The sequence below is a fragment of the Beta vulgaris genome, chromosome 9 (genome assembly GCF_026745355.1).
Source record: "Beta vulgaris subsp. vulgaris cultivar EL10 chromosome 9, EL10.2, whole genome shotgun sequence".
Lineage (NCBI taxonomy): Eukaryota > Viridiplantae > Streptophyta > Magnoliopsida > Caryophyllales > Amaranthaceae > Beta > Beta vulgaris.
This window is the reverse complement of record NC_079210.1, coordinates 40,544,032-40,688,210: the sequence shown is the minus strand read 5'-3', so window position 1 is coordinate 40,688,210 and position 144,179 is coordinate 40,544,032. Positions and strand designations below refer to the sequence as shown.

The following is a 144,179-nucleotide window of genomic DNA, read 5'->3' as shown; positions in this document are numbered from 1 at the left end:
TAATTTTTTGGTAAATGATTAACTTTCCATTTGTTGAATCCAACCATATTTTTTTTTCAATTGGACCTTTTAAAGGACCTCAGGATGACTTGAAATGACTTTAGGGTGGTTGAAACCCTCTACACCGTCTTAAAATTGTTGATCCAATATGATTTGATAATGACAAGTTAAAGTAATAAAAAAACATGGTTTTGAGTTTTATGTATGCAAGGTTTAGTAACTAAATAAAATGGTACCTAATGATGATAATAAAGGAATTTCCTAGTGGAAATCTAGGAAATTCTAAGAAGAAGAGATAAGAAGTTCCTGAGAAAGGTTACAAAGTATGGAAGGAAATTGTATTGTTCCTTTTTGGGTTGAGGAACTTGACTTGTTTCTTAAGTCAATAAGGAATCGTTGTTTATGAAGTCCTATTTGTGGTACTGCATCATGGAAGAACTCTTGTAATAAAAGGAAGCAAAAAAGTGTGTGGTTGTTGTTCCTTTGGGTTAAGGAATTTGAAGTTGTTCCTTAGGCCAAGGAACAATTGTATTTATTTATAACTAAGTTCATAATATAATGTCAGTTACACAAAGTTAAGCCTAAAGGAACAATGAATGTGTTTAGGAACTTTCAAGTTAGAATGAAATATAGCGTTGGTTCTAATCAGTTAGAATATCTATACTAATATATTAAAAGGCGTGCGTAAACCAGGAACGGTGCCACGTGGCGCTCTCCCTAAAGAGTTTTAGTTCATGTAAACCATGTACAATTAAAAAAAAAATTAGAAATTGCATAGTATAGGTTTTGATCCCGTGACCTCAAGTTCATGTACTAAAGTTTTAACCACTAGACCAAGATATATTTAGTGCTATCACATCAAAGTACAATATTAATAAATGAAAATTTTCTTACCCGGGGCATAGCCCGGGCCTAATAACTAGTTAGTAATTATTAGTTGTTAAGAATTAAATGGTTAATTACATAGAATAATTCTAGGATCTCTATTATATAAGGGAAGGGGGAGCATGGTGTCCTCTTTTGAAATGCCTATTTTGCCCTCCCTTCCCTTTTTAAATTACAAAAGGAATGTCAAAATCAAAATCGGCATTCAAAGAAAACTACCTAAAATTAATTTACAACACTCACTCACAAATCACTTAAAAGAAGAAACTTTACAAATCACTCATACAATTGAGAAAATCACTCATACAAGCCTCTTCTTGCGTGCTCCTGCTACACCGCGTGTGATACCGTGACCAAATAGGCCGAAAGACGTGAATCTCCCACGTCTCTTAACCGGGTCTATCAAATGGTAATACAAGATGAACGAGTCGGCTTGCAACTCAATCCACCGACTCATAACCGTCAGACAGTGCGGTTGGTTTTGCCGTTCACGTGGACTCATCTCATGGCCGTGGTCGTGGTCGCGGTGATCGTCCGGACCGATCTCATCTTGTTTGCACCCACTGTAAGAAAAGTAGCCATGATGTTGCCAAATGATTTGAATTAATTGGGTACCGCCCTCATTGGCATGAAAATGGTGGCCGAGGGAGGGGTCGCTCCACTGACCGAGGCCGCGACACTCCTGCCCATGCCAATGCAACCACAGTTGGTGACTCTTCGAGCAACACCACTACTCCATCCTCTTTACTTACTGTTGATCGATGAAAAGTTTTCGCGGGCATGTTCGATAATTAAAATTCCTGAAAATCGTCCGACTGGTAAGTTTGACACTTACTCATGGATTCTTGATACGGCTGCCTCTCATCACGTTACTAGTGATTTTATTTGTTTCTTTGATGGTCATGATATTGTTGCTCGTCCTGTTGGTCTCCCTAATGTTAGTTCTATTGTTGTTAATGAAGAAGGCTCCGTTCGTTTATGTAGTACTATTGTTCTTCATCATGTGATTTATGTGCCTCATCTTCAATGCAACTTGGTTTCTATTTCTCAATTGTGCGATAATTTATATTGTACTGTCCAATTTGATTCTCATATGTGTGCTATACAGGACACGTCGATGAAGCTGATTGGAACGGTGTTAAGCGGGACAGACTTTATTACTTTGGCAGCATGGATTTTGTTCATCAGATTTCTGTTTCTGGTGAAGCTTCTATTCAGGATTTGTGGTATCGTCGTATGGTACATCCCTCCACGAAAGTTGTAAAGTTTCTTCCCCTATTAGCCATATTAAGAGTAGTTTCAATAAGGGTTGTGACATTTGTTTTTATGCTAAACATCCTAGGAATTTATTTCCTATTACTAACACTAAAACTACTCGAATTTTTGAGAAAATTCAGTGTGATCTGTGGGGACCTTATAGACACGTTTCTTCCTGTGGTGCTCGTAATTTCTTTCTCCACTCGTTCAGACCTTCCTGACCATTATCTTCCCCTGCCCAACCCTCTCAACCAACCCCACTACATTCTCCCTCACCCACCCCCTTCTATTTCTCCTAACACTCACAAATAGGACCATGTGTCCGAGCCCACTACCGCTCCCAGCTCTCCCACACAAAACACGCCCATGTTACCTTCTCGACCCAAATCTGCCTAGCCTAGGCCTGCCGTTTCTTTACCTCAACAAAATACCTCTCGTGGGCCTGCTTCCACCTCATCCGACTATTATTCTCTCTTATATCTATCTGGGTCTGCTTCTAATGGGCCATCTTTACCCTTTCTTCCATGGATTCTGCTCTTAGGCGAGGCCTTCGCACTAAAACGCCCTCTGTTATGCTACGAGATTATGTTACTCATACTATTCAAGCTCAAAGTCCTCCCTCGCTTCACCTAGTTCTCGTCACTCCTCAGGTACTCCTTACCGCATTGCACACTATATCAATTGTTGTAACACCCCAAAATTTCTCTGAAATTTTCGCGTGTTAATTATCATTATCTGATGTGATAAATTATATTTCTATCAAATTATTTTCGGAAGGTATATATATATATATATATATATATATATATATATATATATATATATATATATATATATATATATATATATATATATATATATATATATATATATATATACACCTACATTATTTTAATTGACTTTGTGCAGAGGTTATAATGTACGTCTTATTTATGTGGCATTGTGTTAGTCGTATTATATGGTTGTCTGCATTGTTCTTATAAAACGGACAATGTAGTACTTTTGCGGGTGTCGAGTGTATAATGTGATAGTATATTACGTGTATATTTTTATTACGTTGGTAATAATAATTTCTAGTTTGGAAAACATATACTTGTACATATTATTTTTGAACGTTTTACTTGGTGCCTGAAACGTACATTGTACTAGTAATAGCCTTCGTGCATTTTGTTATTTGTTTAGGGAGGTCCGAACATTCTGATATTAGCCTTGTTATATGAAGGGTTGGACAGATTTTTATTTGATTCTCTTGTAACGTTGCGATAACCAAAGGTCATCTCTTCGTCTACCTTTCTTAATGGCTTTTAATCATCACCCTTTCACCTTATTTTTCTGAAAAAAAAAATCAGAAAAACTCTCCCTTTGCCATCCTCATTTCACACGCCATTTTCAAACAAAAAAAGGAGGGGAAAAGCTTTTGTTCTTCATCCACATTTCTCACACAAAAATCAGATTTTTGTTACTTGTTGTCAAGCCATTTTTACATCGGTTTCAAGCGCGTGTTGAGTTCGTTGCGATTGTGTTCATAGGAGGCGAAGGTGGTGATATCTCACAAGACTTCTAGAGTACTTGGAATCTTTCTATTGTGAATCTTCCCAAGAAAAAGGTAACTAGCGTTTTTCTAGTTCGGTAGAGTATAGATATTGAACTTAGGTTGTTAGAAATGCGTTAGAGAACGTAGTATCATGTTAGGTGGAACTTAGAAGATTGTATGGTTAAAGTTCTTGCAATTTCATAGTTGTTGATGTTGATTCGTGATTAGAAATACTACTACAAACTTGTTGTTAGCGCTTGTCAATTATTGTTTCTCTTAGAATGTTGTGGTTGTGCTTTTGGGTTGATTTGCTTGCTTGAGTCTTGGACTCTTGGGTGTTATTGTGGTGTTGGAGTAGTTGTTGTAGTTATTGTCGTTGTTGTTGGAGTTAGAGTAGGTTGTTGTTGTTATTATCGTTGTTGTTGGTGTTGGAGTTGTGTGTTGTTGTTATTGTCGTTGTTGTTGGTGTTGGAATAGGTTGTTGTTGTTGTCATTGTTGTTGTTGATGGAGTATGTTTATTGTTGTTGTGGTTGGTGAGTCATGGGCGGTACGAGGGTGTTTGGTGTAGGTGTGGGTGTAAAGGGAGGCTGGAGTAGGCGTGGGTGGCTGGAGTTGGCCACGGAGGAGCCTTCGTGGGCGAGCGAACGAAGCTCGCAAGCCACGGCAGAAGGCTGCTTGCGACTCGCGAGCCTCGTCGCAACTCGCGACGGTTGCCACTCGCGACCCTGGTCTATTTCAGCTGCTGTGTTTTTATTTCTCTTTTTGGCTTACAGCTGGTATGTCCTTGCTTAGTTGGTCTTAGGTAAGGATGCTAAGGATGTTTGAGTAGTTTTTGGGTGGTTTAAGTATTACGTTAAGGGTATGTGTCCTTATGTTATGGGTAACTCTTGGTTTTGAGTCTTGAAACGTGCCGGTTGTTAGTACTGGCTATGCAAACTCATGTTGGAACCTTGATGGTAAGATTGGTTGAGTTACGCTCATAACTTGTTCATATTGATGGTTGCATTTGATTGATGTGTGCTTGTCTTGTATGATTGCACGTTGCTGGATAGAGTAACTCATGGAACGGTATGGTTCTAGAGGTCTTTATTAGGAAATCCTATGAACGGTATGGTTCAAGGAGCTTGAGTTGAATTCCTAAGAACGGTATGGTTCTAGGAACTTGTGCTTGTTATCCTAAGGGCGGTATGGTCCTAGGATTTGGTTACTTAACCTTGGGCGGTATGGTCCATTGGTTACTACGGGTGGTATGATCCGTAGATTATAGCTATTCGAAAAGGGCGGTATGGTTCCTCGAGTATGCAACGTAGGCCTTGGGCGGTATGGTCCAATGAGTCTACTCACAGGCGGTATGGTCTGTTATGTTTGAGCTCGTTGACCGCATTTGTTGCATTTGTTGCATCGTTGACCGCATTTGTTGCATGGTTGTCGTTTGTATCTTATGGTGAGTTTGGTGTTTGGTATTATGATTTCTGATGTTGTTTCTAATTATTTAAGCTCTTAACTGTTTCTATTTGAGCTGGGGAACTGCTAGTTACTCCCACTGATTGTGGAAATTGTTGTATCTTTGTGCAGATGGTGACGCTGTTTAGAGTGGTTCTAGTCTGGATCGGGGGTGTGTGTGTTCCCCGTGTGAGCAAAGAAAGGGAGCTTGTCATAGTGGATGAGTATTTCAAATCTGGACCTGGAATTAGATACTTAGTTGGTTTAAGCAGCTAATTCTAGTTTTGACTTATGTATTCGAACTATGGTTTTCAGTTGTCTTAGTTTTGTTTACTCTATGATTTTGAGGTTTACTTTGGTGGTCGTATGACTCTTGAGACTTATTGGAGAATGAGGGTATGGGACCTCATTTTCCTTTTGATTTATGTACTGGAGTTGACTTTTTCCTATGATGGTTATTCTATTTTAGTTTTTGTCCTACTCCTTAGAGTGGCATCTCCGTCCCTTTGAATTTCTGCTGCCATTATCTATCTATAACCTTTTCCTTATCTTAAGGCTATGTCTTCTTGGTTTTGGATGAGATGTTACAGTTGGTATCAGAGCAAAACGTTACATAAACTCTGTTTAGGGTACTATTATTTTTCAGAAGATGAGTAGACTTGTGACTAGGATTACTAGTGTCTTAGATTTCAAGTCTAGAGTGTATGAGTGTTACCTGGGTAGGAAAGTAAACCTGGGGAAACATTTTGTTTACAGTGTTTATCGATTTAATGCTTGCTTATGTGATTTTGATAGACTAATGTGATAGTTTCTGTTTTGTAGTATGCCTCCACGACAACAGTTAGCCGCTTGAAAGGAAGCTGCGCGTCGTCGTCGCGTAAGTCTGGAAAATGCTTTCATCTCTTTAGCTAATAGGGCTATTTCTTCGGGTGGTGGGCAGTCTGCTTTCGACCGGTTTGACCTTCACATGCCCCCTACTTATGATGGTGTTGCTGATCTTGTGGCTTTGGAAAACTGGTTAAGGGAGATGAAGAAGCTTTTCACGGCAACAAACTGCTCTGCTGCCGAAATGGTACCTATTGGGACCTATTATTTGAAGAAAGAGGCGGATAATTGGTGGAGTACGGTGAAGGATGTGTGTATGGCTACAGCTGGTTTTGGGTGGACCTAGTTCTCCACCAAGCTGAAAGAGAGATTTTACCCTGATGAGTTGCGCTGGCAAAAGCAGGAAGAATTTCTATCTCTAACTCAAGGGATTATGGACATCCAGAAGTACACCGACCGCTTCACGGAGCTGTCTAAATTTGTGGTACTGTCATTCCCACCGAAGCTGAGAGGGTTAAGAGATATATAAAGAAGATGAATCCGAGGGTAAGGACCCTGGTGCTGTGTTCGGGGTTACACTTTTCAAGCTGCTTATGAGATGGCCCTCAGTATTCATGCATCAGTGAGAGAGGAAGAAGCTGCTAAGGCCGCAGCCGTAAGGAAGCCTTTTCCGTCTGTTGCTCCTGGTCCGGCTAAGAAGCCGAGGTTTGAGCCGAGTTTCCGTGGTGGATACCAAGGCTCCGGTTCTAGGCAGGGTTCTGATCCGTCCAAGTGTCGGAGGTGTGAGAAGCCTATACATCCGGGAAAGGATTGTGAGGGTGCTGCTATTGTTTGCTTCTATTGTAGAGAGGCGGGTCACAAGAGTTATGAGTGTCCCAAGAATCCGAGGGCTACAGCTAAGCCCCTTGTTCCTCCTAGTCATTCTGCTCCGCCGAAGAATCGGGTTTACAGTATACTCATTCCGACGCCGATGTCCATCCCGACATCATCTCTGGTACCTTTCTTGTTAATTCTGTTCCTGCTTTCGTGTTGTTTGATTCTGGTGCTCTGTGTCTTTGTGTCTAATTCGTTTGCCAAGAAAGCTAATTTGACTTCGAGTTCTCCTATTCGAACTCTTATTTCTCTACCTTCTGGTGAGAATTCCCTTGTTTGGCCGAGTATTGTGGAGTGCCTATCTCTGTGTTGGGTATTGATCTGCCTGCCGATCTCAAGGCATTCTCCATGGTCGAGTTTGATGTTATTTTGGGCATGGACTGATTGTTCAAGTATCGTGCTCAGATTCATTGCCGCGATCAAAAAGTGACTCTTCGTAGTCCATGTGGCAAGCGTATCTCCTATAGTGGAGTGGTGTTGAAGAAGGGAGTAAAGATCGTTTCTGCTCTCAAAATGCAAAGGCTCTGTCAGAAAGGGGAGCAAGTGTTCCTCTGTATGGTGAAAGATTTGACCCAAGAAGCGAAGTTAGAGGACATCCCTGTTGTCCGTGAGTATCTGGACGTTTTTCCTGATGAGCTACCGGGTATCCCTCCGAAAGAGAAGTTGAGTTCAGCATTGACTTGACTCCTGGTACTGCTCCTCTGTCAAAGGCCCCGTATAGGATGGCGCCTGCTGAGTTGCAAGAGTTGAAGACTCAGTTCAAGAATTGATTGATAAGGGATTTATTAGGCCAAGTGTCTCGCCGTGGGGTGCTCCTGTTCTGTTGTCAAAAAGAAAGATGGGAGTATGCGGCTTTGCATCGATTATCGGAATTGAACAAGGTGACTATCAAGAATCGTATCCCTTGCCCCGCATTGAGGATCTGTTTGACCAGTTAAAGGGTGCGGGTGTATTCTCAAAGATAGACCTGAGGTCAGGTTATCACCAGATTCCGGTGAAGAAGGAGGACATTCCTAAGACCGCTTTCCGAACAAGATATGGGCACTATGAGTTTGTGGTCATGCCCTTCGGTTTGACTAATGCCCCTGCCGTATTCATGGATCAGATGAACCGTTCTTTCCATGAGTTCTTGGATTCGTGTGTAGTTGTTTTCATCGACGATATCCTGGTGTACTCTAAGAATGAAGAAGAGCATGAGAGGCATCTGAGGTTGATCTTGGGTATTCTAGAGGAACAGAAATGGTTTGCAAAGTTCTCCAAGTGTGAGTTCTGGCTGAAGGAGGTGTCGTTCCTAGGCCATGTTATCAGCAAGGATGGAGTTATGGTAGATCCTTCCAAAGTTAGAGCTGTGGTGGAATGGGAGAGTCCTAAGAATGTTTCCGAGATCCGGAGTTTCCTTGGTCTTGCTGGTTACTATCGGAGGTTTGTCAAGGACTTCTCAAGGATAGCTCAGCCGTTGACTAAATTGATGAAGAAGGAGAGCAAGTTCCTGTGGTCCGAAGAGTGTGAAAAAGCATTCCAAGAATTGAAGAAGTGCCTCACTACCGCTCCTGTTCTGACCTTGCCTACTGAAGGGGTTGGGTTTGAAGTCTATAGTGACGCATCGAAGCTTGGATTGGGTTGTGTTCTTATGCAACAAGGGAAAGTGGTGGCGTATGCATCCAGGCAGTTGAAGGTGCATGAAAAGAATTACCCTACTCATGATTTGGAGTTGGCTGCTGTGGTGTTCGCTCTTAAAATCTGGCGACACTACCTGTATGGGGTTTCGTGTAGGGTGTTTACCAACCACAAAAGACTCAAGTATATCTTCACTCAAAGAGATTTGAATATGAGGCAGAGGAGATGGTTGGAGCTGATCAAGGATTACGATCTGCGCTTGATTACCATGAGGGCAAAGCTAATGTGGTTGCGGATGCTCTCAGCCGTAAGTCAAGCATTCTCTTAATGCGGTTAGAATTCCGCCGAGAGACTTATGTGATGAATTTCGGAAGCTTGAAATCGAGTGGTACCTCGGGTTCGGTGAAACTCTCTGTGCTATGAGTGCCGAGCCTGCCTTGTTCCAAGAGTTGCGAGAGAAGCAGACTATGATCCTAAGTTGGAATAGATCCGTGAAGCTAAAGCTCAGGGCCGAGCCGAAAATTTCGAAATCGATTCCGAGGGAGGGCTAAAATTTATGAGTCGTTGGTGTGTGCCTAATGACTTGGAGCTTAAGAAGAAGATTCTCGAGGAAGCTCATTGTACTCCCTACTCTGTTCATCCTGGGGTGATAAGCTTTACAAGGATCTCAAGGCTAATTTCTGGTGGCCTTGCATGAAGAGGGAAGTGGCCGAATTTGTGGCTAGGTGTCTGGTGTGTCAAAAGATTCAGATCGAGCATCAGAGACCGGGTGGTTTGCTACAACCATTGCCAATTCCCGCGTGGAAGTTCGATTCAATCTCGATGGACTTCGTTATGGGTCTTCCGAGGCTGCTGGGGTAAAAGCGTATGGGTGATTGTGACCGTTGACTAAGGTAGCTCGGTTTATTCCGATGAAGAATACTTGGTCTATGGAAGAGTTAGCAGAAGCTTACGCTAATGAAATCTTCGATTGCACGTGTTCCGAAGGATATAGTATCTGATCGTGACCCTAGATTCTTGTCTCATTTCTGGATTGCTCTGCAAGAAGCTTTGGTACTAAGTTGAAATTGAGTACCGCTTTCCATGCTGCTACGGATGGGCAGACAGAGAGGACTATTCAGACTCTGGAGGATATGCTCCGTGCTTGTGCTTTGGAATTTCAAGAGTCTTGGTTGAAGTCATTGAACTTGGTGGAGTTCTCTTACAAAACAGTTACCATGCTAGCATTCAGATGGCTCCTTATGAGGCCTTGTATGGGCGAAAGTGTCGATAGTCCACTTGTTGGAGCGACATAAGTGACTCGTTGGTGTTGGGACCAGACTTGATCCAAGATACTGTCGAGCAAGTAAAGGTGATTCAGGCGAGAATGAAGGTCGCTCAAGATAGGCAGAGGTCTTATGCAGACTTGCGTCGGAAGCCTATTTCTTTCACCGTTGGGGATAAGGTGTTGTTGAAAGTATCTCCGATGAAGGGAGTGGCAAGATTTGGGCAAAAAGGCAAGTTAAGCCCGAAGTATGTTGGACCCTATGAGATTCTCGAGAGGATTGGGGAGGTGGCTTACAGATTGGCTATGCCCCCTGATTTGTCGAGGGTGCACGATGCGTTCCACGTGTCGCAGTTGCGGAGATACCGCAGCGACCCGTCTCATGTCATTCCTATAGAGTCAGTCTCTATTGAGCCGAACATGACTTTTGAGGAACGACCTGTTCAAATCTTGGACCGTCAGAATCGTGCTCTAAGAAGAAAGGTGATACCCTTGGTTAAGGTGCTTTGGAGAAGCCAAAAGTACGAGGAAGCCACTTGGGAGACGGAAGAGTCGATGAGGCGCAAGTATCCCGAGCTCTTTGTCTCAGGTATTTCCTTGTTATTTTAAGTTCGAGGACGAACTTTTTCTTAAGGAGGGGAGATTGTAACACCCCGAAATTTCTCTGAAATTTTCGCGTGTTAATTATCATTATCTGATGTGATAAATTATATTTCTATCAAATTATTTTCGGAAAGTATATATATATATATATTTACACCTACAATATTTTAATTGACTTTGTGCAGAGGTTATAATGTACGTCTTATTTATGTGGCATTGTGTTAGTCGTATTATATGGTTGTCTGCATTGTTCTTATAAAACGGACAATGTAGTACTTTTGCGGGTGTCTAGTGTATAATGTGATAGTATATTACGTGTATATCTTTATTACTTTGGTAATAATAATTTTTAGTTTGGAAAACATATACTTGTACATATTATTTTTGAACGTTTTACTTGGTGCCTGAAACGTACATTGTACTAGTAATAGCCTTCGTGCATTTTGTTATTTGTTTAGGGAGGTCCGAAAATTCTGATATTAGCCTTGTTATATGAAGGGTTGGACAGATTTTTATTTGATTCTCTTGTAACGTTGCGATAACCAAAGGTCATGTCTTCGTCTACCTTTCTTAATGCCTTTTAATCATCACCCTTTCACCTTCTTTTTCTGAAAATAAAAATCAGAAAAACTCTCCCTTTGCCATCCTCATTTCACACGCCATTTTCAAACAAAAAAAGGAGGGGAAAAGCTTTTGTTCTTCATCCACATTTCTCACACAAAAATCAGATTTTGTTACTTGTTGTCAAGCCATTTTTACATCGGTTTCAAGCGCGTGTTGAGTTCGTTGCGATTATGTTCATAGGAGGCGAAGGTGGTGATATCTCACAAGACTTCTAGAGTACTTGGAATCTTTCTATTGTGAATCTTCCCAAGAAAAAGGTAACTAGCGTTTTTCTAGTTCGGTAGAGTATAGATATTGAACTTAGGTTGTTAGAAATGCGTTAGAGAACGTAGTATCATGTTAGGCGGAATTTAAAAGATTGTATGGTTAAAGTTCTTGCAATTTCATAGTTGTTGATGTTGATTCGTGATTAGAAATACTATTACAAACTTGTTGTTAGCGCTTGTCAATTATTGTTTCTCTTAGAATGTTGTGGTTGTGCTTTTGGATGATTTGCTTGCTTGAGTCTTGGACTCTTGGGTGTTATTGTGGTGTTGGAGTAGTTGTTGTAGTTATTGTAGTTGTTGTTGGAGTTAGAGTAGGTTGTTGTTGTTATTATCGTTGTTGTTGGTGTTGGAATTGTGTGTTGTTGTTATTGTCGTTGTTGTTGGTGTTAGTGTTGGAATAGGTTGTTGTTGTTGTTGTCATTGTTGTTGTTGATGGAGTATGTTTATTGTTGTTGTGGTTGGTGAGTCATGGGCGGTATGAGGGTGTTTGCTGTAGGTGTGGGTGTAAAGGGAGGCTGGAGCAGGCGTGGGTGGCTGGAGCAACCACGGAGGAGCCTTCGTGGGCGAGCGAACGAAGCTCGCAAGCCACGGCAGAAGGCTGCTCGCGACTCGCGAGCCTCGTCGCGACACGCGATGCTCGTCGCACCTCGCCACGGGTGGTCTGTCCCCTGGGTCGTGCTGTTGTGTTTTTATTTCTCTTTTTGGCTTACAGCTGGTATGTCCTTGCTTGGTTGGTCTTGGGTAAGGATGCTAAGGATGTTTGAGTAGTTTTTGGGTGGTTTAAGTATTACGTTAAGGGTATGTGTCTTTATGTGATGGGTAACTCTTGGTTTTGAGTCTTGAAACGTGCCGGTTGTTAGTACTGGCTATGCAAACTCATGTTGGAACCTTGATGGTAAGATTGGTTGAGTTACGCTCATAACTTGTTCATATTGATGGTTGCATGTGATTGATGTGTGCTTGTCTTGTATGATTGCACGTTGCTGGATAGAGTAACTCATGGAACGGTATGGTTTTAGACGTCTTCATTAGGAAATCCTATGAACGGTATTGTTCAAGGAGCTTGAGTTGAATTCCTAAGAACGGTATGGTTCTAGGAACTTGTGCTTGTTATCCTAAGGGCGGTATGGTCCTAGGAATTGGTTACTTAACCTTGGGCGGTATGGTCTATTGGTTACTACGGGTGGTATGATCCGTAGATTATAGCTATTCGAAAAGGGCGGTATGGTTCCTCGAGTATGCAACGTAGGCCTTGGGCGGTATGGTCCAATGAGTCTACTCACAGGTGGTATGGTCTGTTATGTTTGAGCTCGTTGACCGCATTTGTTGCATTTGTTGCATCGTTGACCGCATTTGTTGCATGGTTGTCGTTTGTATCTTATGGTGAGTTTGGTGTTTGGTATTATGATTTCTGATGTTGTTTCTAATTATTTAAGCTCTTAACTGTTTCTATTTGAGCTGGGAGAACTGCTAGTTACTCCCCACTGATTGTGGAAATTGTTGTATCTTTGTGCAGATGGTGACGCTGTTTAGAGTGGTTCTAGTCTGGATCGGGGGTGTGTGTGTTCCCCGTGTGAGCAAAGAAAGGGAGCTTGTCATAGTGGATGAGTATTTCAAATCTGGACCTGGGATTAGATACTTAGTTGGTTTAAGTAGCTAATTCTAGTTTTGACTTATGTATTGGAACTATGGTTTTCAGTTGTCTTAGTTTTGTTTACTCTATGATTTTGAGGTTTACTTTGGTGGTCGTATGACTCTTGAGACTTATTGGAGATGAGGGTATGGGACCTCATTTTCCCTTTTGATTTTATGTACTGGAGTTGACTTTTTCCTATGATGGTTATTCTATTTTAGTTTTTGTCCTACTGCTTAGAGTGACATCTCCGTCCCTTTGAATTTCCGCTGCCATTATCTATAACCTTTTCCTTATCTTAATGCTATGTCTTCTTTGTTTTGGACGGGATGTTACAATTGTGATAGTTTTTCTGCAAATTATTATGCTTTTCTTGCAGCTCTTATTTCTACACAAGAACATCAGTTTCTTAAGGAGGCCTTGTAAGATGGACATTGGCGACAGTCTATGCAAAAAGAAATTGTTGCTCTTGAACAAAATGGTACTTGGATTATGGAATATCTTCCTTCAGGGAAACAGGCGCTAGGCAGTCAATGGGTGTACCGCAATAAATATAACTTTAATGGTCTTCTTGATCGCCGCAAAATCTCGCTTGGTGGTTGTTGGTAATCATCAACGGGGAGGTATTGACTATACTGAGCCCTTTGCACCTGTGGCTAAAATGGTTACTGTCAGAGCCTTTCTTGCTATTGCTGCCTCTAAGCATTAGGACCTCCATTAGATGAATGTTCAAAATGCCTTCTTGCATGGTGATCTTGATGAGGAAGTTTGTATGAAACTTCCCCATGGTTTTGGTGCTTCTAATCCTAATCTTGTATGTCGTTTACGCAAGTCTTTGTATAGCCTGAAACAGGCTACTCATTGCTGGTTTGTTAAACTTGTCACTTCTCTTCGTCACTATAGATTTCGACAGTCTTACTCTGATTACTCACAAAATACCTACACTAAGGGTGCTGTTTAGATTAATATATTGGTGTATGTTGATGATCTCATTATTGCAGGAAATAACTCTATTGCTTTACACACCTTCAAAGCCTATTTGAGTGATTGTTATCGTATGAAGGATCTTGGTCCTTTACGTTATTTTCTTGGCATTGAGGTTGCTAGGAGCTCTACAGGGCTATGTCTTTGTTAGCGTAAGCACACCTTGGATATTGTTAATGACACTGGCAGACTAGGTGTTAAACCCTCTGATTCTCCTATTGAGCCAAATCATCACCTTAGTCTTGCTAATGGTCCTCTCCTCGAGGAACCCAAGTTGTATCGACGTGTTGGTCGTCTGATTTATCTTGCAGTGACTCGCCTTGATCTTGCCTACTCCGTGCATATTCTTTCTCAGTTCATACAGGCACCTCGCTAGGAGCGCCTTGATGTTACTATGCGTGTTGTTTGTTATCTCAAAGGTACTCTTGGTCAGGGTATCCTTCTATGCGCCGACAATGATTTGTCCTTGCAGGGTTGGTGTGATTCTAATTGCGTTGTTTGTCCTATCACTCGCCGCTCTCTTACAGGTTGGCTTGTCTTTCTAGGCCACTCTCCTATCTCTTGGAAGATGAAGAATCAACCTATTGTTTCTCGATCTTCTGCTGAAGTCGAATATCGTTCTATATGGCTGCTATTATGTGTGAACTCAAGTGGCTTAAAGGCTTGCTTCTGAGCTTAGGCGTTCATCATCCCAAAGTTATTCCTCCCTTTTGCGATAGTCAGTCCGTTTTGCATATTGCTCACAATCTCTTCTTCTATGAGCACACCAAACACATTGAGCTCGACTATCATTTTGTGCGTGATGCTATCACGAATGGTCTTATTGCTCCTTCCTATATGCATACCACCGCTGAATTAGCGGACATTTTCACTCAGGCACTTGGGAAGACTCGGTTTGATTCTCTTCTTTTCAAGCTGGACATTCTGGATCCCCATGCTCCAACTTGAGGGGGGGGGGGGGGGGAGTGTAGAGATATGTAGAGATACATATATTGGTTACTATGTTAATATTATCTCTTAGGCATATTTGTAAAGACTAGTTTCCTAAACTAATACTTGTATATATTATCACAAGTAATCAGTGAGAAAGACATCATCATTTTCCCTAAACCTATTCCTTAACAGATTTAATACTACATCGATTCCACAAGTTCCATATTTCCTTCACCATACTTGTCAGTATTCCGACTATTATTATTATTATTATTACTATTATTATTATTATTGTTATTGTTATTGTTATTGTTATTGTTATTGTTATTGTTATTGTTATTGTTATTGTTATTGTTATTGTTATTGTTATTGTTATTGTTATTGTTATTGTTATTGTTATTGTTATTGTTATTGTTATTGTTATTGTTATTATATTCATTCTATCTGTATTTCAAGATTGAGCGAACTCCTGTATAAGTGACGCTTTGAGTCAAGCAAACAGTGAAGCGAAGGCACATTGAGTGAAGTTGGAGTGGAACACCAATTAGAGGGATGTTGTTGGGAATGTCAGTCTGTAGAGGACCTAAAGGAAAGTTCCGAGTTTGAAATAGGATGTAACGGAGTTGTTGGCCTATCATGGCGAGAAGAATTGAGTTTAAATCCCTTGGGGGCAAGGTTTTTCTTTTTGTTGGGTCTAGGGATGGCAATGAATCTTCGACATGACTCTGATCCGTGGATCCAAATCCATTTTTTAATATCTGGATCTAAAAATATGGATGCGACAGATCCAAGTTTAATACCAGGAGGCGGATCTTGATCCGGATCTGTAGATTCGTTTTTTAAAAATCAAGACAAGTTTTAATATTTAAAATTAAACAAACTATATATTGAAGTAAACCCTAAATTCCACTCACTTTTACTCCCGTTTTACCTGACTATCTCTCTCCTCCATCTAGCTCACCGCGCAACCAGCCCCACACCCCACCAGCCACCACACCATGTGCCCGCCACCTCTCCTCCTTTCTCTCTCTCTTTCGTCACTTTCACTCCCCTTTTTTCACGTTCTCTCTCCTCTCTCGTTAGCCGTAACCACCGTATGCATCGCCATCCACCACCTCTCTTTCTCTCTCTCTCGTCAACCACAACCCTACGTTGTACTCTCACGACACTCGTTTGCTACCTTTTTCTCTCATCAGCTAAACCACCTCCTTGACCACTAGCCACTAGTCTATGACCCTACGCCTTACCACCAACCCACTACGGCACACCATAACCACCAGCCCACTGCGTTATACCATAGCCACCAATTATGAAGGTGATGCCAATACCACTAGGCTATCACCTGCTGCTCATATATATATTTATATATATGTATATATATAAATATATATGTATATATACATACATACATACTCTTAATACTCCCTCTGTTTTTTTATTGCTACATTGTTATATGCAGAATAATTTAGGCAATGTCACTTTCAGGCTTTTTGAATGGTACTTTTTGGCCCATTCAATGTAAAATAATGGAGAAAAGTGCAAAAGTAATACTTTTGGGTGGAAAAAGAGAAAAACAAATATTATAATACTTCCTCTGTTTCTAAATAAGTGCAACATTTCTTGTTTTCACGTTTGCCAATGCATTATTTTAACCATTAATATCTTCAATTATCAATAAGTAAAAATTATAAAAAGTTGATATCAAAAAAATTCACATTCAGACGAATCTAACAAGATCCCACATGACTATGTTTTTCCTAAAATGTAAATCACCAAAGCTAATTAAAGTTCAAACTGTGAATAGTAAACACTATGCAAATGTTGAACTTATTTAGAAACAGAGGAAGTATTACTTTATGGTGGATCAAGTATCCTAAATAAAAAAAATATAGCAATTAAAAAGAAACAATCAGTTAAAGAAAATGAAGGAATAAAAAAAATGGAGAGGTATAAAACACGCAACCATTCAATACACTTGTGTTCTTTTTTTTTTTTTTGGCAATTGCATAAATATCATAAAAGTCGCCAGACGGCAAAACTACAATTTCCTAGCTTCCGTAGCTAGAACATGGGCCTTTCGAATTTTTTGTTTTTTGTACATTGGTAATACAAATACAATTTAAATTGATTATGATAAGTAGTATTTCTCTTAAAATATTTTGGATCGAAGAAACAACACCCTTCAAATCCTTTAAACCTTCCTTTACTTGTTGCGAGGCAGTCCAAACCTTTACTGCTTTGATTCTTTGATCTCGACATTCTTTGAATCCGAATAGGACATCATAGGTCTCTGCTTGAATTGGCGAATCCGCATCAATCAGGTTGCTTCCTTTAGCTATTTAATCTTGGCCTTCATATAATACCCACCCATAAGCAGCAGTTCCCGGGTCTTGGTTATTGCTCTTATTAATCTTCCTACTCCATCTATTAAGAGAGTGAAATTTCTCAGTTTTCCAACCCAATTTTGTTTCCATGAGACTTCTGGTTGCAAACTTCCAGAAATATTATCCTTATGGTGGTCAGGCATTGTAGCTGCATTAGTGTACTTTCCCCCTCTCTTCCTCCAGTGATTGAATATTTTAACAACATTTAAAGGGCTCATACAATAGTTTTTTGTGAAGATAGTTTTGTTTCTTAACAACCAGATGCTCCACAGAATCCCTATGAAATCTAGGACTTTAACATTTGGTCTATCCTTATCCTGCATTAAGTACCATAACCAGTTTCTTGACCACGTTGCAATTGAGCTGGCTTCAAGTATTTTTGAATTTATCCCTAGTGATGAGCTCTTCCAAATTCTCATTGAGATTTCACAATTTTTGAATAGGTGAGTATCCGATTCCACTGCGGAGCCACAAAGTGGGCAGGGAATTTCACTTAGAAATTTCCTATTTCTAAGGTTTACTCCGGTCACAAGCGTACCATTAGCTAGCTTCCAATAGAAAATTTTCCATTTTAGCCAGAATTTTTTACTCCAAAATTTCTTCCAAAACTTTGATGTATCCTAATACAATACATCTGTGTTACTAACGAGATTGTCATTCCTCGTTCCTGACCCTGTATCCAGTATCCCTCATTTTCCTTTTGGGTTCGTTGGGAATAAAGGTTTTTTCTCTTTTTGGACCAAAATACTGGCCTCTCTCTTTCCTTTTATTGGAGAGCATAGTATATTTGCAAGTGGCGCTTTTAGTGGGTGAAATTCATATGGTCTTCACTTCTAAGTAGTAAGTTCTAAGGCAAATCAAGTGCGTTAAGAATTATGTCAACCAGATCATTTTCTTTTGTTTAATTTTTGTTCCTTTTTAAAAGTATTTCAACTGTTGAGTCTCATTCGAAGCTGATGAGTGTAATATCATGCTAATGGTTCGCTTATCCATCTCATTGGTTAGGAGAGCTGGAGAGGCTCAATTACCATGAAAATTCCTTAGAATGAAAAATAAAAATGAGCTATCAACTTATACTCTCTTCATTCTTTTTTTGTTATGATTGATTTTACTTTATTTTCAACTCACATATTAGACTATTAGTATCTTTAATGATATACTAATAATAAGTATAAAAAGTTGAGTATGTTAAGAAAAAATAAGAATAATTAACAAAAAATAAGAAAAAATTCTAGAGAGTTTTGTAAAGTTCAAAAGTTCAGAAAGTTTTTTTTTTTTTTTTTTAAAAAAGGATAAAATAAAATGAGTTAGCTCTATTCTATTCAACTTATTTTAACTTATTTCAGAAAATAAGATCTTATAAGATAAAATAAAATAAGATAAGATAAAGCAAAATAAGTTGAATCAAACGTGCCCTTATAAACGTGCCCTTATAATAAAGTAAGACAAAAAAACTCTAAATCAAAATATATTTTAATAGATTAAATTCTTGTATTTGGGTTGAACTCAAACATAATAATTATAATAATAATAATAATAATGATAATGATAAAAATAATAATCGTAATAACATAATAATAATAAATTATTATTATTATTTTCCTCCGTCCCTTAATAGACTTCTCATTCCTAATTTTGGCACTATTCATAAATAACAAAATTGGGGACTCGTTTGATTTGTCTCATTATGTACATTACGAAAAACAACTTTTATAATTTTTACTAATATGTAATTAAAGACGATATTTATACTAATATATCAAAAGGTGTTCATAAGAAAAGTTTGTGTGCCACGTGACACTCTTCTCTAAGGCTCTAATGCAAAAACTTTATTTTCAAGTAAAACCATCAATTTAAAAGATAATGTTGTATACAAGGTATCAAACACGTGACCTTTGAAATGAAAAGTGAAAGCTTAACCATTTATCCACCATAATACCATTGTTTAGTATTTCAAAATAAAATATCATAAGGTCTTATAATTATATCTCATTAAAAGTTGTACAAGTAGCTAGTGACTAATCTTTTTATGATAATAACAAGATACTATTATAGACATAAACTCTAACTCCAATTTCTTGTAGAAAGAATTAAGCTATTGCTTTCATCCCCAAACTTTTCAAGGTTTATTTTTTAAAAATCATGCAAGTACATCAATTTTTCCTCACTTGACAAAATATTATGAAAAGTAACAACTACGGACATCGCTCGGGACACTCACTAGTTTATGAGATAAAACGTGCATTGACGAATATGAACAAGAGAAATGGAATATGTATTAAGCGACGAAGAAATAATAATAATAATAATAATAATAATAATAATAATAATAATAATAATAATAATAATAATAATAACTATTATTATTATTATTATTATTGTTATTACTATTATTATCATATCATTCGCATTATCATTATCATTATCATTATTATTACTATTATTATTATCATTATTATTATTACTGTAATCATTAATATTAATTATATTATTAATATTGTTATTATTATTATTTCTTAATGGATGCATCATATTGACTGAGCACATTTGTCGATGCATAACTTTAATTTGACCATAAATATTTATAACTAATATATGTTATTAAATTTTATATAAAAAAAAAGTATCTTGAAAATATAGACTAACCAACAATGATTCTACAAATTTATAATTATATATGGTCAATATTAATATCCAAATATTATATGAAGTAAATATGTTGCATCTATGAAAGACACGAAGAAAGTATTTGAGTTGGAACTAAAATTAACTGAACTGAACTAAAATGAGCTAAATTAAACTGAATTGAACTAAATTGAAAATGTGATCAAAGAAGAAACCTTCACTTAATTTCAATTGGATAGAACACCTCCTATTTCTTCACTCAATTTCAATTGGATAGAACACCTCTTAAACTAACTGACATCCTCAAAAGTTTAGATTAGCTTTACAGCACATTACATGTACTAAGCTAGGGTAGTCCAAGGATCTTTTAATATTAAGAGATAAAAAAATGTTACCAGAAAAAACCAAAAGAAAAATGGACTAAAATAAGCAAAGAACATGAGGTAAGCATGGGTCCCACATATGAGTAGATTCTCCATAAACCATAATAGACCCAAGAAGTAGGAGACCCAGGATAAAAAGTGGACATGTTAGAGCAATAGCAAAGTATTAGAATATATAGAATGGAAACATAAAAATCATACATTTAAAGCTCTGCTGATGTATGCTATGGACAAGAGGGAAGGTAGCACTATTAGCTTCTTTAAGCTTGCAGCTATATTATCATCATCATCATCATCATCATCATGATCATCTGACTCATTTTACTTTTAAAACAACCATCTTTCTTGCCTCTGCTCTCATTTTTGGAGATGCACACTTCGAAATCTCCTAGGATTCTCCACAAAGTCAGTGCCTTTGCTTTCTCTCTCCTCTTTGCTGTGCTTTGCCACTGTTTGATCTCTAGTCTTTTATGATTAGTTTGAGTTGCTGAAATCAGATATGAGATGGGTTTTTTGTTTTCAGAAATGGGTTTAGTTTTGTTGCTGGTTTTGTTATTTTAATTTGTGTGATTAATTGCTTTTAAGAAAATACTACATTTAAAAGAGTTTTTATTTGTTGCTGAATATGTAAAAATCTGACATCACAGCAGTTAGTTTCATGAATCTGGGGGTTAGTTTTATGAAAGATTGCTCCTTTATAATTCTATTGTGACCTTATTTGATGTTGATTATACCCTTGTAATAGATTTTTTGAAATGCAAAGTCAAACAAATTCTCATTCATCTAAAAGTATATATTATTTTCAGCTTTTCATACAAAAGTTTCCATCTTTTCTCTTACTTTGGTTCTACTTTTTATTCAGTAGTTCATAGCAGATTTATTCTCTCCCAAGACAAAAAAAAGAAGAAGATTAAAATTCAGATATTTAGTTATAGATATTTTGATGGGTTTCTTCTTCTGAAATGCTTTCATGAATTGCAGTTCAGAATTGCAGTTGAGAGAGGACCTTTGAGCTGAAGATGTTTCTACAGATTGAATTTTTCCAGACAGAAGATAGAGATCCTTCCTGGGAGTTTTTCCATTTGTTCTACATATTTAGGCTTCTTTGGAGTTTTGGGTCTTAATTTTTATAAAATAAATATAGCTCTCCCCATTTTAGATGCTGTAAAAATAACTTTTTTTCATACCAGCTGAATATCATTGTATATTAGACTCCATATAAACCTAGTTTATTTCCACCATTAAAAAGTCCTTGAATATGGATGATGGTTCTTTCACTCCTTCCAACAATCCTCCTGTGTTTGGAAACCTTGACTATGATTTAATGGATCAACTGTTAAATGAAGGGTGTTGGTTACAAACAGCTGATGGATCAAACCTTCTGCAGTTGAGTCAGGGTCCTGGTCAGGGTCAGGGTCAGGGTGAGGGTGAGGGTCAGGGTCAGGGTTCGAGTCCACCCACCTCTCGCGGTTTAAGCTACCCATCTTTTCCCTTCCTTGGTTCGGACCCAAACTCGAGCAGTTTGACTTCCACCCCTCAGCCTAGTAAATGGAGTCCAAAGACAGAACATGGAATAGATTCAGAAAATCAGGAAAACAACATGCTAGCAAAAAGAAGCTTCAGTTGGGATAGCAATGAACTGAACAAAATGCTATGGATAGCACCAAAGGCGAATTCAGGGCTGTCAACTTCAGTTAAAGACAGGTTGATGACAGCAATCTACCATTTGAGAGAATTGAATAGAGAAAGAGATGTGCTTATTCAAATATGGGTTCCTATAAAGAAAGGACTAAAGAGTTTCCTTACAACAGTGGAGCAACCGCACTTTTATCAACCTTCTAGCACGCGGTTGCTCCATTATAGAGATGTCTCCGAGAAATATGAATTCTTGGCAGATGAAGATACTAAACAGGCACTTGGATTGCCTGGGCGAGTCTTCCTTGGCAAAGCACCTGAATGGACACCTGATGTCCGATTTTTCAGGCAGGAGGAGTATCCACGTAGTGTTTTTGCTCATAAGTATGATGTTCGTGGCTCTATTGCTCTTCCTGTTTTTGAAAAAGGCAGTGCTCTTTCTTTAGGCGTTGTTGAGATTATCATGACTACTGATAAATTCGATTATCGTCCTGAAGTTGAAAGCGTTTGTAAAGCACTTGAGGTTTGTATTCTTTTGCCTTACTACTTTCAATTCTGTTAAGGATCATTATTCCAATTCTGTACTTTGTCTTTGTACTGTCTCTATTCTTTTCTGGTGTATTTGGAACCATCAGGGTACTGATGTAGACGAGATCCGGTCCTAGGGTCATAGACATCACCTCTACATTGTCTCCTTGACTCCAATTTCTTGATTATGAGTCTTATCATTTAGCATATGTTGATGAGCCCAGATTTTTTCTTTTTTTCTCTGGTGGGGTGGGGGCCGTTTCGGGGTATTCAAGACTATATAGGGGTAATTTGAAAGGAAAACTTTGGAGTTATATGGTTTTCCATCTCTGAGATGAGGTTATCATGTCTTTTTGATAAAATGGGGTTGGAGCTGCAAAAACCAGTGCCATACAAAGTCCTAACTATTATAGCTATAACAAGAAAAATTTCTAGCTTGTAGCATCACTTACTTATGCTTCATTTTCTTGCAGACTGTTCATCTCAGGAGTTCCGATATCCTTGACACTCCTCAGGAACAGGTAATTTGATCTTCTGCTACTTTAAACATCAATAGCATCTACTTACAAAGAAAAATTAGGAAATTATTTTTCTGCATTCTGATATCAATATATGCTTTGTTCTATTTTCTTTTTCAGGTAGTGAAAGGATCTTATGAAGCTGTACAACCTGAAATCTTAACTGTGGTGAGAACTGTATGTGACACACTCGATTTACCTCTAGCTCAAACATGGGCTCCATGTTCACAACAAGGAAAAGGCGGGTGTTGGCATTCAGACAACAACACCCATTGCGTTTCAATCATTGATTCTGCTTGTTATGTTCGTGATCAACGAGTTATGGATTTCCATAAGGCCTGCTCCGATCACCACTTACTGAAAAGTCAAGGGGGTATAGTTGGGAAAGCATTTGAGACAAACCAGCCATGCTATGCTACAGATGTCACGGAGTTCAGTAAGGTCGAATATCCCCTCTCACACCACGCAAAGATGTTTGGGCTACATGGTGCGGTAGCAATAAGGCTTCGTGACATCTATCATGAGCTGAATGATTATGTATTAGAATTATATTTACCATCCAATTTGCAGGAAAAAGGGCTAGCTTTCCATGCTAGGATATGGCAGTCAGTATCAATGGTGATACAGCAACACTGCCGGTTTCTGCAGTTTATTACAGATAAAGATTTTGAGCAGAAAGTCTTGAACCCTGGAAAGCTGAGTTCAGATAATGAAGTAAAAGAAACTTCCTGGCTATCACACATGATCGACCCTCAGAGAAAGGGTAAGGAGGTAGTGGTTTCTTTGGAATTTGGAGAAGAAGAGCCTAGCAAAGGATTTAAGGTGATGAATTGGAGTGATAGCGAGCCTAGTTTACAACTCGGACAGGCAGTTTCTGATAGCGAAAACATCAACCCAGATTCTGGATCAAAAGGTATAAGTGCTTCATCATCTGGAGGCCGGCTTCCTCTGGGTGCTAGAAAAGCTGTTGAAAAGAGGAGGACCAAGACTCAGAAAACAATCAGTTTGGATATACTTAGACAATACTTTGCTGGTAGCCTTAAAGAAGCTGCCAAAAGCATTGGAGGTAATGATCTTAATACAATGTGAATCTTCTAGAAATATATTTTGGTTGTCTTATCTGTTCATGAAACACTTCTACATTATGTCAATTGTGAATATGTAATGTAGGTTGGATTGTTTTACGGAGAGCTAGAGGCTAGAGCAGAACTTCATGAAAGAAATATTATGTAATCTGTCTCGGCTATCAGCCTAACATGTCCTGATATATAACCTTCACAGTTGAGATCATGTTGTCATCAACTGATGTTCTTGCTCTTATATACTTCATCGACCAACGACCCATATAGTTGACAGTGCTAAATGATGACAAATGTTAATGAATTCATATGTATAAGAATACTTGAAAAAAGCATATCTTGGGGATGAAATTTCATTACCATGGACATTGGCATGAGACTTTCTTTACCCAGTACATATAAATCCATTAGCATTACCACTATTTATGATGATTACGAACATGATGTATATGGTATCCGTGATTCTCAAGTCTTGTACGCCACAAATAGTGGTACCTTTTTTCACCGTGAATCAAAGTAGATTCCCTTACTTTTCGAGAAATTTAGCTAGTCTCGATTTCCTGATCTTAGTCTAAGGAAGGTATCAGTGATGTTCTAATCTTATGCTGTTTTACCTTTTAATTAATTCTCACTAAGTCTTTCTTATCCTCCCTATTTTGCAGTTTGCCCCACAACTCTGAAAAGGATATGTAGGCAGCATGGAATTGCTAGATGGCCTTCTAGAAAGATCAAGAAGGTGGATCATTCTCTGAGGAAACTTCAACTGGTGATTGACTCAGTGCAAGGTGCTGAAGGCTCCATACAACTGTCTTCTTTCTATACAAATTTCCCTGAACTTAACAGTCCAAACACACCGACGAAACCCAATCAAGTTTCCTCAATAAACTTAAACAATCAGCCGAAACAACAACAGCTAACTACTCAACCTGAAGGAACCATATTCCCTTCAGGAGCCACAACTTCCAACTCTCCGGCCTCAACTTCTTCTAGCCAAACCTCCACTTCTAGTTATTGCTTCTCAAGTGGGGCCAAAATCTCATCTCCTATTACAACAATTGCCTCAGGGAGTAAAGACACATCAACAGCACAAGATCCTGATGGGTCCCTCAAGAGAGCCCGCAGTGAAGCAGAATTACAGGGGCTAAGTAAAAGAGAATCTACTGATCAGATTCTAGAAAGATCTCAGAGCAACAGAACTCTTGCTGAGCATCCTTCTTTTGAAGCTCTACCGCGTTTGGCTATAACCAAAAGTTGGCTATCAAGAGAGGCAGGTGTGTTCAAAGCTAAAGCTACTTTCGGAGAGGAGAAAATTCGTTTCACCATCTTACCAACCATGGGATTCCAAGAATTGCAACAAGAGATAGTCAAAAGATTTAATTTGGAAGAAGATTTCAATAGGATGGGTATTAAGTATTTGGATGATGATAAAGAATGGGTTCTTTTAACATGCAATGCTGATCTAGAGGAATGTATAGATATACATAAATCTTCTGGGAGCCACACAATCAAGCTCTCTCTTTCGCCTCTTTCAAGCTTGGCCGGTTCTTTTGGTAGCAGCGGTTTATCATAACTTCAGAATTTGTGGAACTTTGATTGTCCGCCATGTATGTAATCTCTGTTCTTATTCTTTACACATACTAGTTACAAAGATAGAAGTTCTAGATTTTTCCAATGATGGAAACCTTTTTGTTTACCATTCACCATCTGATCAAAACCTTGTATTTTAAATTGTTAAATAGTATTTGTTCAAAACTGAAAACAGAAAAATAACACCTTTAATTTGACTGACAAATGCAAGTTTGATTTTCGTGAAAGTATTTATTCTTCTTGTTAAGTTGATCATGTCTTGATAAACAACTAAAATGCATCACATCTGCAGGTTGATCACGACAAGTATTTGGTTTTATTATTGAAGTATGAAAGGAGGCAAAAGATCTTGCTCATGAGTCATGATATATCATGTCATTTTTAAAGCTTTTGATGAATTCTAATAGCATGACATGAGGTAATTATATATGGTTCTCTGATCAATGGTTTAAAATAAAAATATACATGAAGCATATATAATCTCTAATTTTAAGCTATTATATTATTACAGGAATATTTTTTGCAAGTTTACTGATAGAGCTTGTTGATTATGTGATCTTGATAACGGAAGAAGACGAAGAAGAAACAAGAGATTTGGGAGCAAGCAATAAGCATTGTGATTTTTTTGATGGGTAGTACATCTATCAACTCGGCAAAGAAGTTAGGAAGTGTTTGTTTTATACAGCCAAAAGCTATGTAAAATTTATGATTATTTTCATGCCACCCTTATATTTAAAATTTTTGTTTGTTGTCTTCAGAATTTAGACCCTATATAAGTGAAGATTTTGTAAAAGAAAAATTGTTCGATATGTAATTTTGAACTTTCTATCATGAAAATCTTTTTAGTATTTTCCCTGCGTCTGTGTTACCATGCATGTGTGGACTGTGGTTTAATAAAATACAAGTTGCTTAAATTTAGACAATTTATATAATTATATGGGAGTGCATTATGTGAAGTTGGAAATATAAGAACGTTGTTCACATTATACATCATGTGGTGTTCGTGCATGCATGCATGCATGAAGACAACCACGCCATAATAGCTAAAAGAGAATTCTCAGGAAAGAAAATCAGGTTGTTCCGTGTTCGGATACTCAAATCTGCTGTTATTATTGGTTGTGCCACCAACTCAGAACTGTTTACCTGAGCATAGTTAAGGATCAAAGTAGAACTATGTCCATTGAAAAATGCATCTTCATCGTGAACTTGAGGTGAATTATGAATTTTTTTTGGTATTATTCTTAAAGATTAACAATATATACTACTATAAGAAGAGTATTTTTTATGATAAAATTGACGTATCATCATTAAGTTTTAACACAACTTTTAAAACTATTCGTACGCACGTTCCACATTGATCATCTTGTACGGTTTATAGGTGAATAACATCAAAATTTCATTAATATGCCTATATATATATTTACAATAGATCGACTAATTTTCAGCTATATGTAATTAAAGATATTAATACTTAAAGTTATGTATTAACATACAATGCAAAAATAGTAGAACTAGAAAAACAAAGGAAGTTCCTATCAAAAAAAAAAAAAAAAAAAAAAAACAAAGGAAGTATTATCTTAGCAAAAAAAGGTCCACATGAGACTATTGTTGGAAATAGGAGTACATTATTTTTCTGGGTTAAGACACTTCCACTCTCTATTCTTCTGAAAAAAGGTTGTGGCTGGTAATGACAGATTACATTAATAGCAATACTAATTTCGCAATAAAAGAACTATGTTTCCAAACAGATTTGCTTATATAGTTTGACTTTTACATTTGTCGACGTCAATGCAACTTTGACTTGATAAATTTAGTTATTAATAAATAAAATATTGATATCTTCAAAATATATATTACGATGAATGTAACAAGATCGTCGGGATCTTGAAAATATATAGCTTTTTTTCTCTTATTTGGATAAGAAAAGACAAGCTAAGGTAAGGGAGAGGGAGGGGAGTTATCTGAGTTCAGCCATGTTTAAACAACATTAAAAGAGAGATTGAGATGATGTGAAATAGTTATGAGATTGTTGCGAGAGAGAACGTAAGCAGGAGAAATTGAGAGTACCAAAAGTTCAGATAAGAGAAATACAAAAAAACACTGAGAAGGGAGGAAAGAGAATCGGGTGAGTTAACAAAAACTTTAGTGGGGTTTGATTATTTGTGTTATTAAGTCTTGTGTTTCATATCCTACCAAATATTTTATTTTCCCACCAATTCCATCTACGCAAACAAGCTGTAAAAGAAAATGAATGTAGTAAATAATTCATGCTTGTTTATGTATTAATGTATGAATCATCAAAATGACAATAATGGTGAAAAGAGCAATCTAAACTTTGGATAATTTGTCAAAGGTACAAAATCATAAGGTTTTGCTTTGAATCAATGGACTCGTAAATGATGAAGTATCACCTTTAAAGTCATAAATACACAAACATAATAAGACTTGCATTTTACCAAGGACCCTTAGGTCCAATGGTATCGCTTCTTATCTCTTACATGGGAGACCAAGGTTTAAATCTTCGTGGAAGCATAATTTCAATGTATGTGTGTGGTGCAGGGGGTGCTTGTTGGGTATTTGGGCGAGTGTACAACCCAGAGGAAAATTTTGCTTATCATTGGGTTTCTGTAAGGGGGTACAAAAAAAATAAGACTTGCTCAACTACTAGGGAAAGTGAAAAATATCATGTTCCTGCATATCTTCGACGAACTGGGAAGTCTTCTTAGCATCACCTTTAAAGTCGTAAATACAGGAACATAATAAAACTTCCATTTTAACTTTCATAGAAAACTCAAAAAGAGTCTACTTGCCCAACTACTAGGGCAAGTGAAAATTTTCATGTTCCTGCATCTCTTCGACGAACTGGGAAGTCTTCTTAGCAGTTAGCCAGTTACATACCTTAAAGTCTGAAACTTCAACAGAATGGCCAACGAAGGGGACAGAGATAAGGAAGAAAAACCTGGAGAACACAGAAGAAAAACATTTAGCAAAGAACTCAAGATCAGAAATAGAGAAGTAGAGAACTATGTATAAGTAGAAGTCGCGTACATATTTTATTAGCATCTGTTAGGGGCTTTGACCTATGAGTTATAACATGATATAGTACCAAGTTATAACCTTTCTCCTCGTTCTTTTACACCACGCTCTCTGATCATGATAGTTTTCCTTCACAACACAAATTATGGAGCAAATATTGCAGGCATGTAAGTTTGGGAAATATCCAGCTCTCGTCATCTCATTCTGAGACAAAAGCATTGTGATCTGGCCATTCAGGATTAGTTTTCGTAATCACCATGTTGTCGGGGACTTTTTTATGCCAATCTTTCAGAGACTCCCTTCTTAATACCAAACTGGCAATTCGATGCAGCCTTGGCTACCTGTGTCAACACAATCAGCTCCCGTTTACATGTTACTGTGCATCAAATAAACCATAATCATCCTATATCATCCCAATAATCACTTGCTTCTGTTTTTAAAGTTGGCAAATTTAAGATGCTGCCTTGACCCCATCCTTTTTGTACCCGTTTAAGAGATTTTAGCGCGATTTCACTGCCATCCTCCCTGTTTCACATAAAGAGTAGAGTAAACTCAATCAAGCAACAAATCATAACATGGTATTCATAATATAGTTACATTTATCAATTCTACTGTAGTATTGAGTTAAAAAGAGTAAAAAAATTAAAGTTCACCCCCTTTACAGACTATTGCAAAAACACGTCCTGAAATCCGTGCCCAAATATGTAGATTCATAAAATCTGATTAATATAGTCATGTATGGCCTTGTTAGATTTGTCCCAATGTGTAGATTGATAATATCAGATTTTTATATTTTCTACTTAAAAGGAATAAGAGATATCTATACAAATATATTAAAAGGCGTGCGGAAACAAGAAACTGTGCCACGTGGCGCTCTCTCTAAGGAGTTTTAGTTCATGTAATCCATGTACAATAAAAAAAATTAAGAAATTGCATAGTATAGGGTTTGATCCTGAGACCTCAAATACATACACTAAAGTTCTAACCACTAGACTAAGTTGTATTTAGTGTTATTATCATAAAGTATTATATCAATAAATGAAAGTTTTTCTTACCCGGAGCATAGCCCGGGCCTAATAACTAGTTAAGAGTTAAAACACGTCCTGAAATCCGTGCCCAAATATGCAGTAATTAAAAAGAAACTGAGGGAGTATATAAAAATATATAAAAAAATTCCCAACATTTAGTATTAGGTAAATATAGATAGTAATGGTCAAAGTTGTGCATCGCCAATTTTAAAAGCCAAAGTGTTGTATTTAATTCGGGAAAGAGGAAGTATACCTCGAGAGAAATAATATTGCCAATGCGGGTTACTACGAGTAATGGTGACTGACTGGATAGCAATCCATGATTAAAATCAGTGCACTAGAATGCAAGATACTCATTAAGAGAGAAATAATATTCATACCTGTGCACTATATTCCTCCATTTGCCTTCACCTTTCTTCTTGAGCTTTGCATGATTATTCAAACAAACTTTATTCGTAAACCCTCCTGCGCCAGACATGAGCAACATCCTCTCGGCAAGTTCATCTGCTTCATGTTTCTTCCCTAGTTTACGTAAGGCATCAATCACTGGCATGAATGATGCAGGATCAAAGTCATATTCTTTACTAATCAATTTGTAGAGAATATCAGAAGCATCATCCAACTTTTCATGGTTGCAGAGTCGGCCAATCAGTTCATTGTAATTGAAGTTTCCTATATAAAGGCACAGATCTAATGCAATTACAAATAATTCACAAGCTTCAATAATTTCTCCTCCAAGAAGTAACTCATTGAACATAGCACTATACAGTGCTTCCTTACGTCCACACGCACTGAGGGCAATTTCAAAAACCTCTTGTGCAGCTCTAAATTCACCTTCTCTGCAAAAGGCCTTCATTAGCACTCTGAAAGAGTGAATGTTAGGCGCTACACCTTTCTGTAACATCTCATTTAAAAGAGACAAGGCATCGTTGGTTTGGCCAGTGTCACAAAGACAACTAATTATACTATTGTAGGTACATATGCTAGGAGCAATGCCTTGTTCTCTCATTTCATTGAGAAGTCCATACATTTCGAAGATTTGATTTTTGAACCCCAAGCCCGTAATTAGTGAATTGTAAGTTTGCAGAGTCTTGTCAAGCCCCCTTTTCTCCATTTCCTTGAGAACTCGAAATGCAGATGAAATCTTCCCAATTTTACAATAACTACGTATAAAAGTATTGTATATAATTGAATCAGGATATAGATTTTTACCTATCATCTCAATCAACTTATTTTTAGCATCTTCAAGCCTTCCAGCTTCACATAGCTCTCTAATTATAATTGAATATGTAACCATGTCAGGGCAGCATTTTTTTCCACCACTACCATCTTCTACTAAGCCAACATTCATGTTTTCTAGATCACCAAGAGCGGCCTTTCCATGTTTCCACATTCCATCAACAGTTTCAATAGCTTTATCAAGTTTTCCACTTCTGCAGAGACCATGAACCACTATGTTACATGTGATAGTATCCAACTCATAGCCTTTCTCATTCATCTTTTGCAGCAAGCTCTCTGCTTCTGCTATTTTTCCCTGACTCCACAAACTATGGAGCAAAATATTGCAGGAGTATAAGTTTGGGAAACATCCTGCTCCCATCATCTCATTCAGAGTATTATTTGCTTCAGATACAATTTCTCTCCTGCAGTATCCATGAAGCAAAGAGGTATAAGTTACTATGTCAGGGTGTATACCACCATCTTTCATCAACTTGACAGTGATTTTTGCATCAGATAGCATATTATTTTTGCATAACCCATCCATCACAATATTATATGAGTAAATATTAGGCTGTTTTCCTTTTTCTATCATCTCTTTGAGAACTAATTGTGCCTCTAAAAGCTTGCCCTTCCAGACCAAGCCCTTTAACCATATATTATAACTATCCAACGTCATTAAATGATCACCTTTTTTCATTGTATCAACCAAAACTTCAGCTTCCTCAAGCATCCCCGTCCTGCAAAACCCCTCGAGCATTTGGTTATACGTGACAATATCAGGTCTAGGTAAACCAAGTGCATCATCTATCTGCATATCCCTAAATATTCTAGAGGCTTCTAGCATCTTTCCTGCCTTACACAGAGCTCCAATCCTAGAATTAAAAGTGACAACATCTGGGACCAGACCATCCTTTCTCATCATTTCCACTAATTTCTCAGCCTCAACATTGTTACCCTCCTTACAAAAGCTCGAAATCAATGTATTATACACAACCTTGTTAGGAACCAAACCAGTTTGCCTCATTTCATCCAAAATTACCAACCCTTCGGTTGCAAACCCTGTCCTACAATACCCACGAATCAAAATCCCAAAACTAAACTCATTCGGCTTACAACCTCTTTCAGGCATTTTATCGAGCACCTTCCGTGCATCCTCCAAATGACCCGAATCACACAACCCCCTAATCAAAAGATTAAAGGTATAAATTTCTGGAGACACCCCAGAAAAGAACATGTCTTTATACAACAATGGAACCAAATCAAGCTTATTTTGTCGAACGGACGACTCGAGAAGCACATTGTAAATATAAATTGGTGGCGGATTCTGAGGAAATTGTTTCCGAGTAGACTGAAAGTGCAAAATTGCCATGTCAATGAGGTCATATTTTGCCAAAATGCGAACAAGGGAAAAGAGTGGAGTAGTAGCTGATTTTTTGTGCAGGAGAAGAAGTTGGTTATGAAGGTTATCGAGTTGGGGGTACATTTTGGCGCGAATAAGGATCTGGGCAATTATTGGTAAGGAATTGTGGAGAGAGATTGAAGATGAAGAAGAAGAAGAAGCAGGGTTGGAGATGATGCGTTTGAAGATCTGCCATGCTAATGCAGGGTTCTGGGAATTCTTGAGAAGTGCTTTGTTGAGTGTTTTCTGGTTCATATGGTGGCAATTTAGCCGTTTGTTTTGAGTGAAAGTGACTTTGTGTTTTGGGGAGATGTTGGAGGTGTAAATGGCGGGATATTATAAAAGTCATTTCCAACTCTAGATATTACACAACCATTAGAAGAGAACTAGTTATTAGGTCTGGGCTATGCCCCGGGTAAGAAAAGTTCTTTTATTAATATAATACTTTATGATAATAACACTAAATATAACTTTGTCTAGTGGTTAAGACTTTAGTGTATGTACTTGAGATTTCGTGATCAAATCCTATATTGCGCAATTTTCTAAAACGTGGCACAGTTTCTTGTTTATGCACGCCTTTTAATATATTTGTATATATTCCTCGCATGAACTTTTCACTCCCTAATTCATCTATACTATTATCTAAATCAAAAATATTAAATTCTACTTAGCAAATTAAATTCACCGAGTAATTTTTGAGTTTCACAAAATAAAGTTTCTCCATTCTAGCGTTCACGTAGCATTTGCTTAATTTGGCCGGAAAAAAAATAGTGTTACTTTCAAAAGTCGATAATTTAGGTAATTAGCTATGTTAATTATGTCAATTTATATCATGATTCTCAATCCCTATATAAATTTGGCTGAAAATCAATCACTTCCATATTGGTTACATTTCGGATTTCAAATATGGTAATGAAAATAACTTATCAATCAATCATGATTTATGCTAATTGCCTATGTTTTTTCATTAATGGAATACGTGATTTTAGGGATTCACTCCACATGAAAAAAAAGCAATTACAATCTTCAATCATGTGCAAGTTGATCACCTAAATCAAAATCATTCCTAATTTGGATTACGTGATTTTAGGGATTGATTCAATCAAGCTTTAACATGATGAAAATTTGTAATTTAATGATTTTTTGTTTTAAAAAATTCAAAAAACTAAGTAAAAAACAACCTTTAATTTCGCAATATAAATACCCTAATCATATTTACGTTGTTTAACATATGAGAATCATCAGGCCGATGCTCTCTCGAAACTAGCTAGTTCGGCCGAAGAGGATGTGCCGCGTTCTGTGTTTTGGGAGGTAAAGCCGGCAAAGAGTATTGTTCAAGAGCAAGTTTTGTTTCTCAACCGAGGAAATGTCTGGATGGATCCCATCATCAAATTTAAGAAGATTGGACACCTCCCATCATATCCCTTAGAAGCTAAGTATGTGAAGGCAAGGAACAATTGGTTCGAGCTTTGGGACGAGACCTTGTATGAAAAAGAATTCAACCTCTTGTTATATGGTTCTGGGTATACAATGGCTGGCTACACTAGGTCCTATTTAATTTATTGGGATTTTAAGCAATTGTTAATGGAGTTTACTTGGCAAGGAAAACCTCTTGCTCTTAAAGGTGTACATCCCAAGAGGGTAAGAGTGTTGGAAGACATTCTTTCACAGAAGTTGATTGACAGTGTTGTTCAGTCTTGTTTGATGCAAGTCATAACTTAAATTACTTAGCACAACAAAGTCAGGAGTAGGAGTCTAATCTCCCATAATTCTATGACTTTTATAAATATATTTATAAGCATATTTATATTTTTTTGTATTTACATAATTAATTTCTGAAAGTATTGACTATTTTTTAGTCAAAGGAATTATTTAATATTTTAAATAATTAAATATTTTATAAGTCATACTTTGAAAGTTATTTTATAATTAAACTAGTGGAGTTGAAGTACAAAGATTTTAATATTGGGTTATAGGAGCCCAAACCTTATAGTTTTTCATTTGAGCGTCGTCTTTATTAAACTAACCCATCAAATTCCAAATCACTATCGGACCCCCAATGGGGGAACCTATAAATACCTCTTCATTAAACAATTTTGGCACACTAGAAACACACCCTAATTTTCTATTCTCTCTCTCCCATGACTCTTCCCTCCTCCTCTCTCCACCGATTTTCTTTTCTCTCTACCTCTCTCGAATCACCGCCAGCCACCATCAGCCACTACTTGCACTCCTCCCTCCTCTCGTATCGTGTCCTCCTCCTCTCTTCTTTGGTTTATTTCTCTTCCTCTATATTATTTTAATATTAGGTTTATGTTTTAAGTATTGTTTTAATGCTTTAATAATTAAAGTTTGTAACTTTGATGAGTTAAATATAAATTTCAGATTATATGATTAGTATAGTAAAGTAATTAAATTTTAGATTTATTATATATGTTTAGGTTAGGTTTTTAAGTTTTTAAGGTTAGGTTTTTAAGCATCAAAGCATGGATTTTTAATGTTGTAAGAGTTGAAATTGTACAACTATGTTATAGTTTATGAAAATTGAGTACTCTAATGTCTATAATTATGTTAAGGAAAAATTGACATGAATATATAAATCTAACTTTCACCAGTCTTCTCAGAATAATCCCAACTTTGGATTATTCCATAATAATCCTAACTTTTATAATTTGAACTTAGTTATGATTTGCATAGTTGACTTTTATGTTGGTTTGACTTTTTGGTTTGGAGTTGACTTTATGGTTGACTAGGTTATTGAGTTTTCAAAGTTATATATTTACTTCCGCTGTAAAATTCTGAATAAGCCGATACGTTATCACACGGGCGATAATGATTTGATAATTTTCTAAGTTTTATATGAAAAAGGTATTTTGTAAAATAGAGAATTGTCAGGATGTTACAAAGAGGATGTGAGTTCTAGTACTCATCAGGAGTTGATTGATTTGAGTTTACAGTATAAAGAATTGTTTGAAGATCATTAGCCCTTCCTCCTCATAAGGGAGTCTTTGATCACATTATTCCTCGAATAGAGGGCCCTAGAACTATTAATATCAGGCCATATAGATATTCACTAAAGTAGAGGGATATCATTGAGCAGCTTGTTCAAGAGATGTTGGACAGAGGCATCATTCAAAGTAGTGCCAGTCCCTTTGCTTCTCCAATGGTCTTAGTGGGAAATTAAATGGCACATGGAGATCATGTATGTGTAGATTATAGGGATTTAAATTCTAAAACTATGAAGAATAAGTTTCCAAGTCCAATTGATTTATGAACTAGTTGGGGCTTCTGTTTTTAGTAAAGTTGATCTTAGAGATGTTTTCAAGACAGCTTCTAAGACTCATTCAAGGCATTTTAAATTCCTAGTAATGCCTTTTGGCCTTACTAATACCCCTACCTCTTTCCAAGCGTGAATGAATAATGCGTTTAAGCCTCTTTTAAGAAGGTGTATCTTATTATTTTTTTGATGATATTAAGGCGTATAGCAAGTCTTTGGAGTCTCGTTGAAAAGATTTAGTTGTTGTTTTTGAGCTAATGAGAGCTAACTCCATGTTCATCAAAAAAGCAATGTAGCTTTGCTATTAATAAAGTGGAGCCACTTTATTTCAGCAAAAGGGGTGGAAGTCTCACAAGGTGTCAGCAGTGGACAGATTACCAATACCTCAATCAGTTAAGGAGTTTTTTGGGCCTAGTTGGCTATTTCAGGAGATTTGCCAAGTATTACTCTATCATCAACAAGCCACTCACAAAATTGTAAAACGAAGATTTCTTGTGGTAGGAACAAGCTCAGCAAGCCCTGTTGCTCTTAAACATGCTCTAGTGACTGCTCCAGCTGTCCTAGATTTCTCCAAACAATTTATTGTGGAGACAAATGCATCTCAAAAGGTAATTGGAGCTGTAGTAATGTAAGACCATCATCCTATTGCTTTCATTAGCAGGGTATTAGGACCTAAATGGCAAAACTTTCAGTTTATGAAAAAGAGCTACTTGTTATAGTGTTTGCTTCCCAAAAGTAGGAGCAGTATCTGGTTAGTACTCATTTTGTCATCCAAAAAAGCTTGAAACGACTTTTGCGGTAGAAAATTTCTACTCCTTTTCAACATTTTTGCTTCTCCAAGTTGATGGGTTTTGATTATGGAATCAAGTACAAGTGTGGTCAAGATAATACTACACAAATACGTTATCCAGGGTAGAAGGTTTCGAGATTTTGTGTATGCACTTTCTATGGTCTACTCTGATTTGACAACATTGCTCTAATCCTATTATGCCTTGGATAATGATTTTGTGCATGTTTTTCAAAAATTCAGGCCTCTATTCCAATGGATAAGTATACTTTATGGGATGAGCTTTTGAGAAGATTAGAAAAAATAGTTGTTTGACCTGATAACAATCTAAGGTCCAAAATTATTAATTGGTTGCATTCTTCACCTGAGACTGGACATTCTGGATGAGATTTAACTATACAAAGGGTTAAGAATTTTTTCTATTGGCAGGAATTGAGCAAAGAGGTCAGACAGTTTGTGAGAAATTGTGTTGTTAAGTATGATCCTGTTGCCAAACCAGGCTTACTTAAACAACGAACTAATGAATCTCCTTTTTGCCATTGGACTTCCCAATCAAATTCGTCGTAACACTCATAATGATCAACTTTACGAAGATCCCATTCTATTCTCGAAGCTCGTAGCATTGGCCCTAATGAACTCCAATTTAGTGCTCACTTAAGTTTACCCATTTCTTTTGTTTTTATTTTTTGAAATGGGACCACTAACTTTCCATCATATACATTCAACTTTAATATAAAATAATAATTTATCTTTATTTCTATGTCCCACAACATTCTCTACCAATAATGCCTACGTTCTCAACTCATTCTAAAAAAATAGGATTTCTCCCAATAAGTTTTTGATATTCAGTAAGCCCTATTAAAAAATAATCACAAAAATCTAAACATTTGTATATCCATCCATAAGCTAGATCGGCAGCTACTCCTCCAATACATTTGCCTATTCCTGAAGCTATATGGTTGATGTTTCAATGGACTTAATTACTGGCTTGCCTAAATTAGGAGGTTATGATGTCATACTGGTGGTAGTTGACAAGCTTAGCACGTATGCACACTTTATGCCTTTGTCTCATCCCTATACAATATTACAAGCAGCACAAACATATTTGGATAATGTTTTGAAACTTCATGGCTAGCCTAGGAGAATACTCAGTGGTACGTATGCTATATTCCTTGGTTGATTTTGGCAGGCTTTGTTCAGCTTTCATGGTATTGAGCTCTTGTTGTCATTATCCTACCATCCCGAAACAAATGGCCAGATTGAAGTGTTAAATAGGTGTTTAGAAACCTATTTGCGATGCATGTGTAGTGATCATCCTCGCAAATAGGGTGCTTCGCTACCCTTGCCAGAGTGGTGGTTTTACACTCATTTTCAGTCTGTCATTCAGCTGACTTTCTATGAAGCTATGTATGACCAACCCCCACCTCTTTACTTGCCTTACTTACCAAGAGACTCCAATGTGTTAAAGGTGGACAAGAGTCTTCAAAGAAGGAAAGCCATGATCCAAGATCTAAAGTTTGCTCTGCAAAAAGCTCATGATAGGGTGAACATTAGGTCGGCCATCATAGGTTGGTGAGTGATTGGGTGTGCCTAAAGTTGCGACCATATAGGCATCAGTTAGTGCAGCATAGGAGCAACCAGAAAATTTCTCCCAAGTACTGTAGTCCCTATCAAGTTCAGGCAGTCATTGGTCAAGTGGCTTACAAGCTCAAGTTGCTAGCTTCAGCTAAGATCCATGATGCTTTTCATGTCTCTCAACTGGAAGCATTTCATGTTACATTACCAATGGCTATTCATATTCCATAATGGTTTCAAGGTCATGATTCTGAAGCATAATTAGCTGAAATCAATAAGAGGTTGTTATAATATCAGGTTGTGGTTGTTATGAGTTTTGGCAGAAAAGAAAGTGTGTTGTGAGTTTTGGCGGAAAAGAAAGTGAGCTTTAAATTCTTGTAATAGCTGATTACAATTCATTAATGATGATTCAATAATCTTTTCCCTTCTCTCAATCTTTCTAAACCTCCCTCTATCTCTCTCTCTCTCTATTTCTCTCATCTTCTGTTCTTATATTCTGTTAACTTCAGCAGAGAACGTTGTTCCTGCAACAAAGTCTCGACAGGGGTCAAGATAAAGAGTCATATATATGCAACCCACCTAGCGATATCAAAGAAGCAATTTACAGTAAACCACGAATCCACAATAGATTGATAAACGATGATCATCTACGACGTCACAATAACTCGAGTATTTCACTAGTACAGAAAATACATGATTAACTGAAGCTTGTGTTCTTATCTCATGTACTGTAGTGTAATCTATGTTGCATCTTTCTGTTGTAAATAAGAATCTGACAGGTAAACCTATAATTTGACGCCCTCACTGCAGAGTAAAATATGGCCTGTAGTCTGACAATCAACCTTTTTCATGATATTGGAGAAGTTAGCATGAAACCATAAAGGTGTCGTGCATGTTGCTTCAAGTACAACAAGAAACTACTCGGTATTTCCAGGAATATACAGTCGCCATGGTGGAGAGTTGGTTAGAGAAGACAAGCAAGTCAAGATACTCCAATACCACATAGATATATGGTCTACACGAAAGAGATCCAGTTAGCTTAATTGGGATGAGGAGTTTAGCTCAGCTTCTAGCATTCGGTTCAAAGGCATGCTCCTCGGTGGTGGACCGATTAAACTTAGCAATACCTGCAAATTAGATAGTAAATTACACGACATAAAAGAAGGGTTGGGCAATGCCTGTAAATTACCTGCAGATTATAAGGCAATAAACAGAAATAACCGCTGTTTCACCAAAGAGTTGGGGCAAGGGCTGTGCCTATGCCACAATTCATGCCAAATTTTCAAAAGAGGGGCCGTTCATGGAGTGGGCTTGTGTCTTGCCGGCCCGTTCCATAACCAGCTCTTATTTTACCTAAGCAATTCCGCCAAATATCACAGGTAGTGACTTACTGGTAAAAAGATCAGCCCATGCAGGAAACCGATGATAACTAGCGCCAAGTACATTTGGAAGTAATAAACCTGGAAACATACAGCAGTTGTCTATTTCAAGCCATTCACCTTAGTCATAAATGGATTCAAGGGATAAATCAGAGATAGATGGCAAACCACAAAAATCTCTGATTTTGCAAAGCACAGGACAATAACTCCAACCAGCTTTGTAAGTGTAATTCCACTGGAGGCAAATAAAACATGTATTAGCTTACTGATTTTGTGCAATGACTAAAAAATCAACTTTGATCAGTGATTAAGAGCTCAGAACTGCGTTTGGCTAAATATGAAGTATTCTAGTGAAAATTCTATTGTGCTCCCAGGAGCACAGTGCACCAAGTAAATTTATTCCATTTTCGATGAGTAAATGTTCTATTTCAACAAATGCTTGTTTTGAGCATATTTTTCAGCGAAAAAATATGTTCTACTTTCCGTGAAAATTGTTCTATTTTCTATAAGCAAATGTTCTATTTCAATAAATGTTTGTTTTAAGCATATTTTTCAGCAAAAAAAATATATTCTATTTTCCGTGATAATTGTTCTATTTTCAATAAGCAAATGTTCTATTTGAATAAATGTTCGTTTTAAGCTTCTTTTTCAGCAAAAAAATTATGTTCTATTTTCGATAAGCAAATGTTCAATTTTAAAAAATATTCGTTTACAGCTTATTTTTCAACAAATGAATGTATCCTACCTTCCGTGAATATATGTTCTATGTTTGATGAGCAAATGTTCTATTTAAGTAATTGAATTTGCGTAATGTTCCACTTCAACAGTAAAATATTCATTTTCGCAATTGAATTATAGTAATGTTCCAATTCAACAGTTAAATGTTTGTTTTGTAAGTGAACTCTTGTAATGTTCCTCTTCAACACAAAAAATGTTCGTTTGTGTAAATGATTTCTTGTAATGTTCCACTTCAACAGTAAAATGTTCTTTTTCAGTTTTGTAGATGTTCCATTTTGCATTGTGGGAGCACAATTCTCATTGTGTTCTTGGGAGCACAATCCACGGATTAGTATTCTAGAGAATTATCCCCCCCCCCTCACCCCCCCCCCCCTCACCCACCCCCTCAAAAAAAGACTCGACGCATATCTAATTTTCCAGTCAGTGGTATGTCATATTGTCGGGAAAAGACTCCAAAGAAGTTGTAAAAGTCACAAAGAAAGAAGTGAGAAAAATGCAAAGTTGCTTACCTGAAAACAGATGCCCCCATAGTACCAAGAGCCTCCTTTGCTCGTTTGTTCCTGTCGCCTTGGCTGACCTGGATATAAGCAGGCATCAACAGAACATCACCAACTAGACCACGATTAAAAAGAGTCACAAACTATGAAGGTGGAAATTGAATTCATGTCTCTTTCCTAACCCATTTACAGTTGCTTTAAAATGGTGGATTGCAAAGAATAAATAAAATTTGGTGATATTTACCGAAAATGCATGTGTTATATGGACACAGAACTCAACAGCAATTCCTATTGACATGATAAGGTTGACAACAGAAACTGCATTCAGTTGGATACCCAAAATAGCCATAACACCCTGCATTTTACATCATAGAACAGATTCAGAGTCAGTAAGCTATTTCAGATATCATAAAACTGTTCAGACAGAAACAAATAATACACTAGAGAAATTGAATTGTTGAGGCTTCCGCGCATGCATACATAACAGTTCCTTAAAGTAAACTACTTTAAGTAAAAACTATGTCAGTTTGCGGAATGGTCACTGGCTAGTCCACAAGTGGATTTTACAGATTTTACCATTGACATGCAGCAAGACAGCCCATAAATTCCAACAGTACAAGTTAAAGAGGATTAAGTTAACCAGGTATATTGCGTAACTGAATCATATAAATTTCCACTGATACACAAAAGAACAGATTAGAATTTTGGGTTACTAAAATTCTGAGGCAGAATTGTACCATGAGATCAACCACAATCATGGCTAAAACAAGCAAAATGATGGCTGAACTCCACAAACTGCAATCAAACAACAAGAAACGGGTAATGAGTCTAAAGAACGAAAATTAGTTGAACTTTTAATACATGGGCAGTAAAAACACCAGGCTTGTAGTAGATATCTAACCTGGATGATATGACAACACACACGACAAAAACAGCACCTGTGACAACAATTGACATGTGGATAAGTGACTTTTAAGAAAGCATTGTCTCATCAATGATAGGGCCAAATGCTTACTAACTGGATGAAAGGACTAAATCAAGAAATTGTCATCAATGAGAAGAGAACATGCAATGGAAAGAAGACAATTGAAATCATACATCCTATAAACGGTCATACATTAGGCCTCTGAGCTATTTCCAGATTGAACTTGAAAGATACAAAACAAGTTGTGGAAGAAATTTTAACACAATACCACGAGTTCCAACCACGCAAGAGTCATCCCATGAGTAAATGAGGCCCTCAAAAAGGTCTGGGATGATTGATATTGTCGAAACCTGAAAAGTCCACAAATTGCCCCCAAAATGGCCAAAATTGAAGGCTATACATGCTTCCAGACATTCCTGGGGGCAGGCACCAAACCCCATGGAATTCAGCCTAAGGTCAGGCAAAACTGTTTGAAAGCTAATCAACGCCCTATATGGTGCCCGTTGGAGCTATTTAGGAGTTGAACTTAGAAAGAGCTAAAACAAGTCGTGGAAGATATTTTTAGGCAATTCAAAGGGTCTCAACCATCCCAAGCCACCCAAGGCATCTCGAGGTACTCGGGAAGGTTTCTGATAAAAAACGTTGTCAGGCCCGAAAAACTCCATTAATATTCTCAAATAGCCAAATTTAAAGGTTTTGAACATTTTCGGTGCTCGGACACCAGATGTCGTAAGATGCATTATAAGGTCGTGGGAGACTATTTGAAAGCTAATCCATGCATTAGAACGACCATATAATTGCAATATTTTCCTTCAGAGCTATTTTAGAGTTAAACGTGAAAGATACAAGACATATCGTGCGATACATTTTAAGGCAATACTAAGGGCCTCAAACACTCAAGATTCATACCCAGACATTTCAATGCCCTCGGGAAGGTTTTTGATAACAATGTTTCAAAAAATATTGTCGGGGACATAAATTCCAATAATAGCCAAAATAACCAAAATTTTAAGGCTATAAATTACAATAATACACACTTGTCAAACTATTGCGAGGTCCGTGCACTAGAGCCCATAGGATGTATCCTGAGGTCATCAGAGACCATTTGAAATATGATTCATACCCTAAAACAAACATATGATGGCTTTCGGAGTAGAACTTCAAAGATACAAAATGTAATGAACTGATAATCAAGGCAAGTATTTAAGGGGTGAAGATGGTGAGTTATATTAACAAGTGAGAATAAAGAAAATGTAAGATAATTTTCAAGTATTTGAGAGACTTAACACTTTCCCAAAGTTACTAACAAGCTAAATAACTTCGTCATAATTTCTGATTTACTATATTTATAGTAGACTTGCCTACTGTCTCCTCTAACTAACTAGCTATCTTGATCCCCAAGCTAACATATAAATAGAGGAGAAGATTAGGGAGCTTTGTTACCCGAACTCGGCAAATTTTGCCACATACCAGTGTCAAGAAACGACACGACACCGACACAAGTTCGTGTCAGATCCGGCAAGTTTCACTCAAACACGACCAGGATAAAGAGAAAAAGAAGAGGAAGCTATGGCCATTATCTTACATTATCTGTATTTTCTCACTTGATGATATAAATCACCATCTTCATCCCTTGAACTACCTGCTTAGATTATCAATTCATTACACAAAACAGGGCATTTAAAATATTTTGAGGCAATGAAACAAGTCCTAACCACCCGAGAGTCATCCCAGGATATCTCGAGGCTAATGTTGGGACCGGAAAAGTTCGAAAATAGCTCCAAAATGGCCAAATTTGAAGGCTATAATGTATCCCAAGGTCAGGAAAGGTATTAGCACCAAACCCCAGGGCCCTAGCAACCTCATTAATATTGAGTGTATGAGCAACAATTAGAGATAATTATCATCCCATGACATGAAGTAAAGTGGATGGGATTCACTTTATGAAACTCTACAAGCAAAATCTTCCCCACCAAGCACCCCAAACAAAAAGAAAAAGAAACGGCTAAGAAAAGGACACAATTTGTGATTTAAAGTACATAACATGATAACAGAATGCCCAGAATTCTTAAGATGCAAAGCAACTCTACTGATCGGGAGTCGGAGAGGATTTTTGTTCATTTAGAGGTATTTTGTACCTTACCATATCCCTTTTGTCATATGTGTGCAACAAATTTGCATAAAAAACGTCAAGTATGATAGTTTTAGAGTAGAGAGGAGATTGAATAAAATATGGAGAAGTTTTGCATTAAAGTTGCTCAATTAATCTCAATACAATAAGTGTCTTTTATAGGCTTACAATAAAAAAGTAACTAACCTAAAAGTTAGCCACACTACTAAGTAGTGGAAAACATGTCCTATACCATATCCTCCTTAACTACTATTCACTAATCACATTTTAATTATAAAATAAATTACCCACTAACTTACTACTAGCCACTAATCCAAATTGTTAGGAAAATCATTTGACTAGAGCATAATCCAACAAAGTATCTATAAATAAAGTCAGACCTTAGACAACCAGACGTCCTCATACAAGTGTAAAAAATCAATCACCCAAAAAAAGGAGAAATTGTTAGCTCTTCTTGATACTCAGCTGATAATATAAATTGAAATAGACCTACTCAATTATGTGACGCCATCAATTTTGGATCTCGACATTTGACAACGAACATGTGTATAAACTTTGGAAAGAAAACAAGATCCATAACTGGGAAATAGAGATTGAGACAAAATGGAATAGAAGCACTATAGATATACTAAGTACTAACCAAGGGCAATAGCTAGGTTGATCAGAGCAGTTCTCCATATGTCCAGATATTGTTCAAAGAATATATAGAAAACTGAATATGGAAAGATATCCATCTGCAAAGTCACCACACATAACCATGAGAAAACAAAAATGAAAAATTCACCCCAAATATTACCAATAGGTTGAAATCATGAAAATAGATGATTTTTTCAAACATCAATAGGTGCTGAGAAAAATGCAGTTTTTCTAGTTGATAGAATATCATATACTACCTCCGGTCTTTATTAGTTTAACCGTATTCTTTTTTGGGATGTCCCTTATTAGTTTACCCATTTCTTTTGTTTCCACTTTTGGAATAGGACCACTAACTTTCCATCACACATACATTCAACTTTAATACAAAATAATAGTTTCTCTTTCTTTCTATGTCCCACAACATTGTTTCTCCTAAAACTTTGTGCAAAAGAAACGGGTAAACTAATAAAGACCGGAGGGAGTACAATATTATCATGATAATATGGAAGTCTAGTACTAGGAGATATGATTAACATTAAGAAGATAGAATTAGGAGATATAGATTATTTATTGTACAACTAGGAATCTAGTTGGATACATTTTAGGAGTAAGTGTTTAATAAGGTTTCCTTAACCTTGTTATATAAAGACGTGGTTGATTAATTGAGAAAAGGGGTGACCAAGATTGAGATTGGTATTGGTTGCAGAGAGAAATTTAACAATAGGCTTATCACTCTAGCCTTAGGAGAAAAAGAATGAAAAAAATAAACCAAGGTCAATATACCTTCAGTGAATCAGAAATCTTTGAGCTGAACTCACGGGCGGCACGCAATGCGTTGACATAGTCACTCTGTCATGGACAATAAACCAAAAAAACTTGAGGGATCTTGACTGTAATCAATGCTGCATCAGGCCAAGAAACTACTGGTTATTTCGCTTCCTGTAAAATGTAGATATGAAAATACCTGTCTGTTGACTGGTGTGTGATACGTACGAAACTCGGATGCTCTTATAATACCATTTTCATAACCTGATTAGGTTTGTCACGAACACAGATTTTCAGTTTCAGACCTTAAGGTTTACCAGAGACCTAGGAAGTATCAAGTATCATGCCCAAAAGAGATGGTGAAAAAAACAAACCAGTCAAGTCCAAACTAGTAGTGTAGGCTCCATGACCACCCTTAGCACAATCAGCAGATGGCAACGCATTGAGGAACCATGGAAGCTTTTCTCTGAACTGTGCTGTTGAAGGGCGATCATTGTCCAGGTCTGTGTGACGAAAGCACTGTAAGTGATTCAACATGTCAGTATGATACCAATAAACTTGGTAAATAAAATTGTGACAACAAATTGGCATAAGAACATTCTATTATGAAGCATAAAGATGAGTATCATTACCGTAGTACAATCTCCGCAAACTCCTCCATAACCACAAGGCCCTTCATCAGGTGAACAGCAAGGTGGCTGGAGAGCAACATTAAAGAACTTAAACTACTTTTATTCAAAGAAACAGACAGCTAGAACCAGAATCAATATATTAATAAATTCTTCCTACAAGTCACATCTAAGAAAAACTGATATCCCCATTGTCACTGATCAGTCGAAATTGGTCTCATTCACAGATTTTTTTAACAAGTCTAAAACTCATTTTCAAAATATCGAGCTTGTCTGTGATGAATGCACTCTCTACTTAACGAATCATGTTTAGCAAGTCTATGCCAAGAGGTTCTTCAATTGGCTGACACCTGTCACAGATCTCCTCAATGTCATCACAACTCAGACCTGGATACTTCTGCGACAATGGTGAAGAGGAGGAGGGGACACTGAAAAGGGGTCGTGAAGAAACACCAACCTGATCATCAGGGGGGCAATAACTACCATTTACAAACTTTCGGCAACAACCAAAAGCTTCAGGTGATAACCACACAAGAAAATCATCAAGCCATGAGGCTGCTGGCTTAGCAATGTAGCTAGATTCTGGTGTTGTAGACGCTCTTGATATCTGCATTCATTTAACCAGAAAGTCAATTGGGTAATAGTCTAATAGAGCAATATGTAAAGCATGGGAAGTTGAAGGTTTTTTTGGGAATAGAGGGCTAAATTCCATAATTTCCTTTAACTATTTTAATCATTTATATCTCCACCATACTAATAGTAGTCATTCTTAAAGATTCTTAGTTAAGAGTATCATTAAGGGTAGCATGGCTTTCGATCTACCTAAAGGAGAAATTCGGTGTACATTTTAAGCATGGAGGGAACAAAAGGGTACTACAATCAACGTTGGATTTACACTAAGTGTACATATTTAAAACAGAACTCCAAACATGTTGCGATATTGATGAACATCAGTTGAACTATTAGATACATGAATTAGAATATCAATACGAATATGTGAACAGAATGAGAGAACAACAAAGAATTTTAATATTGACATAAGGACACAGCAACAGAATTGCTTCCTCTCATCCAGAATGCAATAATATGAAATGTGAAGAGGGGCAGCTTCCATCCTTTCACTTATTAGAATCAATATAGATTCAATTAAAAGAACAATGATAACAGAATAACCCGAAAACTATACCGGTGCTCATAATGCATCAATTTAAGCATGACATCACAATGCATCAATTTTTAGCGTGACAAAAGCAGTCAATACTTGGTATGACAATTTGGAAAAAGTGCATAGCTAAGAAACTATTAGCATAAGCAAAGCTATCCAACGAGGTGCCAGAGAATGAGCTAAAATATGTTATCAATGCACTAAGTTAACATGTTACCTCATTTAAAAGAGAGTTTGAGTCACACTTGCTAATTGAACACAGCTGATTTGTATGTTTTGATTTGGAACTGCAAGACATCCAGCATAAAATATATATCGTTGCCAAAATGCCAAATATATGTGAAAAGGTATAATGAAAACTAAAATACAGAAAACACTGAAAGGTAGCTTTTTTATTTATTCAGTATGTTCCTGAACTTAAATATCACTTGTACGTAACTCTTATTGAACCTAGATACTGACTAACAGTTGCTTTGTATCCATTATTAACAAGCCTAAAGATCATCATCATCATATAACAGTGCAACAGTACTGATTCTGCTTTTTGCTTACCCTAAGTAACAACTTTCAATCCCCCCTGAAAATCCAGTTCATGAGAGTTGCATGTATCCAGATTCCAGGTCCTGGGTTGGTTTCAAGATAAAGATTGGTGCAAGGGCTGATTTAGCATGTGGTGCGGGAATCAATCCTTAACGGCTCAATTATCAGATATATTCACAATTTCCCTACTTAAGGAAGCTACTATTGAACAACTCTGTGGGATGGTAACCAGAAACATAGGAATTTTCTTTCTCAAAACTTCTTAACATTGGGGGGGGGGGGGGGGGGGGGGGATTCCTTTTTCTCTCAATTTTTTGTAACTTTTTCAAAAGAACTCTCTGCATTTCCTGTTAAGGGTCTTTTGACAAAAAAAAGGTCCTCCTAGAGCATTCTCTTTTTCACGTGAAGCAGCCAGAGAGATGATCCCAACAGAAAATTTCCTTTAGATGAGGATTTTTATTCTTCCCAGGACCTTTTAGGTTATGTCAAAAGGAAAAGGCTATTGCCATTGGGTTCTTTCTCTGGCCCTTAGCCTTGTCTGAAATGGGTTGAGTGAAACCTGATTCTCAAAGATGTTCTTGTAACTTGGGAAAGAACTATAATAACTGGAGAGCATGGAATTTCTGACCTCAACCCCCCCCCCCCGGTGTATATAGAGGATTCTATCCTGGAGTGTTATTTATTATAAAAACTTTATTACTTGTCTGAAACTCCTGATTTCTTTAAAAGCCAGTTAAGTGAACTATAGCATGATACCAATACTATTATAACAGAAAGATACCTGTAGTTATAATCCTTTACAACGAAATATAGGGGTGGGCCAACTCTTAGATGCTCTGAAATATTATTAAAGTAGCCCTGTAACCATAAAACTAATGAGACCAGGACAAATAGGCAGTGCGATAATGTAACATGGAAGATCAAGGAATTTGATAAGCTTAGGAAGACCTGAAGATATGAGTCCCGTGGAAGAGCAATCTGTTGCTCTAAGCCTGGCTCAATCCTAGGGCACAATGCCTACACAGAAGAGCATAGAAAAAGGTATAGGATATCTCTAGTGAATTGCAAATAGCCAACTAAAAAAAAAGCAATATTTAACCAATCTAGAAGTGAACAAATTGCGATTCGGATTATAACAACTTACTATGCTTGCTAAAGCCAAACCAGAAAATAGAGCAAGAACAACGACTTTTACTCCCCGAAGTAAAAGAATGGGTGCATGAACTTCCTGTGGAATGAGAGTCGACTTTAAAGAATTAGAAAACCAATAAGGTAAACAGCATAGGATGATATAAATAGCAACTTGAACGAGAAATTTTGAAAATGACACGCTAATTATCAAATTGAACATCCTTTGCAATATATAATGGGTTTTATAGCCTCAAGTCCTTAATAGTTAAGGTGGCAATGAAATGCTTCCTTGTCTCTTTAAATTAGCTGAGGGTCTGTTTGTTATCTTTTTTGTGTTTCTAGATTTCAGTTTTTCTGAAAACTAAAAACAAAAATACGAAAACCAGTAAAATTAAATATTCAGTATTTTGTTTTCAGTTTTCAAACTAAGCATGATTAGAATAAGTTCAAGTAAATTTAATTTCATTTATGTAGCCTATATGATATGATCAATAAAATCTTAAAGCCAAAAACTGGAAACTGACAGCTAACAGGCCCCAAGTTGCTAGCTTCTGCAATGTGTCAACAACTGGACCTAAGGCATCCATGAAATGAAGTTGCTTTATCACCGATGTGCATTGCAGCCAGGGTATTAACATCAGCTTAACAATCACACTTAAGAAAATACAATATAATCATATGAAGATATGGCGGCTGTATAATTTTTCATTGAGTTGTTTACTAGAGTAGACAATATGGAATTGAGTTGTATAATTGTTCTAATGATTATTCAAGCATTCTCCAAATTTAAACTCTAGATTAGGAAAGTTTATATAACTATTTAGTTGGCAGGATGCCAGGATCTATGATATTTCATCTTAGAGCTCTCAGTCTCTAAGCTCGTGTAAGTATACAGATTGTGCTTCGATTCCACAACTTGTTCTTCGTAGAATGTCAAGAATGTGTGATATCTGTGAAGCTCCAATTTCCCGATTTTTCTTTTTCTTTTGGGGGAGGGCGAAGCATGCCAGGTTGACTGCACAACTTTCACGTTAGGTGTTTTTTCTTAGACACCATACCAAAACATTCGTCTTCTCATATTATTCTATACATTGAAAGGGTCAGCACTCAGTCGAGGACCTGCTTGTCATGATATACACTGTATTCTGTTGAGCGTAGGTTTTCATAATGAGGCAGATATCCTAGGAAGGGAAACTAAAGGACCTCAACATCTCAAATTCAAGCATACCTTCATATATCGAGTAAGCAATCCTGGATTTCTCTGATCAGTCCCTGTTGTATAAATATATCAATCAAAGCACAAGATATGATAAATGCAAAAAGCTAAACATATCCGCTGGTTACAGAAAATTTTAATCAAAGGTCAGAATAAAAAAATGCAGTTAATTGTGCTTGACAAACCTCTGTTTAATTCTGCTGAAGCTGAAGGTACTCTAATGCATGGGAAACAGTCAATTCTAGAGTCTTCAGCTCTCCTGAAATCAAGAACTATCAACGCGACAAAAGCACTGAGCTGAAGAAGAAAGTCCAGAAGAATAGCCAAAGCTGCAGAGATGGACAGAGCTGAATCAATCGATTGAACAGATTTATTACATAAAGAAGTCTACCGAACCAAAGAAACCTGCAAACATGGAGAAAACACGGCATGCTGGCATAGTAATGAAGGCTCCGACTGCAAATGCCAAGACCTCAGACAAACTAGCAAGTGTTATAGATGGACCAACTTCAACAAGGGCATTGCTTATTCGTTCTTCTAAAGATATTTCAATTGGCTGCCGTTTTGCAGCATGTACCAATATGCACATGTTATCAACTCCAACCTGTTATTAAAAGATTGAAAAACAAAATGCATAAACTTTGAGAGAATATGTAGCACAGAACAAGCAAGAAGAATATGCATTAAGCACACATGAAGACTTAGATCCCTGCAAAAATATTTAAACTACATTGAATTTGCAATATGAAGGGTAACCTGACATAGCCAGTAAGCCTTACCCAAGTAGGTAATACTACCGTTCAGGCACCATAGATAAGATAGAGGACAAGAAACTGCGGCATTTAAGGTAAAACATCTGCTTAGATGGACTGATGGAGACATAAAATGTGGAGATTGGAAAAAAAAAAAAACAACAAGAATATGCCCAGGACCTAAAACCCAGCATAGAACCAAAATGCTAAGTAGCTATATGCTTCTATCTGGAGCAAGTTTTCACATTGAAGTGACACCCAATAACCAGCTTGCACGCTACATCGTTTCATCCAGTAGAAAAAAATGCATTGGTTAAAAGGATAAGACAGGACATGATATAAAGGCTTAGGAGTACAGATAATTTTATGACAGCTATGTTGAAAAGAATGAAAACCTTAAGGGGCGTTTGGTTGGGGGGTGTTAAGAAAGGGTAAGGAAAAGACCATTAATGAAACCCTTTTTTGTTGTTTGTTTCACCACTTTAATGAAACCCTTACCTATTTTTCCTATTAGGTTACCCCCAAAGTCCTCTAAGTTGATTACCCCACCCCCCCAAGGGTTTTTGAAAACCCTTACCCCAACTCATTACCCTCCTCTCTCTCTCTCCTCTTGTGTACTGCTCAACTCACTTCAACAATTTGTTTCAATTTTTCCCCTGTGACCACCGCGCCGACCCCGATGACCCCATCAATTTTCCCCCTCTTCTCCGGCGAGTTCTGTATTTTCTCCGGCGACCAATGCATGATTTCTACTCAAAATTTTGATTTTTATTTTTTCCGGCGAATGCAGTATTAAAAAATGCAGTAGTTATTCTATAAACAAATGCAGTAGATGCAGATTCAGTAGATGTAGATGAAAATTACGTATAAAGATGAAATTTTTTTCCCTGTGACCACCGTATAAATAAATGCAGTAGATGAAAATTTTGATTTCTATTTGTTTTTTTGTTTGACTGTTCTGTAATAGTGTAGATGAAGATTTATTAATGGCATCTAGTAAATGTGATGTTTGTGATAAATCATGCAAACATTGAAGGTATTTTTGTGGGATTTGTGATGTTCACATACATGCTGGGTGTTTGTCAGGCAAGAGTAAGACTAGTGATGATGATGAAGGTGGATTTGTTGAGGTTTTGGGTGAGATTGTTGTTGGTATTTCTGAAAGTCTTTGATATGAATGATTTAGAATGAAGTTTTCTTCTATGATCTTATTTGATGATTATGTCAAACACTAATGAGTCCTAGGAAGTCAGAATGAATTGCACGTTTATTTTGATTGAAAACCCATTGGGTTAATGTGAAGAACATGGAGATCAAGCCTACAATTCAGGATGCATTCCATATAGTCAATAAGATCATGGAGACGAAGTTGCTCAATACAAATAAGAGATAATAAAAGGAAGATGTTTGATTATTCATTTAAACGTGTATGACTCTGGTGTTTTAGACAAGTATTTTGTTGAGGTTTTAGTTGGTATTAACATTGCTAAAAAATGGTGTTTTGAACTTTTCGTGAAATGAAGTGGCAAAGTAAACAGATTTGACCATAAGCAAATTTCAAAATGGTACTGTTCAAATAGTATTTTGAACTTTATATTGTAAAACAGGTTGAATGAGTACAATCATAGGTCAAAACAACTATAATCTAATAAACTGTTGATTCCCTTTCATTAAAAACCAAACAGTCACAAAGGGAATCAGGGAGTATACCATTCCCTTTCAGGGTTGGAACCAAACAGACAGACAAAATCAGGGTCATTCCTTTCCTTTCTCCTTGTAACCCTTTCTGGATTCCTTTCCCTTACCCCTGCGCGAACCAAACGCCCCCTAAATAACTTTGACAGAAAATCATCATTTTGCTATAATGGGCAATTTAATTCATGGACAAGATTAAATGTCAGATGTGGCCTCAAAACCCAAAAGCTTTTCTCTCCTTACACAGTACAATGCATTATAATATCTCAATATATTATGCAACAACCGTTTATCGCAGCCATCACCATATGAATATGAAATAGAATCTATTAGATATTATGGCACTATAATATGATGAACAAACAGTCTTCTATATGCGTGAATCCAGAGACAACCATAAGTATTATGGCATTATAATATGATGATCAGTCAACTCACAGCCAACACGAGAAAGGGAATGACTTCCATTATTATTAAAGTTGACTTCACTCCGAAGGCGCTGAAGAAACCAACTGACCCAAGGACAGACAATATAACAACCACAACTCCTGAAAGACCAAGAAAAACCTGTGAACCAAATTACTTGTTAGTCATATAATTCACTTCATGCACACCATATATTATTCAAACTATTTATTTTAGTAAGAGTACCCATGTTAGATACATGACATACTCAACTCTTAATTTGGACCAAAAACATGCAAAATCAAATATAACGTCCGAGTGTAACACCTTGACACATACTCAAGTTCCGACACTAGAATCTGAGTCTGAGTAACATGATGCACAACAAATTCTATTACTCGAGAAACCAGTCAACAGATGGCAACACACCAGATAATCGACAATAGCAATCATCACACACAATAATACAATATCATGAATTTTCTTATAAAAAGGCCAACAAATAGAAGACTCCCTCATACATTAGAATTTAGATATTCTTGTACAAAATAAATATCCAAACATTAAACAGCAGGTTGGCACTTGGCAGCATTAACTTTGTCAACCTACCCTCCATTTTTTGTTTAATTGGTTATTTGCTTTTTCACTTGGAGCAAGAAACATATCAAAATGCAAAGAGAGAATAAAGGTAAGAGAAAAATAAAGGTTGACCCACATAAAGTTGTTGTTTTGCTCATCAATTGGGTGGGCCAACCTACTATTTAACCAAAGGGAGTACTAAATGCTAAATGAAATTCAAAACAGTATGCTGATGATCTGATCTGTGTCCTTTGACCATTTTACCAATTACCAGTCCAGTTTCCCTTGATTGGAGACAACTAGTCCTGAAGGTCTCAAACAAACAATCAAAGTCTAGATTCAAAATTTTCAGGTACCCAAGGAACAGTATTACTTATTTTAGCAAACACGTGGAGATTATTAAAGTAGTCATGATCTAGGCCTCGCATTCCATATTGTTGGCATGTCCTAGCTGAAATTGGTCAACTTCCATGTGCATCTAGGTAGGACTTCCTGGGTACCTGAAAATTTAAGGCTCCAATCTTCAAACTTGAGTGCTAGCTGTAAGTGCAGGCTTCAACAGCTTTTAACGGGATAAGAGTATATCTAAAACTTGACTTGCACTGATCATCAAGCGCAAATTTAACAACCTCCGGGCTCCAAAATTTAAGTCAAGATATTTCTGGTATATACTGGGAGTCTGGGACTTGCATACAGAAGCTCGCCAGTGACAAACTGACGGTGAAAAAGTCCACATTCAAGTTTAAGTCGGACATGGGAAGCTACTCATTTACTTTCCTTTCTTTTCTTTTCCGTCCACTTCCTTCTTAGCAAACAAGCATAAGATTACCACTGAAACAACACTCCTTTACATTGCATAAGCATTGAGCATATACCAAGTAAAAAAATTTGCAGATGCGGTCGCTATCGCGGCAACGTTTGCGTTATTGAGGAAGCGGCTTGTAATGGATGAATGGAACGGATCGCGGCTGATGCCGCATGAATTTTTTCAAAAAAATTCACATTAATATGTTCTAACCCTATTTGCATTGTTTTAATTTATGAAGCATTATTACAACATAATATAATCAAATCTATCGGAATATCATGTTTCATCAGCTATATAATTAATTCATAAAATATTTTTGGCCAAAGTCTGAAAAGAACGGATGTAACAAGAATAAAAACAATCTGACGCGTGAGTTCGCATTAAGGTATAGACAATGCGGTGAGAAGTATGTGATTTTTATTATGGTGTTCCGTAACGGGATTTCAGGGAACGATTCTGTAACGGAACGGGAGAGTTTTAATTCCACGGCATATACATATATAGGGGGGTTATAGAAATTCAAACCCTAGCTATGACAGTCAAGAGAGAATTAGGAAAAGCCTCCCGTGAAAATAGAACTGTTAGGGGAACCTTCTGCCTACATGTACTCGATGGAACACAAAAGGAACAAAGATTCAGATGATGGGAACAGACAATATACCTTGTGCAAAAAGGAAACTGGAAATTAAATAACATACCTTAGATGAAATGTAAAAGTAGGATAAGTGTGGCCTATCTCCCAGTGTAAGTGATATGTAAGCAAACATCACAAGATAGCTTATCTGATACAGATCAAACAAATTAAGACACCAATTAATCATATGAACTCATTCTTCTTTAATATACTAATTATTAGCAAAATTGTCAGGCAGATAAATCTCAACATGACCTGCTTTAAGCTCCTCCCACCCAAAGTTCATAATACAGCAATAGATTTCTGAAATAACTTACTAAAATTGTTAGAACATCGGCATAGCTTTCTCGCATTAATTCATCTTCAATTGAGCTTTCAGAAGAAAAAGTTAAAGTGAGATTGCTGGACTGCACCATGGGCAACAGTTCCTCCTGTTCACAAGAGATGGATTACTACACATTCAGGAAAAATTTCAACCAGTACATGGCATATTTTGCTTAAACATGGAGAAGGTAAAGATATAGAAGGTTTCTTAACATTAACTTAACACTAGTAATATGAATTCTTTCCCCTACCTCTTCTTCAATTCAAGACATTTCTAAACTATGAATCTTTTACACAATAAAGGTACTTTAAAAAAAGAAGACTGGAGAGAGTATTATAATACTCTAAAAGGAACTAAGCTACAAACCTTGGCCAACTTGATGAAAGCCCTTTCCCATTCCACAGCCTTCCCGTTAGCATCATTTGAGTCATCAATCATATTAGTAACTGGATAGGTTACCAAAAATGCAGAAGCCTGACATTTGAACATCAAACAATTAGTCTATTATCCCTGCAGTCTTGTAATGTTAGAGTTCAAAAGGTATTACCTCAGAAAAATTATTCCCAGAAAATCCACCCAAGGCAGTGCTTGGGTCAAGAGGGGCTTTAAAAGCACTCAAGCACGTGTCAGTGGATGTATAATGCTGCAACAGGATACATACCACGGAAAAGTGTCAATATCATGCCATATTTTCATCAACAGTCTTCAGGCAACCTCAGCAAAGGTTGTTCCCCTTTTACGCTAATAAAAAGAGTGAAGAAATCTAAGTAAAATGTAAATGAAGCAACAGGCTAATACATCCCTCAGACAATTGATACTGAAACTTCTTTCACCAACAAAATAATTATAGGAGTACCAAATTCCCAGGGATAAGGGTTGAGAACCATATAAACTGTATAAGAGATGTCTACTACATTAAAATACCAATCAATTTAAAATTATCATAAAACCAGATCAGTCTGTTTCAGCGTTCCAAATTTACCCAAGACTCATCCAACCTCTGCGTCTATTTCCAAACAGGACCTCACAAGATTGAAGCCTGAGAAATACACTTTCTAACCGAACATTCAAAACACCCCTTTGCTTAAAAGAAGTTCCATTTAAAACATGAACAGCCAACTTTAAGACTCAAAAGTAAGACCTAAAGTACCAACTAGGTTCTTATAATAACTAAATGTGAGGCGCTTTATACAGGTTCTTGGCTGTCAAAGCAGCAACAGGGAATTCATGCAAGGTAGCCGTAGTGGATTTTTATGCTGGGCAGTTCGAATCAGGAAAATTAGTTAATAATTTTGAGGCAGCCTGCATCAGTGCAAAACCTATTTATGCACTTTACTGCTATAGATACAAGGAGGTATGTGGATAAAGCACAAAGCAAGAATCTTTCAAGTGTAAGCTCATAATCATCGATAAGAGTCTATCTACTTTTGCGAGAAGGATCTACAACTACATACATGAATTCCTTTCTCATGTTTTACTTATTGTAAGAAAAAGCTCAGAGTCCAAGTATTCCTTAATTCTTTTAGCGTTGACAACTATTCATTCCAGCAGTGGCAGAATGGAGCAAGCAATATGCATAGCTTCACTTTGGTGCTTCAATAATCTCTTACAGAGGACACATTTGGCTGATACTCAAAAGATTTCAGATGATTGTATCATAGATGTTTTGAACATACAAGAAATTCTCTGCTTTCCAGAGGACCTTTCACGTTTTACTTATATACTTCTCATGGTAAATTCTCTTTTTCTAGCCAATAACATAACATCTTATAAGAAATATTGAACAGATTGTGACATGTAAACTTCACATATTTGAAGAGAGATTGCAGCAATAATTAGCCAATACTCCCAAATGGAATTACCCTCTGCAAAGAGTACTAAAGAAGATAACTACAGATGATTCCTACAGTAAATACCTGGAAACAATACAAAGCATGCTGAATTCCTCCATACTCATCATAGTTGTCAGGATCCATTTGAAAATACTGTCAAATAGAAAGAAAAGATCAACTTAGTTAAGATATACAGGTATGAGGTTAAGAATGAAAATTCCCACAGGAAAGCTGCATTAGCTACAACAGACCCCTCCATTAAAAGTTAAAAACATCGGGAAAGTCAGGCCAAAAACAAAGTAAGCAGATTGATCATCTATTCATCAATACAATATTCAATATCATCTTGAGATCACAATATTATAGCTTGAACTTTAGTGCCTATAACCTGAAGGAGACTCTGGATGGCACAATCCTCCCCTAAGGGCTTTAAGCATATATCAGACAAAGACACCATAGATCCTGAATAGTTCACTCGAAGATCATCAACCTACAGCAAAACAAAATCCACATTCCAAAACAGTAAGTAAAGTAAAATACACCTATAAACATCTTTAAGTGGCAAGCAAACCAAACTGCAACTAACGGTCACTAATACCTTCTGTTGTATATCAAAAAGCAACTGGATGTTATCCTCTGTTACTATGCTGGGAGATTTCCCATTCTGTGGATCTGGCCTGGTTGCCAAAATAACCTAAAAATAGGGAACCAGCAAAATTGAGTTTTCAAACATGAAGGTGAAGTATGAAAAAAAAAAAAAAAAAAAAAAGTTCACATAACTCTATACCCTTCAATTGCATTACATAATTTACAATTCAATAACAGACCTTTATTCTGCCTTAATTATATTATACAGATTCACTAACATATTCAAAGCATGAGAAAGAAATAACTATTTCTGATGCAATGGTACTCTCTGATAAATTGATAATCCAGCACAAATCCGATGTGTCTCCATATAAAACAGACCTATCATGTGAACTTGTGAAGTGTTGCTTCGTTACAGCTATCTATAATTCTATATTCTATCTAATCCACAAATGGGGGATTGACTTAATGTATCATAAAGACATAAAACAACAAGCAAATAAAATTTTAATACTACTGCAAGACTGGCATAAACGAAAACAGAGGAATATCATACCTGTTCAATTCTATAGAAAGGAGCTAAGTGAGTATCAAAGAAGTGCTTTTCTTCAGCTGCCTTACTTCCAGGACCTACCCATAACTGAAACAAAAGAAAAAATCTATAAAGGGTATTGCCAACACAGAGAATTTCAACAAACAAAGCAAGACCAAATATTTAAAGCGACTACTGTTCTAGAAATTACTTAGTGGCGCATTGAGATGTATTCAGCTTCTTTGACAGAATAATCCAGAATTAAACCTTTGGGACTATCGGTTGAAATTAAGAGATTGAACCAAGCAGGTAACTAAAAGTACTTGTAAAAATGAAAAGTATGTGAAAACAAAACAAAACGATGCAGAATATGTTTCACAAATGCAAGCCAAAGACTCCTTTGCTTAAGTAACGCTATTTTAAACTTATCTATTAGCATGTTTTCCTTCCTCTCCTATATTTCAGTTACTTTTCGTTTATCCTTCCCTCCATATTAACATTTCTTTTTCAGTTCATTTCGAAGAATGAAATTCAAGGGTGTTGGTTGGAACAGGGGCATGAAAATATAAATTGTAAAATATTTTCATTTGCCAATTTATTTGTTATTTTTGGTTTTGTTTCTTTGCTCCACATTCATGCATGAAAATTTCTAACAACACAAGACAGCTCTCCTATTTCACTAAATGCTCAAGCATTACAATGTTAAATAAGCTTGAACATAAACTTGGTGATGCCCAACTTGGCCTGGCTTTTTCGTAGGAACAATGGCTGCAAAATCAATCATCAAATTACTAATCTACATATGTTTCTACTTAACACCCAATCAGGGGAATGCAGCGGAAAGCAGAAGTCAAGAAGGAAGAATTAACAAATTTGAGAGGAATACGAGTAATGGAGAGGTAAACTGTCTTTGGCAATCCAATTGTCCAGATTCATGGAGTCATATGCCACGAAAGTAGGCAACTCCATTACTCGATGGCAAGTCACGTCTCAATGTTACATTCAAGTGACTCAACATTGATCTCTTTAAGATCCAGAAAATTGAACAGGCAACAAGGAGCACTAATGAAAAAAATGAGAATGTCGCAACATTTCAGGGAGGCATATGCAAGATAAGCAGATGAAGGGCAACACAGGCCAACATCTAAATGACCCAACAATTTGAGTTTTGTGATACAGAGGAATGAAAGTACCAAAGAGGTCTAATGTGACATCAAGAATGCATATATTTGACAAAGATTCAACTGGCAAAATATTATCAGAGAAGAACATACCTTCTCAGGTCGAGTCTCAACCTTGAAACGTAATAAACCCAAGCAAAGTATAAGAACTACAGCAACAGAGGAACACAGCACAAGAGTAGGATTCTTTGCAACCCAAAGACCATACTTCCTGGCAATGATTTGATAAAGAATACGTTATATCAATGATAGATTTTTTCTGAATATTTGGGGTTAAAAACAGTATCAACAATAAAAGTAAATAGAAGTAGATAGGAACTGAAGAAAATATAGAGTGAATTTTTCATGCTCACCTAAAAACATCAGTCATGAATCCTTGAATAGCAGACTCACATTGTGGAGCTGTCTCCCTATCCTAATATAGAGACAGTGGACAGAATATGAGAAATTTAAAACAAAAGCATACCCACAGGAAAGAAGCAAATCATCTAGAAAAGAAGAGGCTATAAAAAGTAACTACATTTGACCACACAGTTATGGAATGAAATGCAGATTAAAAAAAAAACTATATTTCACGACACAGTTATGGAACGAAATGCAGATTTAAAAAAAGAAACTAGATTTACACGATTACAGCAGAATAGCAGATAGACTTCTACATAAATAATTATATCACGAGCAGATTACTGCTAATTAGGTCAGGTAGCGAGCCGTATACGGAGAAAACAAAGTAAAAAGAAAGGCACATTCATCAGTTTAAGGAACAAAGAACTTCTGCAGAAACCTGATACAATCAGCAATTATAGAAGGCCTATACAACTAGAATTAAAGGGTTGTGTGATAAAGTAGTAGCCAATATAGAATTATACCCACTTCCCATTAAAGACTATACCTTCACATCAAGAGTATAATCAGTTGCTTCATCAACGGAATCAACTTTACTTAACAAGGGCTCTGCTGTAGACGCAGGACCACTCCTTTCTGTAGTCCGGTGGAAGAACCCCCATCCGAGAAAAGCGGAAACCAATAAAATAAATATGGCCATTGAAAAGTCAATGCATTGCATCTGAAAGTATCACTTGCCAAATCCATAAGTACCAGAAGGATAAATAAATAAATAATACTAGCAACAACTTCAGAGGTTCACAACATACAAAACACCAAACATGAAAGCTTGATTAGATAATCAACATATAAAGAAAACAAAAAATACGATATTTTATCTTCATATCATATCGGAGGTTGGACCTTGATAGCACCCAGTCTAAAAGAGCAGGAATCCTTTGTCTGTGAATGAGGAGGTTCCAAGCTTGAGCACACAGGAGATGAAGGACAATCACCACATGAGCAGCCCAGCGAAGTGTCATTGCAGGAGTAGGTAGACACATCCATGAGCACCATTTCAGATGATTCAGGAGCACTAGTCTGAAATTTGATGGAGTAGGGAGATCCAGGCATGCCCAATCCTGCCTTTCGACCAAGGAATGCAAACCATTCTGAAAATTATATGGTCCAGTAAGCATTCAAGTTCAATAGACAATAGAACAGCTGTCCAACCATTAGTGAAACCTACTTTAATTTTTCAAACCTATGAATCCTTGAAGAATCCAAGTTTGTTCATCTCAACAAATGGTTAAACAAATTCCTTACGATTGGCATGAAAATAATCTCATTCCCGAAGACCTATTCTTATATTACTTCCATGGTAATTAATTACATGGTGCAAAGAAAAGAGGCACTGTAAGTGCATAAAGAGGGTTTAGAGGGTAGTCATTCTCCAAGTTTCACAATACTATTGACCCTACCATGAGCTATTGAAATCTAGTGCACCACATATCCCTTCAAAGTTCAAAAGAATTCCTCAAAACAAGCAATGACCAGTTTCTCGATCCTTTTTTAAGGCCACACCAACCTCTTCTCCTAATCTCGTCAAATTTAGTATACCAGATTTGCACATGATCATCATTAAACAACACAAGCAATCTCCTCCTCAACTACTTGGCCACCTTATGGTCAAGCAAGTCCAGATAACTAAGCACAACCAAAACAGAACAGACAGCTGACTTCGCCAGTGACCCTCTTACAGCCAAATACTATTGTTTATTCTATAAAAAAGCATCAACATGACAATTGTAAAAGCATTCCCTTTATGCAGTCCTTCGACTCCCAAATAATTATTAGAAAAGGGTGAAGGTACTAAGTCAGCGTAACTTAATAAGCATCAAAGATTCATTAAAGATTTTGCCTACAAAGCAGGTATTTTACTTCCAAATAATAATAGAAGTGGGAGAAAGAAGATACCACGTAAAGTCGATGAGCATGACAGGATGATCAACAGAAGCACCAAAAAGAGTTAAATTCCAAACCCTTGTATCAACTGTCAACGCAAGGTAAATACTAGATACTACATGTGTAAGAAAAGGAGAACACTAGGAACAAGCTGGTTCCTTCAATCCACTTCTAACACAAAAAGAAGACATAATAATGTATTGAGAGAGTAGAAAGAAGGAAGGGTTACAATCATATTAGAAAAATCTCTTCAAATCCCTTAACCAAAAACCAATCTGCTCTAGTTATCCAATCCGCCCCATCATGGAGAAAGATGAAAACAACTACTAAGATGTTGGTGGACAGTTGTAGTCACTAGCATATGTTCCATGTAAAATCTTCATATTGTTTTCCTTCAATCTTCAATAAACAGTTAAATGGTTATAGGATCTACAACCAACAAAAACAAAAAAACTCCCTTCACCTCGCGTTGTTCGTATGCCTTAGTTATTGTGTATCACAGCATTTTGAGTGAGAAATCCCTAAGCTCGCAAACTATGTTGCATTGACGGCAAATAAGGAGGAATTCAGTAATTTAAAACAAATTATTCAAGTTTAAATTTGAACTTCGAAATTTTTTGTAAAGCTCTATATGTAAACCATAGATTAAGTGTTTGACAAACCTAGAATAGAAAGAACAGGCATCCAGACAGGTGTACAGATTAAGAAAGTGCTGAAAAAAGTACATCAACTGCACCTTGATAGTTCTTGGCACCAGCCCCAACAAAATCTATGGCTCTTGTGTTCATACTTCCAAATTTTACATCTTTGCAAGAGTTATATAGTCCTTCACCAAAATCTTCAGACACATAATATTCAATGCCATCTGCAGTCGAGTTGCCGTTGACCTGGATCAAAAGTTAAACCTGATTTATGATGACATCATGACAGTGATTTTCTTCTTCGCCTTCAGGGCAAGCAACTGTTACACCTCTAAGGCATGTATAACAAAGAAAAACAATCTCACAAAAAGGAAAAAAAAAAACAGTTATCACAATAAAACACAAGTCATATGCAGATATGAAGCGCCCAAGCCTAATAGCCCTAAACTAGTCTACTTTTTTACACACTATAAACAAAGGTAGTGTTCACCATTAATAGCTCATCAAGCATAACCACCTTCCTAGTTCCTCCAGAAAAAGGGGGGAGCAAGGAGCCAAGGATACCCTTTATGCACTAAGTGCATGCAAGATACTTAGTAATACGTAGTAAAAACAATAAGAAAGATGTGTCGCAATCACAAAGAGATAAAAATAAATAGGGAAAATATCACTTGGGACTTGGGGGTAAAATGGCCTAAATCAAATGTATCAACAAACTTTGCTTTACTTCCTATTTGTTGTATAGGAATAGCCTAGTAGGCAACCCATTCGCCTATTAGATGGATAGTCTATGGGAAATAAGTAAAACCTCTTTGCAATAGTTTATGTAAATTGAATGAGCTTATTTTAAACTGTATATAACTGGCATGCTATCCCACCTTAGATAGGAGTTTTGTTAAAGGTGTTCAGGTAATGGTTGTTGTGCATAGAAGAGAATCATAAATGTGATTGAAGAAAACTGGAGATCCGCAAAAAGCAACATACGCCCTGAAAATTAGATGGCTGGTAAAACATCGATTGGTGAATGGCCGTGAGGAAGGGGGGACACAAATCTTTTATAAAAGAAATTGCACAAAAATAAGGCATGTAGATACTCATTTGGGGCTAGGGGGAATAAAAATATAAAAAATTAAATATAAGATTCTGTGATTACTGACCTCGGCAATGGAGGTGACATTAATGAATAGACTCTGATTTGGTGAGCATGAAAGCTCACAGAAAAGATTCAGGAAGTTCCTCAAGCAAGCTGGGCAACCCACTAGTAAAGGAATTGCCTGCAACAATATATCCATAATTGAATCTTCTTTACACTAGACTAGATAACTGAATAAGACATAAAAGTAACAAGCAATTATAAGCAGAAAACCAAAAGGCTTATAATCTATCCCTCCTACGTCCGTATAATTGAGCTAGTTCAATATACATATAAAAAGAAAAAGCTGCTCATACTGCAAAAATGCATTTCCAGACATTAACTCTTACTTGTTGAACTTGTGACCGCAATGTGTCAAACTGGCGTTCCGTACAACAAACATTCCCAGTTATGGTGGGACACAAACTCTGAATTTTTCCTGAAAAGAGCTCACTGGGCTGCAAAGGATAACAAAACTGCTTTCAGACAAATGTCCAACAAGAATAGTTCAACTTATTTTCTGCAAGAAAAACCTTGAATACTTGCCTTAATAGAAGGAGAACTGTATGGACAATTTAAAACTCTTCCATCGCTACGCTCTCCACAAATATCATACATAGCACAATATTCTGCAGAATGTCTTCTCCTAAAATACAAAATAAAGAAAGTCAGATTACAAATTACACACATTACAGTAACAACCTAGAAGAACTAAAGAGTTAGACAGGTGACAAGAATCTAATGGAAACACAAGACCACAATAATGACATCCATCCTTTTCCATGGCATAGTTATTAAACTGCTACGCATGATCTATTGTAGAATACTTGATTTCTAAAATCACACATGTTGGACTACTTGAGCAAACTTGAAAACTTAGAAAGTCTAGAAATCAACAATGCTTCTTAAAATATAAGAGTTATAGACAATCACGTTTAACTACCCCCTCATGGTCTTATTAATCAATTCACAAAGTATTGTAACGCATATAGAGTAGAGTTTGGATGATATAATGACAGTTAGTCTTCCAAACAGGCACAAGTCGCCTGGAAACGCTAATGATCAAGCCTATCAAGCAGTACTATATGATGAAAATTCAGAGTTCCAACATCGGAGTCTCAATAAAATGGGCTGCATTCCAAATACAGAATCCGAATTTGACTTGTGTATCTTGTTTGTCTTTCCCAGACAAACATTATTCCCAGAATCTCAGCATAATTCTCCTTATTTTGAAGATTCACATAAGTCTCCACTATGACTAAGAAAAGTAAGTGAAATGGACCTAATTATCATACTCTACACAACATTCCAGTTAATTATGCCATCAATGTTTTTAAACTTCCTATTTTCTTAACAATTAGTAGCAATTCAAACAAAATCCTTTATTATTTTTGTCAAACAAACTATTAAATTTCAGATTGTTAGCAGATTGCAAAGTTAGATCATCATTAAGTATTCTGACAAAATAATTCATCAATTAATCCAGCAAAAACAAGAAGCAAATAATTAGATGAAATTAAGTATTACCCAGAAAAAGAGGAAGACCCAGAATCAGCATACACTAAACTAAGCAAAGAACCCAAAAAAAACACCTGCAACAGCACAAATAATCATCAATTCATCACCACTTGAATAGCATATTAATCACAACTGAAATAATCAAGTATTTAATTCAGTTCAAAGACGAATTTTTGACTTGCAAGACCAAAAATTGCTCCTTTTTTTAGTGGGTAAGATTGACTTGCCTTGATCATGAAAGGAAGGACCAAAAATCTGAAAAGCGACGCCATTGATGCACTATCACATAACCAATTTAGATTAAAAGGAGGAGAAGATGGGAAGTGTAGGTTGGAGAAGAGAAAGTCGTTTGCAGTTGAAAATCGCCAACAATGGTGTGGCAGTTGCAGAGGAAACAAGAGAGTCAAATGAAGGTGAGACAAAATATCGTAGGATTAGTGCAGTAAAAGAAACGTATCATTGTGATGTGGACTGATATTTTTGAATTTTTTTCAACAAGAAATTTTAATATTGGCCCTGTTTGGTGATTAGAGTTTAGAGTTTAGAGTTTAGAGTTTAGAGTTTAGAGTTTAGAGGTTAGAGTTTGTGGTTAGATGATTACTTTTTTGTTTAGAGTATTTGAATGCTGATTTAAATAATTGTTGTGTCAAGGTGTTTGGTAACACTTAGCTGATTGTTTAGAGTTTTGTACTTTTTAGAGCATGTAAAATGACATTTATGGACATATATATTTTTTTTAAAACAAATTTTAGTATTAATTATATGGACAAAATAGTCATTTCTTTTTTCTTTCTCCAAAACTCTCATGAAAAAGCTCCTCTACCCAGCTTTTTCAAAAGAGAGTTTTGATCAGATTTTCAAAAGAGAGTCTTGATCAGAGTTTTCGGTACAAAACTCTCTTTAATCCTCTCTTTCACCAAACACCCAAGTTAGAGTTTTTACTGGTCAAAACTCTAAACTCTATCCAAACCTCTAAACTCTCTCTAAAACTCTCTCTCCCAAACACCCCATTGTATAATTTGATCATTAATGTTTATAATAATTGATTAATAAAAATTATATGTGTCGGTTGACAGGGTTCCATTCTAAATAAACCAACGGGTGATAGGTGGAGTAACCCACCCATTTATATGTTGAGTCAATCTCTCTAATTGTTGAATGTGGGATAATTATTTCCTATCTCATATATAAGTTATTTTTAACACATATAAAAGTCAAAAATATAGGGGCACGATATAAGTTATTTAATTTTTCTGAGTTTTTTGTCAGAAACAACCTTTTAAAAGTGTCATTTTGTGAAAAACAACCTTATATTTTTTTTTTGTGAAAAACAACATTTAAACTCTATTTTCTTGTCAGATCAGACCCCTCAACCTTCCCGGCATTGACTTGATTTTTCCGGCATTGACTTGAATTTTCAGGCAAATACTTTTTTTTTTACCCGCCTTTCCTTTCCTTTCTTTTTTCCTCAATTTTTTCCTCCCAACCTCCAGCCTCAAACCCATTCTCCATCCCCTTTCCCTCTCTCTCCTTCTCTCCTCCCACCCCACCTCAACCTCCAGCCTCACCCCTCATTCTCTCTCCTCCACCCTCGTTAACCAATAGTGTTGGCCGTTTAGACAGTTTGTATGTATGAAAGAGGGGTGGAAAAGGAAGTCTTCTGACATATGTGAAGCCAAGCTGAAGATTGAGATGAAGGGTAACAACTAACAAGTGGGTTGTGACTAAATTTGTCAAGGAGCACAACCACGCCTTAGAGAGTTCTAATAAGGTGCACAGTATTGAGCCACGCATGCATTTTGATGGCGCTATGAGCGTTCAACGAGGAAATAAAATGAGGGGTGAAGCTGGAGGTTGGGGTACGGTTGGGAGGAGATAGGAAGAGAGATATTGTGTGAGAGAATGAGGGGTGCGACTAGGAAAGGCATCGGCAAGGATGGCTCTGCCCTCGGCTTCCGTCCTGCGGTGGCTTCTTCTGCGACGGAGAAGGCAATAGGGTGAGGGTGGAGGATATAGAATGGGGGGTGATGCTGGAGGTTGGGGTGGACTGGGAGGAAGAAATTGGAGGGAAAAAGAGAGGGAAGGTGGTAAAAAAAACGTCTTCGTCGGAAAAATCAAGTCAATGTCAGGAAATGGTTGAGAGGTCTGATATGACAAGAAAATAGAGTTTAAAGGTTGTTTCTCACAAAAAATATATATATAAGGTTGTTTCTTACAAAATGACACTTTGAAATGTTGTTTCTGACAAAAAGTAAATGTGATAAGAGGTAGTGTGTTAAAAGAATGTGTTAGAAAATTATACCCTCCATTTTTTATTAGTTTACTCTTTTTTGTCACCATAAAAGGAAAGAGAAAATATCATTGTATTGAAGTTAATATCGTGGGATAAGAAAAATAGAGTGAGAAACTAAATATAATAATAAACAGTTGGTGTCTGTAAAAAAAAATTGTTGGGATCATTCTAAAAACAAAAAAATGAATAAACTAATAAAAAACAGAGGGAGTAAATGATAGCATTGGAACCATTTCAAATATAGCATTGTTCAAATTAATTTGGGACGAACAAAATTGGAAAATGTTCAGACTATTGTGCGACAAAGGGAGTAACATTTAGAAAATGCGCCTAATACATTAGCACACATGTTTCATAATAACATTTGTATCTTATCTTATATAAAAAGGGAATTGGGATTTTGGTGCATAAAGGTATGTGCATCGACCCATCTTTTCACGTAATTTCACATAATGTCGCATGTGTCCTCTCACTCTCTCTAGTCTCTGCCACTTGCTTTTTTTTCCTTATTTTATTTGAATAAATAAAATTGGAAGAATTTTAGTTGTCATCAAACCCCTTTCCTCTCCCTCCTCAAATCCTTGTTTCTTCCTTTCGAATTTTGAACAAAACTAAAAATAATCTCAATTTCCTACTTCCTCTCTCTTCTATCATCACCACCATCATCGTCATCATCACCATTATCATCATGCAATGATCGGCCTGCAATTTATGGCTGAGCACTAGAGGTTGTTTTGCTGGAGAAACTAGACTAGTTACTAGACCCAATTTGTGGCGAAAATTCTACAGTGGCATCTTCGCATATGTGGCATGGTCTTTCTCTCCTTCTTTCTCTCTCCTCTACAACAACTTCTCCATCTTCTTCCCTTTTACTAACACCTTATAATTTTGATATACAGAGATATTATCTCATGAAAGTCGGGGTCAATGTTGAAGTGGTAAAAGCTTTTGAAAGCAATGATGTTGCAAATGATGTCTACTAGCACAATTTTGGGCACCTCCTGTATCAGGTACTCTTGATATATAATTGTTCCATTATTCTGAATTTTATTCAAAACATCCAAAGTGACTTGGTTTCATGGTCAAACTCGTCTTTTATCCTCAAACATACCTTCGGAGTTTCAAGTACTGTATCTATGTGATATTTAGCTAGTCTCAAGGCCTTTGGATCCAAAATATCTTTCAAAAGTTCTAAATCAATATTGAAGCGTTTATCTGTTTATACTATGACCATATAATTGGAAAAATCAATGTAGAATAACCATTGCTTGTGAACTTAACCCTAAGTACTTGTGTGAAGGCAAAACGACTCGGAGTTAATCTTTTGAAGTCTAATAATGTTGAAAAATATGTGTATCCTTATCTTGTATCTTTATGCAACGTTCCATGGTTTGTAGCATCTTAGTTATTCAACTATTATTAACAATGTCTGTTTCCTCTTGTATATTCATGAATTTTTATAGTTTATGTAGCAATTGAAGGATATAAGGATTTTGACACTGGATTTGTGGAATTGATTAAGTGAGTAATTATAACCTTGAGTTTATGGGATCAAATCTCACTAGAGGCACTTTGGGGGTGGGGATTTTCCCTTACCACCCCCTATTCTCAAAGGGCCTTGGCTGCAAACTCAAACCGAATTAACCTGTGTGAGGTTACGATTCGATTACGACGCCTTTTCCTTACCTTAAAAACAAATAAGCGATTAACTTCTTTCTCTCTCTGTTGTATTTTCATTCCCTTCTCTCCCTACTGATTTTCAACTCCCTACTGCTGAGTATAGAGATTGCACTTCCCTACTCCCTCTTCCATTCATCCCTACTAACCCTACCCTTTTGTTCCGAATAAATCAAACACAACACAACACATCAACACCTATTTCAAAGGAGTATATAGAAGGCCTCAGATCATTCTTACTCACAATTGAGAAATAAGATCAAGTAGATCATAAAAAAAATGCTCTTATTCACATTTGAGAATAAGATTGTGAGGTGAATGGGGATGATTGGGGGGAAAAAGGGATGGGGTGAGTGAAAAGATGATCAGGAGTGGGACCCACTGCCTGATCATCATTTTGAATTTTTTTTTGTCTGTCTTCGCAGCAAAATGCGGCGTTTTGCTGCGAAGCCAGGCAAAAAAATTTCAAGCAGCTGACACGCTGCAGCTGGCAGCTGACACCATTGTTGTTAAAATCCCGATCCGAATCTTACGATTTTACGATCCTGGAGGACCTCACCGATCCCGATCCTACGTAGGATCTTAATTTTGTAGGATCTTTCGGTCCTGCCCAACCAGAAAAAATCACATGATAGGATCGTAACACGATCCTACGACTCTACGATTCTACGATCCTACGATCCTACGATCCTACCGTATAAAAATCATAAAATAATTTCACATATTATATTTCTCCTATTATATTTTGATAGCATGTTACTTCAATCTTATAATATTGAAAAACTATCATCATTTGCTAACTAAAAAAATCATTATTAATATGTGTAAATTTTCAACACGTGGTTCTCACCATATTTTAGTATAATTATCTCTAATTCACCGAATTGTAGGATCTTACGATCCTACGATCCGATCCCACCGATTCGATCCTACCAACCCCTACGATCCAAAGTAGGATCACGATCCTGATAACATTGGCTGACACGCTGCAGCTGGCAGCTGACACACATGTCAGCGTTAGTTGCAGCGTGCCATTTAGCACTTATGACACATGGCTTATTTTTATTGGGCAATTAAAATATAACCGTTGTAAATTTTGCAACGGTTATATTTTAAAAAATATAAATCAAAAAAAAAATTACCAACAGCTCTATTTTTTCGAGATCTGTAAATAGAGACCCATTTTGCTATATTTTGGACACACTTAATTTTCTCCATCTTCACTTTCTTCTATTTGTTCTAATTATTTTCATTAACTATTCTTCCATTGCTCTTTATTTTCAAATTCTTATAATTATGGATCCTAATCATCCTAATTATATAAGAAATCAACCCCAAAATCGCTCAAAAAACCAAATGCCTAGGCAACAAAATCGCTTAACTAGCTCTCAAAATCAGTCAAATTATCGCCAACCTTCTCAAAATCAATTAAAATATCGTCAACCCTCTCAGATAAATACCAATCAAAGGGGAGAAAATTCTCAAAATTATTCTCCTCAATATGATAACCTCTACCATGAATCTCCATCTGAAAATGTCAACCTTTTATATCGTTAACTTGGTCCTAATTATGGATTTTCTCAATACCAAGAAGATGCATCTCCGAACAATGATGTTGATGATGATGATGTGAATACGAAGAAGGTGATGATGGTGATGGTGTTGGTCAATACCATCAATATTCTGATGATTTTGATGACTTTGTTCAACCAATATACTCAATCATTTTCGCAATTACTATCAGCTAATCAATCCCAGCAACCACCGCAAACACAACCCGTTCAATCACAAAACCCACTTATCCCAGCAACAAGTTCTTGTGGTAAGAAGGTTTGGGATCACGTTGAAGATGAACTCCTGATCTCCGCATTTATGAACACTTCTCTTAATAAGGTTAGTGGGACGAACCAAAAGAAAAAATGTCTTCTTGGGAAAAGTTTGGGAAGCTTTCGAGGCAGGAAGAATAGCAACCCCAACAGAAATTGCTCCAAGAAATGCCGATATGGTGAAATGTCATTGGAGTAGACTTGCTCCACGGTTTCTAAGGTGGGCTGCATTTTATGATGAAGCTCTTGCAAGAAAGAAGAGTGGTCAAAACGATAATGATGTTCTGAGAGAAGCTCATTCATTGCATAATAGGAAACATGGTATAGGTTCATCCTCGAACATGCTTGGAAAATGTTGAGGAAGTTTCGAAATGGAGGTCAATAGTTATAAAATCAATGGAAAGTCCACGTGGTCGCCCCAAAAATCCACAAGAAAAGGTTGATTCACCTGGAAGCGAAGGTGGCTGTAAGAGGACAAGAGCTGATGGAAGCGACTCAATGCTGGAGACACCTACTAGTGGTGAAGGAGGTGAAGTGGACCCACGTCCCTATGGTGCTAAGAAAGCGAAGTCTAAGCTCAAAGGGGTGTCTGGTCAGACAATTGAGTGTTTTAATACATTTAATGAAAGGCTTCGGATCCATTCAGAGGGTAGGAGTGTAGATGTTGAAAGAGAAGACAAAAAGTTGGAGGTTCAAGCAAGGAAGGTTGCTACAAAGGAACAAGAAATAGCGTTACAAACCAGCAGGATGCAGAAAGTGCAAGAGTATCATAATAAGAACATGGATTTGCTACAAGCATTGTATGCAAAGGAAAATCGAACAACAATTGAGGAGGGTATGATTGAGACACTAACAACATGGTTGACGAATAATCCAATTTTTCAGTGATTATATTTATGTTAAAGTTAAGCTATGAAAATGTGGATTTCATGTTTAAGTTTAAGTTGATGTTTACATTCCAATTTAGTTTATGTTTTAGTTTAAATTTTAGTTTATGTTTATGTTTACGTAGAAGTTTATGTAAAAGTTAACATTTGTATGTTTAAGCTCATTTAATAATAATAAAAAAAAAGGTTTAAAAATGTACTTGTGTAAATTTTCAGCTTTACTTATTATATGAATTGACATATGAATACAACTTTTTACATGATTGTACTATTTTTTACATTATTGTTCTGCTTTCAACATTCTTGTTCTGATGATATATAACACTATTCTTTTACTTTTTACATGATTGTACTATTTTTACATGATTGTACTGCTTTTAACATTATTGTAATGATGATAGCACTATTGTTTTACTTTTTACATTATTGTACTACTTTTTACATTATTGTTCTGCTTTTAACATTATTGTACTGCTTTTATGTATTATTGTACTGCTTTTTACATTATTGTACTACCCTTTACATTATTTTATGCTATATAACTCAAGCATCCTTGTTCACCATTTTCTCACACCAAACTCAAATACAATATTGTTCACCATTTTCTCACACTAAACCTAAACACAAGAATGAACTCCTTTAATTTAAACTTTTCTCGTTCAAGTTCCTCAAGTTCCTCTAGTTCTGATGAAAGAAGATCATCCCGAGCAATAATTGATCAAGAAATAGATGATTTCTTGACCAATATTGTTCAACCACTTGCTCCAACTCTTATATCAAATGTAACTCTAATACCAAGGAATAGAAGAGCAAAAGTGACTGATGATAATGAAGAAGGTCATTCGCAGCCTAATCGAGGCAAGAAGGAAGGTCATAGAAGATTGTTCAATGATTACTTTGCTGATCAACCAGTCTATCCAGCTCGCTTATTTCGTCGAAGATTTCGAATGCAGCGACATGTCTTTCTTCGAATTATGGAAAGTGTCGTTGCAATTGATGTATGGTTCACTCAAAAAAGAGATGCTACGGGTCAGTTAAGTTTATCGCCCCTACAAAAGTGTACAGCGGCTATTCGAATGCTTGCCTACGGGGTAGCGGCAGATTCGCTTGACGAGTATGTGCGAATTAGTGAAAGCACAACTCGAATATCATTAATGAAATTCACGAAGGGGGTCATCACGAAATTTGGTACGGAGTACTTGAGACGGCCTACTCCAGACGATTTGGCTAGACTACTCAGATTCGGTGAAGAAAGTGGATTTTCGGGCATGGTTGGTAGCATAGATTGTATGCATTGGGAATGGAAAAATTGTCTGACTGCATGGAAAGGACAATATCAAGGAAGAGCTGGTGTTGCTACTTTAGTTCTTGAAGCTGTTGATGCTGATCGTGACTTATGGACATGGCATTCTTTCTTCAGGATACCAGGTTCGTGCAATGACCTACATGTTCTTCACCAATCTCCTGTGTTTAGGGATGTTTTAGAAGGTCGAGCACCACCCGTGCAGTTTACGGTGAATGGTAACCAATATGATAAGGGTTATTATCTCACTAATGGTATATATCTGAATTGGGCAACATTCATTCAATCAGTTACATGTCCTCAAACTCTTAAGGACAAGTTATTTGCTCAACACCAAGAAGGAGCTCGAAAAGATATAGAGAGAGCATTTGGGGTGTTGCAATCTCAGTTTGCTATTGTTCGTAGACCATCCCTCGCATGGGATGAGGAAATTCTCAATGACATCATGTTGTCTTGCATTATGATTATGCACAACATGATTGTGGAAGATGAACGAGATACATATGCATACTACGCAGATACTACCGAATTCACTACCAACACAAGTAATAATGGGGACGAATTTGAATATTATCATGATCGGATCGTAGATATCAACCAGTACATGGCCAATAGAGATGCAATTGAAGATCAACATGTGCATCATTCCTTGAAACGTGATTTGGTTGCCAATATACGACATAAATTTGGTGGGAATGCTAATTAAGAGCATTTTATGTATTTCTTTCTTAATTAAGTTTTATGTTTTTCGTTCTTAGTTAAGTTTTATGTACTTTTTTTCTTATTAAGTTTGTAATTGTCGCACCAATGTAGCATTTTATGTATTTTATGAATTTCGTTCTTAAAATTATATTAAAAATACTAATTGTGTCTCATAAAATTAATTAGTAGATCGTTAATTATGTATGCATAAGATAGTGGTAACTAATTTCGTATTCAATTACTTAATGATGAAAACGCTAATTACGTATGCTACGTATTAATGAATGCTAATTATGTAGATAACTTAATTATTAAAATGATAATTATAATTTTAAAATTATTAATTTAATTAATTAATAATAAAATATCAATTAGTAATGAATATTTCATATCATTAAAAAGTAAATAATAAAAATATTGTATGATGGTGGTTGGGTGATGAGAGAGAAAAAGTAGTTAGGTGGGGTCAAAAAGTAAGAGAGAGAGGAAAATGTAGTTGAGATGATTGAAAAATGGTTCATTGTTAAGACGATGAGTGAAAAAAGATTGTGGATGTTATTTTTTTAAAGAGAAAGTTAGAAAGAGAGTGGGATGATTTTTTTTTTTAATTATGCGTAATGGTGCTCTCATAAGCCCGTCATATTATATTACCATGTTAATATAATAATTTACTCCATCCTCCAACATGTATTTTTCTTCAATTTGCATCATCATCTCATTAGCATTTTAGAAAGTGATATTGAATTGCAATCTATACAAATATATTAAAAAGCGTTTTTAAGTAAGTTTGCACGCAACGTGGCATTATCCATTTAGTTGTTTCGTTCCATGTAACATACATTAAAAAAATTAAAAACATGTTTCGTATAAGATTCATCCATTCGACTTCAGGTTAATAGAATAAAGTTCTAACCAATAAACTATGCAACATTAGATGCTAATATTTTAACATAAAAATATTAATAACTCGTGGCATCGTCTGAGCATAATAATTAATTAATATTTAGGGATGAGATTTTATTACTATAAAGTAGTGGAATTTTCTTAAAAGTTCTCAACGCGGTTTAGTGACACCTATCAAAAGGACAGGTAAAGTTATTTTCAATTCCCATGATTTTAAAGTTTAAACTTGAGTGGTTAAACACCAAAGTTTGGAATATGCACATTGAGCCTCTTCATTATTACTACTATTCAATAATTCCATCATATGCTTCATCAATGTGCATACATCTGTGTAAGTGCTCAACAATACAACAATTCTCAATCCCCTGTCCCTGTGTTGTCGACTTCTCTCCAGCTACAAACCTTAAAGCCCTGTCACCAACTCTAACTAAGCTATAACCACCCACTATTCTGACTCCTCGCTTCTTCACTAATCTCCTCATTTTTGCTGCATCATTCCATGACCCTGTACTAGCATGCAAACTCGATGCTAGCAAGTAACCAGATGAACCATAGGGCTCTAACTCAAGAACTTGTGAAACTGCTCCTTCACCAATCTCAACGTTCTTGTACCTTGTACAAGCACTCAACACCGCCCCCCAAATACTCGCTTGGCCCTTGATATGTTCAGGCATAATTTTGATCAACTCCATAGCAAATTCCAACTTTCCTGATCTACTCAACATGTCAATGATACAAGCATAATGCTCCAAATTTGGTTCAATCCAAAAATCTTCAACCATCTCCTTAAAGAAAGAGAGGCCCGACTGAATAAGGCCGCCATGGCTACAAGCCGCTAAGACTGAAAGTGCTATTACTGCATTTGGTTGGAAACCATGTTGCTTCATTGCAGTTACTAGATTTAATGCATCTTGAGCTTGGCCATTCATACCATATGCTGATACCATAGTGCTCCATGACATGATGTTTTTCTGGGTTATTTGATCAAATGCCTTTCTTGCTTCTTCTACTGCACCACATTTCGAGTACATGTCTGTAATTGCAGTTCCAATAGATACATATGCAGCTAAGCTACTTCGGATGGCAATGCCATGTGCCCATTTGGAACATTTGAGTTCAGCAGTAACTGTGCAAGCTTCTAATAAGTTCAAGACAACCACCAGATTTTTCCTCTCCCCGACCTCGCTCATTTTATGGAATACGGTAACTGCTTCATCAGGCATGCCACAATAGGCGAAACTCCCAATCATCGTTGCCCATAAGACTGTATCCCTATTATTTGTTCTGATAAATAATCTCCATGATAGCTCAATGAGATTGCACTTGGCATAAGCATCAATTAAGGAGTTCAAAACCATAGTATTTAATTCATACCCGTGTCTCATTACTCTGGAATGGATTAGTTTGCACTGAAATGGTTCAGATATATACTTGTATAACTGAAGTAGATTCACAAGTGTGACCTCATCTGTTTCAGTTTTTGCCTGCACCAGGGAATTAGCTAAGACGAAAGCTTCATCGTGCATTCTATTATAAATCAATCCAGATAAGATTGAATTCCATGAGACAACATTTTTCAGAGTCATCTCATCAAAAACCCTCAGCGCGGAGATTGGGTCGCTACACTTGGAGTACATGTCAATCAAAGAGTTCGAAACAAACACATCGGTATCATGCCCTCTAGAAATGGCAGAGCCATGAAGACATCTTCCAGTGCTATCATCTTCAAGATTACTACCGGCTTTAAGAATACTAACCATGGTCAACCCATCCGGCTCAACTTCCATATCCTTAAATATCTGCAGAGCCAACAACGGCTCCTCATATTGAACACAAGCACCAATCATCATACTCCAAGAAATAACATCTCTTTCACACATTTCATCGAACATCTGGTGTGCATAATCAATTCCAGCATCAGCATACATACCCAATAGAGAGTTCTGCACAGAGAGAACACCCAAAAACCCACTTTTCAATACATAACCATGAAATTTCCTCCCACCAGCAAATTCTACAAGAACTCGATATGCTTGAGCTACAAGAACTAAGGTAGAAACATTTGGTTCGAAACCCGAAACTCGTCCTTGCAGAAAAAACCACAGACCATCTTCTAAAAGACCATGATCAAGGTACCCATGAATGACGATGTTCCAGGAAATGGAGTCTCTGTTTCTCATTCCCCGAAACACGGATAAAGCTGAAATAGGGGCACCCCATTTCATGTAAAAATCCAGCGTTGAGTTCATAACAGAAGTACTGAAGAAGTCATATCCCTGCTTCACTGAACAAGCATGCATTGATTCTCCATGTTTGAAGGAAATTTTTGAGCTTGCTTTCATAATGGAGGGAAAGACTGAAATATCTGTTAAATCTTCCCCAGATCTTCTCAATCCTACATAACAAGAGATTGCTTCTTGCCAATGCCCATTTGATAAACATTCCTTGATCCTCAAATTCCATTCAGGTAATCTCAAATTTAATGGTGAAAATCGCGGTCGCATTGCAACGACATAAGAAATAGATACTGGTATCACACAGAGAGAAATGGAGAAAATTGGGAAGGAGAGAGAAATAAAACAGGGAGAGAGAGAAGGAAACCAGCACTCTTGTCACCTCTGAGTTAGAACTTATAATGCTCGGCAATGTAGAAATGAAAATTTTGCATTAGCTTTTATTATGGCTAGTGGCAAATGAATCTATACAAAAAGAAAAGAAATAAAAAAACTATAGGTAAGTTGCTTTTACAGAAGAATGTTACAAAATGGTGGTCAACAATGGGATCTATGTAATCAAAAGAATATTTAAGAAAAAAAAAAAGAGGGGAGAGAGAGAGAGAGAGAGAGAGCATAAGAAGAGGGAAGTCATTTGGTATTATCCTAAAGATTCTGCAGCAATATTATTGGGTTAATCCGTGATTTTGCAGTGTTGAAGGTAGGGGCTATCATACATCACATATCTTGACCAATATGACTTGTATTTGGCGATGGCGAGATCCAACCATGGTTTATAGTTTCCATTGTAATGGACAACCGCGGCATTTCCTATGGCTGTCTGATTGAGTGCAGGGTCATAGCCGAGTCCCAGTACATGCCAGCTTCGGTCTAGTGGATGGGTCAGATTGTAGAAAGTTATGAGTCCGGGTGGCAAAGTGCCTAGTTTCCACAAAGTTCTGTCCTCGTTCTGCAAAACAATCACCATGATCAGAATACCCATCAGCAACATTCTGAACTTGACAAAAAAAATTGAGCAGAAGATTTGAACAAGAACTAAAATCTGAAGAGGTTGGTGCAAAAATTTTCGTGGAAACCACAACTCCACAAGTACATCAGTAATGCAGAATATCTGCGAATCAAATTTTTGGAACCAGAACTAGCTCTAAAATCTAAATTAAGAGCGTTTCTTCTTGTAATCATAACACAACTTAGAAGGGAAATCATTTAGCTCAAGGGGCAAAGACAGAATTGGAATCAAATTCTTTTAACTCTCGAAAACAAAAAATGCGCATTCGATAATCCATAAAATAGTTTCCAATGGCTCCTGGGATACAATGAATGTTTTAGAATGGCTTACCGATTCTTGCCAACGGTGATATATTCCTGTGATGTTTCGCTTCCTCCACTCCAACAGGTCAAACATATTCATCCCATATGCCCAGCCACAAGCATTAGGATCAAAGTTTTCAGAGATCAAGGGATTAGAGAAGTTAAGATACTTGTCAAACCTATGAAAGCTTTCCTTACATGTCTCTACAGCACCATTCACCATTCCTTCCATATTAACAGACCAAAGTGGAGTCAAGTCCTTTTGAACAACAATGTCATCATCCAGAAACAAGATCTTATTCAGCTTAGGATATACTTCAGGAAGATAGAAACGAAGATGGTTCAACATTGACAAATATTTTGGGTTCCTGTACTTGAGTTGGTCTGTACCAGTTGAGATCGATGACGGATCCTTATTGACCTTAAAGTAAAACTCCTTCATTCTGGCGGATTCAAGTTGCCGAAGAACAGGGCAATAAGAAGAATTTAGCCACCTGAAATCATCAATGTTCATGACTTCTAAAGCAGCCCTAGCAGGAGGATTGTCGAGAAACCACATTTTCATGGCTGCAACATTCAGCTTGTCCGTCACAATATGGAAAACATGCTTTTCCGGCTCATTTGCATGCACTATAGTGGAATTCACTACCACTGCTGTTGCAAGTACATTATCCGAAAAGATGGCATAATGGTAAAGAGATGGGTCTTCAAGCTTCTCTCTTACATAAACACCTTTATTTGCATGTCCAGGAAGGAAATAGTTAGCTGTAAGCAATTGAGAAAAGCAATGCAAGGGTTTTGGGATTGTCTTTGCAGCTAGCTGAATCAAGAATGCACTCTCCTTCTTAAGAGCATTTACATTGTCTTCACTTGACTGAATCATGGCTCTTAACTTCCTGGCTAAAACAGCACAATCATGGAATTTCTCTTTTGCTGATGAGAGTATCCCCCCCATTATTTTTGCTTGATCTAGGGCACTGCACAAAAATGACAAAGAACAGTTAACTTAAACACGTAGAAAGCACTCGACAAAAAAAAAGAAAAAATTACCTTGGCTGAAGTTCGGCATCAGAATTTGCTTCTCCTATGACACTCCGGCTATCTTTGGTGCATTTCATGAGGGTTTCATAGAGACTGCTATCATTCTTAGCTTTAGCAATAGTAGCATATGCTTTTGCCATTATAATCTGATCACGCATAAGCTTTAGAGTAGAATCAGAGTTTGAATTGTCATAGTCTCGTCTCCATATGCTATACTTTCCTATGACAGTAGTATCTAGCCCTTCAGCACGTTCAATGGCTGCTTTTTCCATCTCTGCATCCCTTTCTTTGTCTTGCCTCATCAACTCTGCTGCACGGAGCTCTCTTCTTTTAAGCCGTAATATCTGAAAGCAATTATCATAAGTTGCCTAATAATTGAGCAAGTAAATACTAATTACTATATCTAAATCAAGTAAATGTACCTGACGGCGGTGCTTGATTGGATCTTCTCTATAAGATTTTAGGTGCATGACAGTGCTTTCTGCAGTTTGATTTGCCTTCATATGTTGCTCAATACTCTCTTCATGCCTTGTGACAGGCTGAGATGAATTCTTTGGTGTCTTCAGCAAGGGAAAACATTGCGATCAGTTCACACTTGCAAAGCAATAGCTCAAATGTCTATAACTATTAACGGGGATAAAGAAACAACTTCCGCAGCCAGGAGAAGAAACTTAAATTGTATTCAGCAGAACAGCAGCAAGATTTTCACATCCTAACACGACTACAGTTGATATTCTAAAATAAATCACAGTCATAATCTGGCTCTATATACTGTATATCCTCTATTCAGCAGAAGTACCTGAGAATTCTTTACATGGTCATCGTATTGATTGGTAGGAGTTTGCCAAACCCAGGAAGAAGATAGATCTTTTGCTTTCACTGAACCAACCCGCACTGCCCCGGAAGCATCACTATATGTCACCATTATCTCAATATCCTGCAATCAGAAATGCAAATAAGCATTCCCCAGTTTATGTATGACTTGCCAAGCGCAGCTTAAGAATATACCTTGACATCTAGATTCCCAGATTTACCAGAGGATGCATACAATTGAGTCGCCTGGTCCTGCACAGCTACCACAATCAGTTCAGAGTCTCAACTGTCACATATGTTTATAGTGACACGAAAGCCAAAATTTTGATGATTAACTACAAGAATGAGGAGTCTAAACCAATTTCACATTCATACAGCAATCTCAGTTACGCAAAACTTAGTTTAGATAATAGCCAATTCAATAATATTTCCATCATCATAAATGTTCCAAACTGAGGTAGGGAGCCTTAACAATTAAAAGTAATGGTGATTGGTGCCCATGTTTTAAATGGTATAAAAGATAAAAATCTTACTTCTTGATATTTGGACAATTAACTGGAGCCGATATATTGTGAGCCCTTAAGGATATATACAGCATTATTGTCTTTGCTAATGCACTACTGATTTAGTGGTTCCTGTGTAGCTATATATTTTAAATATTAAGGGAGTAGTTAGTAGTAACTACATGGCTGATACACTAGTCATATAAAGATTTAGTGGTTCCTGTGTAGCTATATATTTTAAATATTAAGAGAGTAGTTAGTAGTAACTACATGGCTGATACACTAGTCATATAACTTCAGCACTACAAAGATTTCCAAACAACTGCCGGATCTCCAAAAAAAAACATACTCCAGTGACCCATCAGAATAGAGCATCAAGCCATCAACATAGAGCATAAAGCAGATGACAATAGAAAACTTTCGAACTCAAGACATTCGGATAAAGATGCTAAAGAATGGTAGTATTACTGTACCAGTAATACAAAATCTATCACATTAGCCATATTCTAAGATGGCCTGAATAACAGGACCAAAAAAAACCAGCAGGTGTATTGTAGAGAAGATTGTATATAGATAGAGATTTTTGGGTAAACTTTACTTACAGGGGTAGGAAGCATTCATATTTCATGATTGCGTCTTGAAAACAATACAGATTCAAAGACCACTAACCCCCGTCCCTTGAGGCCACAACCATACTGTTATACTGAACCTGGAAAGATGAAACTAAACCTAACCGCAAAAACTGAAGGAATAAATCCATAGTATGACCAAGAATAAGACCATCATAAATATTCCATCTTTATAATGTACTCTCATAAAATGACATTAAGTGAAACTCAGAATTCAGCAAGAAAAGTTGTCCTGCTGCCATATGCTCAACACAAAGTAACTTTGAATGCATGTATTCAACGAAAAGCCAGCAAGAGTGGCACAAACTTGGACAAGATCATGCACAGAAAAAATAAAGTCTTTAAGGATGAACAGATGGAAACATAACCTTTTTTCTGTTACACTGCTGACAATCATAAAGAAGAGGATATCCTCTGCGATCTCTTTGACTGAAAGATGATGATTAAAGATCTCATCAGAATATGAGATGCCAGAGCATCAACAATTTAACAATAACCAATTTTGACAGCAATGTAAGCAACTTACAATAACTGAGCTTCGATGAGAACACTGTTTACCACAACCTAGATCAATGAAAAATTAAATATGAGAAAGTACTCAGCAAAATTAACTAAAAAGCGTACTAGTGATTTTAATATAGAACTTGATTCAGAAAGCACGAAGCCATCAAAGGCACAAAGGGTTTCCAAAAACTAGATGCAAGCAACAAGGCACGAGGTGAAATTAAAATCGCCTTCATGGCAAACTCGTGTATATTTTATGTGAAATCTCTTGAAAGATACTCTCTTAAATTTCATTTCAGAAGAGAGGTGACTCTTTAACGAGTTGATGAGAAAAAGAGAAAGATAAGAATCAAACTCAAACAAGTATAAAGAGGGGTGCCTCATGTATGCGTACAATAGTGCCTCATTTTCGTTGCTGTACCTTGAGGCGATAAGGCTAGCACCTTACTGCGCCTTTCACTCAGGTATTCTGGGTACCGCTTTATAGTACTAAGATAGAGTAGCAGCATATACATCAGATCGACATAAATCACTTAGCTAATTCAATAGTTAGAGTTAAGGCTGCATACACCTTGGATCAATTCATAACAAGAAAATCAATTAGCTAAACAAGCTTAACGTTAAATATCTTATAACTTGCAAACAGCCATATGACAAATCCATTCCTCAAGTTCTTCTCCTTTTCCTTTTTAGTTCAACATATATTTAACCCCTAAATGGGAGTCACAAAAACCAAAAGTCAATATAATAGCAATTATGTGCTTCTTAAGAGAAAAAATGCCACGATATAAATCCATGATGCACACAACTCTGAGCCTCCACCTATGCCACAAGCCTAGAATTAAAAAATTCTTTGAGCCTCTATGCACCATGTGTCTTTTAGAATTGAGTCAAAAGGCTCTCAGTGCTTCTCAATTGTAGTATTACTTGTCAATTTGTCCTATGACGTGATGTTTTGGTCATTAATCGTTATCTCGAAGTAAAGATACCACAAAGTTTAGAGCTTGAACTCAATACGAGGTGGTCAACTATGTTACTTTGACTCTTCATATTATCTTATGCACCCTAGTCGGACTCTTAATACTCCAATATGGAAATGGTATTCTTACTTGACACTTCAGTTGTACCCAGATACTTCAATAATCTTAAACCACATATTCTTAGAGAAAATTGTAAAATGAGAGGGAGAGAAAAAGAAAATGAGTGATACATGCTCAAAAAAACGCTTGAGATCATGATTTAGCAACACCTAGAAGACAAATCAACCTTAAGACGGTGAAAGCGCATGCAAAAAATCTTAAAAATTTAGGAGCATGATCCAGGAATGTCACGTCTCCACACCCACATAACGACAGTGTCCTTTGTCCTAAATTCTAAGCTTTACCGACACTTCAATATGTACCCTACCCAACATTCGCACTCATCTCCGTGCAACATGTTGGTGAATCAAAATGATCAGATTATGCATATTACATACTACCTCTGTTTTTTATTAGATGCACCATTTGATTATTCAAATCTACTCACCAATAAGGCAAATGTTGCATCTGAAAAAAAACAGAGGTAGTATGTATTTGCTACAGTTAAATAACAGTAGCCTCGAGCAGTTCTAATCGTTCCGGCATGATGCTGAGATTTAGAGAATCCTGGTGGCATCTATTCAAGGGTTGTGTATTGCACACTCAATCTCAAGTAAGAGTGTTATAGCCATTGGATTCAAAAAAAACTTCCCAAATTCTTGAGCAAAACCAATGATCAGTACTTACAAGCATCTAGATCAAGAACAATTGGATTTTCTGTATAACACAGCTGCATTATAAACAGGCACTGCAAATCTAAAATATTTATATTAAAGAAAAAAGCTTTGCAATGTATGTAGTGCATTTTAGTCTATAATCCAAGTTTGCAATCTAATTGACAAACAAAGTAGAATTTCTAATGTAATGCAAAAAATTGATTTAGATTCCACATTTAAGAAAGATCAATCTCCACAACAAATTAACAAAAAATAACAATCACAAAGACTTCAAAATCAATCATAACTATCAAAACAACAATCAAGAACTCAACAAAATACACAGTAAATCGGAACAAAATGCACGATTACCAAATTAAGAGTAATCAAGAGTAATCAAGAATAAATTGTTGTACAACAAGAAAATTATTAAACAAAAATTAATAATGAAGCGAAAGATTTACCAAAGTGATGCAAATAACAATTGCGAAAATTGAAGTGGAGATTCTTCGTCGACGAGGAACCATGGCCAGAAGAGAGTAATTGAGAGGAGAGAGAAAGACGTTGGGATCCGCGTGAAAAAGAGAGAAACAAGTTGATATAATTACAAAGTTTGAGAAATTTTAATGGCGGTCGAATTCTATTCTCACTCACTTCAGTTGCTAATACAAGTTGATGGTGATGGTGAAGACTGAAGTGGAGAGATTTGTAATTTGAGTGTGCACACTTTTTGCACAGTTGCAACACACAATTTGTGCCTTTTCTTTCTTCTTCACTTCACTTTTGTTCTTGCACCTTTGTACCAATTCTTTTTTGTTTTTTTTTTTACTAGAAACAAAAAAATAAAATAAAAATGGAAGAGCAAATGAGCAATAATCTAATTATTCCTTTTTTTATTTCATTTTTTTTCCTATCTCTTTTGTTAATAACTCCCATCGGTTCTTATTAGTTTATACATTTCTTTTGAAAAACATTTGCTAAGACACTAATTTGAATTTTAATAATTACTAAAAATTACAAAAAGTTTATAGTATAATAATGGACATCGAAACGAATCTAACAAGATCTTAAGTACAAATCTCAAGAGATATTCAAAATTTACGTGAATAGTGCTAAAAGTCAAAACGAGTAAACTAATAAAATCCGGGGGAGTATATGAGAAGAATTACTAAGTTCCAGAAAGAATGAGGAGAACTACTAAGTTCAAAAGAGGTAACTAAAGAGTAATTAAGCAATCACGTTCAATTTACAACTATAATGACTTCACATATTATTTATTGAAGTAGGAAGGAATATATATTGAGAAGGTATTGTGTCAGACTCGTCTGACACAAGTGGTCGGACCAGCCTGACCAACAACAAACTGAAAAAATAAAGGAACTAACTGAAAGAATAAATGAACCAACTGAAAGAATAAAATAACTAACTGAAAAAATAAGGTAACCAACTGAAAGAATAAACCAATCAACTGAAAGAATAAACCAACCAACTGAAAGAATAGACCAACGAACTGGAAGAATAATTCGACTAACTGAAAAGAAAAATTCGACTAAATGAAAGGAAATAAAACCAACTGAAAACATAACTCAAACAATAAACAAAAGAAATGAAAGAAACACCACCACCACCACAACCTAGATGCTCTACATTTCGGAATTTCATGGGTTGAACTATCTTCTGCATTTTCTCCACTGTATCTGAATTGTGAATTGTGAATGGGTGTGCGACTGTGAAGTTTTGGGAAGATTTACATCTCTTTGATTAGAGATGCAATCAGAGGTTTGGTTTATCTATTTTCCATGGACGGGGACCCTAACCTTCCGCTTCCGGCCCCACAACTAACTTCCAAGACCAACTTCAATTCCTTGTCCTCGTCTTCTTCGCAACCTGATTTCCTCCGTAATGTTCAAGCTGCTTTCAAACGACATCGTTCGTTCCGTTGGTATTTTTTTCTCTTAAGCTCTGGTCCGACCGAATGTATTGTGTCAGACGGTCTGACACAATACTTTCACATATATATTATACCAATTTTTAACAAAGTCAATTGAGACATTGACTAGAGATAGCTAGCCTAATGTATTGAGGGTAAAAAAATGAGAATAAGGCATAAGAGAAGGGCATCCCCAAGCTTGGTACTTATATTATACTCTCATTTTTTTTATAGTTGCAACATTTTGATTTTAGTACTATTTATGTATTTATTTTCATTGAAAAATTGTGAATAATATATAATACAAACTTTAACATCTAGGATGTCCTTGGATTTACCTCAAAATTATCTACCAGATTTTAATTTTTATTATTTGCACAAATAGATAATTAGATATATTAATGATCAAAATTGTGTGTTGGCAAACAATAAAATCAAAATGTTGCTACTACTAAAAAATGGAGAAAAGTTTATTGCAATATATTATTTTTTAATGTTTGTATAATAATTACTAACTATTACCCCTTCCCTTATGAAAATTGTTTGCCTTCGCTTCTAGACTTCTAGTATATGGTAAAATTGAATTAAAGGAGAGTTGAGACCTGGGAGAATTAAAAGTGAACTTGCAAGTGACTCTTATTAGGTTGCACATTAGGGCTCTATTCTCTTTCACTGAAAAATTAAATTTATTAAAAATAAATTTTAATAAGTTAATATTAGTTTTTATTCAGTAAATATTTTTTAACATCATACAACAAATAAAAAAGTAACCTATAAAATATTTTAGTACGTAAAAATCAAATTATATGTAAAAATATATTTAGTAGGGTTATATATGGGAATTTAATTCTCATAAAAAGCTTCATCACCTAATAAGGAGTTAGTTTCAAGCAATCCATCATTTGTTTGTAAGCTTTGATTTTGTTCTTCACTATCAGATATATTTATGAAATGCTTTTTGAGCAATGGATCAATAGGGGTTGTCAACCCTTTTCCAAAGGACCAAAGCAAATTATCTAACCATTGAATGGCTCGTTGAGGGTGTCTTAGGCAAGTTATCCATAAACTATTTAGATTGCGTTTTTCTGATCTTGTTTTCATTTATCTAAAAAAAACAAGCTAATATTTAAATTGATAAGTATCATTAAGTTTAAATTTAGGTCAATAAGGGCCATATTAAATATTTGATAAGTGTCTGATAAGGTTTAATAAGTTTAAATATGTGAAAAATAAATTAGAAAGAAAAAAGAACTTTAAGAAATAACTCCACAGATGACAGATGTCACAAACCCTTTAACACTAACCTTGGAGATTGAAAGGGGTTTGTACTTGGTCCATCTTTATTTAAGACCAAGATAATTTGATGACCTAAGGGTTTTCGAATTTAAGGAGTACTCCCTCCATTTCAAAATATAGTTTATATTTCTTTTTGTATAGTCTCTAATATAAATCTTTGTTTTTTTTTTTTTGTATTAGTAAAAAATATAAAAATTAATATTATGAATGTACACGTTGAGACAAATCTAATAATACCCCTACATAATATGTTTTCTTGTATATATTAATGAGAATATTTAGTCAAATATTATAAAATTTAACTCCAAAAATAAAAACAGAAACTATATTTTGAGACGGATAAAATATTAATTTATATAGTTTTTATTTAAGTTATTTTCCGTGCTATAACAATTGATAATACTTAGTGACCATAGCAATTAACTAATGGTCTTATTCTTGTATCTTGTCAAAAAAAGCGGTATTAAAAATATATTAGTACTTGGTCAAAGCATGCAATCTCTTGTACTAGGAGTTACTAAACACCTCAAAGTAGTATTACAGTACCCAAAAGAAAATTTAAACTATACTTACATTATTAGCAAGAAATCAAATTCACAAATTTTACATACTATAGTTGAATAATTACAAATACTTCATGTCATCAAATTACAACTCTGTTTCGGATCGAGCTATCTAGTATTTTCCATCATAATATTGTAGGAAAATTATCATTAAAATAAAATTTTAGAGCACAAAATTTAACAAAAAAATCTGACAAGTTAAAAGCATTTTATGCAAACACTATCTATCTAGAATGTAGAGAATTGGTATGAGATCGAATCCCATTTTGTCGACGATGGCCATGAGGGCGAACTGATGCCTTACCAGTTGAGGATCTCCTAGGCACCCTTGGTTTTTCATGATCTATGGCCTGAATTTTTACTAGGGATTCTAGAACTTCTTGCATTGAGGGTCGAGCTCTGGGTTCTTGCTCGATGCATGTTAGAGCTAGTTCAGCAGTTGCTACCGCAGCTTTTAATGGATACTTCCCCTCCAACCTTGTATCCATAATGCCCTTCAACTTCCTCTTATCAGACAGAAATGGTTTGATCCAATCCACCAAGGTATGCTTCCCACTAGGACGGGTTGTATCCAATGCTCGTAGGCCAGTGAGAAGCTCCACTATCACAACGCCAAAGCCATACACATCACTCTTGACGTATAAGTGACCTGTTATGATCATCATATGTGAATATTTCTTGTTAAAAACTGGACTTAAGACCCTAATCACTTCACCTAATTTTTTACTGATTCTATTGATTAAAACTCTTTTCACTCATTAAAACTGATTTTTGATGGTTCCCCAGAGTTCACTTTGCAGTTTAGTGAATTTTACTGATTAAAATTTTCACTTATTTAATTGTTTTTCACTCATCAAGCTGGAATGTACTTAATGTTATTTTTTGAAGTTCAATGAACTGGGCCTAAGACGCGATAAGTTTATACAGAAATTTTACTATTATAAAGCTGATCAACTCAATGTTCAAAAGGTACCTGTGGCAACATACTCAGGTGCAGCATATCCATAAGTGCCCATGACCCTTGTTGTAACATGGGACTGACTCTCGGAAGGACCCAACTTTGCCAAGCCAAAGTCTGATATCTTTGCATTATATGACTGGAAGCAAGGAATTCCAAGATCAATATGCTATCCGATGAGCAACAATAGTCTAAAGACAAGGTATATAATAAAAACTTACACTATCCAGGAGTATGTTGGATGCTTTAATGTCGCGATATATAACTCGATCATCTGAACTATGTATAAAAGCAATTCCCCGAGCAGCTCCAATGATAATCTTAAGCCGCAAGTCCCAAGGTAGTGGCTGAACAGCAGAACCCCCTGAAATATATGGCACAAACAATTAAACACCATATTTTAAAAACGCAAATAGGAATTCTCAACTATTACTTTGAATATATAAGAAAACCTTTCTTAGATTCGGAGAGATACTTACTGCCAAAAAGATGGTTTTCCAAGCTGCCTTTGGACATAAATTCATATACGAGCAGCAACTCTTTATCTTCCCAGCAGTACCCAAGTAGTTTGACTAAATTAGGGTGCGAAAGCCTTCCTAAGAAATTTACTTCAGACTGCATTGTGGGATAAATCACAAAATTAGCAATTTAAATTACTCCCTCATTCAAAAAAAATAAAAACTTAAAGTACATATTTTGGGTTTTCGGGGAAAAAAAAAAATTCTCCTAATCACTTTTTTTAATGTTTAGGGGTATAGATGCATACATCTAGACCTCCCCAGACCCTGTCTTGGTGGTGTTCATACTAGATTATTGTTGTAGCAGCTATCATCAACGGAAAAAGAATTGCCAATTTTTGTTTTTTAAGTTTATGATTTAAAAAACTCAAGACAATATCATCAATCAACATCAAATCTAGCTGTAAAATTAAATTTCATAAGATTTAAGAACAACGTTTTTGACCTCATGTTCCATTTATTGTGTCATGTACTACACTATTATTTGCAAATTCAGTTGTAGTATTACAAATTAGGATCACCACAAAAAGAAGTCAACATTTTTGGCCTTCATATATCCTAGTCAACAAGTTGGCCTTCATTTCCCCACTAACTACGCTAAACAGATCTTCTATGCCAATCCTAACAAGAAAAAATCTCAGGCAGAACTTTGACTAATGACCGGGAATTACAGAAAATTTCTTCTAAGCTCGAATATTTACCTAATCAAATTCAAGAAAAGCAAAAAATTATGATAACTTTATATACTTTTCAAGTTAAGACCACTATAAAGTAAGAACAATAACATAAACATGGCTTTTTGTGCAAACACGAAAGTATTAAACAATGCTAAATGGGTAATTAAGTAGAAGGAAAGCATGTCTTAGTTACCAAATGAGAAAGTACTCTTAAGTTACATGATTCATTCAACAAAGTGACATTACTTTTAACAACAAATTGTACACATTACTCTTTGAACCTTCCACAGTTGAACACTTCAAATCAAAGAATTTTCCAAATCAATTTATCAGGATCCGTAAAGACTATTGATATAGACGGGATTCAATCTCATGTCTAGCGCAGCTTCCAAGAGTTCACACAAGAAGCAACACAATGTAAATATATCTCAAACCCAATCACCAAATCACAGGTTATTGAAGATTAGTTAAAGGATGAAACAAGAACAAAATGAATTGTATCGACGATGAATTATACCTGCCACTCTTCGAAACCTTGCACGCTCTCGGAATTCAACTTCTTAATGGCAACAACCACACCGCTGCCACTCTTGTGAGGATGCTTGCTTTCAAGCCAACCTTTGTAGACTCTACCAAAGCCTCCTTCACCTAATAAAGTATCACCTTTGAAGTTTCTAGTAGCAGTTTTCATTTCTTGAAAACTGAATTCTCTTAGATTTGGGGTGGGCAGAATATGCCCATTTGGATACACATCATCACTACTTGATACAGAGAATTGGCTCTTGCTTGAAATATTGCTACTGGTTGCCAATGATGTACTTTGACTTATTACACCTAAACAATTTCACCATTTCAATCCATCAATTCAAGTTAAACTATAATGCTTTAATTTCTTCCCAAACTTACATGAAATTTCAGAACTAAAGAATTCTGGATGAAGAATAATTATTCAAACTAGGAGCAAAATTATTGACCCAGATGAAAAATAACATCAAAATTCTCAACCCAGATAAAAAATCAAGCTTAATTTTTAGCTTCTAAGCTTAATATAAGGTGGGAAAGAAGAAATTTTCAGGGGGTTTAAACAAAGATTATAAATTAAGCAAAGTTTAATGCATGCATTACATGAGATAAAAAAAATAATAATACAAAGACAGTAATGAAATTAAAGAAAAAAACCCAAGAGATTACATTTCTAAAATAAAATTTGAACCAATTGCAAAACTAATAATTCACAGAATTAATTAATAAAGATTAGAACTTTAAATTACCTGAGCTAAAATTTCCAGTAGTGCTAGGAGTTGTTGTTTTTTCTTCTTCAGAACACCAGCAATTTCCCATCTTCAGAATCTTCTCTCTCTAAAAATAAGAAATTTTGCAACTTAAGATGAAAGTTTGAGTGAGAGAGAAAGAAAAAAAAAAAGGAGGGAAAAAAAAGAGAAATTGGGTGTTTGTTTCTTCAATCTATTTATAAGAAAAAGAAGATGATTATGATAAAAACCTACTTTTAGGATAGTTCTTCACTTCTTCTTTAACCTTAAGAATACTCCATTGAAAAGACCATATAATTAATGATTGACTATAAGAAGGAAGCAAAATTTCTGCAATTTTTTGTCACCCACTTTCCTCGTTATTCACAGAGTCAGACTTGCACCATCTTCAATAGGTCCATTTATGATTTATATAGATGAGAGATAGAAAGTTAACTCATATCTTATTCTATATTTGGTCAAAAATAATCTTTTCACATTAGACCTATCCATTTTCTGTCCATTCATTTGCTTTTATGGGGTGTTTTTCTTTCTTTAAGAAAAAAGTTTCTTTTTATGTCTAAACAATTTTAATCAATTTTTGTTAGAGCAACTCAAGCGGGTGATTATAGGTCCCTGCTTGTAATTTGTTAAAAGTTGGGGCTACTTACTTTATCAGTGGAGCGGAAAAGAGGTTGTAGTTGGCAAAACCAAGTAGCTCCACAAAGCAAATAGTTTTGTTTGACTTTTTATGGGCTTTACTTATACCTTTCCATCTAACTTTCCAATTTCTATTAGTAAATGACATGTGAGACCTATCAAAACTACAAATGGTTGTAGCTTTCCATTGATAGAGATTGTAGCTTGGAAATGTTGTAGTTTGAAAATCTGATGTGGCAAACAAAGCTATATGTGGTTGTAGCTTGCCAATATAGTTGCTCCTAGGGCCTGTTCTCTCTACCTTATTTTCAGTTTAGTTCAATTCGGTTTTGTTCAGTTCAATTCAGTTCAGCTTTGGACAATACTTTTACTCTCACATATCACTATTCATTTTAGTTCAATTCAATTCTGTTCAGTTCAACTGTTTTATGCCGAAGAGAACAGGCAAATTATTTTTAAATATTATTTGCGGCAGTTCGAGATTCAAAGGAAAATAAAGGAAGAAGAAGAAAATGGACGTGCGAGATGTATAGAGATAGTGTCGGGTTAGAGTAAGATAGATAGAGTTTGTGAGGAGAATGTATGCTTTGAATTTGTCTAATTTATGTTAAAATTGGACAATCTATTATAATAATTTGTGATATAAATATACATTGAAATAAAAACTAATCAATCCTTTTTTATATAGGATTAAAGTGATCAATTCTAGTAACTAGTAGTAAGTTCAGTTAACAAAAAGTTTAAGTGAAGAGAATGCACCCTTATCTATACAAATATATAAAAGGCGTTCCTATCCGAATCGAACATAGGACCTCTGAAATGAAATGTGAAAGTTTAACCATCAATCTACTATAATTTCAATGTTTAATATTTCAAAGTAAAATCTAATAAAATATTATTAATATATGAAACTATAAAGACATATAGACAAAACTTTTTGATATGCAACACTTTTATTAAAGTAATAACATTCTCTTACCCTAACTCCATTTTAAACAACTTAATTATCATGGCATAATGTCCATTTTTCAATTTTGCACTAGATAGAAAAATTACAAAGTTAATAAAATCAGTTATGAAACTTAGGAATAATACTATATTCGATCTGGTAATTGTAACTAATCATGGCATCGTCCGGACCTAATACTAGTTTTTATATTACAACCGAAAGCTATAATTTCACATATGCATATTAAAGTTTCAACTTAGCATAAAGTTAATTAAAAATTGAGTACATATAAATAAAACAAAACTATAAAAATATCTATGTAAATCAAGATAGTAATTTTTTTATTCGAATAGAAAAAATAAGTTCAAGATAAAACATATGATTACTCACGGTGAAATTTAATCCCCGACCCCTAGTACCCTTGTTGTAACTTGTTGATTATTTTAATTTATTTTGTAAACAAGAGATTCTATTGATACCAAAATCATCCAGTACATACTAGAAACAACCTCAATTACATAACCGTAGCAGCTTAGCCATCTTTTTTTGTCTCAGAGGTTGATATTCTTCAAAATCTCAGAGGTTGATTGATGCTGAATTTTTTTTGTTGCATTATCTCCAAAGTAAATACTCCATTCACTTTTAGTTAATTGTTACATTGTTAACAAGTACACAGGAGATGAAAGTAGGTCTGATATGAAACAAATGGAAAAATGACAAAAAATTGGTAATTATGTGCAGGAAAATGACAAAAATAAAAGGATGATATTAGTACTTTTTGCCTTTTTGGTGGGTAATAGTTAGGAGTACCGAATAAAGAAATGTATCAAATATAAAGAGACATCAATGTGTGGAAAATATAGCAAGTAAAAAAAAAAAAAGAGTATATGGTTTTTGTTTCATATGAGCCATGAAGGCAACACAAAGTACAAAGAGGGGGAGGGGGGATTTGAACCTGTGACCTATCGTTCACAACACCTCAATCTTAACCACTAGGTCAAGACATCCTTGGTACAAGAGAGTACATGGTAATAGACATTGCTTCTGTTCTATTCATTAACTTATTTTTGCTTATTTTTGCTTATTTAACTTATTTATATTTTATTACATTTTATCTAAAATTATTTTTTTTCTAATAAGAGCGAAAACAAAATGGACAAAACAGACCAATTCCATATTCTAACTAACCAAGATCATCATCAACTCAAGTCTGTTTACCAACAGTTCTATTACAACCAAATCTCAGAAGCATACGGACAAGCAAAGAATAGGTGATTTGTTATATTCTTGTTTTCAACCCCACACAAGCGTACATCCACCTAAACATCTATTTTTAGAAGATTGTCACAACTCACATGTAGTCAATCTTCCCATAACACCGCCACAAGCTTGTAGATTATTAGTATCTGGATAAAAACTTAAATGAACTCGATGCACACTAATTTAGGGATCGTTTGATTCAAAATATGGAATAGAAAAGAAACATATATAAATAGAGGAAGAGAATGCTAACAAAAATGGTTATCTTTATTGAGTATTTGGTTCAAGCCACGGAATCGAAATGAAAGGTAATTACCTTGAAGTAATGGATTTTGTTACTAAAGGATGAGGGGAATGTAAAAAATTGGGGGAATCTATTAAGGGGTCGTTTTCTTCATTATCTTTGTTGGGATTCAAGAAACAGAATCAATTACCGATTTCCTTTTTTCTTGTTTGGTTCTGTTTCTTGAATCCCAACAAAGATAATGAAGAAAACGACCCCTTAATGTGCAACGGGTTGGTAATTGATATTAACTTAATATAGTTAATTTTATAGAAATATAGTGAACTTATATAAAATATAGTGGATTTATTAACGAAAAACATATAGTGAAATTATATGCACTATAGTGGACGATTTAATTTTAAAGTTTAAAAATACAGGAAGATATAGGTTATGTAGTATCTACCGTGACATGTGGTTTAACATGTAGAAAGATGTAATTTCTACATGATATAATGAGTGTCTGAATGATATAATGAATTATTTAGAAATGATATAATTTATGCATGATGTAATTTGTTTCTAAATGATATAAGGTAGTGTTTGGAAACTTGTATTTCATTTCAAATAATGGAATTGAAATCTGGAATTTAAAGTTTGTATTTCAATTCCTAATCATGTTTTGTAAAAGGGGTTTAATAGAGGAGAGAGAAATAGAAGTTTAATGGAGGAGAGAGAAAAAGTGTGGGTTTACTAAAGGAGAGTGAAATAAATATTAGAAAGAGAATGAGTGAAGTTGGGATGTAGATACTCATGGAGTTGGAGTATGAATGAGGAGAGAATTTCAAATGACAAGATAATAGCTTGAATTTGAAATTCTACTAATATAGGCTTTTGATAAGAATTTGGACAAATTCCATAATTTCATATTCCATGCCATCCAAACAATAGATTTCATCCAAATCCAGGATTTGAAATGAAATCTTGCTATCCAAACATAGCATAATGGATTTTTGAATGATAGAGTGGTTTGTTTAGTAAAGCTGAAGTTTTTGAATGATATAGTATGGTTCTAAATGATATACTTCCTCCGTTTCAAAATAGATGGTACATTGTTGACTAAAACGCTTGTCGAGACACTACTTTGACTACTAATATCTTTAATTATGTATTAGAGTAAAGTATAAAATTTTGATTTTCTGAAAATATACATTAAGACAAATCCAACAACATATTACATTATAACATTTGATTTTACCTAATAGTAAATAATGCATGGTCAAACCTCATTAATGAATAGTGGAAAAGTCAACAATGTAGCATCTATTTTGAAACGGAGGAAGTACTAAGTTTATGCATGATATAATGAGTTTCTAAATGCTATAATGGATTGTTTAGAAATGATACATAATTTTAGCCTGTGTACACTAATACTTCCTCTGTTTCTTTTTACTTGCAACAGTTTGACTTTCACGCTTGCCAATGCATATTTTCAACCATTAATAAGTTTAATTACCGATGAATAAAAATTATAAAAAGTATATATTCGGAAAATATACATTCAGACGAATCTAATAAGATCCCACATGAATATGTTTTTACTTAACTATAAATCACCAAATTAATGTAAACTAAGTAGAGTTGGTGAATAGTGTAAAAGTCAAACCGTTGCAAGTAAAAAGAAACGGAGGAAGTATTAACGTGAACTGCGTCCACGCAAATCAAATTATAGTACCAGATATCAATGTGTTTCACTATTCATGTATGCATTCTATTGTTTATTTTTATCAATCAAAAAATAGAATCACACAACTTTGTAGGTCACTAGGCAAGGACACTAACAAATTATCTTTAGTTAAATTTTCTGAACACCACTATAATTTGATTTTTTGTTTTTGAAATACACGAGTCGCAACTCGCAAGCGTTCCTAAGAACATATATGTGTCACGTGTCACCATCCCTCATTCAATAACATTTTATCCACGTCTTTCTCATATAGTAAAAAAAAAAAGAAGATTGTTGACGTGAAGATTTGAACCCACAACCTCAGGTATGAAAAAAAGAGATCCAACCATTACTCCCCCTACCAATTATTGCTTTTTCAATCAAAATTAATAAATGAATGGAAAACTTATGTAATCCATATAATGAATGACATGAATTTTTTAAATGAGTATGAGATGACTTATTTAACTACTATTTAATGAATGACAATGAAAATTCGAGGCATCGTCCGGGACCAAATACTAGTTTAATATTATTCTAAATTCCTATTTACACTCTAAAAATATAAAACTATATTTTCCTTCCTCGTTTGAGATGAAAAGAAACGACATTATGATAGATTTTTTGTTTAATTGTTTCCTAAAAACTCCAAGTATGTTTAAGCTTTCAACAACAGTGTGAAAGAACCAAGGGACAATGACTGAGTCAAAAACACAATTAACAAACAGTGGATATTTTATGTGACTATTAAAAAACTTGGAGTTTCAACTTGCTAGCTGTAACAGAGTCAACAATGACCCTGCTGCGATGTTGATGTCAGAAACCAAGTCAAGCATCTCTTTAAGCAAACTCCTCCATTTTTAATGTTCTCTCTGTTTATATTTATTATATACCTTGTTCTCCAAGTCAGAAATAAAATTCAAAGAAAAGCAAATGCAAGTGTTAAGCAATTGCAACTTCTCCATGAAAACAGCAAATGATAATTTAGTAGTGTTGGTATCACTTCTAATCCCATAAATTTTAAAATCGAGTTTCACCTCTTATAAGGAGAGATCTCCAATTATCCCCTCCTTATAAAGGATTTCATTAAAAAAAAAATTGCAACTTACCCACGTGTGAGATTTTCAAATACGTTAATTTAGTGTGGATATGAGTATAGGAGTTAGGATGGCTAATCTTATTATTTGTCTATGCTAGTGTTTATTTTTTCAAACTTATTTTTTGCTTAACTTTATTAAACTAGATTTTAAAATCTTTTTTATGTGGTTGAATTATAATTTTTTTTTTAGTTTTGCGATGATAGATAATATAAATAAAATACTTATTGGGAGACATCTGATTATGATTATATTAATTATAGTTATATGATTATATTCCTGTTTTTTTAGGGAAGTAATTTATACAAATATATTAAAAGACGTTCATATCGAAAGAACGGTGCCACATGACACTCTTGTCAAGCTTCTAATACACATGTTTATAATCTCATTTAAAAATATTAACAATGTGTATAGTTAATAGGATTCGAACACATAACCTTTGAAATGAAATGTGAGAGTTTAGCGACTAATCCACTAAAATTTCAATGCTTAATGTTTCAAAGTAAAACATAATAAAGTATTATAATTTACGTAGTTATAAAGACATAGACAAGCTCTTTGATTTATAACACTTTTTTAGCTAATAACATTCTCTTACCCTAATTTCATGAAATTGTTATTTTCGTCCTCAATTTCTTGAAAGTTTTTAAAACAAATTATCATGTCATAACGTCCATTTTTCGATATCGCACTAGACAAAAATATAATAAAATCAATTATGAAATTTCTTGTTATAACGGATGTGAGAGAGAAACAAATAATGAATTCAAAAGCAATAAAAACAGACAACAGATTTACGTGGTTCACCAATTTGGCTACGTCCACGGCAGAGAGAGGGAGAATATTTTATTGATGATGATGATGACCTAAGGAATACAGAGTTACAGATGTTATATATAGACTATCTTAGTCGCATAAATGACCTAAGGGTAATTCGGAAATTTAACCTGTCTAATAACAATTAATGAAAACACTCGTCGCAATCTATCCACAAAACCGCGAGTCGCGGTTCTGGCCGCGAGTCGCGGTCAGCTCTCGTCAGCTCTTTATAAAACGATCATAACTTTCTCGTTTCTCAGCGGAATTGAGCATATGACCTATCGTTGGAAAGCTCTTGGAACAAGCTATCACCTCCAATTTGAATCATATCAAAATCATTTATAGATTGAGAGATATGTGCATTCAAAGTCAGCCTTATGTCATTCCTTCTTCACGGATTCTACCAAACATCTTCAAGCTAAGGCACCATTCAAGGCACTATTCTTACAATTCTGAATATTAATATATTTGATAATTGTGACTAACCCGTGTCACCCAAGTCAAAATACTAGTTATATTTCTAATTAGTGGTTATTGTTTTGATGCGAATCTCAAACTCCATTCAATTATAATGAAATTATGTATTTTTTGTACTATATAACAAAAAGTTATAATAATATTGAATTGTATTATTGATTTTTACATAATTTTGGTGGAAATCAAACTCCATTTTCACTTAATAATTTTAAAACTTCTATTTTTACCCTAATTTCATATATAGTACCTCTTATTATAATAAACTAGTATTTTGGCCCGGACAATGTCTCGGCTCAGTTACAATTATGAAATATATTATTATTTATAAATTTCATAATTGATTCTATTTGCTTTTCGTAATATACTGTCTAGTGTAAAATTGGAAAATGTATGACATGATAAATTATTAAAAAAAACATCTAAGGAATATAATTGGGGATAATAATAACAATTTCAATGAAATTTGGGTAAGAGAATGTTATTATAGTACTTAATAAAAATGTTGAAATCAAAAGATTTGTCTATATGTTTTTATACTTACATATAATTAATAGAATTTATTATGTTTTACTTTGAAACATTAAGCATTGAAATTATAATGGATTAGTGGTTAAACTCTCACATTTCATATCAAATGTCATGTGTTCGAACCTTAGTAACTACAGACTGTTAATATTTTTTATCGAGATTATAAACATGTGTATTCGAAGTTTCAAAAGAGTGCCATGTGGCACCGTTCCTGTGATAGGAACGCTTTTTAATATATTTGTATAAATTCATACTCTTCTTATAACTTTTTTTATTATAATATAATTTTTATAATTGTAAGATAGTATCAATGACGTAAAAGTAATAAATTTCCTTAGAGAATTTGTTGCAACACTAAATTATTTGGGTTTAGTCGAGTAATTAAGATCGAGATTCTGAAAGATAATATGTTAAATCCTATAAATTAGACCTATGATTAAATGCTATAATTACATATAGTACACTATACTTATATATATTATTATATTTATCTAAAAGAAAGACTAAATAATGTGTTACAATTCATCAAATCAAATATATTTTCATGAGTTATAAAATTGTATTGTAAGTGGATCTTATTTTAAGCGCTCTCCAATGGTAAAAAAAAAACTATAATGTTTTGAATTATGTAGCAAAACATATATTTTATTTACATAATATAATAATTTAGTTATTTATTCAAAACCCAACTCTAATATTCCCTATCTAAAACTCCTTTATGTATTTAAATATATGTAGAATTTTATTCTTTTAAAAGAATTGAAAAAAAAAATTAATGACATGACAATCCCACGTGGCGCGCTATATTTCATAAGTTGTAGAACTATATTGTAAATGAATCTTATTTCAAAGCATATTTTGAACAGTCTCCGATGGTACAAAAATTGTAATATTCCAAATTATACAGCAGAAGTTATATACAATTTACATAATATAATAATTTAGGTTGTTCATTCAAACCAAACTCTAATTTTTCGCTTATCAAAAACTCCTTATATGAATTTTAAATCTATGTAAATCTCTAATTTTTTAAAAGATAAAAGAAAAATTGATGACAGCATGACGACCCTACGTGGCACACTCTATGACCTCAAAATCTTAAGGAGCTCCTTGTGCTCTCGAAAAGTTCCTCCTTTAGAATCATTAGTAGGTGAAGCCACAACTTCGACCCACTTAGTCACATAATCCGAAGCTACCAATATATACCTATTCCCACAAGAAGAAGGAAAAGGTCCCATGAAATCAATGCCCCATACATCAAAAGGCTCAATCTCCAAGTTTTCCATTTGTGGCATCTCTTGTCTCTTTGATATTTTTTCCGCTCTTTGACACTCATTGTATGAAAGACAAAATGCACGGGCATCTTTGAAAATAGTAGGCCAGTAGAAACCACTCTGAAGAACTCTATAAGCCGTGGCATGTGAACCAAGATGCCAACTACAAGGCATACAATGACAATGCTGTTGGATCCCAACTATCTCCCAATCAGCAGCACATCTTCTGAATAAGCCATCTGAGCACTTCTTGTATAGAAGTGGGTCTTCCCAATAATAATGCTTAGCATCACGATAGAACTTCTTGCGCTGCTGGTAAGTCAAATTAGGAGTATGAGAACCAGCAACACAATAGTTAGCAAAATATGCATACCATGGGGATTGAGTAGACACAACAAAAAGATGATCATCAGGAAAAGAATCATCTATAGGCCCATCGACACTTGACTCAAATCTCAATTTGGAAAGATGATCTGCAACCACATTCTCAGCACCCTTCTTGTCGTCGATCTCCAAATCAAACTCTTTTAATAAGAGTATCCATTGAATAAGTCATGGCTTGGCTTCCTTCTTAGCCAATAGATACTTCAGTGCAGCATGCATGATTGGTGTGGACAATCACTTTAAAACCTATGAGGTAGTCCAAAACCTTATCAAGAGCGTAGACAATAGCCAATAACTCCTTCTCTGTAGTGGCATAGTTGACTTGGGCTTCATCCAATATCTTGCTGGCATAGTAGATAGCATGGAGGACCTTGTTCTTCCGCTAGTCAAGCACATCACCGACTGCATATAATCACTAGCATTACACATAATCTCAAATGGAAGACTCCAATCTGGAGATTTTATGATAGGGGCAGTGATCAATGCTTCCTTAATCATGTCAAAAGAATCCACACAAGTATCAGTAAAATCAAAAGTGGCATCTTTGAGTAACAATTGAGTGAGGGGTTTCGCAATTTATGAATTTTTTTTATAAATCTACGATAGAACCCTGCATGACCCAAAAAAATCCTCACTCCCTTGATATTCACATGAGGAGAAAGTTTCTCAATCACCACAATTCTTGCTCTGTCCACTTGGATGGCACATTCAGATATGAGGTGTCCAAGTACCACTCCTTCATTCACCATGAAGTAACATTTTTCCCAATTAAGAACCAAATTAACCTTTGAGCATCATTTCAGAATTTTAGAGAGATTATGCAAACACACATCAAATTCAGAACCATAAACACTAAAATCATCCATAAATACCTCCATGACATTTTCGATGAAATCAAAGAAAATGGCCATCACACATCTCTGAAATGTAGCAGGGGTGTTGCACAAACCAAATGGCATTCGGTGGTATGCAAAAGTGTCGTACGGACAAGTGAACGTCGTCTTCTCCTGATCTTCTGGGTGAATGGAAATCTGAAAGAAACCTGAATATCCATCCAAATAACATAAAAATCTATGTTTTGCTAATCTTTCAAACATTTGATCAATAAAAGGGAGGGGGGGAGTGATCTTTCAAAGTGATTGTGTTTAATCTGCAATAGTCAATACACATTCGCCAATCTATAACAGTACGAGTAGGAATTAGTTCATCACTATCATTCTTAACAACAGTAGTCCCCCCTTTTTAGGGACAACTTGAATTGAGCTCACCCACTTAGAATCTGATATAAGGTAGATGATGCCCGCGTCAAGTAGTTTCATTATTTCCTTCTTCACTACCTCTTGCATATTAGGATTGAAACGTCTTTGGGGTTGTATGCAAGGACGATGATTCTCTTCCTAATTTATTCTATGCATACAAAAATCAGGACTAAATACCCTTTAGATCATCAATACTAAACTTAATAGTCTTTTTGTGCATGCAAAGAACTGTAAGAAGTTGTGAAAGTTGGCTATCTGTGAGTTTAGTACCGACAATCACAGGGCATTCCTCATTATCATCAAGAAATGCATATTTAAGGTGAGAAGGTAAGGGCTTAAGTTCTAACTTCTTTACCTGTGGCTCAGAAGTAGAGCAAATAGTCTCCATTACCTTACAATATGCTACCTCATCAATGCCAAGGTCATCCAGATCAAAAGTTGTCTAGCTCTAATAAATCATCTGACAGAAAATTATTGAAAACCACTTCCATAAATCTCTTCTAGTACATTAATCCTGCAACATGTGTGCTCAAGCATTGGAGACTTAATGGCATTGGTTAGCTTAAAAGTAACAATATCATCACCAACACTTAAAGTCAAAGAGCCACATTTAACATCAATAACAACACCTGCAGTACATAAGAAAGGTCTACCCAAAATAATGGGAATATGACTATCTTCTTCCATATCAAGTACTACAAAATCTACAGGAATGTAAAATTTTCCAAACCTAACAGGTACATCCTCAAAAATATGCAGGGGATATTTCATAGAACGATCTGTCATCTGCAAAGTAATCTGAGTGCACTTTAAAACTTCCAAGTTCAGTTTATTACATAATAGATACACTAGCACCTAAATCACATAAAGCGTTATCTATATAAAATACACCTACATAACAAGGGATGGAAAAACTACCAAGATCTTTTAGTTTTGGGGGAATTTTATTTTGCAGAACAACACTACACACATAGTTAGAGTAACTCAATCTATGCCACCAAAATCTTTCTTCTTAAGAATCATGTCTTTCAAAAATTTGGCATACATAAGTACTTGAGAAATTAAATCTATGGAAGGAACTGTTACCTCAAGATTCTTGACCATAGACATGAACTTACCATGTTGTTGATCGACCTTTGATTTTTGCATCCTGTGGGGGAAAGGTAGTGGTGGTGTAGGAGAATCAGTAACCTTCTCCTTGTTCTTCTCTTCTTCATCTTTATCGTGCTCAATTTTAGTTTTTGAGCTATCCTCATTCTCATTTTCATCCACTACATCATTCTGAACTGGAGGTGGCGAATCATTAGTGGGCATAAGTGGAGCATCATATTATGTATTGCTTCGAAGAGTTTATGTGATGCTCTTTTCTAAGGTTATTTATACTGTATGGATCCAGAGAAACAACAAAGTTATTAATGATGCTCAACTATTAGTAAGGAAATTAATTTTAAGGTTGCTTGTCACTGCTCAAAAGCAGATAACTTTTGCTAGTGTACTTATGTTGTTGAGGTATTATTTTTATTGGTTTGCTTTTTGTATCCTCTATGTAGGATGTGGTGTTGGCCTCTGTGCTAGGTGTGTGGAGCTTGGTTGACGCTTGTGTACTTTTTCCTCTATTTTTTTATCAATAACAACTTTTAACTGCCAAAAAAACAGCAAAAAATGGCAAAAATTAATGTTCCCAAAAAACCCCCACTCGGGCGATTGTGTCTTGATTTTACAAGAAAAGGAGGATTTTCGCCCGGGCAAGGCCGCCCGGGCGGACTCCTATGCAATTTTGGGGCCTTTCTTGTTGATAGGGCAAACATGGCTTCAGTGAGTTGAACTTTTTGGCTCTCCCGGTCGGGCTAAACCGCCTGGTCGACCAGGCGAGAATGATTCCTTGGCTTTTTTCCTTGCAATCTTCGCTCGAATCTCTTGTGAAACTTCTCAGATCTTCTATGGGTCATATGTGAACGTTGGACTTTCGTTCCATAACTCAAATTAAGGCTTTAGATGCCTAATCTGCACAAAAACAGCTAACAAACGAAAACAAGTCCAAACATATCAAATCATACAAAAACGTGCTCAAAAGAGCTCAAACCGACTCTCAAAGCTAAGGGAATTGGGCTTAATAATCTATATGAAATAGACACATCAGCGCGACCCAAGTTTGGTAAGGAAAGTAGAATTGGCTTGACGATCCTACTATCACACCTAGCCCCCCTTGATTATGTAGGAGTTTTAAAGTTTCCCACGGGATCAAGTGAATTCTCCTTGTATCTTCGTTACTCCCCATATAAATCGTCTAACTTACTGATACATTCATCATATATGGTGCGATATATTTTGGCCGACTACATAGAGTAGTAACCTAACAAGGCAATGGTGGAATTAGCTAAAGTGATGCACCCAACCAGGGACAAATACTTCGACTTCCACCTAGAGAGTCTCCGATCTATCTTTTCACAAAGGTGACTGAAGGTTGCTCTTGTAAATCGACTTGTGAGAGTATGCATGCCCAAATACATGCCTAAGTCATCCGTGGCCTCTATGTCAAGAGTCTTACTAATCTCAGCTTGAATTATTGGATCAACATTTTTCGAGAAGTAGACCTGAGAATTGAGATTCGGCAGGACTTGTCTTCTGCCCCGAGGCTCTACAAAAACGAATTAAGCAATCATACAGAATTTCTGCTTGCTCAATGTTAGCCTCTTCAAAAAAGAACAATATCATCTGCAAAGAAAAGGTTAGATAGCATAGGGCCTTCTCTACTTGCTTGAATTGGCTTCCAACGTTGTCCTATAATTGCATCTTCTATTGTTTGATAAAGTCTTTCCATGCAAATTACCAACAAATAGGGAGAGAGTGGGTCGCCTTGTCGAACTCCTCTACTAGGCGTGAAACTCACAAATTATTAAACATTCCATAGTACTTTAAGGGAGGCTGTAGTCACACATTCCGTATTCACTTCAATAAGAAGAAGAGGCAGGTTCATTTGCATCAAGGTATCTCGAATAAAACTGCATTTCAATCGATCATACGCTTTCTTGTTGTTTCTACATTGTATGAAAAATCTCTTGCATTAAAACAATGATGTAAGTGATCTATCTCCCCGACACAAAGCTTCCTTGAGTGTTAGAGATCAATGAAGGAAGGATTGGTTTGATGCGATTGACCAGGGCTCTAGTTATTATTTTGTAAGCTACATTGCACAACCTAATATGTCTAAAGTGGGAAGCTTCCTATGGATGTTCATTCTTGGGATTAAAAAAATATGAGTATCATTTTATGTATTTGGCATTCCCTTACCTTAAAGCACCATTAAAACAGTTTCAAACACACTTTCTTTAAGAAGTTCCCAATTATACTGAAAAAATAATGCTTGGAAACCGCCGTGACTAGCTAGGAGCTTTCATGGCGTTTCAGTTCTTGACTACTTCCTTAATTTTGATTCTTGTAAATGGTTTTTTCAATTGCTCCCTATCTCTAGTAGGTAGTTTAAGGAAAATATCAGCAGGAATAGTATGAAGATCTTCAACTACGTCATCAGTGAAGAGGTTTGAGAAGTAGGAAATCATAATTGCCTTGACCTGCTCCTTGTCATATACCCATTCCCCAACATTGTTCTTTATAGCAAGCATCTTATTTTTCCATTAACAAACCACACTACTGATGTGCAAGAAGTTTATATTGCAGTCTCCATTCTTTATCCATTTAACTCGAGATTTTCGGTACCAATTTAACTCCTCTTGAGCCGACATCGCATCCAACTCTTTACATAACCAGGCCTCTAGTTTAATAAGTCCTTGATGGTGATTTGTTGACAATGATTTCTGAATGCCCGTAATTTGAGCAAGCAAGATACTTTTTGCTTTAATAATGTTACCAAACACATCCTTACTCCAACTTTGAAGGTCATCCGAAAGAGAGGATAGAGAACTAACCATAAGGAAGGTTTTTTGCCATTTATCATGGATGAATTCCTAAAACTTCTCATGTGTCATCCATGCTGCTTGAAAGTGAAATGGGCGAGTCAAGGATTAAATAGGAGAAAACCTATTTGGAGGGATAAGAAATGGACAATGGTCTGTGCAATTGAAGGAAGGTGCTTAACTTTGGCATTTGAGAATCGCAATCCCCAATCCCAATTACAAAGCGCTCTATTAAGTCTAGCTGAATAATGAGTTTCAGGGGTTAAGCCACTAACCCAAGTATGAGAGGCCCCTGCAGATTCAATTTCTAAAAGTTCCATGTCCTCTACCCATTCATTGAAGCGGGCAGTCCTACGACTAGTTTGAGCATAAAAACCACTTCTCTCCCAAGCATATCTTGTGTCATTGAAGTCTCCCACTATCAATAACATTCTCTTACCAGTCTTGAAACTTTCCCCCAAGTTTCTTTCGGTGCGTGGTTGTTAATGCATCGCTGCCATGGCAATGAAGGCAGTCGGAAAACTTCAAGGTGGCAACTCTGGTAAGCAGATGAGAAAGCGAAGGGTCCCTTATTCTGAAGCTTTGAGGACGAAATCAATGGACGAAATTTTAGGAATATAGGGATCGGATTTTGGATTAGGAGAGGTTTATGTGCCAAAATCTTCCATACAAAAATTGAAGCAGCAATCTAAGGTGAGGCATACTTTTAGTGACTGGCTCCACTTTGTTCATCGGTGTGTGCGGAGAAGGAATCATTGCAAGGTGAGAATTCTGGAGGTATGTTCCTATACTTTAGCCTTTACATAATGTGAGTTCAGTTGAGCATAATGTCGAATACTTAGAAGATGAGAACGAATCGGTGAAATCTGGACATGATTTGAATGAAAATGGGGAAGAGGATGGTGATTTAGTTAAAATAGATATGGAGGATGTTCAAGGTGAAATTGAATTCTGGAGTTCTTCAATTATCTGTTATGTAATTTGAGCTAATCCTCCAATTCATGTAATGGAAGGTTACTTCAAGAGGATTTAGGGGATGTTTAAAGTGGATAAGGTAGCTATAGTTAAGCGAGGTGTGTATTTGGTGAGGTTTCAAGCCATGGATCTACGTGATAAGGTCTTGCAGGGACATTACTTCTTTCATAAGAAGCCCCTAGTTACAAAACCATGGTTAGTAGAGGTGGATTTTACTAAGGAGGGTGTGAAAACCCTTTCAGTATGGGTTCAATTGAGGCTGCCACTGAAGTATTAGGGTGAACAATCTTTACATAAGATTGCAGGTAGGTTAGGGGATCCTATCAAGAGAGATGAGGCTACAAGGAACAGGGATAAGTTGCAATTTGCAAGAATACTGATAGGAGTGAAAATGGAACAGTCATTTCCATATCATATATACTTCTTAAATGATATGGAGATAAAAAAAGGGTAGAAGTGGAGTATGAATGGAAACCAATAAAATGTCTACAATGTGGCAATTTGGGACATGAAACAAAGGTGTGTAGAGTGAAGATGATAAATTAAGTCTGGAAGCCGAAACAGGTGATTCATGCTACAACTCAAATAGCCAGACAGAAGGAAGCAGAGGTTACTCAGGGGAAATCAATAGCTGCAATGCATAGTGAAGACAAAGGAGAGCCATTACCAGTCTCTGAGGGGGATCCAGATGGCTTTCAAAAGGCTTTCAAGCCTATTAGAGTGCGAGGTAGTGGTATAAAGGCTACAGTAACAGAGAATTCATTTCAATCTTTAACAATAGAAGTTGCTGAAAAGGCAGGAGAATTAGTTGCAACAAAGAAGGGTAATACATAGGGGAAGGGGACTTTCCCTATCCAAAATGGATAAGTTGCTATGCTGGAATGTCGAGGGGTAAATAGTGTCAAAAAACAAAAGGATGTGAAGAAATTCATTCACATATTAACATTTGGCATTGTTTGCCGCCTCTTGGAAACAAAGGTAAAGCCATCAAATCTTGGTGGTCTTTATCAAAGAGTGATCTCAACTTGGTGCTTTTCATCTAATTTAAGCTATGATGCTCATGGGAGAATAGTTATAGCTTGGAAACCTGGGAGTTATGTTGTAAGTATAATAAAATGTACAAGCTAATTATTACACTGCTTCATACAACATATGAGTGGAATTACTGGCTTTTTTGTACTTTTGTGTAAGGATATAATGAAAGGAGCAGAAGATGTGAACTGTGGGAGGATCTGAGAAAATTAAAGACACATCAACCTTGGTTGATATGTGGTAACTTTAACAGCGTGCTGCATACAGATGAAAGAATAGGCTCTGTGGTTAGGGAGGCCTAAATTGCAAACATGAAAGATTGTATGTTAGAATGTGAGGTACAGGATATCAAAAGCTCGGGTAGTTTTTACACCTGGAACAATAAGCAAGAGGGAGCATATAGAGTGTTCTCCAAGATAGATAGAATGGTTGTAAATCAAGAGTGGTAAGATGCATTTAAATCCGCAAAAGTATACTTTCACTGTGAGGATGACTTTGATCACACTCCTGCAATACTTACAATATTTTCTTGTGAAAATGGGAGCAATAAGAAACCATTCAGATACTTTACTATCTGGAGGGGGGCTCCACAGTTCATGGAAGTGATCAGATAAGCTTAGGAAACATCAGTAACATGCTCCTAGATGTTTAAGGTGGTGATGAAGTTAAAGGAGGTTAAGAAAGCTTTAAAAGAATTGAAAAGATTAGGCTTTTAGACTTGTAAGCAAAAGAAGTGAAAGCTCAACAATACATTATAGCTTTGCAAACTCAGTTACAGCTGAATCCATGAGATCATGAATTGGCTGAGAGAGAATTACAAGTTGTGCAAGAATACAAAGGTAAACATCAGGCGTACATGGAGTACTTGAGCCAGAAAGCAAAAATAGACTGGCTGAGAGATGGTGATGAAAATGCAAGGCTATTTCATCATAGCATCAAAGCAAGAAGAATAAAGAATCAAGTTTACAGCATAACTGATGAACAAGGAATGAGGCATGAACAAGCTAAAGATGTCTCCGAAGCTTTCTTGAATTACTATAAGAAACTTTTGAGGAGCAATGTAAGTAATAGAAGAAGAGTAATGCCATAGGTAGTGCAAGTAGGAGTGTTGTTATCATAAGAGCATAGAGTCATATTGCATGCAGCATACACTGTAGAAGAGGTGAGGAAAGCTTTATTCTCTTTACTAGGGAGAAAAGCCCCTGGTCCGGATGGCTTTGGGTCTTATTTCTATAGAGACTTTTGGCCTGTTGTGGGAGAGGAGATAATTGTTGATGTACTAGAGATATTACAGAACGGTAGAATTTTAAAGAAGTCAATAACACTATAATCACCTTGATTCCTAAGACAAGGTGTCCTAGAAGTGTACTGGAATTCAGACCAATATCCTGCTGCAACACATTATATAAATGTGTACCCAAGGTTATTTGTGGAAGATTAAGAAGAATATTACCTATATTATAATTGAGAACCGGGGTTTTTGATATAAAATAAAATGCAAATAAAAATATAGATAGTTAGGCTATATAGTATCATAAAGTAAGTTATGAAATAACATTTAACAAAAATACTACCTCCGTTTCGTTTTAAACGCAACAGTTTTCCTTTTTGGCAGTTTCATATTAAATGCAACAAATTCTTTCTTTCCATTTATGGTATGGTTTTTTACTTGAAATTACCAAGATATCCCTCATTAAAAATTAAAACCTCATATTATATACCTAATTGATTATTAACAAATTTAATTTAATATTTATTACATTAACCTACTCCACCTATCACACAGTCTCTCTCCTCTTCTACCACCTACCCCACCCTCTATATCATTTTCTACCACCGCCATTTCCACCCAACAATTTTCAACAGTAACTTCCACCACCAACCACCACCTCCTCCACCCTTATCGACCCAACCACCACCATGAGCCTATCAACCACCTCCAAACTTCTCGAATTTCACCGCCTCGACCATGTTCGATCTCTTCACCGTCACATCTTCATCTCCCTTTGTTCGATCTCACTTCTTCATCTCCTTTTCTTCGATCACTTCCCTATCGCATCTCTTTTTCTTCTATTTTTTGTTTGATTTGGGGTTCGAATTTCTATGGTTGGGGTTGTGGTTTACGAATTGTGGTAGTCTTTTTAGGGTTTTGGTGGATTTTGATGGTGTTAGTGGTGAATTTGGAGTTTGGTGGTGGATTTCGGTGGTGTTGGTGGTGAAATTGGGGTTATGTGGTGGATTTCAGTGGTATTAGTGGTGAAACTAGGATTTGGTAGTGGATTTTGGTGGTGTTGGTAGTGTTTTGGTGGTAGTTGCATTCCGGTGGTGTTGGTGTTGCGTCGCTGGTAGTGGCGGTGTCTTGCTGGTTGTGGTGGATTAGGTGGTGGTGTTTAGTTGGAGTTGGTGGTGGTGGTCCTGCTCCGCAGTGGTAGTGGCAATAAATAGTGGTGCTTGGTGGTGAATTTTGGTGTTTTTGGGTTGGGTGGTGAATTTAGGTGTTTTTGGCCGGTGCAGGTGGTGGTGGTATCTCGGTGGAGCTGTTGGTGGTGTTTTGGTGGAGCTGTTGCTGCTGGTGGTGTTCGTCAGTGGGGGTAGTGGTAGTAAGTAGGAGTTTGTGCCCACTTTCTCTCTCCACTTAAATTCAATCACATGCCCCTTCCTTCTTCTAATCACCCCTTAAGAAATTTCAACTAGGAGTTTGTGCCACTTCAATTGTTGTGTTTAAAACGAAACGGAGGTAGTAGAATAAAAGAAAGATATACAACAAAAAAGATCGCAATTAAGTTATAATAAAAGACGTCAAATCCCTTTAAAAACTCATACAATCATTCGTTACAACGTTACTATTTATATGATTTCGCACGCATAGCGTGCATATAAGACTAGTCTTTTGTATAACAAGATGGTTTGATAGATACAACCACCAAACAACTTTTAAAAAGTAGTACCGCCAAAAAGTTTTATATAGTATTACTGACCCACATACATATGAAACTAATTTATTGAAATTTTAACTATTATTAGATTATATTTTAGTTCTATTAGAAAAACTTTCAAATACACAAGAGTACTATTTAGTACCATGGTATAAAACACTTTAAGTACCTCTAAACAACGTTTAATTTACTTACCTATGGCGTATTTTCACAAAGTGACACTTCAATTAACAATTTTACTATTTTGTAATTTTCATAAACTTTCATTTATCATATTTTGTTTATCATCAACCAAGCAAAAAGACAGTTAGGAGGGTGAGTGGCAAGTTAAATTGGATGAGTTGGCAAACGTTCCTGTATTCTTGGTTTCGAACCAAAGCACACACTTTCTTTTACAACAACACTAAGGCCTTCTTTTTTTGGACTTATTTTCAGTTCAGTTCAGTTCAGCACAGTTCAGCTAGTTCAAGTTCAACCAACATAAGTTCGGTTCAATCTTGTCTAATGTTGTAATTATTACTTTTGTTTTCAATATTACTAATATCGTTATTATTATTAATATTACATTTATAATAACGATGACTTTGTTTTTTTTTTTTGTTGATTTTCATTATTATTTATTATTGTTTTTATTAATATTACTGTTATTATTATTTATTAATTAATTATTATTATTATTATTTATTACTATTATTTTAATATTATCATTATTTATTAGAAATTATTATTATTTTTAAAATAATTAATATTATTATTATTTATTATTATGATTATTGTTTTTTTTTTATTATTATTATCATTTGTAAATATTTTTTTTAAATTGTCTATTACTATTATTTTAATATTATTATGTATTAAAATTATTAATAATATTATTATGTACTAAAATTATTAATATTATTATGTATTATTGTTATCTATTATTATTATTATTATTATTATTATTATTATTATATATTGTTTTATATTTAGTATTTATTTATTTTATTATTATTATTTATTTATTTATTATTATTATTTATTACTCCCTCTATTTTTTTTATCGTTCTCACTTAGAATCTTGACACTATTCATACTTAGAGAGAATCTTCTTAATTTTTTTCAATTTATAAGAAAAAGTATAATCATGCGGGGTCTTGTTTGATTCATCTCAATTAGTACATTAGTAATATTCAATCGTTATAATATTTACTAATATATAATGAAAGAAATTTAAGTTCAAATATTTGCATTGGGAGATGTGCACAGGAAAGTGAGGAAGATAAAAAACAGAGGAAGTATTATTTATTATTATTGTTATTTATTATTTATTATTAATTATTCATTTTTCATTATTCATTATTCATTATTCATTATTTATTTATTATTTATCATTTATCATTTATCATTTATCATTTATCATTTATCATTTATCATTTATTATTGATCATTTATCATTTATTATTTATTATTTATTATTTATTATTTATTATTTATTATTTATTATTTATTATTTATTATTTATTATTTATTATTTATTATTTATTATTTATTATTAATTATTTATTATTAATTTTTTATTATTTATTATTTATTATTTATTATTACTTATTTATTATTTGTTATTTATTATTTATTATTTATTATTTATTATTTATTATTTACTATTTACTATTTACTATTTACTATTTACTATTTATTATTTATTATTTATTATTTATTATTTATTATTTATTATTTATTATTTATTATTTATTATTTATTATTTATTATTTATTATTTATTATTTATTATTTATTATTTATTATTTATTATTTATTATTTATTATTTATTATTTATTATTTATTATTTATTATTTATTATTTATTATTTATTATTTATTATTTATTATTTATTATTTATTATTTATTATTTATTATTTATTATTTATTATTTATTATTTATTATTTATTATTTATTATTTATTATTTATTATTTATTATTTATTATTTATTATTTATTATTTATTATTTATTATTTATTATTTATTATTTATTATTTATTATTTATTATTTATTATTTATTATTTGTTATTTATTATTTTTATTTCTTATGTTTTACTATTATTTGTTACTCCCTCCGTTTCATTTTAATTGTTACACTTTGATATTTTACACTATTCACAAATTTCACTTTGACCATCATTTATGATTTATACGCGGATGAAAATATAGTCACGTTTGAGCTTGTTAGATTCATCATAACATGTATTTTATTAATATGTACTTTTTATAACTTTTACAAATACAAAACTAAAGATATACTTGTGTCCTAAAGTTTTGCATTGACATGCGTAAAAAGTGTAAGTGTGTAGATTAAAATGAAACGGAGAGAGTATTATTTATTGATTATTATAATAGTAAGTATTGATAATATTACGTAAATACAGTTCAATTCAGTTCAATTTAGCGCAATGTAATTCAGTTTCATTCAGCGCAGTTTAGTTCAGCCAAAAATAAGTTCAAAAGAACATGATCTAATAATGACTACTGAGTAGTGAGTGGTGGGAGAAATGCATCCTCGTTTCGCACAAAATCCACTAGGATAAAGTCCATAACATTTCATTCGAAAGAGGTGGCTCTTCAAATAAACTATAGCCACCCTCCAAGTCTTAACAGGAATGTGTTTCTGATTGAGGTGATTAAAATGAAATACATAAAACTCCAATTTTTAGTTAGGTTGTCTCCATTAACGTGAAAGGTTGTGTTTCATAATTGATTTTATTAGCTGTTGAAAGACATACTAATGTATCATAATCTGCAAGTAATTTTTTTTAAAAAAAATTCCAATATACCCATAATTTTTTCCGGACCAAAATAAAAATAAAAATAAAAAGAGAGATTCAAAATACCGGTAATTTTTTAACGTTAATCTCTTTACGTGTGAGCCCTACCCTATTCCCGCGCTTTATAACTAGGCTTGGAGTGGTCCAAGTTTAAGACTTTCGATCTTTTATTTATTTCCGGAAGTCTTCCCACGCTGCTCTTTACATGGGCCATATATTGTCAAAACTATTCACACTTTTCTTCTTAAATGCATGTACGCCAAAAAAATTTCGTTACAGGTACATAGAATTTGTGCATTCACAGTTAAATATTGTTGATCTGTTGAGTAAGTCAAAATTGAGTTGACTAAGGTAATTACTCCAATTACTGTTGAATCTTTTGTCACTAAAGTCTATGATGGTTATTTAATCTAACACCTCCATTTGACACTTGAGTAACTCAATTTCAATTGTTCGACTTTGGGGGAAACAAAAAGAAAAAGGTTGTGTAAAGTAGTGTTGAGCTAATACTCCCTTGGCCTTAATTTATTTATAATACTTGTATTTTATTTTGGATGTTCCACAATATTATTATTGTTTCTATTTCTGAAATTGTACTTTGTTCTAAATTTTATCATCAACAAATTTTATTCTTATTATGACTCCACTTTACATGTAAATTTATAGCTACATAGTCAACGTTTAATATTTATCCTTACCTTTTACGTGAAAACTTGTTACAACATTTAATATTTGTATTTTCTAAAGCAAATATTTATTTTTGAAATGCAAGTAGTACAAATAATTAAAGCAAATGATAATTTTTTTAATTCTTATGCAAAATAAGAAACAAGCACTATAAATTGAGACGGGGTGAGTAATAATTTTAATCAAAATCCTACTAATATGAAGAATGATGTTTGGTGATATAATAATTTGAACTTTTTACTATAGGAATTAATGTTTGGAACAACGAACCACATTAATTTGGCGGATAAGAATAGTTTTAGAAGTACCCCATGAAATAAGATATATAGAGACATAGAGTTTTATCTTTTGTTCCATTAATTTTTTAAAATTTGATAGCTATATTTGCTGAATGATGTTTTGTGTGCATCAACGATAGTAGACAACAACGTTTACTCGCTTTAAGCTCTAAATCACATGAAAGTCAGTCTTATATGAGGGTTATTTTTCTATACTACAAGGTGAGTATAATTCTGCTACTCTGCTATATACATTAATATGTTGGTTGTATTGAGGAAGCTTGTTTAGTGGAGGTGGTGGGAACTCACTTTGTTACTTGTAGGTTACAAGTTCGAATATCACTACTTAGTTGTGCTTGTGAGTAGGGATTCCTTTATATCCCCTACTCTATCTGAAGCGTTGACCTGTGTAGCTGGACTGATTGACTTAAGCGAGGTGATGGTCTAGTAGGATCCTTCTTCTTACCAAGGGGTCCATAGTGGAGGCCCAAAAAAAAAAAAATACTTTCGTTCTATTTACAATTTTGTTCTAATCTGAAAAGTAAAATACTTATGTGTTAGATTTTTTTTTTCTTTTAGTGGCTTTGATATATATTTTTTTAAAAAAAAATTGGTAAGAAGAATTTTTCTGGGCCGCCCTCGCACGGGGTCTCCACCCAGAGGCCCCATTACAAGCCAGTCACCCCCAACCCCCCTCGATCTTGCCAGGAAAGATGGGAAAACTCACCACGTGAGCCAACTCCAATTCCTAGTGGCTATGATATATATAGCCCTGACAGCTCAAACAAAGTATTACGTAAATCACACATCAATCGATATTATTAATGTATAATTATTGCTCACCTAAAAAAATTACTTGCTTAGTTATTGCTTACTTCCTCTGTTTAGAATTAGGAAAAATTACTTTCAACGGTACCAACAATTAGCGATTTATTTTAAACGGTACCAACTATTGTTTATTCAAAAACAGTACCAACTATTGGGCCTATTTGCAATAAACTCTCTCTCCTTCCTCAAAACCCACATTTCCAGCCTTTGGGCCAGCATTGAATTATGGCCCAGCACGCGAAAAAATATGGCCTCTAACACTCTCAGACCCAAACTCTCTCTCCTTCCTCATAAGCCCAATCACCGCTCTCCTCAGACCCAAACTTTAATTTTACGCCTCTCCCCTCTCTCTCTCCTCTCTACTCCTCGTCATACCACGCCGTCTCCTCTCTCCTCTTTCCTCTCTACTATCATGCATCCCTAATTTCTTTCCTCTCAACTCCTACATGAAACGATGAAATGAAGAACATTGGATGAAGAAAATTCAGAAAATGATGAACGAAGAACGAAGAAATGAAGAGCAAAAATGGGTAATGAAGAAACGAAGAACGAAATGAAGAGTGAAACGAGAAGAGACAAAGAATCGAAGAACGAAAGTGGTTCGTTTGAGTTTTGATGGGATTTTTTTTTTGTCTTTTTTCTTCGTTTTTTCGTTTTATTTTTCCAGATTTTTTCGTTTTTTTACGAGATTTCTTTGTTTTTTTTTTTTTTTTTACCAAATTTTTTCGTTTTTCTTTTACAAGATTTCTTCGTTTTTCTTTTACGAGATTTCTTTGTTTTTTCGTTTTTTTTACTAGATTTCGTCATTTATTCGTTTGAGTTTTTTTTGGTTTCGATTTTTTTGGTTTAAGACTCTTAATTTTTTCGTCTTTTTTTTTAATCTGATTTAGGTCTTAATTTTCTCTCTTTTTCGTTTTTAGCCTCGTCATTTTCGCTTCGCTTCATATTGGTTTTTTTGAAGTTGTTGGTTTTGGATATGTATTGTAATTTTCTATACATATATTAATTCGGATGGTATGTTTGTTAATTTTCTGTACACATATTTTTTGTAATTTTATATATAATAATTTTCTATACACATATTTTCTGTATTTATGTTGAAATGATGTTTCTATGTCAATTCTCTATTTCTGTTGTTTACATGTATAATTTTTTGTGTTCATGTTATTTCTCTGTATTTTTTTAAAATTATTGTACATATATTGTTGTAATTATCGTGTTATAAGTTGAGTTTTTTGTGTGATTATCGTACTATATTGTTGTAGATGGATTTGTAAATGTTATATCTGATTTTTATTTTGTGTAATTATCCTTATTATTGGACCGAATCTAAGAGTACACAAAGCATACAAAAAAGTGCTTTATACAAAGCACATATGTACTTTGTATAAAGTGCTTTTTTTTAACAGTCACAATTGACATTATGATGTGGTCATTGTAAGAATCGCATCAGTATTTGGACTTACTAATGCGGTTCATAGGGAAAACCGCATCAGATTATCACCTAATCTGATGCGGTTTCCCTTTGAACCACATCAGATTATCGTTTTTAGATGCGGTTTTGGACTGCATTAGAAATTATTAGTGAGCTGCTGCGAGCCTGCGACCCCACCTGATGCAGACCAAAACCGCATCTGAAAGGGCAATTTTGACCGCATCAGATGGGATTTTTTCCACTAGTGAGACCTTCTTGCTGATCCCACAAATTATCGAGTATGATTGGTTCTTTGTAGTACTTAACTATGACTCGTCCAGATATTGCTTATGCTGGTAATATGGTGTTTCATTTTATGCATGCTCCTCGTACTACTCACCTTGATGATGTGTAAAGAATTTTCAGATATCTGCAGGGTACTTTGGATTTTGGTCTTTTAACAGCAGTACTCCTACTGTTGTTATTGCCTACTCTGATGTAGATTGGGCTGGTTGTCCTGACACTCGTCATTCTACTACTGACTATGCTGTTTTTCTTGGGAAAAATATTATTTTCTGGCGTTCAAAAAAAGCAACCTACTCTATCTAAGTCCTCCACTAAAGCTGAATACAGGGTCGTTGCCTACGCAGCTGCAGAAACTATTTGGCTCAAGCAACTTCTTGCTGACATAGGCCATTTTCTTCGTCGTCCTGTGATCGTGTATTGTGATAATGTCTCTGCTAAATATCTCACTACTAATCCAATTCATCATGATCACAGCAAACATATTGATGTGGATTATCATTTTGTTCGCGAAATATAATGGTTGCCAAGGGAGGGCTTATTGTTCGACATGTTCCTACTCGGTCTCAAGTTGCTGATATTTTTACTAAAGGTCTATCTACTGACTTGTTTACTAAGCATCGTTCCAATTTATCCGTTGTTTCATCCCATAATGATTGAGAGGGTGTATTAGAGTAATATGGTATGTAAAAGGATAGAAGGGACTTTTGCTAGTCTTAGGTCTGTACTGTAAATACTATAAATATTAAATGTCAGGGTTAACCTAATCAGGTTAACACAATTAATCTCCACATTTGTACAGTTACATTGGAATTATAAAACCAAACATTAGTTGGTTCAGTGGTTAAGACTTTGGTGTACAAGCTAAGCTTGAGGTTATGGGATCAAATCTTATAGCATGCATTTTCTAATTTTTTTTTGTAAGTGGAATACATGAAATCAACACTCTAAGGGATATCGACATACGACACAGTTCATTGTTGAAGAACACCTTTTAATATATTAGTATAGATAGTCAAACACGCTTATGAAGATTTTCGTTGACTATAAATATCTCTTATAATATGACATATAAAACCAAACTGTTAGATTCAATACGAAAATTACTATAGAATATTATTCTCTTATTATTTTTATCAATGTAAATGGAGAATGATAAATAGTTAAAGTTCCATTTAATATGTATTATATTTTGAAACGGTGAAAATGCTAGCATTTTGAACTTTAAAGTTGTTATATGCCAGTGGACCAACACCTCTCTCAGATTAGTAGTAAGATCACCTACACCAAGCAAGCTTGATTTCTGTATCTATATGGCTATATTATTTCGTGAAATCTATGCTCTACTCAGTCTACTATGACATCACTTAATTTAATTTTGTAATAATAACATCCTACAGTCAACGGCGGGTTGTTTTTAACTGTTACGTGTTGAACTGTTAATTAACGTCAACCACTCATTCATTAAATCTCCTGATGTCTTATTTGTGAACTTATTATTTCATCGTTTTAAAGGCATTTTCTTCGTTTTTTGGTGAATATTGAAATCAACCTTTCAGGAATTTCTCTTCTTTTATTATTGGTGACAGCATGACATGATCTGTTCGGTCATTCAGTTATCTTTGACCTCTTAACAATGAAGAAATCAATTAGTTAAAGTACAACTTTTTTTTCTTGAGTGGTAATGCATAACATGATAACAATACAATTTTGTAAGACTGTTAAGTCCCTAAGAGCATCAGATTCTGTAACATATTCCAAGTCTCTTTGACAATAGTGACTCGATCATTTTGATATGGGCTTGTAGTAGGGTTAAAAAAATCCGACTTACTTATTCTTAAGCTTTTTATAACTTGAATATAACTTGGTGAAATATAACTTGAATTAAACTTTTTATGATTGAAATAATGTTTAGAAAAACTAAACAAATTAATTTGGTGGGTAAGGGTAGTTTTAGAAGTAATTTAATAAGATCTAGGTAGTATTTTATCTTTTATTTTTTTTCTGATTTTTTCAGGTAGGTAAGATGAACGACCTTCTTGAACTGGTACCTCGTTCACATTTGACCAATCAGGTTTGCAGATTAGATTACTTGGGAGGAAAGGGCTGTAAGGGAAACCTAACCCCGAAATATCCCTTAGCTAGTGAAGTTTGATCCCATGACGTTGAAGCCATGAGACCAAATTTTTACCACTAGGTCAAACCTTATCTAGATTTAATGAATATTGTTAAATGTCTTGTGTACATCGACGGTAGTAGACAACATAGTTACTCCCTTCAAACTCCAAATCACATAAAATACCGTTTAATATGAGGGTTATTTCTCTATGATACGAGGTGATTAAGTTTGTTGTATACATTACTCTCATTGTATTCGTAGTTTTGTTCCTGTCTTACATGTGAAATACTTATATTCTAGATTTATATTTTTTAGCAGCTTTGATATATGTAGTCCTAACTGTTGAAAAGAAGTATTATATGAATCACACATCAATCGATTCTATTAATGCTAAGTTATTAGTTGCTTAAAAAAACTTAATATTAGTTATTACTTGCTCCCTCTATTTCAAAATTAAATATAAGGCACACACGCTTTAGAACAATTTGTTTTACCTCTTGTAATATGATAGATCAAAATTATAGAAATTATGCCATTAGATTCGTCTCGGAAAATACTATATATTTTGTTAAGGTGTTAGCCTACATATGAATCTGTCATATTGAAGAAAAAGAGGGATGATGGTTAATATATAAACATAATGGACTACTCTTATTACCAATTAGTTTTAGGATGTAACCTCATCCACGCTTGTATTTGGTCTCTCTTTCCTACGGTGTAGGACTGCACACATATTTATCTATTTTTGTATTACTTTTATTAATGTGAATTGAGAGTAATTACTTGACGTGAAATTCGACCTCAAAAATTGAACATCTGTGTTTATATTTTGAAATGGAGAGAATATTAGTGTCTTGAACTTAAAAGTTGTTATATGCAACTTCATATTTCATTTCGTGAAAAGATCGATGCTCTACTATGCCATCAATTAATTTGATTTTGTAATTATAACATCCTACAGTCGACGGCGGGTTGTTTTTAATTGTTACGTGTTCAACTGTTCAATCAACATCAACCAGTCGTTTATCGGATCTCCTGGTGTCTTATTTTTGAAATTATCATCGTTCTTAGAGGCATTTTCTTCCTTTTTTTTGTGTTGGATACTGAAATGAACCTTTCAGGAATTTCTCTCTCTTATTGATTGGTCAGAACATGACATGATCTGCTTAGTGTTTGGTCATTCACTTAGTATCTTTGACCTTTTTTTATTTAGTAAAGTACAACAAGTTTTATAAGTATTTTTTGACTGCTAATAACAATACAATTTAGTAAGACGGTAAGAGCATCGTGGACAAGCCTTCCTTGTCAAAATTGGTTGGAATATGATTTTAAATAAAACATGTTTTTGGTCTACCCTAATAAAAAAAAATATCTCCATACGAAGTCATTTTTTGAATACAGCACAAAGCTTACTGACTCTCACATTTCAAAAAAAAATTGGCTCAAAGAGATCTGTTACGCAAGGGTATCCGATGAAAAATTGAAAATGGCGAAAATATTCTGTTTTGACTTGACAATTGGTTGGGTCAAAGCAACCTTTGCTCCATGCTCAATATTAGCCCCTCCAATCTTAATTTAGACTTAAGAGTAGCGTCTTTCATCACTCATGATCATTGCTGGAATCTCGTAGCATTAAGCCAAGTATTGCCATTTCATTTACTGCTGAAAGTGTAAGGAATCCTCTTACCCACACTGATATTATCCCTGATACTCCTATTTGGGGGGCCCATTTCTAGTGGCCTGTTTACAGTAAAATCTGCCACGTGGTTAGCTCATGATCTACCTCCAAAATCACCCCGACCTTTTCGCTGAATTTGAAAGCTTGACATCCCATAAAAGATATTAATTTTTGTCTGGCAAATCTGTCACAACAGTCTAGCTGTCAGAGCAACAATGTTTAACAGACACATTATTCCTACCAATCAGTGCCCTCGGTGTAATTTAGGAATTGAAACTATGGATCACTTGTTCTTTTCGTGCCCTAATTCCATCTCGTTTTGGAGCCTTAATGAAGTGTGTGATTGGGTCTCTCCACCTATGTCCTTTCCCCCCACTATACTAGACTTTCCACAAGAAACTAATCTGAAACCCAGATTACAACCTTTTGTTATTCTATTATGTAGCATCTGGAAAGAACGAAATGCTCTCATTTTAACAACAATATTTGTCTTCCTTCCCATATTCAGCATCGCGCTAAGTTCATGCTGAGTGGAAAACCCGCCTGCATGTTGACATGTGTCATGATCAAGTTTCTCCATTAACAGGAGCTTTCCCCCCTCCCATCCCCCACCTCCCAGGCTACCCTCCTAGCTTGGGAGCCTCCTCCTCCAGCCACCTTCAAACTCAATTTCGATGGTTCAGTTTGTGGTTCAGCGGCAGCTGCGGGTATTATCATTCGGGATCACCAGGGTACTCTCCTAAAAGCTCAAGCTCTCAACCTGGGTCACTCTTTAGTTCTTGTGGCCGAAGCTACAACTTTACATCATGGTCTTTTACTTGCCACGACCATGGGTATTTAAGACATAATTGTAGAAGGGGACAACTTGCAAGTCGTCAATGTTGTCAATTAAATATGGTTTGTCCCATGAAAATAGCAAATATTATTGAAGACTCCAAACTACTCATGTCTAAGTTCACCACAATTCGAGTTCGTCATATCTATAGAGAAGCTAATAGAGCAGCTGACTGGATTACCAATGTTGGTCATTTTGACAATAGTGACTCGATCAAGAGTGATGTTTGGTGAAATATAACTTGAATTAAACTTTTTATGATTGAAATAATGTTTAGAAAAACTAAACAAATTAATTTGGTGGGTAAGGGTAGTTTTAGAAGTAATTTAATAAGATCTAGGTAGTATTTTATCTTTATTTTTTTTCTGATTTTTTCAGGTAGGTAAGATGAACGACCTTCTTGAACTGGTACCTCGTTCACATTTGACCAATCAGGTTTGCAGATTAGATTACTTGGGAGGAAAGGGCTGTAAGGGAAACCTAACCCCGAAATATCCCTTAGCTAGTGAAGTTTGATCCCATGACGTTGAAGCCATGAGACCAAATTTTTACCACTAGGTCAAACCTTATCTAGATTTAATGAATATTGTTAAATGTCTTGTGTACATCGACGGTAGTAGACAACATAGTTACTCCTTCAAACTCCAAATCACATAAAATACCGTTTAATATGAGGGTTATTTCTCTATGATACGAGGTGATTAAGTTTGTTGTATACATTACTCTCATTGTATTCGTAGTTTTGTTCCTGTCTTACATGTGAAATACTTATATTCTAGATTTATATTTTTTAGCAGCTTTGATATATGTAGTCCTAACTGTTGAAAAGAAGTATTATATGAATCACACATCAATCGATTCTATTAATGCTAAGTTATTAGTTGCTTAAAAAAACTTAATATTAGTTATTACTTGCTCCCTCTATTTCAAAATTAAATATAAGGCACACACGCTTTAGAACAATTTGTTTTACCTCTTGTAATATGATAGATCAAAATTATAGAAATTATGCCATTAGATTCGTCTCGGAAAATACTATATATTTTGTTAAGGTGTTAGCCTACATATGAATCTGTCATATTGAAGAAAAAGAGGGATGATGGTTAATATATAAACATAATGGACTACTCTTATTACCAATTAGTTTTAGGATGTAACCTCATCCACGCTTGTATTTGGTCTCTCTTTCCTACGGTGTAGGACTGCACACATATTTATCTATTTTTGTATTACTTTTATTAATGTGAATTGAGAGTAATTACTTGACGTGAAATTCGACCTCAAAAATTGAACATCTGTGTTTATATTTTGAAATGGAGAGAATATTAGTGTCTTGAACTTAAAAGTTGTTATATGCAACTTCATATTTCATTTCGTGAAAAGATCGATGCTCTACTATGCCATCAATTAATTTGATTTTGTAATTATAACATCCTACAGTCGACGGCGGGTTGTTTTTAATTGTTACGTGTTCAACTGTTCAATCAACATCAACCAGTCGTTTATCGGATCTCCTGGTGTCTTATTTTTGAAATTATCATCGTTCTTAGAGGCATTTTCTTCCTTTTTTTTGTGTTGGATACTGAAATGAACCTTTCAGGAATTTCTCTACTTCTATTGATTGGTCAGAACATGACATGATCTGCTTAGTGTTTGGTCATTCACTTAGTATCTTTGACCTTTTTTTATTTAGTAAAGTACAACAAGTTTTATAAGTATTTTTTGACTGCTAATAACAATACAATTTAGTAAGACGGTAAGAGCATCGTGGACAAGCCTTCCTTGTCAAAATTGGTTGGAATATGATTTTAAATAAAACATGTTTTTGGTCTACCCTAATAAAAAAAAATATCTCCATACGAAGTCATTTTTTGAATACAGCACAAAGCTTACTGACTCTCACATTTCAAAAAAAAATTGGCTCAAAGAGATCTGTTACGCAAGGGTATCCGATGAAAAATTGAAAATGGCGAAAATATTCTGTTTTGACTTGACAATTGGTTGGGTCAAAGCAACCTTTGCTCCATGCTCAATATTAGCCCCTCCAATCTTAATTTAGACTTAAGAGTAGCGTCTTTCATCACTCATGATCATTGCTGGAATCTCGTAGCATTAAGCCAAGTATTGCCATTTCATTTACTGCTGAAAGTGTAAGGAATCCTCTTACCCACCACTGATATTATCCCTGATACTCCTATTTGGGGGGCCCATTTCTAGTGGCCTGTTTACAGTAAAATCTGCCACGTGGTTAGCTCATGATCTACCTCCAAAATCACCCCGACCTTTTCGCTGAATTTGAAAGCTTGACATCCCATAAAAGATATTAATTTTTGTCTGGCAAATCTGTCACAACAGTCTAGCTGTCAGAGCAACAATGTTTAACAGACACATTATTCCTACCAATCAGTGCCCTCGGTGTAATTTAGGAATTGAAACTATGGATCACTTGTTCTTTTCGTGCCCTAATTCCATCTCGTTTTGGAGCCTTAATGAAGTGTGTGATTGGGTCTCTCCACCTATGTCCTTTCCCCCACTATACTAGACTTTCCACAAGAAACTAATCTGAAACCCAGATTACAACCTTTTGTTATTCTATTATGTAGCATCTGGAAAGAACGAAATGCTCTCATTTTAACAACAATATTTGTCTTCCTTCCCATATTCAGCATCGCGCTAAGTTCATGCTGAGTGGAAAACCCGCCTGCATGTTGACATGTGTCATGATCAAGTTTCTCCATTAACAGGAGCTTTCCCCCCTCCTCCCCCACCTCCCAGGCTACCCTCCTAGCTTGGGAGCCTCCTCCTCCAGCCACCTTCAAACTCAATTTCGATGGTTCAGTTTGTGGTTCAGCGGCAGCTGCGGGTATTATCATTCGGGATCACCAGGGTACTCTCCTAAAAGCTCAAGCTCTCAACCTGGGTCACTCTTTAGTTCTTGTGGCCGAAGCTACAACTTTACATCATGGTCTTTTACTTGCCACGACCATGGGTATTTAAGACATAATTGTAGAAGGGGACAACTTGCAAGTCGTCAATGTTGTCAATTAAATATGGTTTGTCCCATGAAAATAGCAAATATTATTGAAGACTCCAAACTACTCATGTCTAAGTTCACCACAATTCGAGTTCGTCATATCTATAGAGAAGCTAATAGAGCAGCTGACTGGATTACCAATGTTGGTCATTTAGTTACCTCTAGTTTTGAGATTACTGATTTTGCAAACTCTTCCTTTTCTCCCATTCTTGTATCCAACACATTAGCTGTATTCGCCTCGAGAGGAGGGTAGTCTAAAGTTGTTTTTCCTTACCTTATTAAAAAAAAAAAAAAGAACATCAGGGACTAATAACCCATAAAAAATAGATATTCCATGTCTTTTTGATAAGTCACCTATTTTGATTTGGCTCATTGTAGGTTTAAGAAATCCGACTTAGTTGGACAATCTAACTAGAACCTACTTTAAACATTGTGGGTCAGGTATGAGATTTTCAGTCTATTGAAATAATTGGTTTAATCTAATTAACATGTTTATTAAATAGGTTAGGTTATAACTGATTTTACCAAACTGATAATACTATGCTTTTACATGTTACTAATTAAAAAAATTATTCGAGTAAAATATTGTTTCCTAAGGTTTGTCTGATTCCTTCTCTCTTTTCTCTCTAAAACCCTAGCCCTACCCCTTCTTCAACAGTTTAATTAAGGGCTGTCATGGATGATTTTCATCCATGGTAAGCCCTCTTTCCCCTTTTATTTTCAGTTTTTAGTTCATTTTCTTGTTTTGGTGAATAAATTAGTATCTCTTTATGAGATTTCTTCAAACTCTGTTATGAGATTTTTAGTCTCTGTTGTGGAAATCTCCTTCTTCCCCATGGGAGTTGTGACTTGTGAGTAGGATTTTTTTTATTTTCAAATGTGAAAAACTCTTCTCATTGGTTGAAATTTGAGACTCAACATGAAGGTATTGGAATCTCATATGCAGTTTACATGACTCGATCAAGAATGCTCTTCCAAAATTATGTCAGAAAGATAAACTTCCTCATCAATAGCTGCTTGATTCAGCAAATACAAGGAGGTTGTGATGTATTACTCGATCTGGTTCATTATTGTAGTTTCTTCGAAGACGTATTCAATTTAACCTTGTTTAATTGTATCTTGTTTTTCTTTAATATCTATTGTAGATGTCATTTGACTTTCAATTAATGAAATTTCTCTTTCAACAATAATAAAAAAATTTCTAACTAACTATGTATGTGTGTATGTATGTATATATATAGGGTTGGGATCCGGTGAGAATAAGTCCCTATGTGAGAACACTTTTTTATGTGAGAATGAATCTCATCTGTAGGTTTAGAATTAATTAGGTGGCTTACGTTTTTTCAAACAATAGAAACTAAACTAATTTTCTCTCTCATCCAAAACAGTACTCGGCCCAAGCAATTGTTTTTCTCTCTCTCTCACGCGTTCATCTCTCTCTCAATCACGTTCATCTCTCGCCTCCTAGAATCAAGAAGACGACATTGAGCAACTAAGCCTGCAAAACTATGAGAAAATATCATAGTGACCATGTGTTATATCATAATAACCTATCTATCACATGTTTAAAGAAATTATATTCGATAAACATTAAACATGCATATTTTTAATGACTTTTGTTTGGGGTGTATAGATGATTAATTGAACTTAATATTTGTAATATTATAATAATTAGTAATCTAGTTATTAGGCCCGGGTTATGCCTTGGGTAAGAAAACATATCATTTATTAATATAATACTTTATAATAATAATATTAAATACAACTTAGCCTAGTGGTTAAAACTTTAGTATATGTACTTTAGGGTTTGGGATCAAACCTTATACTATGCAATTTCTTAATTTTTTTGTTGTACATGGGTTACATGAATTAAAACTTCTTAGGGAAAGCGCCACGTAGCACAGTTTCTTGTTTTCGCGCGCCTTTTAATATATTTGTACGTATAGATGGATGAAATGAGATGTATCGATATTTGGTTTTATAAACAGATCCTGTTATGGTCGATGTTTACAAACTCTTTATTTAATGGGATAAATTTAAGAAGTGAAAGTTTCGACATGCATTGTATCCAGTTGAACATGAACTTCATCCAACCAAAATTATTTACTACCCCTAGTTCTTTGTAAGATATGTGAGGTCAAATAAAATAGTTATCCTTTAACTTTTTGAAAAATTTTATATTTGCATTATGTCAATGTAGTATCTCTTTCAATGATTCCTTATTGGAGAGTAATATTAATAAAGTGTGAGAAAGTTTGAAAGTTTAAATTAAATATTAAAAACTACTAATTAATTTGGAATGACCTAAATTATACTCCACTTCTTCTACAAAAGTTATCAAAAGAGACGGTCTAATTTTTAATATAAAGTAGACCTAGTCACTAAATGAATTAAACTAATCACCGAAAGAAATTAACCTAGTCATTATTGGGCTAATTCTCTTTTTAATATTGGGCTTATCATTGCTTAATTTTAATTTAAAAATAGACGGTCTCTTACAAGACAAACTCCTTCTTCTATATAGAGGTAGCCAGGTAGGTAATAAACCCGACATCCGAAGAACTCCACCCGGAGTTGATGAAATTAAACCCCATTAAAAAGAACATGAAGGTGCTAGCATGGAATGCTAGAGGCATTGCAAGGCCTGCCTTTCGCCGAAACCTAAGCCAATTAACCATTGATCATGACCCGGACCTCGTTATCATTTTGGAAACAAGAATTGGGAAAGAAAACACGCTGAAAATTTGTGAAAATCTGCCTTATAATGCGGTGGAGCTGGTCGAACCTGTGGTCTCACTGGAGGAATTCTAATCCTATGGAATTCAGGAGTCATATCCTTTACAACCATAAGAAAAGAGTTCAGGGCTATCCACGGTATTGTCCAGGTAAATTCGGTAAACCTTAGTTTTGTCTTAACTGCGATTTATGCTCCTACTAACCATAAAAGTAGATTAGAACTTTGGAAATGCATTGAATCTTTTGCGGATTCGGTCACCGGGCCTTGGTTATGTATAGGTGACTTTAATGAAATCATCACCCCAAATGAAAAATGGGGGGAAAGACTCCAAAAGGCTATAGAATGTCGGCTTATAGTGAAGCAATGAATAGATGTAAATTATTTGATCTAGGTTTTAAAGGACCAAGACTCACTTGGTTTAACAAGAGAAAGAAAAATCAATTTTTTGAGCGATTAGATAGAGCTTGGGTTAACAACAGCTGGATCTCTGAGTTCCCGGAATCTACAATCCATCACCTTCAAAGACTAAGCTCAGACCACAACCCCATCCTGTTGAATACAAAACCGAACCTCATAAACCACAAAAAACACAAAAAAAACCTTTAAATTCGAAACCATGTGGATGCTTGAACCGGATTTTGAAACCTTGATAAACTAGAATTGGGCTTTGGACAACTCGGGTTTCCATGAAAAAATTTCGAATGTGACAGTTTTAATGGAAAATTGGGCAAAAGAAACTTTCGAAAATGTTTTTAAAAAGAAAAAAATGTTACTTGCTAGAATTGAAGGTATCCAAAAAGCCATTGACCTAGATCCCAACAAAGTTCATCTCCTTGACCTAGAGGAAACCCTTACGAAAGATTTGAATTTAATCTTAGACCAGGAAGAGGACTTTTGGAACATTAGAGCTAGATCAAATTGGATCATGGATGGGGATAGAAACACTAATTTTTTTCATACCTCAACGACAATTCGTAGGAAGCGAAACAAGATTGAATTCATTAAAACGGAGTGTGGGAGGGAAATTTGGGATACTAAGGAAATAGAAGGTCATATCACAAAATTCTTCATAGATCTCTTTACCACTGATAAATCTCAATCCGAATTCTCGAATTGGCCTCCAAGATCAGAAATATACCATCTGTATTCATGGGCTAACACCCCCACTTCTGAGGAAGTAAGAGAGGCACTATTTAGCATAGGAAGCCTTAAGGCTCCAGGGAGAGATGGACTACACGCTATCTTTTTTCAAAAATTTTGGGAGACAATCAAAGAAGATTGTATTGCCTCAACCCAAGAATCCTTCCGTTCAGGAAAAATCCCTGAAAACATTAATAAAACACTAGTGTCTCTGATCCCTAAGATAGACAACCCGGAAAAAATCACCCAGTTCAGACCTATAAGCTTAGTGAATACTAGCTATAAGATTATCGTAAAAATTTTAGTTAAAAGAATGAGACCCAATTTATCAAAAATAGTTTCCCCAAACCAAAACAGTTTCATCGCGGGAAGGGGCACGGATGTTAATTTTATAATTACATCTGAAATCCTTCACTCGATGAGTAAGAAAAAAGGAAAGAAAGGCCTCTTCGCGATGAAAATAGACCTTGAGAAGGCGTACGATAGGCTAGAATGGGACTTCATAAGGAAAAGCCTAATAACCATGGGTTTTGATGAAAAAACAACTAACCTTTGCATGGAGTGTATTTCCACAACTTCGACCTCAATTCTCTTCAATGGTCACCCATCTGAGGAATTTAAACCTTCGAGGGGGATTAGACAGGGGGATCCTCTTTCCCCATACATCTTCATTCTCTGTATGGAAATGCTGTCGAGGTCAATCCATGAAAGTTGTGATAATAAAGAGTGGAAGCCTTTCAAAGTGAGAGGGGGGAGCACTGAGATATCGCACCTAATGTTTGCTGATGACCTCATTTTGTTTGGAGAAGCCTCTGCGCAAACCCTTGATGCTGTGACCTCAACCCTCACAAATTTCTTTAAAGTCTCAGGTCAAAAAATGAACAATGCCAAAAGCAGAATTGTCTTCTCCCCCAACACCCACAAAGACATGATAGATGACTTTGAACAAGAGATAAATGTACTTGCTGCTCAAGACTTAGGTGTTTATCTAGGATTCCCACTTTCGAGTAAAAGACCTACCAAACTCCACCTCCAAAACATAGTGAACAAAATGTCAAACAAACTTGCACTTTGGAAAACAAAGTGTCTTTCTAAAGCAGGGAGGAGTATCCTTATCTCTTCAACTCTTCAAGCTATACCTAGGTACTTTATGCAGGGCATCCAATTCCCCAATTCTTTGCTTAAAAAAATGGATAGCATCTCTGCAAATTTCCTGTGGGGTTCGAGTACTAAAGGCATAAATTGGATTTCTTGGGAAAAAAATTTGCAAGCCTAAAAGTTTGGGAGGACTAGGTTTTAGAACCAGCGAGAACCTAAATACATTAGGACTAGTGAAGCAATGCTGGAATTTAGATAACCAAAAAAATTGGGTTGCAAAGTTTATGTATGAAAAATATATAAAATCAAATGGAGAGCCCCTCTCTTTCAAGAAAGGGTCTTTTATCTGGAAAAACATAGGAAAGGGGTCGGAAACTTACAAGGAAAGTCTTATCTGGAACCCGGGGACGGGAGAAAACATTAATTTTTGGAATGATAACTGGGTAGGCACTTACGCTCTGCGAAGTAAGATTTATGGCCCCCTACAAGAAGGGGAAGATGGAAAATCACTAGCTCAAAGTTCTTCTAATGGATTGATTCAGTCTAACTCTCTAATCCAAGACCTTCCCATAGAAGAAAAAAACAAGATCCTATCCTTCTCGTTAAATGATGAACCAGACTTCCTCTATTCTAGCTGGACAAAAGATGGAAAGTTTGACAACAAAACAGCTGCTACTTTCATACAAAATAAAAACTTTTTGCACTCGTTAAACACTAACACATCAGACTGGAGCATCATTTGGAATGCTCCAGGTCATCCTAAAATAAAATTGTTTCTTTGGCAAATAAACTTGGTGGGAAGGAAACCCTACAAATGAGAATCTTTGGAAAAGAAATTGCTTAGATTCGCCGGAATGCAGGCTGTGCTTTAACCCAAAGGAAAATATGATACACATCTTGCGTGACTGTCCTAGAGTAAGCGAACTTTGGGAAAAAATTAATAAGCCTACTTTACCTCAAAACCTTGACCTGCGAGAGTGGATAAAAGGAAACTTAGAGATTGATGAAATCAGGTATGGATTTATACCTTGGAATGTAATTTTTGTTTTCACCTTGTGGACGATTTGGAAAAGAAGAAATGATTGGATTTTTTTAAAAAAGAATGAAAATCTGGATTTTGTGATAAAAAACATGTCATGGTTTGCCCAAGAGTGGTTCTTTGCCCAACCAAACACAATTATATCAACCACAAAAAAATCGAAACAACCTTCTTGGACTCCACCACCTACGGGGTGTCTAAAAATAAATGTCGATGCCTCGCACTCTAACTTGACCTTGGAAAGCGGTTTGGGAGGAGCTTGTAGAGATGGAAATGGAACTGGGTGAAAGGGTTTAGGAAGAAATGTTTTTGCAGGAACCCAAAAGAGGCGGAGATAAAAGCCGTGGCTACAGGACTGCAGTGGGCAAAGGATGAAGGATGGGAACAAGTGATCATCGCGTCAGACTGCAAGCAGATAGTAGATGAAATTGCTTCAAATGAACAAAAAAGAGACCAACTAACGAGAGAAAAAAATCTGTGCAGGACACTCCTAGAGCAGCTACGAGGAAGGTTAATGCATGAAGGAAGAGAAGCAAATATGTTAGCAGATGAAATAGCAAACCAAGCGAGAATGGATAGTAGAAAAAGCTTTCATTTTGAATGTATTTTGATCCCCACCCCAGTCTGTATGAACTTAATTAAACAGGATAATCGGGTGGAGTTAGACACTCGAAACTCTTATGGAACTTGTAGCAGAAACACTTATCTTGCAGGGAGACATTCCTTAGCTTAATTAAAATCACGTCGTTTTAGTCAAAAAAAAAAAAAAAAGGTAGGTAATAAACTTTGTTCAATTGGGGTGCCTCATATACTTGTCGAATTCAGGAAAACTGATGATCTTCTATTTTGTGTGCAGGGGATTAGAACAGCTCAAACAAAGAAAATTTTGGTCTGGTATGAATTTAGAGACGATCCATTTGTCATTTGTCTGCTACAAGTTCAAGGAATGCCGCCAAAAAACAATATTTTAGTTCCTCAATGATGCTTTGCTTTCCACTCCTATGTTTTGCCACAATTATCTACACAGATTAGCCATTAGTTTTTTTTTCATAATTCCTCTATTTTATATTACTTGAACCATTTCTCGTGGCACACTTGAGAGTTGATAATGCCTAATATTAACCGTTAACATCTCTAATTTCCTATAAGTAGAAAATACAAAAATTTAATATATTGAAGATGTCAAGGTGAATTTAATAAGATCTTACATGCATAACTATATTTTTCCTTATGTAAAATTCACAAAATATGGTCAAATAAAGTGCGTGGATAATGTAAAAGTCAAAATATTTCACGTATTTAGAAATAAAAGAAATAGATATTAATAAAAAGTATATTAAATTCATATAAAATACAAATCTAAGAAAATCCTACTATTTATATTTTTCTGTACAAACATAAGAAATTACGTCCAAAATCATCTAATATTTAATCATATGAACAATTAGTGGGTAAACTTCAAAGAAACGAACAAATTAAAGGTAGCATTGTTTAGAAAAGGAGGGAGCAAAGATTTGAATTGATGACCATTATAGATTTATAGTGGAATGTAACGGACCAAACAATAATTGCTCGAAGCACTAAAAGGACAAGATTAGTGGTAGTAAACATATTCTAAACCCATAACACTTGGATAATTATGATTTGCTACCAGGTTTGACTCCCACTCCCTTGTTCACGGCTTCTTGGAATGCATCGATTTTGGTATGAATGAGCAATTACATGCAATAATATAAACGAGATTCGATTCTAAATTTTGGTTTTAAAATATAATTTGATTGGTAGACTAATTAATTGTAAGATTGCATGCACCAGCGGACCAACACCTATTCCCCGATATTCCTACCATTGCATGTTCATTTATTGTTTGAAAATTTTACTCCCTTTGTCTATAGCATAGTCCTTTTTTCTCATTTTTCACGTGAATTAAGGAGTAGAAATATCATAATTTGCATCTACTGCTTTATTTAAATGTTGTTCTTTCATTTTTTTAAAAACAAAAATAGAAAACAACATTAAAATTATTTTTGGTAAACTATGCTGAATATTTCAACCAATAAAATTAACTTTAATAAAAAAAAATTAAGATTATAAAAAAGTAAATAATTAAAGTAGCAAGATCTTAAATAGAAACAATTTTTTGACACACAAGAAAGAATATAGGCTATGAAACAAAAGGAATATCTCTTATTGTTTATCGAGTTTTAAGTCAAAACTACATACTTCTTTACTTTTGTTAGTCTAGAGTTAGTTTTTTTAAATTTTAAATATAACCTTCCTTTCACAATAAGTTAGTTTGAAACTATCTCAAGAAAAGTGGTTGCACATAGAGTATAAGATCGGTAATGAATCAAAGATAGGTCGAATGAACCTCAACCTGCCTCATCACCCACAAACCAAATCCCTATCCAAACCCATCTCTATCCAACCAACCTATTCAACTCGTTAAAAACCAAATTGGGTCAGCTTGCCAAACCAACCCGCGGTCTAACCTGCCCTACTTGTGATATGGGCTAGTTGAGGGTCGGCCTTTTTCGGCCAACCCTCCCAACCAATCCAAAAGCCTTAAATTGTTTTTCAGTAATCCTCAAAATCGTGTATATTGTTTGATGGTTGTATGAGAATTACAAATTTGTATTAGTACAATCATTATATGAGCAACATTAAACTTCCCCATACGTTAATTTTTGGCACTCGTAGCCGTAGCCCATAGGAGCGGCGCAAATAAGTACATGCACCCAAGTGCACGTAAAGCAAAAGAGGATGAAGGTTTTCACTTTTCAGACTAGCTGACAACTTGTAAAAGAAAGAACAAAGAACAAAGAATAAAGAACAAAAAGAACCAAATAATACCCAACATTATAACATAAGCGTTTCATTTCAATCTAAGAGCTAAAAGAACAAGCTTTTAACAAAGTACTGATAAAAAAATGTGCAAACTAAAAATTTGCTAAAGCTCTCTCTCTATCTCTCTCTAACTCTCCCTCTAACTCACTCTCTAACTCGATCTAATTTGATCATCCTTTTTTTTTCTATTGGCAGCAACAAAGTACTGATAAAAAATGGAACCTTAAACAAATCACAACAATCCAATATGGACATCTCTATACAACATCTGATGACTCCTGAACCATTTCTACCATCTGCAAGAAACACGAACACTCGATAAATAAGAGGGAAACGTAACCGAGGACGGATTAGATTTTAAGAAAAATAGTACATCTATGCATAAATTTGAGATCTTACCTTATTTTCTCTGACCTAGATAACCAAGCATATATGCTATGTTTAGATATGTAATATAACTTTCTTTCACTCTCACCACTTTGTACAATTAAGTTTAAATTGGATGTCACCGACTTTTCTCTAGTATCTGCTTCGATCTCGTTGTGACGGTGAAGGGCTATGGTTTCCAGAACCAGCAGCTTCGGGATTGTAAGGTTGTGAAGCCAAGTATTCAAGCGCCACAAGCACATCGCTGATGAGGGGTCGGTAAGCGGGCTGCTCCTGGAGACACATGGCCGTTATAGCAATGGCGTGATGGAGACAGCGTAAAGGATATCGACCCTGCATTGCTGGGTCAGCTAACTGGCCAAATTTCCTCCGATCCTTGAAATAGGGGCGTGACTACATGGGACGAAGGTAAATAGATAAGGTTATACAGTGGACGAGTTATAATAACTTTGCATATTTTTTCTTTTGATACTTTTACTTGATATAAAGGTGAACTCCAAAATTCACTTCATTATTGCTTTAAGAACACAGAAAGCATATTAGTAATCGTTTCTGTTATAAATAATGAGAAAATAATGCAGTAGTGATACCTTAAAATGAAATTATTGGAGCAGACATTGGGGTAAAAATCTGCGAAAGATAAATAGCTGAAGCTCATTCTGGTAGAAATATGATTATATCATTATATGGAGATGCATATTCACAGATGGTGGTTGTTTTAGTTACATGAGGGATATCATTTATGATTTATAACCTATTTCCTACTTGCTAAGTAACATGTCGTATAGGGGTTTCACTTTCACCTTGTGACTTCTAGGTCACTATTTCGAACGTTACCAGCATTTTTTGGGGGTGGGGGTGAGAGGGGTTTGGGGAAGGATGACTGAACTTCCCTTATCCTCCCTACCTAGCAGCTGCCTGTAAGGTTGGATAGAGTTTACCTGGAGGAGGCAGGTCATATTTAACCTTATAAAATCATTAACATCAACAACCGAAAAAATAATTTCACATGGCTAAATTTCGAACTACTTAAAATGCTTTATAAGACGGTATCTTACCCAATTAATTAAGTTTTGCTCTGCACGACTCCTATTTGGGTCGATTGCCTTGCGCCCAGTGATAATTTCCAGTAGAACAACACCCAAGCTATAGATATCAGATTTTACAGTCAGTTTGCCACTCATGGCATATTCGGGTGCACAATATCCATAAGTTCCCATCACACGGGTAGAGACATGGGTCTTGTCACCAACAGGTCCCAACTTGGCCAGCCCAAAGTCTGAGAGTCTTGCATGGAAGTCATTGTCCAGTAATATATTTGCAGGTTTCAAGTCCCGGAAGATGACAGGTGGATTGGCTTTGCAATGAAGATACTCCAGACCCCTTGCTGTATCAACAGCAATTTTGATGCGAGTGTTCCAGTCCAAGGGAACCTTCTCAGGACTCAGGTCTGAGAAATATAACATAGAAAAAATAAGTAAAATGATCATGTGTAATGCCTAAAGAAACCAGCATTTACTTATCACCAGATATCAGAATCAGACAACGAAGTCCAGAAATGGAACCACAAGGGGAAAAAAGGGCAAGTGAGAGGGAAGAAAATTCAAACATAATCCAGAATGAATTAAGAATATTAATGCAGAAGGAATTTCTTTTAGAGAATCATGAGCATTATATACTCGTACCACTTCAAATTACTATCATGTTGAGTTCTGCTTTTGGGATTTAAGGAAGCCCGGAAAACAATGCCCAAAAGAAGTAAGCGCTAAAGATATGCAAAAACAGGATACTTGAATCTAAACCACTACATTATTGATCCTTTTCATATAATGAGAATCTCTTTTATCCAAATTGGGCATTGGGTACCAACTGAAAGATTTCAACTGTATCTTGTGCTGCATTGGATAAGCCAACTTTTCATGATTTATGAAGTGGGGGAAATAAACCTATTTAGGCAACATGTATTAGAGGCTAAATTGCAATAATGACCACCACATGGGTATGATTACACCCTATCAGTTTGTATAGATGAAGGGACCATGGAGGCATGGACATAGCCTAAGTACTCAAACCAGAGGTACCTTGATCAAGACATGCAAAGTTTCGACTCTGATCATAAATCATACACCCCAAAAACCAGCCATCTTAACTTAATAGCCTAATACATCCTCTCATCTTGTCAATCTCAGGTCACTATATAATGGAAGGGTAACGCGCAGATACTGACTGACTCTATATGATAAGCTTATGAGCATGAGTTGACAGTGAAGTTTTTGAGAGAGAGTTGACTAAGTACTTTTAAAATCGAACCATGAGTGACTTAGATCAAAATCCTCATTTATAGATATAGTCTAAATACACTCGGAATAAACAATTCATTGAACATCTTTGCTCTAATAGTCATTAGCCGCATTGTGTATTTACAAAAAGAAAAACCAGGTAGATGTTGTAACAGAGTAAAGCAGAGTTTTCTTTTCTTCAATGTAGCAACCAATTGTTGTCCTAATATTTAACTGAGGCTTCAGAAAAAAGCATATGCACCTCACTTCTAACTTATTATCTATTTTCGGTGCTGAAATTTCCAAACAACCTATAATCAACTTTTGAATTATAAATTATACACTCATAACTCATAAATGTGGACCCTTTTCGGACATGCTATACAAATATACGTGATTGGTTCAAGTATATATATAATCACCAATGCAACAAAAGACATGCATGCATAGATTATAAGCCAAACTTTTGTTAATGTTTGCAGATGCTGTCTCCTGTTCAATTCATCACCCTCACTGTTCTATTTAGTAACCCGGCCAGATTCTTAAACACTGTTTATCTCAACCTCCATGCACACCGGCCAGATTCTTAAACACTGTTTATCTCAACCTCCTGAACATGCATATCACATTTAAAGTGAACTGCCTACATAATGCATACGACCATGACACCCTATTTTTTTCAAAAGACAACTGCGACTTTGATAGCTCGTGATAATAAAAACAATACTAACCGTGAAGAATTACAAACAATAGCATACGTTCTATATAATAAAAAAGCAGAAACAGAAAGAAAGATACAATTGAAGTTGATTCAGATATAACTGTTAGTTGGTCAAATTCTATAAGCAACATCCACACAACCTGCGAATATAAGGAATGTTCTTTAGTAGGCCCTGAATAGTGGATACTACTCCGCCGAAATAAGATAAAAATACATATGATGGTGATGTTGTGGTATAAATAATTAAATACTATACTTGGTCCATTCCTAATTTGAAGCAATTTTTTACGCGTTCCATTTAATGTACAAGACTGCTAAGCTTTCACTACGATCTTGCACGTGATCTAAGAGTTTCCTCAGCTGAAGGTTTTGATGATATTACGAAGGAATTTCATGCATACTCTCCCAGCTAACTACACCCAATGAGCCTACGTAGTGGTATCTCACACATATAAGCACCTGAGATCAATAATGAGCAACACCTCTCTTGATTGCGAAGGCATCCCACACCCTTGCTACATAGAGGAGCCTAACCAAGCAATATATGACTTGTTCAGATTGAACCATGGGCAAGGCCAGAACCAAAGAAACCTTATTTCCCAGAGGAAGGCCCTAAACTATATAGCAGCAATAAGTTTCCTAAGAAAACTAAAACCAACAAGAGATCTTTGCAATTGCTTGCTTGTCTACAGGGAATAGTTTATCATAAACCCTTCTAGAGTACTTGAATTACATATCTGTGCTACCATAGATAATTTTTAGGTTACCAGTTAAACTACCTAAAAGCCGAAAGTTCTCAAACTTAACAAAGCTACAGCCTTCGTTCAAAGGAGAAGCCCCTCTAACCTCAAAAGTTAAGCTTATACTCCCATAAAACCCTAGCTTCATAGAATATTCTATTTAGACATAGCTATCGATGAGTTCTGTTTTCATCTCAGCTTCTAATATATAACAAACTCACCTTCAAACTATATAGTTAATCAAAACAGAAATGTAAAGAGGCTCTCAGAGAGTAACAGAACAAAACATGTTCAAGACTTAAGGCAAACATCTCAGAAGCTCTTGACATCATCTTGATAACTGACAGCATAAACTTCAAACTCCAATCCCTACGAATGTAAACTAAATCCTATCTCTCATTCTCCAATATCTTTATGTTTTTCCAATCAGTGGCATTTCAGATCCTCTAATATTGATTCTACGGAAATTTTAAGAACGCAAATGGCAGAAGGAGCCACCAAAAAGCGTTGAATATTACTCTTAACAGTTCTGTTAAACTTTTTTGCATCTATGTGCCAGTTTACTCTGACACAGATAGCAAACACGATAAACAATTATCATTCAAAAGCACAAAACTTTATCCAAGCAACGCATATATATGATTACAACAATCAGTATCTAATAACATCTATCAAAGTAAACTTTTCAAATTCCATTTCTGATGTATCACCTCTATCCTATTAACATCGATATTCATAATGAGGCAATAATAAAATAAAGCCAACCATGTAACGTCATGTTGCCGTGTTGACAAATCTACCCAAAATAACCTGCCGCATCCCACTGGATTTATTTTATTTGATCCACCCTAACACAGAATATTTCTGAGAAACAAAGCCCAAAAAAGGGTAAAAAGGCATCATGACGCCATTTCCAAGCATGATTAAATACAAAAATGAGCCCGATGCACAAACAGTCAAAGTCATCTAACACTATTTTCTAGATAACATGAGACATATAAAATGCATTACTATATTTCTATACCTCACTGGATATAAACAATATGCCATTAACATAAAAAAAGGGTATGAACTTACACTAAAACACAACTCTTAACACTTCGAGCTAATCATACTACTTAAAGTAGAATTAAATCCAAAACCATGATTGTAAACTAGGAACTAACTAGTCAAAGAAACAAGCATAATAACTGAAACTAATAGCAATTCAATCAAACAAGCCAGAATACATTTCCAAATCGCTTACCAAATAAGTGGTCCTCCAAGCTACCCTTAGGCATGTACTCATAAACTAAGAGTTTTTCATCACCATCAGTGCAATAGCCTTTTAAGCCCATAAGATTGGTGTGGTGAAGAAGGCTAAGCATGAGAACTTCAATGATAAATTCCTGACTTCCTTGGACTCCTTCATGATTCAATTGTTTGATTGCAACAATCTGTCCACAAATGCAGGATCTCACATTAACTATTTAAGTACCTAACACGTTCGCAGCCGGAAATTTTGGACAACAAAACCATATCTAGCATCTAAGTTTGAACTACATTTTCATGAAGATGCAAAAAGAAGAAAAAAAAAATAAAGACAAAAAATTCCTGTTAACATTTTACCTCCCCAGTCTCCAACCTTCCCTTGAAAACCTTCCCAAAACCACCTTCACCAATCTTATTAGCACCATTGAACATTCCAGTTGCGATACAAAGTTCGCGATATGTGAAGGCTTTTGCAGGACTTTTCGACCGAGCATCCTTGTCACTTACTCTAGCAACTCCTACATTTGCATCACCACAACCATTTCCTACAGAAACAAGCACAAATTTCAGAGCCAAAATCTTTTTGTTCAACAAATCAAAATTCAAACATCAAACAAATGGCAAAAACAAAGTCCCAACTCACCATGCTCATCCAAACAATCCTTTCTCTGTTTATCCACTGCATAAATCAACCATTTTCAACATTAATCATCACCAATCAAAAATCAAATATAACTAAAAAAACAAAAACAAATGAACAACTTGTAATAAACAATGTCATCAGAAATCTTAGCAGATTTTTGAGGAAATTAATACCTGAAGTACGAGAAGCAGATCGAGCTCGATCAGTATCTTCGATTTTGATAATCTTTTTAGGGGAAAACAGGCAAGAAAAACATCCCATTTTCTGCTGTTTTCAAAAAAAAAAAAAAAAAGCAACAGCAATTTTAAAATTTGAGGGAAAATTAAAAACCAAGAACCCTAAGTACCCACTTACACTAAAACCCCAATAAGCTTAATTAAACATTAACCCATCACTTAAAACTACAATTGGAGCAAACCCAATCACCCAGTAAGTGAAACAGCACAAAATTTGAGAAATGAAAGAGAGAGAAAGAGAGAAAATTAACCAAGAAAATGATGAACAATCAACCAAGTAAAAGATAAGCAGAAAACAACAAAAGCTTCTTTCAAGCAGATCTTAACGAACTGAACTGAAGCAGAGGATAATTTTATAACACTGTTTTACTACAATACAAACTATACTAACAATCAAATGAGTGATATTTATATACACAGACAAAGGATGTATTAGGGTAATAATCCCTTATATTATTTAAAAAATACAAACTTTTAACACCTGAAAATGGTAATAAATCGTGAAAATGCAAATCAAATCAGAAATACTACAGATAGGTAGGAAAGATAAGATTTTTGGAGATTTTTCAATGAGATAAAGCTGAAAATTGGAGGACAATTTAAGGAAAGTAATCCGTGTTGAAGATAGTTTTTTGCACTAAATAAATTAAAGAATTAAACTTTATGAGCTCTGAATTTTGAAGAAGTTGAAAAATATTTTTTTTGGGAGCTAGTGATTGGTTGTAACTTGTAAATTTGCGAGTACAAAAATTTGTGGGAACCTTTTATTTTTTGTAGTGAGTAAAACAACACTATCGAAAAGAAAGAAAATAATAAGTTTAAAGGAGGTGGGCCTTTTGGTTGAAAACTTGAATTACTGCAAATATTGATGATTGTTGCAGGTCGTTCTCCATCACTTTATCTCTCTAACTTTCTCTCACAAAAGAATATATGAATGTATGTTCATCTCTAATAAATTGCTTTTCTTTCAACATTTAAACGTTGCGGTGGGGATTGGTGCACTTCTTTCCTTTTGTTTTTGACTTTTGTAGTTTTGTTTACCGCCCTTTCATTTGCCGTCTATATGGGCAGTTACTTATACTTTGTTTCGAGCTAGGTGTTACGTTGAGTAATTTGACATTATTTATTAAAAAAAAAATTGGTAGAAATATACTAATTTATGAATATTTTGTCATTATTAGTCTCGGTTTTAATTATACCTCATATTTTATATAAATGATTCATACATTGACTTGATGTCGCAAGAATTTTTTCTCCTTTTTTAAATTAGCTACATGCTCCGATTGACACTAATTAACCTTTTTCACGAGAATGCGGTCTAATAAGTACTAATATGCCAACTTTCACGATAGGTCCCGATTCGAACATACAAGTTTTTAAACCTAAAAAACGACGTTTTTTGTGCAAGCGGACTCCACCGACCGTCCTTATGGAAGACGAGAAACAAGTATCAATATATCACTTTCACGATACACATCTCGAGTCAGACAAAAAAGTACTTTTGACTACAAAGATTTTTTTTTGCAAAAACAGCCTCCATCGACCATCCTTAGGGGCATGAATCACGAGAATACGGTCAAAATATTTTTATTAAATTTGTTTTACTTTAGAACGGGGTTTAATATAGTCAATTAGGAGTATTGAACTACAAAATAAAAGGGAGTTAATTAAACTAACATGTTCTTTACAAGACTACGACGACGAAACATGAGATAGCTCTAACTTTCCTTCGTGTACCATCAAAAGAACATGTTCTTTACCAAACTACAATGAAACATGAGATAGCGGAATGGTGACACTCGTCTCTAAAGTGAAATAATATAATATTAGTTTCCTATTTTTTAATGTGCGGTGGAGAACAAGTGAATACTCGATCTCATAAAAATTGTCAATTCGCGGTAGTTTTCTATCAAATTTGAACTATACTTAAATTTATGTGATTTGGTAATGGCATTAATTAATATGACTTATATTGGTGGATGTATCATGATATATCAATGAATAACCAAATATGACTCAACCTAATGATTGGAACTTAATCATAAACTTATTAGTGTCTCATTACTCAAATATGATTGATATAGATAGATTTAAATAGATATTAATCTAAGTAATCGTATGATGAACCTGGATAAAGTTCGTGATTTTTTACATTATTGCAAAATGGCACACTATTATGGAATTTGATAAATAAAAATAATGATAAAGACATCTATTTTAAAATTTTATTGCTCGAAATCATCATGTGGATTGGATTTCTCGAATATTTTCATTTTATGACATCTATATGTACATGGCAGTCTTAAAAGGTTGGAGACTTTGTGCTAATTATTGACATTAGTTCCTAAAATTAGAATTATCTATAATTATACAATATAAATATTCATCATATTATCTAAAATACCATATAATGTTAATTTTTTTAATAAAAAAATACCTAAAATATGAGTATAAGTAAGGATGTGTGACTAAATCATGTAATAAATTTCAAAATTTGGGGTCTTTTTATATATGAGGGGCACTAGGTCTCTTTAGACAGCCTTGTATATATCTCTATTATATAAGCCAAGGGGGTAGCAATGGTGTCCCCTTTGCATTTACATATTCACCCCTCCACAACATAAAATCATTACACACATAACTTACAAAAAAAAAATCAACCAAATCTCTATTAAACCAATCAACTCATATAATTGTCAATCACATAAACTTGCCAATAATAAAGATTCAATCAACTAAAAAAATTCGTAATCAAGAACTTACCAATGATTAATACCACAGACAATAAAAAAATATGGCATTCTCATTACAAAAACAACTCATATACAAAATTAATCACAAATACAAAGTCCAAAAAAAAAAATCAGTTTTTTATTACTTGCATATGTAATTTTATCACTTATAGTTACTTTAAAAATGTTTTTAGATACTATTTGTAAGTATTTAAATATATCTTACTCACCAAATGAAGGTGAACGTAGATACGTACTTTCATAAATTTTTTTTCTTTTAATACCGAGTAATAGTTATGCCTAAAATGTCACCGCACGCATAGCGTGCAAAAAAAGCTAATTATATATTATTGTAATATATAAATTGCAATCAGATATTTAGCACATTAGGGTTCCAAAAGTAACTTCTAAAGGGTATCAAATGGGGTTAATTAACCACACTAAATTTTATATTTTGGTGTTATAAGGTATTTCACTTTGGCAATATCTTCTCTCTATTTTTTTTATTAGAAAAATAATTGTTGCGAATAACACAACTTAAAGGCTGGGTACAAAAGTAGACAACCTAAAAGACAAAAGGCCTAAAGGTCCATTGGCACCACAAATGAATATCCCAACATATGATTGGGATGAAGATTCGAACTCTAACAATGCCCTAAAATTTAGGGTGGTACTCCCTCTGTTTTTTTTTATCATTCTCACTTTTCTGTGCGCGCTTCCCAATGCACTTCTTTGAACTTAAATATCTTTCATTATATATTAGTAAAAATTATAATGATTAAATATTAATAATGTACTAATTGAGACGAATCAAACAAGATCCCACATGACTATATTTTTTCTTATAGATTGAAAACAATTGAGAAGATTCTCTCTAAGTATGAATAGTGCCAAGATTCTAAGTGAGAAAGATAAAAAAAACAGAGGGAGTACTATATTGAGCTATCACCACTCCCTCTAACAATCTCTTTTCTGGTTTGCTTTTTCCATTCTTGGTGATCAACTTATGACTTCACTAACTTGCCAGTTGTCTCCGATGTAAAAAAAAACATGTCGATTGCCACCAAGATCATTAGAATATTCACACAATTTAGCTATCATTTAATCAATGTATTGAGATGACTCATATCATCATCTTGTTTAGGTTTTTTTTTTTTTTTTTTTTGACATCGGAAAAATTTACAAGAAAATAAAACAACCTAACAACTACATAGTAGCCATGGGAATATTTCCTAGTCGAACATGATTGGCCAGGTCATGCGCCCTCTGAACTTGTTGACGATTAACTTTTAGAATTCGACACCATTGAAGTTGATGTCCAATGGAGCGAATGTCATTGAGAGACCAGGAAATCGAGATAGGTTGTGTGTCTTGATGAATTAAACTCCGGACCAGTACATCAGAATCAGTGTAGATCAAAATTTGACCATAACCCATGATTGCGCCCATACCAAGGCTCCCAGACAAGCCCGTGCTTCAGCAACCAGTGGGGACTCCGCATAAATGCAGCCCCCTTGCACTTCTGTAGTTTGCGTAGAAACATGCTCCGCAACCCAGGCAATACCGGCCAGTATAGAAGATTTCTTCCAGGAACCATCCACTTGTATATGTAACTGTGGTACCCCACAGAAGGCTGTCCCAAAATGTGCAAAAAGAAACCCAGGAGGACCTAGTGCCATATGCAAGGATCTAGGCAGAGGAATAGGATTATCCAGAAAGGTGTAGTGCTGCTGAATGCCTTTGTCTTGGAGTGAACGGATTAGAGGCATATCAGGTGCTATTCCATTGAAGACCTTGTTATTGCGACCCTGCCAAATAGCCCACAAAATAGCCACAAACACGGGAAGACGAAGCCCATTATATCCATCCTGCTGGTAGAAGTAGTGTATCCATGCAATTAGCCAATCTTTAAAGGCCACCATGGGAGTAGCGTTGGAATGAATACCTAGTTGACTCGTTTGCCAAGCAGCAGTGGCTAGAGAACAAAATCGGAAGAGGTGTTGGGATGTCTCAGATTCCATGTTGCAGCTTGGACACCTATCTGATATAGCCAGACCACGGTATGAAAGGTTAGCTGCTGTTGCTAACCCGTTGTGGAATAATTTCCAGAGGAAAATTTTCCATTTAGGCATGATGCGTAACCCCCATAAAATCCGGAAAAACTTCGAATTGGTAGGGGGAGTCATGTTGTAGATATCGGTATGTCGAGAAAGGAAATAGTAGCCAGATTTGGTAGTGTAATTGCCCGATGACGTAAAAGGCCAAATAGAAACATCAACTTGGTTTGTGAGACGAGGAACTTCAAGGGTACGTATATTACGAACCGTACTCGAATGAAAAAGGAACTGAAGGCGGGAAACATTCCAGCCTTGTTGTTGTGGCAGCAGGAGTGAAGCAATGGAGACCGTAGCAGCAGTGCGAAGAGAAACATTATCCCGAAAGAGGGGAATCTGCCCCCGAACCCAACGCTCCTTTCCAGCAAGGAGAGCGGAATTGGAACCAATTTTCCAACAAGAATTTGTCAAGAGTATCTGCTCTGCTTGAATTAAACCTCGCGCACCCCAAGAACATTGACCCCGCACTGAACGCAGTTTTGGTGTCGTTAATCCAGTACCCACATTGCGATCGGAAAATACCTTACTAATGAGGTCACCGGAATTCTTTTGAATACGCCAAACTTTCTTCATTAAGAGAGAACGATTGTGCATCGCAATACTACGTAAGCCGAGACCACCAGCACCTTTTTGCAAATGCAAAAGCTCCTTGCTTTTCCAAGCAATTCCTTTACCAGAGCTATTAGACCAGAAAAATCG

General features: G+C 35.4%; 9 protein-coding genes and 1 pseudogene across 24 annotated transcripts; 4 read left to right on the top strand and 6 right to left on the bottom strand.

The window, feature by feature from the left end:
• Positions 1-9,801: 9,801 nt before the first annotated feature.
• On the top strand, positions 9,802-13,251 carry LOC130590226 (uncharacterized). The gene is made up of 2 exons (XM_057392267.1): positions 9,802-10,288; positions 13,205-13,251. Exons 1-2 carry the CDS (start codon positions 9,802-9,804, stop codon positions 13,249-13,251), a joined length of 534 nt encoding a protein of 177 aa, XP_057248250.1.
• Positions 13,252-20,271: 7,020 nt separating this feature from the next.
• LOC104903810 (protein NLP2) lies at positions 20,272-26,329 on the top strand. Of its 6 annotated transcripts, none has more exons than XR_002040972.3 (7): positions 20,272-20,376; positions 21,116-22,292; positions 22,771-22,818; positions 22,936-23,881; positions 24,557-25,498; positions 25,774-25,899; positions 25,993-26,329. XR_002040972.3 is itself a non-coding variant. In XM_057391665.1 (6 exons), the coding sequence occupies exons 2-5, from the start codon at positions 21,393-21,395 to the stop codon at positions 25,462-25,464; spliced, it is 2,802 nt and encodes a 933-aa protein (XP_057247648.1). In that variant the 5' UTR covers positions 20,289-20,539; positions 21,116-21,392; the 3' UTR covers positions 25,465-25,498; positions 26,056-26,329. The 6 variants fall into 6 exon arrangements, 3 of the variants coding, with proteins under 3 accessions (XP_057247648.1, XP_057247647.1, XP_019107469.1); XR_002040971.3 differs by having other exon boundaries at positions 20,286-20,539; XR_008967487.1 differs by having other exon boundaries at positions 20,289-20,539; positions 26,056-26,329.
• Positions 26,330-27,796: 1,467 nt separating this feature from the next.
• Positions 27,797-32,540, bottom strand: LOC104903809 (pentatricopeptide repeat-containing protein At2g17140). 2 transcript variants are annotated; one of them, XM_010691926.4, is made up of 3 exons: positions 29,926-32,540; positions 28,530-29,042; positions 27,797-28,440 (listed from the first exon to the last, which is right to left on the bottom strand). In XM_010691926.4, the coding sequence occupies exons 1-2, from the start codon at positions 32,418-32,420 to the stop codon at positions 28,916-28,918; spliced, it is 2,622 nt and encodes an 873-aa protein (XP_010690228.1). In that variant the 5' UTR covers positions 32,421-32,540; the 3' UTR covers positions 27,797-28,440; positions 28,530-28,915. The 2 variants fall into 2 exon arrangements, with proteins under 2 accessions (XP_010690228.1, XP_048492493.1); XM_048636536.2 differs by having other exon boundaries at positions 28,599-29,042.
• A 5,864-nt stretch (positions 32,541-38,404) lies between these two features.
• On the bottom strand, positions 38,405-64,895 carry LOC104903808 (uncharacterized). Of its 4 annotated transcripts, XM_010691925.4 has the most exons (39): positions 64,695-64,895; positions 64,477-64,541; positions 63,496-63,595; positions 63,300-63,407; positions 62,975-63,091; positions 61,913-62,063; positions 60,136-60,383; positions 59,780-59,953; positions 59,241-59,302; positions 58,981-59,098; positions 57,731-57,814; positions 57,185-57,280; positions 56,975-57,076; positions 56,671-56,739; positions 55,302-55,397; positions 55,121-55,228; positions 54,747-54,860; positions 54,494-54,577; positions 52,442-52,570; positions 49,962-50,160; positions 49,742-49,885; positions 49,569-49,612; positions 48,354-48,437; positions 48,158-48,226; positions 47,991-48,067; positions 46,887-46,956; positions 45,962-46,111; positions 45,508-45,573; positions 45,250-45,394; positions 45,075-45,139; positions 44,894-44,959; positions 44,115-44,208; positions 41,320-41,356; positions 41,156-41,213; positions 40,663-40,773; positions 40,431-40,498; positions 39,352-39,418; positions 39,196-39,264; positions 38,405-38,931 (listed from the first exon to the last, which is right to left on the bottom strand). In XM_010691925.4, the coding sequence occupies exons 1-39, from the start codon at positions 64,737-64,739 to the stop codon at positions 38,839-38,841; spliced, it is 3,846 nt and encodes a 1,281-aa protein (XP_010690227.2). In that variant the 5' UTR covers positions 64,740-64,895; the 3' UTR covers positions 38,405-38,838. The 4 variants fall into 4 exon arrangements, with proteins under 4 accessions (XP_010690227.2, XP_048492485.2, XP_057247864.1 ...); XM_048636528.2 differs by lacking the exon at positions 52,442-52,570; XM_057391881.1 differs by lacking the exon at positions 62,975-63,091.
• A 4,548-nt stretch (positions 64,896-69,443) lies between these two features.
• On the top strand, positions 69,444-71,036 carry LOC109136091 (glutathione S-transferase T3-like; annotated as a pseudogene).
• Positions 71,037-71,779: 743 nt separating this feature from the next.
• On the top strand, positions 71,780-73,159 carry LOC104904161 (uncharacterized). The gene has a single exon (XM_010692353.1). The coding sequence runs from the start codon at positions 71,780-71,782 to the stop codon at positions 73,157-73,159; it is 1,380 nt and encodes a 459-aa protein (XP_010690655.1).
• Positions 73,160-74,218: 1,059 nt separating this feature from the next.
• Positions 74,219-76,582, bottom strand: LOC104903807 (pentatricopeptide repeat-containing protein At2g17210). Its single transcript, XM_010691924.4, has one exon. It carries the CDS (start codon positions 76,560-76,562, stop codon positions 74,343-74,345), a length of 2,220 nt encoding a protein of 739 aa, XP_010690226.1. The 5' UTR covers positions 76,563-76,582; the 3' UTR covers positions 74,219-74,342.
• Positions 76,583-76,706: 124 nt separating this feature from the next.
• Positions 76,707-83,617, bottom strand: LOC104903806 (probable galacturonosyltransferase 3). Of its 2 annotated transcripts, XM_010691921.4 has the most exons (9): positions 83,293-83,617; positions 81,116-81,153; positions 80,958-81,018; positions 79,653-79,709; positions 79,444-79,581; positions 79,067-79,204; positions 78,654-78,988; positions 77,632-78,580; positions 76,707-77,241 (listed from the first exon to the last, which is right to left on the bottom strand). In XM_010691921.4, exons 1-9 carry the CDS (start codon positions 83,353-83,355, stop codon positions 76,966-76,968), a joined length of 2,055 nt encoding a protein of 684 aa, XP_010690223.1. In that variant the 5' UTR covers positions 83,356-83,617; the 3' UTR covers positions 76,707-76,965. The 2 variants fall into 2 exon arrangements, with proteins under 2 accessions (XP_010690223.1, XP_010690224.1); XM_010691922.4 differs by lacking the exons at positions 80,958-81,018; positions 81,116-81,153; positions 83,293-83,617 and adding an exon at positions 80,563-80,939.
• A 2,990-nt stretch (positions 83,618-86,607) lies between these two features.
• LOC104903805 (probable serine/threonine-protein kinase PIX13) lies at positions 86,608-90,497 on the bottom strand. 2 transcript variants are annotated; one of them, XM_010691920.4, is made up of 7 exons: positions 90,276-90,497; positions 90,042-90,129; positions 89,288-89,604; positions 88,055-88,190; positions 87,797-87,939; positions 87,591-87,714; positions 86,608-87,266 (listed from the first exon to the last, which is right to left on the bottom strand). In XM_010691920.4, exons 2-7 carry the CDS (start codon positions 90,109-90,111, stop codon positions 86,842-86,844), a joined length of 1,215 nt encoding a protein of 404 aa, XP_010690222.2. In that variant the 5' UTR covers positions 90,112-90,129; positions 90,276-90,497; the 3' UTR covers positions 86,608-86,841. The 2 variants fall into 2 exon arrangements, with proteins under 2 accessions (XP_010690222.2, XP_010690221.2); XM_010691919.4 differs by having other exon boundaries at positions 90,042-90,496.
• A 41,859-nt stretch (positions 90,498-132,356) lies between these two features.
• LOC104903803 (probable serine/threonine-protein kinase PBL21) lies at positions 132,357-139,542 on the bottom strand. 5 transcript variants are annotated; one of them, XM_057391777.1, is made up of 8 exons: positions 139,492-139,542; positions 138,572-138,665; positions 138,399-138,434; positions 138,113-138,300; positions 137,751-137,940; positions 133,823-134,214; positions 132,777-133,157; positions 132,357-132,673 (listed from the first exon to the last, which is right to left on the bottom strand). In XM_057391777.1, the coding sequence occupies exons 1-7, from the start codon at positions 139,525-139,527 to the stop codon at positions 132,897-132,899; spliced, it is 1,197 nt and encodes a 398-aa protein (XP_057247760.1). In that variant the 5' UTR covers positions 139,528-139,542; the 3' UTR covers positions 132,357-132,673; positions 132,777-132,896. The 5 variants fall into 5 exon arrangements, with proteins under 5 accessions (XP_057247760.1, XP_048492043.1, XP_010690218.1 ...); XM_048636086.2 differs by lacking the exon at positions 139,492-139,542 and adding an exon at positions 138,886-139,464; XM_010691916.4 differs by lacking the exon at positions 139,492-139,542 and adding an exon at positions 138,886-139,464 and having other exon boundaries at positions 138,572-138,662.
• Positions 139,543-144,179: the final 4,637 nt, after the last annotated feature.

What these genes read in the sequence shown, in the direction of transcription:
- LOC104903805 (XM_010691920.4), bottom strand. Translation starts at nt 90,111, where the DNA reads ATGGGAAATTGCTGGTGTTCTGAAGAAGAAAAAACAACAACTCCTAGC. An exon ending in GGAAAACCATCTTTTTGGCA is followed by an intron (nt 87,940 to 88,054) that starts GTAAGTATCTCT and finishes CATATATTTCAG; the next exon opens with GGGGTTCTGCTGTTCAGCCA. An exon ending in ACCTGAGTATGTTGCCACAG is followed by an intron (nt 87,267 to 87,590) that starts GTACCTTTTGAA and finishes TGATCATAACAG; the next exon opens with GTCACTTATACGTCAAGAGT.
- LOC130590226 (XM_057392267.1), top strand. Translation starts at nt 9,802, where the DNA reads ATGAAGGTCGCTCAAGATAGGCAGAGGTCTTATGCAGACTTGCGTCGG. An exon ending in TCCCGAGCTCTTTGTCTCAG is followed by an intron (nt 10,289 to 13,204) that starts GTATTTCCTTGT and finishes CTTTTCTTGCAG; the next exon opens with CTCTTATTTCTACACAAGAA.
- LOC104903810 (XM_057391665.1), top strand. Translation starts at nt 21,393, where the DNA reads ATGGATGATGGTTCTTTCACTCCTTCCAACAATCCTCCTGTGTTTGGA. An exon ending in TTGACACTCCTCAGGAACAG is followed by an intron (nt 22,819 to 22,935) that starts GTAATTTGATCT and finishes TTTCTTTTTCAG; the next exon opens with GTAGTGAAAGGATCTTATGA. An exon ending in AGCTGCCAAAAGCATTGGAG is followed by an intron (nt 23,882 to 24,556) that starts GTAATGATCTTA and finishes CCTATTTTGCAG; the next exon opens with TTTGCCCCACAACTCTGAAA.
- LOC104903808 (XM_010691925.4), bottom strand. Translation starts at nt 64,739, where the DNA reads ATGGCGTCGCTTTTCAGATTTTTGGTCCTTCCTTTCATGATCAAG. An exon ending in CCATCCAGAGTCTCCTTCAG is followed by an intron (nt 56,740 to 56,974) that starts GTTATAGGCACT and finishes TCTATTTGACAG; the next exon opens with TATTTTCAAATGGATCCTGA. An exon ending in CACGGGACTCATATCTTCAG is followed by an intron (nt 48,068 to 48,157) that starts GTCTTCCTAAGC and finishes TTATGGTTACAG; the next exon opens with GGCTACTTTAATAATATTTC.
- LOC104903807 (XM_010691924.4), bottom strand. Translation starts at nt 76,562, where the DNA reads ATGCGACCGCGATTTTCACCATTAAATTTGAGATTACCTGAATGGAAT.
- LOC104904161 (XM_010692353.1), top strand. Translation starts at nt 71,780, where the DNA reads ATGAACTCCTTTAATTTAAACTTTTCTCGTTCAAGTTCCTCAAGTTCC.
- LOC104903806 (XM_010691921.4), bottom strand. Translation starts at nt 83,355, where the DNA reads ATGGTTCCTCGTCGACGAAGAATCTCCACTTCAATTTTCGCAATTGTT. An exon ending in ACCATGTAAAGAATTCTCAG is followed by an intron (nt 79,205 to 79,443) that starts GTACTTCTGCTG and finishes CCCTTGCTGAAG; the next exon opens with ACACCAAAGAATTCATCTCA. An exon ending in ATCACCGTTGGCAAGAATCG is followed by an intron (nt 77,242 to 77,631) that starts GTAAGCCATTCT and finishes ATTGTTTTGCAG; the next exon opens with AACGAGGACAGAACTTTGTG.
- LOC104903809 (XM_010691926.4), bottom strand. Translation starts at nt 32,420, where the DNA reads ATGAACCAGAAAACACTCAACAAAGCACTTCTCAAGAATTCCCAGAAC. An exon ending in TGGAGGAATATAGTGCACAG is followed by an intron (nt 29,043 to 29,925) that starts GTATGAATATTA and finishes TATGTGAAACAG; the next exon opens with GGAGGATGGCAGTGAAATCG.
- LOC104903803 (XM_057391777.1), bottom strand. Translation starts at nt 139,527, where the DNA reads ATGGAGAACGACCTGCAACAATCATCAATATTTGCA. An exon ending in GAAGGTTGGAGACTGGGGAG is followed by an intron (nt 137,941 to 138,112) that starts GTAAAATGTTAA and finishes ATTTGTGGACAG; the next exon opens with ATTGTTGCAATCAAACAATT. An exon ending in AGCAAAACTTAATTAATTGG is followed by an intron (nt 133,158 to 133,822) that starts GTAAGATACCGT and finishes CGTCCCATGTAG; the next exon opens with TCACGCCCCTATTTCAAGGA.